Source organism: Juglans microcarpa x Juglans regia, chromosome 7S (assembly GCF_004785595.1).
Source record: "Juglans microcarpa x Juglans regia isolate MS1-56 chromosome 7S, Jm3101_v1.0, whole genome shotgun sequence".
Lineage (NCBI taxonomy): Eukaryota > Viridiplantae > Streptophyta > Magnoliopsida > Fagales > Juglandaceae > Juglans > Juglans microcarpa x Juglans regia.
In genome coordinates this window covers 6,257,961-6,399,900 of record NC_054607.1, presented here as the reverse complement: position 1 = coordinate 6,399,900, position 141,940 = coordinate 6,257,961, and the positions used below count along the sequence as shown (strand labels likewise).

The following is a 141,940-nucleotide window of genomic DNA, read 5'->3' as shown; positions in this document are numbered from 1 at the left end:
AATTCACCTCAATTCACATTAATTTATTATTATAATTTTTTTAAATTTTAATATAAAATATAATAAATAATTTAATTTTTTTAAATTTTAAAATAATAATAATATTAAAAAATAATATTCTAATAATATTTTATCATCACAACTCAATTCAACTCAACTCAACTCACTTTAATATCCACGCACACCTTCAATCTCATACACCTGAAAAATGTACTCATAATAAACAAGAATATAAAATAAAATGAATAATAGTCGAAAAATGTGTCCTATTTTTCTTTTAAAAAAAGGTTTACAAGAGTCTAATGACTTAATACCCAGGTGAAGAGTCAAGAGTCAAGAATCTAATATTCAGATGATATATGATTCGATTTTTCAATTAAAAAATATAATTCGAAACCCTCCATTCCCTTTGTATCCAAACATTATCAAGGTGAAGATAATTGGTAATTCTCGTCATCTTTAATTAAATCAAAATGAAAGAAAACCGAGATTTTTTTTTTTTTTTCAAATTAGGAGAATCATGATTTTCTATGACCATTATATTTGGAAACATTTGAAGTAGAATAATAAATACAAAATAAAAACAATGCCATTCTTCTTTCTCTTCCTTTTTTTAGTTTCTTTTATTTCATTATAAAAAATATTTTTGATGTTCTGGTAATTTTCATTTTATCCATATATACTCATATAATATAAAAAGTCTATAACTTATATGTATTATCTATATTTTAATCACATATATACATATAGAATGTCTAGAATTTATATAGTAAATTCAATACTATAATAGTATGTGTTAATTATTATAGAATAATATGTTTGTACTATAATATATATTGAACTAATAGGCTAATATCTATACACATCATAATATTACTATCATAGTCAAGTATAGAAATAATATACTTGACTAACTAATAATAAGTAATATATAATAGTCTAGCATTATAATATGTAATTAGAAAAATTAGATAATAGTCTAGTATAATAACATGTAATATTATAGTATAATAACATGTAATTAGACAGTAGTAAATCAGCAATTGTTAATAATCAATACTAACAATTAAGTTTAGCTTATAAACTTAAGCCCAAAAGATGGGCTTTATATAGAGCACATTGAACAAGCCTAAAGGTAGGAGCTTAAAAATTAAGTAGGCTTTAAATATTTAAAACATTTTTAATGGTTCAGCCCAAAATATGGACTTTGTATGGAGCTCATCTTATCAGCAAAAAACAATTGAGGTTAAGAAATTGGTTGGATCATAGTTTAAAACAAAGCCCACTTAAAAAAGCTCAAAACATGTCTGGCCCAAATTTGACATCTGATCTGACTCTATTCCATTTTAACGGAGTCTGATTAGATTTTGTACTTGTTGGAGATAAAATCGGAGGTTGGTATTAAACTCCAACTAAATCAGAGTTAGAGTCAGATCAGTGCTCTACCCTAATGATGGGCACCAAGATGGGTTCATATCACCTTATTAATTTTCCTAACATGGGTTTGTTGAAAGCCCATAAAGCAACAAGTATCCAAGATTAGTGTTCATTTATCCAATTTTGGGCCATCTGCCATACTATTTTACTCAAATTCCTTTCATGGTACTAGAGCCCCTAGCTCACGCTAATCCTTTTCCTATGGCTTTCACATCTTCCTCCAACTCCACTACATGTCCTACCTTTACAATACCCAACCTCAAAACCCATTTCCATGAAACTTGAAGGTCAAAATTATCTCATTCGGTTCTCTCAATTTCTGCCTGTATTGCAAGCTTTGATCTTATAGGCATTGTTGACGGTTCTAAGTCGTGCCTTCCAAAATTCTTACTTGGTTATCAGGAGAAGACCATCATTAATCCTGCTTACCTCATTTAGAACAAAAAGGATCAATGCATCCTTAGCTAGATTAATGTCACCTTGTCCGTGAGTGTGTTATCCATTATCTATGGACTCAACAACTCTAAGCAAGTGTGGACTATTTTGGCGAATCGTGTGTCACAGTTACAACATTTGAAAAGGCAACTTTAAAATCTTCACCAAGAGTTAAAGACATGTTCTTGTGAATTAAAGAGAATAGATGTGCACATATATTATTGTGTCTATATTAGTTGTTATCTATTGTAATACTTTTTAGTTGGTTCAGACTATAGATATATGGTGATACTATTTAAATGGATTGTTTGGACCCTAATTGTAATGCTATATTCTCTATGAAGTATATGGTAATGAATGTTAAATCTTCTAAGATGGTTAATAATGGTACTCGATGTGTTTGGTTTTATCTGGCACAAATCTATGTCATGTCGATAATGATTAGTAATATTTCATTTTAAGGTCTATCTTAATTAATTTGCACAGAAATAAGACATGTCACATTTCACTTTGCTTTGTGCAACATGAAGTGGGCATAAATATAATTATTAATTTGAGAAATATTGGAAAATCAAGACTTGATACCATAATCACTATACCGTGCATATAATATTTTACATAATCTTGAACAGGCTACACAATTTCATCCTCATACATCCACACCAAACATTCACAACAAGCTACACAATAACATCTCCACAATTTATTTCCTATACATGGCCTCAAAACCAAATTGTCACAACAATCAGTACAAGCTAAAACAGTCTTTACAACCACAACATCCCCATAGATGGCCTCAAAACCCACAATCACAACAATGGTACAAACTAAGTGCTTCGTCAGGCTATAAAGTTGTCCATAACCAGAGCCTCCCACCCTCCAATGAATGACACACAACAAGCCTACATACACGTTTTTAGTTGTACAGGATCATTACCAACACATCCCTGAAAACAACATGAGCAGATCAATAGTTAGTAATTCATTAAAAATTGACCAATAGCAATTAAATAAAGAAAATCTTCCTTGAAAAATAACATGCTAACACCTCATCCTCCAATGGTTTTGGTTGTGTGACAGAACTACACTGGATTCCAACAATAAAATTGTCAACACTAGCACCAAGTAGTGAATCTGGGCCCTCCCCTAATTGTGATTCCTCATCAAATATTTTTCTGAAAGTCTAAATATCAAAATACAAAAAACACATCTATTAGAAAGGAATATGCATGTATTCCAATATATATACAATTAATAGAAAAAAAAAAACTTACTACCTATTTCTTCTTTTGTCTTGGTTGAAGCCCTCTCCACTATTGAAATCTTTATTTTCATTGGAGGTCTTCATTTCTCTCAGATAACATGAAAGCTTAATATTTTCTTACCCTCGTCCGCGACCATTCTCTTTGAGCTTGGTTGAATCAGACTCAAATATCCTTCAAATTTGTGCTCAAACTCATCCGAAATGTGCACGAAGGCATTGGCATGGTCATCACTTGGGGATATATATGTGTCACTAATTTCAGAGATCCTTTCACCACATCCCAGTACATTTGTGTGCTCGCATTGTCCCGCAAGTCATCATAGCTACTTTTGACCAGTGTGTATCTCCTTTTTAAGTCCATTATCCATAGATTCAAGACATATTTCTCTAGCAGCACATGAATGTTCATAATCTGACAGACTTTAAATGCATGTTTACAGAGAATCCCCTTCATCTCAAATAATGCATATGTGCATTTAACTTTGCATTCCTCCTTGTTATAGTAAATTGAGTATTAGACGGTTTTGACATGGTTATCAATGAAAAATTCATCCAAAACATCGAAGGTGAAAATGCAACCATTCGTGCTTACAAGTGTGCAATTATATAAAATCATCCCCCACACCTCTCTTTGGACTTGTTTAAACTTCGCATTTGTATGCAACATTTGAAATTATTTCTCAATGCAGAATAGAGATACGCATGTGATGGTTTGGCTTCAAGAATTGAAATCAAATGTGGTCTAGATCTCGATCTTCTTCCTTAGAGTATTGTCAAATTGATCAACAAATTCATTTAATATCATACCTGAATGCACAAACCAGTTGAAGAAAGCATTCGTTCTTTCAGACTACTGTGTAGTGCTCATACCAGCCCAAAATATACTCTTCAAGTAAACTGATATCTAAAAAGACCTCTCGTTGTACAACCCTTGCATCCATGCATTATCACCAAGGTTATACATTTGAAGTAGTTATCCTCAAATTTCATGCAAGTCTATGAATCATAAAAAGCATTATGAATGAAAGTCTTCAACCCTTCATTAAATTGGAAATGTGATCCCAATTTCTTTGGCAATTTTCACATGATATGCTAAAGACAATTTCTATGGTGACCATCAAGGAATATAAGGACAATAACACTCTTCATTGCTCGATCTTGTTCTATTATGATTGTTTTGGGATCTCGACCATTCATGCACTTCAACAATGCTTGAAACAACTGGATAAAATTACTTGTGTCCTTATTTAAAATCAAGCCAGCCTCTAATGGTATGGACTGCCCATGATGGTTTTCACCAATAAAAGAGAGCAAAAGGTATATCGTACCTATTTGTTAGGCACGTCATATAAAATGTGATAACATCTACGAAGTACTCATATGCCGCTTGACTTCATGTGTCAGCCCAGACCACAATTCTGACTCGAACTCGTCATCCACATCCATGATAGAAACAAAGTCATCATTCATCTTCTTCATTCTCTCAAAGTATTCATTAGTGTTTTGCCACCTCCTTTACCCAACCTTAAGCGTCTTACTTTGTCAATAAATTTCAAGCATATTTCTCTTGAAATTCAAGATTCTCAAACCCCCTGTGTCAACAACTAGTGCGTTGAAATTCTTGTTCATTCGAATACCTGCTTTGTCATTCAAATTGAGCATCATTTGACTGTATTAATCTAAACACTTGTGAGATCTAAAAAATCTGGACTTCTGTAGGCTGACAGTACTATAATTGTGAGCAACTTCAATAGTCGTCAAAACACATACCCCATTCATCAAGTGAGCATTTATATTCACCTTACAATGTATTATGATTGTCGGTTGTGGCCTCGAGACATTACTATGGCTAGGATGGTCCTTGTCACCACGCGCACACTCGATTGTCACATATTTAGCACTGTCATCTACCTCTCTCTTTGTCCTAAATGTTTTCACACCAAAACCTTATTGTTTAGCATATCATTTGTAATAGGCTGGAAGCTCTTTTTCTATGGCAAACTCCATACCAGATTTTGGCTTTTCGACTTGTTCATGATCATCCAATACTTCATTTGTCCCCTTTGCCTTCGAAGCTTTTGAAAATGCAAATATATGGTTAGGATTAGCATTTATATTATATACCCTAGATGTTAACTCATTGGATTAAAAGTCTAATACCGTTAGTAATATGATAACTTTAAATTTTAATCAGTCGTGTGGGATGTATCTCTAGTTGATGAATTAATTACGCATTGGGGGTCTCTTGAAATTATCTCAACTCCTTTGGATTACTGACCAGAGGGTAAGGCATAGTTGGTGGATGTTGTAATTAGGTATGGTATTAGAAAACTCAACTGCACGTACGAAATTTATTTAAAAAAAATAAAAGGCATCTACATAGATAGTCTCTTGAAATCATCTCAACTCCTCCAAATTACTGACTGGAGAGTAGGGCATAGTTGGTGGATGCTTTAGTTAGAAGCGGTGTTAAAAAGACTCAACTGCACGTATAAAAAAACTTTTTTAAAAAATAAAAGTCATCTACCTGGATAGTCTCTTAAAATTGTCCCAATTCCATTATTGACCGGAGGGTAGGACATAGTTGGCTAATGCTGCAATTAGGCAGGATGTTAGAAAGACAAAATTGCACGTACGAAAAAATATTTTAAAAAAATAAAAGGCATCTACCTAGATAGTCTCTCAAAATCGTCTCGACTCCTCCGGATTACTGACTAGAAAGTAGGGCATAGTTGGTGGATGCTGCACTAGGCACAGTGTTAAAAAGACTCAAATGCATGTATGAAAGAACTTTTTAAAAAAATGCAAGATATCTACCTGGCTACTCCAATGGTATATATATGGACCCGGATATGTATTTTGAGGCATCATATGTGGTGGGTAGTATGAGTTTCTGAGACCATAATATCTATATAATACACAAATAAGCAATACATTAAATAAATAGAAATATCGGACACTATGACATATTCCAAAGACCAATGTGTATCATACCAGGTTGGTGAAATCAATGTAGATCGTCTGGGTGGCTTCATCTTTGCCTTCCATCCAATAGCTTCTTGTCTAATCTTACAAAATAATCTTATCATAAGGTCAAAATTTTCAGATGATATACTGTAACATCCCGCTTCCCAAAAAGACATTTTAAAATTTTCAGGGAGACAATGTGCTACGGCTAGACCTAAACTTAAAAGGTTTTCTTTTTAAAAAAAGCCAGATGTGAAAGATTTCCATAAATAACAAACTTCAATAAATCCTGAAAATCTAAAATAAAATCTGTGAAAACACTTATTTAAAAAAAATACGGAAGACTCATGTGCTTAACAAAATAATTTATTTAGACTATAAACTATAGAAATAATCATAGCATAATCTGTCTAGGCCTCTGCCTCGCCTCCCGGGGTCAAGTCCTGTTCTGCAGTCTCATCCTCATAAATGCCTTCACCTGGGGTAGTTTAAAAACATAAAAATAAACTAAAATGAGTCGAATATTCAATAAGCAACACATTATACAGTAAACATAATAAACATAAGGTTTCTTGAAAAACGTGCATACTCACAAATACATATGTAATTAACATGAACATGAACATGGATTTATCTTTTCATTTATCATAGGCCATTACCTACTGTTGACCTCCATGAGTTAGGGTTAGCGAATCTAAGTAGATTCTGATTCAGCCTGTGGCTGCGGGTTATGGAATCCATATATAAGGAAGACATACTGGGTGCACTACCAACATGCACGATCTGGCAATGCAATATGCTCATAACATAGGTATCGTCTTCATATCATAACATAGGTCTTTACATATTTCATCAAAAACATACTTGCATACTTGTCATTTCATAGATTTCAAAAGAAATCACATACATACTTGTCATATCGTATAATAGATTTCAAATAAAATCGCATTCTTTCATAAATATCGTGATACATATTCCTCACATAAATTCATGACTTTTTATAGAAAATTTTATGAAATAACTCTCACATAAAATCATGCATTTCATAAATAATTTTATGAAATAACTCTTACATAAAATCATGCATTTAATAAATAATTTTATGAATAATCTCTCACATAAAATCATGTATGACTTTCCATAATTATTTTAATACAAAAATTACCACATAAGATCATCAATATTCATAAACTTTCACATAAAAATTATGAATTTTCATAAATATATCATGATTGGGTATGTAAAGAGGAGCTTCCAAAGAAGGGCATACATGCAAAATATTTTTATAAAAGACATGCCGTTTATCGTACATACGTGTAAGGGTACAATCATGCTACTTACCTTGCAGTGCTAATGCACTATTTTCAGCACGTAATCGGTCAACTATAAAATAAACACGTAATTTACATAAATTTCTAATTAAACATGTGATTTTATTTAAAACCTAAAATACTAAAATAGTCTAGATTTCCTAAACCTAGATTCTTTCTAGCACTGAAATATACTCGTCTTTTAATCCTAAATAGGCATGGGTATTTTTGGAAAATCAACACAAAGGGCATTTTTGTAATTGTCTCAATAACCTACGGAACCTAAACTACGACTTATACTTGTAGAGAAACAGAAGATACGAGAGAAAGAGTGACGTGCGATACTTCACCGAGAGGAAGCGGCACGGTACGGCGGTTCGTGGCTGAGCACGGTGGCACTCTGGTGAGTGGGCAATTATGCAACTGAGAGAGAGAGAGGGATAAATAGAGAGACAGAGAGTGAGAGAGTTTACGGGAGAGCTACAGGTCGTGAGTAACTATGCATGGAGAGGGTGGGCATGAACTTACCGAGCAAGGGTGGCGGCTTGTTGTGGCTTGCAGTGACGACAAGGAGGGGGTTGGTGCCGTGGGGTGGCTGGGTTGTGGCTCACGGTGGGGAGAAAAATCTCCTATTTCGGTGCCGTAAAACAGAGCACTCTCTCTACGCCTTTCGGTGGTTGCCGTCGTTTACGTGGGCTACGGAAAAGCTCTATTTGCCGTGTGATGGTTGCTGCGTATGAGAAAACTGGTGGTTCTTGGTGCTGTGGCTGAGGGAGGAGACGTGAGCTAGGGGTGTTGGAGGGTGAACGTTAGTGCAGACAGATGCTGACTTGGGGTAGCAGCGCTGCGGGACTGAGCATGGGGCTGTGGTCGTGGCTTACGATGGGCGTCACGAAGGAGGTCTTGGGTGGTCTGCTGGACGAACTGAGGGGAGGTGGTGGAGGTTGTGTGTTCGTGACTTACGGGGTGTGGGCTGGCAGCGGCGTTGAGGAGATTAAAAGTATATACATATATATATATATAGGTGATAGAGAATAGTAATAGAGAACATTCAATATTAAAACCTAGGGAAAGAGGAAACAAATGCAATGAAGCCGTGCATGCATAGGCTTGAAACGTGAGAGGAAGATTCACGATGAAGGATTTGCGGCTTGTAATTTTTTGGTGAGTGAAACGTGTGTGTATATATATATATATATATATATATATATATATATAATTGAAAACCTAAAAGAAAACCCTAGATAAAAAGAGTCGTGAATGTGCATGAGTGAATTGTTTGAAATTTATAGAAGAAAAATATGATAGGGAGGAGTTTTATTATGAAGAGGAAATAAGAATAGTAATAGTGTTTGAACTCTAACACACACGTGCTTGGAGTAAGAAATAAAAAAATAAAAACTAAAAAATAAAATAATAATAATAATAGTAATGGAGCCTTTAACTCTAGGTTTAAAAAAATTATTGATAATTCTCATATGGGTTTTAACTCATTTTTTTGAGCTTTAAAAAAATTTTTCTGTAATTTATCCCTAAAAGTATAGGATTGGGTCATTACATATACCAAAACTCAAAACTATCAATATAAGGTAAATCAAGCTTCGCCCAAGGAAAAAGGAAAAAAAAAAAAAAAAATCAATTTGAGTTGAGACCCAAAAACATCTACCAAAAGATGAATTTCCATCAATTTTGGAAAACAAATCCAATTTCTCATGAACTTGGAATCGAGATCAGGTGTTACAAACGACTAAACAATGTGATTTATAAAATACTTTCAGAAGTCATCCCAGCAAAGTTGATTTAGATTTTGCATATTTACTACTGCAGGTTAGTTAGAAGGTCGACTGAAAGACGGAGCCCACGTATCTTTTAATATCATTTCATTACTAAAAAACAGCTTTGGTACCATACAACAAATACGTATAAGAAATTGAAAAAGAAAACACCTACCTCTGACCAAAAATTTCAGCTTTAATATTAGCATCTGGAACTGTAGGTATACTCATGAACTTGGAAAACTATTAAACATGACGCCATGATTGTTCATAATTAATTTTAAAAAAGTTATGGAGAAAAAAGTCTTTGAAAATTGGGGTTGTTGGGATCTTTGACTAGAAGTGTTTTCGAGATAAAAAATTTCCCATAAAAAATATACTATTTATACATAAATCAGATCACATCCAACATTTTGGTACTAGTTGAAAAGGATTGATGGTGTTTTGTATAATTTGGAAAGTGATTTTGTTGCTCCTTATACTTCTAAAGATACTGAAGAAAGTTGGGGAGTTTTTTAGATCACATCATTGACCCTGGTGGGGAGGTTTTGCTTGTCATGAATGATAAACAATGAGCTTTGTTTGCTCATAATCAAGTTCTTTGATAGAACTTCGAATTTGTGAGGACAATATGTTGCACCAAACAAAACTTAGGTAGGGTTTGGATAGTGAGATGAGATGGTTTTAGATGAAAGTTGAATAAATATTGTTAGAATATTTTTTTTAATATTATTATTGTTTTGAAATTTGAAAAAGTTGAATTGTTTATTGTATTTTATGTGGAAATTTGTAAAAAATTGTAATAATGAGATGAGATGAGATGAGATGGGTTAAAATGATTCTTGTGAGTTTCAATTTTTGCATCGTTGTCAATACTGCTCAAGAGAACTAGGACATATTGGGCAAGACTTCGTAATCTAAAATTGTTATATTATTCTCGATTAAAATAATCTTGACTCTACACTCAATTCTATGTAATTAAATATTTTACTTATTAAAACAACTTCTTGAGCAAGAGTCTGGCCTACACGTGAGGGAGAGTGTAAAGATAAAATATAAATAATTAATTTACATTTTCCCATCAGTTTAACCTTTTAGGACAAGTGGTGATTTTACATGACATCAAAGCCAGAGGTCCTGAGTTCAAATCCTAACTTTACACTCTATAATGAGAGGCCGGCCTAAGTGAGGAGTGTTAAGAATATAATACAAATAATTAAATCTACCTCTTCGCATTAGTTTAAGCTTTTGGGATAAGTAAATTTCACAAAATCCAAACCATGCTAAACATGCATGAAAAGAGAAAAAAATGTGGGCAGTAGGTGAACATATAGACTGATTTCCATATGTCAATCTGATCTGATAACATATACGAGGGTGTTGGGTTCTATATACAGTGCTGACCATGAATGAATATACATCTGAAAGCTGTAGAGAAATTCATTTGCACATCAAACTTCCAATGTTGCAAAAGTAATTCATTTTCATTTATTTAGCTTAATAGATAATATACAGAGAACGATGTATTTGTGATCTTTTTCGCAGGTCTTTTGCTTTACAAGCTTCTTTCTGCTATGATGGAAGAATTATGTATTCAATGTAATGATCTTAGCTAAATTTTTCCATAATTTAAGTGCAGAGTTGATTTTAGATTCCCTAAAGGCTTTCTTTCAATAACCTTGAAGTGGAGTTGGCTACTGATGTTGTCTTATGGCATGGAAAGTGGCATGATTTACAACAAGGAGCAGTTGATGTAAGACTTTGGCTTTATTTACAACATATTGGTCTTTCTTTGTGGTCAAGTAAATATTATGCATGACCCCTTTTCCAGAAGAAGAGCAACATCTTGGTGGAGCATCTAAACCCACTCATGTTTTTCTTAATTCCAAGTAATCCTTATTTTATTTCGAAACTTTTAACCTACTACTTACTGATAAAAGTTGCACCTAACTCAGAATCAAGATGTGATCAATACACTGAGGCCATATAATCATATTGAATTTTACCAACAAAGTAATCTGTCTGTCTCATGTAACAACTACATCATGTACGTCTTTCTTTGGTTGGGTGCATAAGATCTGTCATCATATTGATCATTTTTCTGTATCTTGTCCGATAATTCTTTCATATCTTCTTTGTATACAAAAAGGAAGAAAAAATGTTCATAATGGTTTGGAATTAATGTTCAGGCTCATAATATCAATGACTTGACTTAGTTTTGTAGTTAATGGTTAACACTTGTATAAATTCCCTTCTTGTGGTACGTATTTTTAGTTAGATACTGATGCATTCCTCACTAAAGATCTTCTGTGTTCATTTGGAAAATCTGTAAAGTCTTGGTATGGATGTTTTATATTATCACCAACAGATTACCGAAAGTTTGATTAATGATTGAAATTTAATAAAGTAAATGCACAGTCGTCCCTAATAACCCCACTTCCCTGTCCACTTTTCTCTCCCCTTGTATCTCCTAGTATTTCTAAAAGAGAATCAAAATCACTTTGGAAAGCAAGAAGCATGATTGAATTCTGGTTGGTTTATCTTCTTTTCTGTAAAAGTGATCCTCTGCACCTCTTTATCTGTTTCTGGAGTCAACTTTTACCCCTCTTTTTATTGTTCTCTCTGTCTCTCTGCTCAGCACATTCACTTTCTCTTAATTTAGTCAAAAACCGTGGATAAGCCAACTCCTTCGACTTGTCCACTCTAGGACCAGGACCAGTTTTGGGATTTCATTTCCCCATAATAATAAAGTACGAGTATTCCTTAATTTGATAGATACATCTTCAATACAATCTCTACAGATAATGAACTATAGTAAGTTCTTATAGTGCTGGTGATGGTGGTGATGATGGATGAAGATGAAATTGAAGTCGTGGACAAAAAGGGGCACCATGCTTGTTTAACTTCAGAGTGAGGACTAAACATGGATGATTACAACCCGTTTGGATAATGAGTTGAGATGAGATGATTTGTGAATAGTAATGAGATTATTAGTTAAAATTAAATGAGATGAGATAAGATGAGGTGAGATAGTTTTGTCTCACCTCTGTATCCAAACGGGCAGGCTTGGTGATGGTTACTTTCCTTACTGCATGTTGTTTTCTGTTGTTTTAGTTTAGAATGATTATAGATGGTGATAGTGATTAGTAGTACCTAATCGACCAGAATCTATCCTTTCTTATTTTTATTTGTTTGGTTGTACCCACTTTTCTACGCTTGCACTACATGCAAGAAAAGAAAAGAAAAGAAAAGAAAAGAAAGAAAAGAAAACTGCAGTCAAGGTTGTAGCCGGGAGCGCATCAGAAAGTAGAGAAAGCAAGCAGTATTTATTTTTACTGTTTATGCCCTCTTTTCTAACCGCCCTGATCGACCTTTTTGGCATATTCTTTAGGCACTTTTCTTAGTTTTCTATATATTTATTCCACACTCTTTCATCTACTACACCCACAGCTTGATACCACCTCTCTCCTGCAGCTCTCAACATTTTTCACAATACCGCTTGCAAATCTCTCTCTCTCTCTCTCTCATGGATAACACATACCCTTACTCTTATTACAAGCAAAATTACAGCAAAAGAGTTTCAGGAAACAGTGGGTTCACTAGACGTTACAGATTCAAACTGCCTAAGGGGTCTGAATTACCTATCAGATTTCTCAAGGATCTTGCTGATAAGGTAGTAAGAGCTCTACGTTCAGTGTCTATGAGGAAGAGGCACTCACCTAAAGATTATTCATCAGTAAGATCAAAGCAATACGTAGCTCCGGTTGATTCTCACAGAACAGAAGCCATTGAGGATTGCATCGAGTTTATCAACTCTTCTTCTTTGTCAAGATCAAATTCTGTAACTACAAACTCTTGATATTGCAAAATTTTAGCATTCTGTTCAAGAATTTAATGTTATGGGCCTCTTAGTTTATCTGAGTTCTGTTTCTTTCTAATAGCGTGCTCCTTTTATGTTCCAAATAGCATTTTCATTGGGTTCTCCAAGGCGTAGAACTTTCTCCTGAAGAGTACTGATCAAACTATTGAAAGCATTTAGCCAGCCCTTTATTCTTCGTGGCAAAAAGAAGAGACAAGGCAGCCATCTCGTCTAGTTTTTATGTAAGGTGTTACGGTCTTACTGTAAGGTGATACTTCCTCAGGTTGAAAACTCCTGTTACTCGAACGTGTGTGTGTGTATATATATATATATATAGTAAAAGAAAATTATGGTTGCTCGTATAGTTCATCAATGTGAACATGAAAACAGTAAATATGTAGTCTAATATCCTAATTAAATGGTACTATGGCTTAATATGTTGATTATATGGTGCTGATAGGCCATGTTTTTTATCCATTTCCTTCCATTCACCAATGATATAATCTGAATCTAGGCAGTAGATATACCCTCCAGAATATAAGTGCGGAGAAGTGATACAGGTGCAAAGAGATCCTACGAAAATAAACTCACAATCTAGCATGGCTTCGTATGATAGGTTAGATTTACTTTACAATAAAAACTTTATAATCTAACATATCCCGTCAAGCTTTGTAAATTTATTATATATATATATACACACGATCTTATTGGTGAGATATACTGGGTACAGTAGTGCTCTGGGGACCTTATCACTCTTAATTCCCATTTCATGCATTCTCATAATCAGTGAAAAGCACCATATTCAAGATCAGGGATTGATTAATTAATTATAAAAAAACAGATTAATTAGCAGCTGGTAGCTGACCCAAAATGAATTAATAATTAATATTAATGATCCTTAGATACAGAATACCAAGAAGTAAACACAACTTAAGCATTCCATAATCACCAGAGATTTGAAAGAAAAAAGGAGAGACATGAACATGCATGGATGGCATTGAACAAATGCATGCCAGAAAGATTCTTATTCGTTCTTAGCAAAGAGCCCTCCAAAGCCACCCTTCTTCTTCTGCGGGACTGCCACAGAGTTCTTGCCCCCAGCGGCAGCGCCGCCACCATTCTTCTCCTCCGCCTTCTTAAGTATTGGGTCGGTCTCAAGCAGCTGATCCTCCTTCTGTAAACCTCCCAGAATCCAGTCCAGAATCCCTTTCTCCTCCTTGCTTCCGCCGGCACCCTTTGCCGCCGTTGCCGCAAACACTCTTCCTGCTGCTGCCGCCGGAGCAAATGCCATCGTTATAGAAGCCATAGTAGTCCCTCCTCTTAATTTGCTCAGCTTGTCAGAGATATGGAGCAGATCAGGAAGGGAGACAAAGTGTGTTGGGTATATCCCTTTGATGGGACTGAATGTGAGGCGTTGGATGTGAATGAGAAAATGGGAAGTGCTTCTTGCACGAGCTCTCCACAAGTGGCTTATCCCGATTGTCTTCTATTTGATTTTTCATGGTACTAATTTTACGAGGAAAATTGTTTGTAAAGATGAGAGGCTCACCCTCGGCAGACATGTCTGGCTGCGAATTTCACACTTGGCATCACTTTAACCGCATGATCCCAATAAAACATAATTAAAAATAATTAATGGTTTTCTTCTTTCAAAAAAAAAAAAGAAGTCTAGGAGTGGCAGCTCTCGTAATATGTTTCTTCTTTCAAAAAACAATTTTGCAGCAGGACTCAGATAATATGTTTATCTAAGTTTTTTTTTTTTTTTTTTTTTTTTTTTTTTTTTTTTTTTTTATAGTGAGATAAAATGAAATGAGATGAGATGATTTTAAATGAGTTGAATAAAATATTATTTTTTAATATTATTATTTTTTTGAGATTTGAGCAAATTAAATTGTTTATTATATATTTTGTATAAAAATTTAAGAAAATTGTAATGATGAGATGAGATGAGATAAAATTGTTTCTGTATCCAAAGGAGCCTAACTCTGTTGTGGAACTTGGAGAGAGAATTTCATGAGGAAATATGACTTGGATAAACAATTATGTTAGCTTCTCTTGAACCCAATTGATTCTGAATTTGTCTCTTACAGTGTTGTAATGATGTACAAAAATAACACTAGTGGAAGAACATTTATATTGGAAAGAAACAAAGTGTAATGATTGAAATTATCCAAGTATCTCTGTAACGCACGTTAATGCTAAACAAAAGCTATTAGCACAGACTAGTAACCAATGTAAAGTATTAAGAACATTAACACAATAATTTGATTACGAAGGGAAACCCTTTGAAGAATTCCTCAAAGGTAAAATTCTATGGGGCAACCAAACTCAGGAAAACCAATTTTATCGATTGAGAGTGTTACAAGTAAAACGTTTACAAAATTTTTGTAACTAAACACGTTTACCCAAGACACGTGACCCACTTGTCTTCTACCGCAGTAGGTAGTCAGAACCTCTGACACTCCCAATCTGTCTTTCCTACTATAACCTCCAGTGGTTGAACTCGAACACAGCAACTCCCCCTTGAAATATGCTCTCACTCAATCTCACGGACTGAGCTTTTTAGAAAATCTCTCTCAAGAATTTTCTCTTTTACGATCTCTTGAAATTCTACCCAGATTTTCAAGCTCTCAATACTTGTGAATATGTTTGTCCAAGTCACCTTAAAACCCTCAGCCGACTTCTCTACAAATAGGTAATCCTGTAATTGATTTGGAGAAGGACTCTACTGACAGGTTTATTCAGAATCTCAATCAAATACGTTGTTCACTATCTACGAATATCTCAGACTGGATTACTTCTTCTGAATTGTCTCGAGTTCAAATAAAGCTTGCATCTTTATCTTTTCAACTAACTCTAAAACTCGAAACATGCATATGACTCTTGTAAACTCTTATCTTATAATATTAACAAAATTTGATAAGAGTTACAATTCAAACACTCATCCTTATCGAATAAATGCTTATCTTTATTGGATGCACTCCTAGAGTCCTATCAAAATTAAATTCATCCACAATTCAAATTGAGTACAGATTCATCATATTCTAGCCAAATATAAATTACATTTACAATGATGAAAGCATTAGAGCTATAAGGATCCAAAAAAACAATTGTTGAACAGTTTTTTGTACAATATAATCTCTTCATTGATATGTTAGTCTAAATACAGCATTTACAATTATGTATGTATCCTTTCTCTACTGAGATGGACTCGAAGTGTGCCCAGTTATCTTAATTCCAAGAGATGGGAGGCAATAGTTCTACTAAATTCAAGCTTCATGCTCCATATGGGAAAAAAATATGGGCAAAATCTCCAAGTCCCAAGAATATCAGTAAAAATGATCTTGCATTCATCAAATTGATTTATCTATCTCTTGCTTTTTCATCTTTCCACTATTCCCTATAGTTGAACTCTTCTATATAATCTCAGGATTGAACTGCCGCATGTGAAGGATCTCATATCTGAGTTTAATCCAAGATCTTCTCCCCAGTTGAAAAAAGGTTCCAAACTACAGTGCCAACCAAGTATAGCCCAACAGAAACCTTGAATACATCGTCCCATGAACCTGAGAATTGTCAATATTGAAAAGCGCATGGAGACGCATAAGAATAAATTCACTGTCTTAAATAAAAACACAAGGCCAGTGAGAGTAGACCAGGCCACAGAAATAGAAGAAAGTGATGTATTAGGCTAATTAATAGGTAGAATCGGAGTACGGATGAAGTAATACTTCCACCCTATCACATGTTGATATATCATTAAAATTGTTTATAGAACCAACAATTTCTAGTTATATGCATAATGTGATATTGCGAGATAATCATGTGCTCGTACTCCCAGAATACTTAACAGTTACTTGACAAGTTAAGAGTAGGAATTTGGTTACCGTCTAAAGAACACCACTATCCAGCTGTCCTCATTGGGGAATTGAATAAGTGACATGTTTGGGAAAGTATCATTCTTCAGTCTTCAGGTGTTGCGTCTTCAAGTGACTTGATTGCTTTTAATGATATCAGACATTCATTGGTATTTTCTATGATGATTAACTCATACTTACACCATCCACTATGTGAAGATGACAATTCATAAATAAAAAGAGCAATCCTATTTACTTGAGGGAAGCCAGAATATTTTGAGTAAATGAAAGTATAAATAAGCCCAAGATCCTTTTTTTTTTCACTCTTAGCTAATCTTAAGAAACTCAATCTTCACCATGCTAAAACACCTCAAGTTTGTCTCTCAAAAAAAAAAAAAAAAAAAGTTTGGGAGATAGGACCAGCTCACCCAGCTTTGAGTTATTAATAGATTTGTAGAATCACAATCAGATAAGCAGGTTTCATACCTGATTCAACAAGTTCTTTTTTTTTCGATAGGTAGACCTGATTCAACAAATTTTTGGCCATGGTGTGTCCATAGATACAGCTTGTTTGGGAGCACAAATCATCTCACTCATCTCAAAATTTCTCATAATTTCCTTCCCAAACATCACTCAAAACACAAACACTTTTCAATTTCAAATTTTCAATTTTTTCATCTAATCGGTACCTAATCATTATAACTTTCCCAAACTTCCAAACAAAACACAAAAAACTATACAACTTTCTCAAATTTCAAAACAAAAGTAATATTAAAAAATTATATTCTAATAATATTTTAACTTTATAATATTTTTATTAAACTTTTTTTCTCTCATTTCCCAAAATCTAATAAAACATCTTAACTCAAACCATTTCACTACTATTTACAGATTTCTCATCTCATCTCATTTCCCAAACATCCCACTGCAAGTTAACCCCAAATTAGAAATCAACATGGTCTGAAAGTTTTAAACAAGGTCTACATCTTTTATTTATTTATTTATTTTGGTACCAAGAACCAAAATCAATATGTTTTACTTCTGATTTTTTTACCATATTCTCCAAAATTTGCTTGACAGTTACTAAAAGAGTGCAAGAGAGAAGTTCTAACCATGTTGCAAGATGTAGCCCGTTGCTGCAGTTCCAAACACACCTGCCAGTACTCCGGCAGTATTGGATAGACCAAGCAATATTCCCTAAAGATATCAAGGAAAATAAAAAGTTATACTCACTTCATTTTTTCATCGTATTTACACCATCATATAACACCATTCAAATTCCAAAAATGAAAGCACATACAAACAAAATCTGAGACTAAAGAATTAATACTCACGGAATATCGAGGGGCAATATCTTGATGATTTGAATATAAACCAGACTGTGAGAATGCATCAGTACCCTATTGATGAAAGAAACTGATCTTTGTCAGGATTATTACAGCTAGTAGCTGTGAACTAGTGCTCCATTGCAATTCAAATAATTTGGAAACAAAAATAGAGGAAATATAGAATTAAAATTTCTGAAGAGAAAAATAGAACATAACTATGCTTAGTAGTCATGTTGCTCTATCAATTATCAAACAAACTAAAGAGAACATAAAGTACAAGCAAGCAAGCCATATAAATTAGTGGAAACAATAGTGTTGTGAAGTTGAAAATTGGAATTTGAAAAGGAACAATGCGTGGACCAAATGGAATTCAGAATTCTGCAGCCTTCTGAAATAGCAAGTGGAAATAATATTTATTTGCCATTTGAAAATATAATGAGAAGCAAACCTGGCTGCATGCCATACACAAAACAGCCATTGCAGGAGAATTAACATGGCTCAACTGAGTTAGGAAGAAAGCAGGACCAAGAAATCCAATTGTTTGCATGATCTGCAGAGAAGAACACAAAAAGCATTTTATTATCAGTACAGAAAAGAGAATCTAAACTATGTTTATAAATGCTACACCAAAGCAGATAACTCAGAGGAAAGAGAAGGGGAACAGGGAAGATGACTCAAACAGGAAAATTGTTCGAAATCTCTAATTGGGGAAGCAGTTCCTTTTTTTCTGTTTTAATCTCAATAAAATGTGATTCCCGTAGAAACATCATGGTAAATATTGATGTAATATTTGACATAATGATACTTATCAAAAAAAAATATATATTTGACATAATAATCCATTGCATTTAACTGTAGGGAAAAAAGATTCGTACTTTGCGAACCCTTGTCACAGATAAACCTTTGCTAACTAGCGTGTCTGCAATCCAGCCTCCAAGATTTGCAGAAAATGCCATTGTAAGCCAAGGCAAAACACAAATAAGGCCTGATTCTGTAAGATTGAACTTCAGGACCTAGACAAACAAGAAACGGAATATATTCTTTGTCACTACAAGGAATTCAAACGGCAAATACCTTCTCCAGGATACCCACAAGATTATTCAATTTTGCAAAATTTGAATACTATCTGTTGTTCCAGGTCTCAACAATTTACTACCAAAAAAATAATAATAAGCAGTCGCCCATAGATCCAAGCATTCAAGTTGGTGAAGCTGAAGACTACCACAGTCCATAACAACCAAGCATTGTTTTACAAGTGTATAGCAAGAAAACCAGCATCCAGAAAATAAAAGGCAAGATTAAGGCTATCAATGGTGCATTAAGGAAGTCCCATGTAAGCATCTTCACTGTATCTTGCCCAATTCGGGACTGACCCTTAACTGATATAAGCAATATTTCAAGTTAACAAGGTTTTCATTTCTGCAACTCTTGCCCAGTTTTTCTTACAACATTCACAACAGTACCAGTGCACATGACTTGGACAATATCAAAAGATACGCATTATCCGCCAATGGACAAGTCCACATGACACAAACCAACAAGACCCCCCCCCCCCCCCCTTCTTTTCCCTCTCTCATTAATGTCAAATGTGTTGGCCTATGAGTCCTCACCTCGTTCCTATCTACAAGGACCCTGAAGCCACAATATTTATAATTTGCCCACATCCGGCAATGATTATTGATTGCCCACATTTGCATTAAAAATTTTAAATGCAATAAATATTGGATATGATGCACTAAAGTGAAGTCGTGGTGTTCCAGAAGCCCCCGATTGTAGGGGTCTAGAGATAAGTAGAGACTTACTTGGTTATAGTAGGTTGGCATCCATGTCAGAAGAATAAATGTTCCCCAATTGTGACAGAAGTGAGACACTATTAGGGCCCATACAGGTGGTTTTGACAAAATTAGTCCCCAAGGTATTGTTTTAACAGGTTCCTTGGAAACGCTGTTGGAAAGGATCAGCTTCTTCTCTTCAGGCAACAGCTCAGGATCCTCAAGAGGAGAACTATATGCCTGGAGCAACAATCCCAGAGGAAGAGAAGTGGTGACATATGAGCATATATAGCTATATTAAGAGCAAGCAAATGAATCCAAAACTTCACTGTTCATAGACATATTTCCATAAATGCAGCAAACATTACCTTACTTAACCACACAGAAACCCAAACTGTTCCTAGAGAACCAAAGGAGTAGAAGACTGATGGCCAACCAAACTGGTGGATTAAAAACGGTGAAAAGGCCAGGCCAGTGACTGATCCAAGGTACATCCCACTGTACACCAATGCTAATGATCTACTTCTCTCTGCTACTGGAACCCATTTTGACAGAATGTTATTCATGGCAGGCATAGCAACACCCTGAAACAGAACCAAATTAACAAAGCCATAACATGGGAACCTTAAATTACTCATGGGCATATTCAAGACAGGGAAAGTGTCATGATATATACACTATGGATCGCTTCATGGGAAACACATTTTTAAGACATTTCTTTCCACAAAATAATAATGATAATAATAGTAATTAGAGAAGCACAAACCTCACCGATACCCATGAAAGCACGAACAACAAGAAGGAAAGGCAATCCAAGTTTAGCAGCAATGGGAGTGAGAGCTGTAGCAATCGACCACCAAACTACACCAAATCCCAGGACCAGCTTGCCACCTACTGTATCTGCCCAAATGCCACCAGCAACCTGCCACACAAAATTACAAGTTAGAAGGAGCTCTAGAGCAATCTTGATCAATGTATTAAGTATCAAAGGTCTTCCATCCCTATTCACGATAGGAAATTTTTTTTTCCTTCCATGAACAAAGAAAGTATAAATGGAATGAAGCATAGTCCAGATACTAATTCAGCTTCACATTCTCTGTTGCCAGGATAAATAACTCCTTGTCTGGAAAGCTTAAATTGCAGTGAATCTAATCATTAAGCCTTATTCTAATACGGATTGGCCTCAAATTCTGACCACAAGTATAGGTGGTTGTTTCTGCAAGTTCTAGATGACGGGCTTCAACGTCGCAGTTACATATACAGTAGACTCAGAGATGCGAGTTAAAAGATAATGCAATTAAGAGAAGGCTGTGTTACCATACCTGAGTAAGAAGGTAGCCCCAGAAAAAAGAAGACTGTATCAGGCCAACTGTCGCTGGGTTCCAATTGAACTCTGCTGACATCGGAAGTATGGCAATGCTCATATTTACCTGCCAAACATAGTCTGTTCAAAGTTGCTCACTGAAAATCAATTTGTATATCACAAATAAGCTCTTATAAATATTACTATGGTACTTCATTCATGATCCAACAAAGGGACACAAAACAAAAAATCAAAACAAAGAGAATAGACATTCCTTAGTAAAAGAACTTACTCTATCCATATTACAGAGCAGGAATGCCGAGAAACATAAAACGACAATAACCCATCGTTTCGGAAACCGATCCAACCAGGCAACTGAACTGTCCAACTCTTCCTCCTCCAACACGACACTGTCAAGAGTCTCCTCCAACTTCACCGAATCCGGACCGGAGCTTGGTATATCGTAAGGCTTGGGTTTAACATCAGCCCAGACTTTCCCGCCTCCCCTCTCACCGGAACTTGGCAGCGCCGAGACCCGAAATACAGAACAACATTCTCGGGAGGATATGCGGACCCGAATTTTGAAATGAAATGGGCACCTGTGTTTGGAACCGAAACCGGGAAATTTCTTTTGCGACAACACATCGGGAGGGGCTTTGGGCGTGAGAGATGAAGAGTAGAGAAGAGCTCCGGCTATCATGGCGTTGGAGAATGAACAGTTCATGGCGCACACAGTGGGGAGAGGAGATTTTTTCCCAAACAGATATTTGGGACAGAAACTATTAATGGGCATTGGTTCTGGTTTTAACACGTGTCGGTTGCACGGAGGGGATTGGACTGGGACGGGTAAGGGAATCTGTTAGTTAAGGCGATTAACGGAAAACAGAATTTAGTTAGTTAATAAACTTCTTTTCAAGTGCCTCCCTCTTCTGGGCTAGCGAGGAAAGAGTTGGGCTTATCTAGGTTGGACTTGGATCGGCAACCCACAAAATATATACTTGGGCTGGCTGCGAATCTCTGTATCCACAACTTAGGGGTGCTTTGGCGTGTTTAGATTTTTCGTTCTGCTTTTTAAATAAATTTTGATGAGAAATGATATTTATAATTTTAAATTATAAAAGTTTTATTTATTTTTAAAAAATAATAATAATAAATCTGAGACCACAGGAAAAAAATATTTTTTTACTGATAGACTCAATTTTTTTTTAAAGAAAAAAAATGAATTTACAGGATTTGCATACTCTATAATTATATCTAGCATTACTTAATTTTTTTTTCTTTTCGTTTTTGTTATGTGATGACATAAATTCTTTATAGTTATAAGATTTTTTTGTGATTGTAGCACTTCTTATATATATATATATATGTATATGTAAAAGACATGAACCCTAAATTGCTTTGTTATTTGCTTGGTAATTATATATTAGCCGTATTATCTATATTTAGTTAAAACGTCACTGCCCAAATTAAAACTGCATTCTTCTAAAAGCAGGCACTAACGGCCACCTAGCTACTTAAGAACAAGATGAATATATTAATGAAGGTCCATGCAGGAAGGTGGATGGCAATTATAAATTGGAGGCTATGTCTCGGATTAATTTATATTATATGCTACTTTTAATGAATTTCGTCCCCACCTATATTAATGAGACAATTAAGTACTACTTTAGGTCCAAAATACGTAACATATAGTAGTTGCGACAGTGTAAACTTTTAAGAGAAATGCTTTAATAACAAAAGAATTACATAAAAATAAACTTACAAATTAACGTGATTTGATGTGTTAGGTCAGATTATAAAATTATTTTTATAGTAAAGTAGATATAATATACTACAAGAAAAATAAGTATTTATCATGGATTATTTACGATAAGAATGACTATTTACAACGAAAACAGACTTATTTTAACAGGAAATAGTCATTTTTTAAGGAAATAACTAGCCATAAATAAATAATTTTCTTGTAGTGACGTATCATATAAAATTATACATGTCAGCTTGTAAGTTTATTTTTATAAACTTTTTTTTATAACTTTAGCACTTCTTTAATTGTGGATAAGTGACAGATGAAAGCCATCCAACTATTAATGAGCAATTAGCAACATCATATGACAATTTAACACCCATTCATATATATCAACGAACAAAACAAGTGGACTCAAAAATAATAGACGTACAGAAGAGAAGACTTTGGATTCTGCATGAAATACGGGGAGAAATGGCACTACGTACGTACATGTTTTGAGAGAAAGAGTATCCAATCACCCGTTTTAAAATGGATCGTCCGCTCGACGTGGAACCCGCACATGCATGCAGAATTGCAGACCCACGTCTCTGTCGTACCCTAGACAGTTGAATTACATATATTATTATTCTTTCCAAAAGGAAACCCCGTGATAATGAATTTACAGCTCAGAAAATACTCAACATGCCAATGTTTGTCTGTCGTTGTCATCGGGAATATTTCTTTTTCTTCTTCTTCTTCTTCTTCTTTTTTTTTTTTTTTCATTGTTTTATGTACCACTGATGAGTCGATATCACAAATTGAACCTTTGTCCATATGGCATTGAAAAATGTTGAATGCAACCGGTTGGTGTAACCGTCGTGTAACCGTGTCTTACATGGCTTAGTGAAAGAGTTCGTTTCATTTGGGATATGCATCCCATGAAGACACTTCGCTTTCGTCTCCATCTATCATTCTTCTTCTGATCTTCTTCATCTCCATCTTCGCAAGATCCTCTGAGTTTCGTCTCCATATTCCTCTCAAAGCGCAAACCCGATCTTAGCTCCGAAGACAACTCACAAAAAACTCTGAAGCTTCAACCACCTCTCGATAACAACACTATCGTTTTTCAAGAGAAAAACCCAATCCTAGAAGCTCCTGAACGCGATTCTTCAACACCCAACGACAAAGACATCAAATTTGAGGCCGATTCACTCGTCGAAGCCGAAGATGACGACGAAAATGATTATGAAGATGACGAGGAAGATGTCAAGAATGATCATCGGGAAGCTGAGGTGGACAGAAAAGGGAAGGGAACAACAATGCGTGAGTTTAAGGAATGAAATGTATTATTGCAAAAACAGAGAATATGAGGCCACTTTTGGAATATATGTGCTTACTGGCTAGAAGAAATGAATTATATATGCTTGGCAGAGCTCAACCGACATCAAAGCTGGCAGGTTGCGGTAGATATGAATCGCATGGATGCCTATGTCTGAATTATCAGTAACAAGATTTGTATGGCGACTTCGTCAAGAAATAGAAATACTTAGGCTATGTGGGCTCTTTGCTCTAAAGGTGACTCTACTTCAATATTTGCACAATCTGACCATTGATTTTCAACCTTTTCAAAGTTAAAACTCCCGTTTATGCCAAAATAAAAAAACATCCACGGAGACACCCAAACGAAGACGACGATGCAGAGCATTTCTAGACCCGAAGACGACGAAGACACAGATCTTGAGTCCAGAGCCAGACGAATGTGATCTCTTCTAAAATCTGAAATCTCAACTTTCCCTCCTTCCCGTTTCACCTATTCAGTTTTTTTTTTCTTTAATATATTGGCCACGTCAGCCACGGTTCCCCCACAGTTTCGTGGCTCGATTGCCTATAGCACTGATGTATCGCATTATGTGTAACACTAGGCACATTTACTATATTAGGCCTAGTTTGTTTCATAATTTCTCTCAATTCATCTCATCATATCTCATATAATCATTACACTTTTATCAAATTTTCACACAAAATAAAATAAACAATTCAACTTTTTCAAATCATAAAACAAAAATAATATTAAAAAAATATATTATAATAATATTTTATTAAACTTTTAACTTAGTCTCGTTTATTTTCAAAAAACTTCTCAACTTATTTTATCTAATCATTACAATTTTTCCAAATTTTCATACAAATTAAAATAAATAATTCAACTTTTTCAAATCTCAAAACAAAAATTATATTAAAAAAATTATATTCTAATAATATTTTATTCAACTTTCAATTTTTATCTCAATTCATCTCATCTCATCTGTAAAAACAAACAATCGAGACTTAAAATTCACCTCGAATGAAGTTAAAAGCTGCCCCCTAGTTACTCAGACAAAGACAAGAAAACATATGATAATTATGTTTTAAAAATAAAACGCATTAGAAGATATATCTATATAAGAGCATGATGAAGATCGAGAAATATAAGTTAAACCGATACAAACCCGATTGACTCGACATGAATCAAACTAGATGACACGTATTCGAATGATTCATTTTATTATTCAAATCGGTTTAGAATTGACTCTATCATCACATGACAACCCAAATAATCCAATACACTCCGCAAGACAGCACACAAATTTTCACCCCCTTATAATTTTTCTCCATTACCCAAACTTAGAGGGCATTATATATATATATATATATATATATATATATATATATATTCAACTTGGCAAAACACGCCATTGCTTTAGTAAAAAAAAAAATGATAAATACACGTAACTTTTCACAATATATTATACAATCATATTTTAAAATGAATGATAGTTTAATAAAATATTTTATAAAACTAACATCACTTCGTAAAAATATCTTTACTTTAAAATATATACTGTCAAATATATTACGTGGGTATCATTACTAATAATTCAGTAAAATATGATGTCAAGGACTATCAGTAAAATATGATGTTAAGGACTAACAGATCAACCCTCCGAAATACAGGCAATAAAACGTCAAACTCAGATTACTATGATCATCTCTCTCAGGCACGAGAAATTATAAAAGCTAGCACACAGAAACAGAGAAGAGATCTATGCCATGGACTTGCGTTCTGATTCATCTACTCTTACCTTTATTCTTCCTTCCTTCCTTACGCTTTCTTCCGTCTTTTCCTTCCTCCTCCCATCACTCGCACCACCCTCTCTGATCTCTCTCTCTCTCTCTCTCTCTCTCTTCTCCTATACCAATGGCAGCCATTGTGACATGCTTCAGCAAGTTCCTTTCTATCTTCCTCCTCCTCCTCCACCTTGGTTGCTTCATTTTCAGCACCACCACCGACCGCCGTCATTCGAGGAGATGTAAATCGTCTCACCTGATCTCTCTCCCCTCCCATTCAAAACCCAACAGAGCCTACTCCTCTCGGTCCTTCTTCAAACGCATCTTCTCCTCCATATACTGCAAAACCAGCGGCTCCCCTCAAACCCACCCAACAACTCTTACCACCCTATCATCCGGTCGATCATCCCAGCATTCCGTACTCCCCATCATCCCACCAGAATCCCCCTTATCGCATTACTCTTTCCAAGAATCGGACATATCATTCGATAACCCATTCTTTCCCCTCCGTAACGATATCTTCCCATGCACAGCCTGCGGCGAAATCTTCCCAAAACCTCATCTTCTTGAGCAACACCAGGCGATCAAACACGCTGTTTCGGAGCTCGTAGATGGTGATTCGGGAAAGAACATCGTCCGTATCATATTTCAGACTGGTTGGACCGACGACGTGAAGAGCATAAAAATCAATCGGATTTTGAAGATCCAAAACAGTCCGATGATACTTTCGAAGTTCGAAGAGTACAGAGAGTCTGTGAAAGCTAAAGCCGCGCGAATCGACGGCGTTCGGAGAAGAGACGAAAGGTGCATAGCCGACGGTAACGAGCTGTTGAGGTTCCACTGCTCGACGTTTATCTGTGACTTGGGACTCAATGGGAATTCCGGCGTTTGTGACCGTCAGTACTGTAGCGTATGCGAGATTATTAAGTCCGGGTTCTCACCCAAGTTGGACGGAATTTCCACGCTATCAACGAGCTGGAGTGCACACGTGGCAATTCCGGAGGAGATCGAGGAGTTCAGGTTATTGAACGTGAAGCGGGCAATGCTGGTTTGCAGGGTCGTGGCGGGTCGGATCGGGTGTGAGCCGGACGATGAGGTTGACAAGGAGGACGGCGGGTTTGACTCGGTGATCGGGAGAGGGGCCCACTCGAGAATGGACGACGAGGAGCTGCTAGTGTTTAATCCAGGGGCCGTGCTTCCTTGCTTTCTGATTGTTTATACTGCGTGAGTATGAAGATCGTGCGGTCAATTTTAGTTAATCACGTGTGTTCTTTATTATGCGCGGTGGTGATTTAAGTATTACCGCTCATCTCTCTGGTTTTAATTGCTCTGAGCCTGTGACCTGGAAAAGGAAGGAGTTATTGCAACGGGACCAAAGGTACTTAGGCGTTCGAGTTTTAGTATGCACCTTAACATAAGATTCGTACCTACTATCTTTATTTGTGAATTTAGTAACATTTTGAAGAGTTTTTTTTTTTTTTTTTTATCCTAAGCAAGCAAGTTAACTTCATTAATATTAGAAAAGATGATACATGATAAGGGGTAGGGATCCCCAACAAACCTCATTACAATAACCATACTGCAAAGATGGTGAAAAAAATGAAAAAAAAAAAAAAAAAAAAGTTTTGATACTAATTTTTTGGTCTCTACCCTTACTCTATAAAAGGGTTTTGTCTAAAAAGACAGTCTGTTGGTAAGCCACCTCGAGAGGCAGTGTAAGCGGGTGCACTACAATCAATTGTCTTAAGATATTTTTTGGAGAGACTCATAGTATCTTTTTCAAGATCATCGGTTAGAGAAATCGATAACATAATAGGAAAATTGATATTGGAATGACAGATCTGTGACCAAACAAAAGTCTTCCCCTGCCTCTGTATTGGCACGTGTGAACCATGCGCCGATGGTTTGGAGGTGAGGTGGGTCCGATTTGAAAGATCGGGAGGTGGAGGATCCACTGGTACAACACGTGTCGTCGACGAAGGTGTCGGGATGAGGCAGTGCATGAAGCCCACGCACGGAAACAAGCAGCGTGTGTGGGCCATGCACCAACCTTTTTGGCACGATTTCATGTTGTCCTGATAGATCGATGGCTTAGGAGTATCGTGGTGGAGCGCATGATAACTGATGGTGACCAGAGTGTGATAGATCTGAGAAAAAAAGAACAATAAAAGGAAATGGAGAGCTCTAGTGAAGGCTATCACGAGGATAAGGTTGAGTTTTTTTTTAGAGAAAAGTCAAACCTTCTCTTTCTAAAAAGCCATCGTCGTAATTTTAACATTTTAAATAGTTAAAAGACTATAATTCATATCCATAATGAGGGAATACTTATTTAGACACCTTTTAAAGAATTCCTTAACAGATATAATATTTTGATAATGTCCAAATTGAAGACTTTCCATCCTTTTGTTTAGAACAAGAGAAAAAATAAATAAAAGATAATTTGATTACATCATCGAAAAACAAACCATCCATAATACCATCTTGGCAAAAGTTGATGAGAAATGCTAATTGTACTAGTGAAAAATTTTAAAAAAACCTACTTCTTCACGCGTAAGTTATTAATATGCTAAAAATTATGAAATTTAAAATTTAAAATTTGAATTTTAAAATAAAACTACTTATGTGTTTTTTATAAGTAAAATTAGTAAGTGCATGCATATAGCACTACTCAAGTTGATTTGCAATAGAAGTTTAAATTTTACAATTTTTTAATATGATATGATTTCCAAATTTTTATGGTCCATTTTAGTTTATGGGTGACAATTCGTATTTGCAGGTCATGTTTGCGTCGTGTCAAATTATAGACATTTGATTTTATGGGTTAATTTGAACCCGACCTGTTAAGGTTAATGAATCAAACATTTAAACCCTAACTCGTCTTTAGGCACCATTTGGATACAGAAACGGTTTCATATTATTTCCTCATTACAACTTTTTTAAATTTTAACACAAAATATAATAAACAATTCAACATTTTCAAATCTCAAAACAATAATATATTAAAAAATAATATTTTAATAATATTTTATTAAACTTTCAACTTTCATATAAAATTATATCGTCTCATCTCACAATACATTCTATTCATGCTGAAGTCTTCGATATTTATTATATCTTTCTATGAAGCTTTTGATAGGTAAGTTGAAAAGCTGTGTTACATGAATTATGTTTTGTAGTTTCCATGAATGTTAAAATGTACAAGCTGCATTTTCTGTGTGCTGGACGATCTTTGGTTCTAGAATGATGTTTACCCTTATTTGTTTTTGCATATGAGATAAGATGGAAGTTAAATAAAATATTATTAAAATATATTTTTTTAATATTATTTTTGTTTAAGAATTTTAAAAAATTAAATTATTTATTTTATTTTGTGTGAGAATTTTAAAAAATTGTAATGATTAGACGATATGAATTGAGTTGAAAAGAGTTATAAAAACAAATGAGACGTACTAGTCATGTTCTCGGTCCCTTTCATGAGTGTAGTCGAGTTGGAGCAAGCAGTGCAATCAAGTTTTATTTGTTTGATTTTTATTTAAAGTTGTGTTAGCACAGTAAGGAAGTCACCAAGCAGTTCAATAACTTGGTGAATTACTGTTGAGTGAGGCTAGAGCACTAGTAATGGTGTAGGTAAAGATATATGTAAAATTTGGCTAAAATCACATATTTTGTCTTTTGCTTTTATCATTCAAAAGAGATTCTCACATTAGATTATTCATCTATTAGTCATAATAATATTATTATTTTTATAATAATAATACTTTTTTCAAATTTTTTTTTAAGAATTTTACAATTATACTAGCTATATATTAATTAGTAATTTAATTAATGAGAGAAAGAGAGAGAACGTGAGAGAAAGTGAGAGAAATGGTCTAGAAATGAATTACGCAGGGCAACACAAAGAAGCAGTACTTATGATTTTAATTGAATAAAATATACATTTGGCTTCCAAACAGTAGGACGCCAAATATGACGTTTGCCTTCCATTTATTGTAGCTCAAAGTCTTACTTTTGATCTTTTAGCTATCTCAATGTAGGATTTTTAATGTAAAACTGGGCATATTTTGCAACTCACATGCACTCTTAGAAGTTTTGCCTAAGATGCAGTCGGTGGTTTGGGTGTTGGGTGTTGTTCTTTTAGCTCTTCTTGTCAAGCTTGGAGTGTGTGCCCAAATGGTGATTTTTTCCCCTATCCCTTAGTGAAGTTTGGGAGTATGCTCTGCAATGTTACACACAAATAGATTTTTAAGAGAGGTTTTCTCTAATGGAATCTGGTTTGGTTTCTGTTAATTAAACTCTGTTTTCATTTGAAGTGAGTTGAGTTGAGATGATAAAATATTATTAGAATATTATTTTTTAATATTATTATTATTTTAGAATTTGAAAAAGTTAAATTGTTTATTATATTTTGTGTTGAAATTTAAAAAAATTATAATAATAAGTTGAGATAAATTGAGATGAGCTGATAATCCAAACGAAACCTTAGTTTTACTTAGTAGAACTATTTCTCATTTTTTTTCTCGGTGCATGCAGAAATCTCATTTCGTTCTAGGAAAACAGACTTTTAGCCTCTTATTCAAAACTCAAATCTTTTTGGGGTTTTGCATCATAGATCATTCTCTAATTAATTCCCTAGCTGATGGATTCCATCGACATTTATCAATGCTTACACACTCGTGATTCTTTTACAGCTAAAAGATCAATAGGTCTACATATATAACTATTCCAACTGTTTGTGTATTAAGATAAACTATTCTCCAGATCTAATTACAGGGAGAATATAGAACAAATATTACAGTGTAATAGGCTTTTTTATAAGAGTAATACTACATACAGTCATAGAATGTACAAACGTGGTGCAGTCGTTTTGAAAAAGAGTAGAGTTTACTATTAAAAAATTAATTTTTTTATGTGGGTACCATATTATTCATTTTTTTCAAAATAATTGTGTGACGCTTGCGTACTCACGACTACAACTATCATTTCTCTTTTGACAAACATCAATACATGAAGGCCTAAAAGATATAGAAGTATATGCCATCCCAAAAAATTCTTATAAAATCCGAATAGAGTGGCTTTCATATTCACATTTATTGATTTCTGCTTAGCATTTAAAGGAATTAATTGAAGATGAAATTTTCCTTGCTAATACTGTTGGTTGCTCAAGTATTGAATGGAAATCAATACAACTCTAATATTTTATTTTAGAAAAATTCTTCTCATCAGTTACGATTCACTACCTCAAACTCTACACTCTATGAAAAATACTCTCACATCTTATGAAAAACTTATAGGTATGGAGTGTGAGAGTTAATAGTGACTGATGCATAATATTTCTCTTTATTTTAACCTAAAGTTACGCAAGTGAGTTATATAGGTGTAAGTTTCCGGCCGATTGAACTCTACACTAGAAATTCATTGATCTTTAGAATGAATGCATCGCCAAAGCTTTAATTGATCTTTTTCTCCTATCAATCTTTGGCAAGAATGAACATGATGCAGGAATGATAAAGTAATGCTGTAAAGCAGGATTTGGTAGTGATTAAAGTGGATTTTAAACGATTAAATCTTCTACGAAATATGGGCATTGGATCCTAACAGAAAAGATTTATTTATTTTGGGTAAGTAAATGGATTAGGTTTGTGAGATAATGAGTGTAATCATTAGTAATAAAGAGTTGATATTAGCATCCATTTCAGCAAATTGCCCCACCCACCCCCAAAAAAAGTCTGACCCAACCTGTATTTTTCGGGTCGGGTTGGTGCGCTCAAATCATTTGGTTGGGCTGGGTCGGGCCAATAACGTCCTCTGTGGCGAGTCGGGTTGCAGGCCTAACTTAGGTAGGAATTAATTCGAAAGTTAAAAGGATTATTTATTGATAGGTGTTATTTTATAAAAGTAAAATGATAAATTGATGTGGTTTCGTATGATACATTTGATTTACTTTATAATAAAAATAATTTTATAATCTAATATATTATATCAAATTACGTCAATTTATAAATTTATTTTTATAAAATACTTTACGTCTAAAATATTTCTCTTATATTTTAGTCGAGTTGGTAGTCTACCAACAAATAATGGTTTTCTTGTTAATTCTTTTTAGGAAAAGGGCATTTAGTCGAGTCTATTTATTTTTCGAGCATCGTTATTGTTTATTTAAAGAAGACATATTTATTTTTACCGACATTTGATAAGCTATTTCTTAGCTAAAATCACTTTGAACGTCATTTTATCAACAAAATCGGCAAAATAATCTTTGGTTCGACAAAATAATCATGAAAAAAGTTTTGGTGGCTTTTTGTTAGATTATTACATCTTATATATATAGGGATGAGTTGAACAACAACACCACCACGTACGTGAGGGCGATCCTCTTTCATTATTTTATTATTTCTTGCAGAGAAATGCAAGATTATTTATAATTTATCATCAAATAAGAATTCATATAAAAAGTTAGAATAAAAAATATAAACATTAGATAAATAAATATCGTTGATAAATTTTGAAAATAAAATTATTAATAACATAAAATGCTAATAATTTAGAAAAAAAAAAAAAAAAAGACTAATACAATGGAGGATACATTTCAAATAGATTAGGCAAAATGGAGGATAAAATTTAGCTAAACCCTTGCTATGTGTGGACAATAGTATTGTGTCGAGTTCCAATGATTTCATTGCCCGATTTGGGTTTTTTCAGCCAAGAATAATTAATTAATTTAATAAAAGCGACCGAATATATATGTTCAATCCAAGTAATCAATTTGGACCGTTGAACATAATAGAGTATTAATTAATTAATGTTAAGATCTAAGATATTTAATCGGACTCATGAATGCAAGCAGCAATATATATATATATATAGTTACTTTATCATCCAAATCGAGACAGCGGTTTTTGGGGTTAGCTCATTCATGTTCTTAATGGAGCTCATGAAGGTTTTTTTCATTTAGCAGAGGCTAGGGTTTAGGCAAGGAGATCTGCTTTTACCTCTATTTTTTATTTGAAGTGAAGAATCTTTTAAGTAGAGGATTGTCATAATTGCTTCAGGAATCTTATGTTATTCCTTACAAGGTGCCAAGGGGTTGTTCTGCCATATCTCTTATTCTATTTACTTATGATTTGTTGGGTTTTTTTCTAATTGATCCAAAAGGAGTTTAGGTTCATTAATGGAGTTTATTTCCAAGTATGAACAAGCATCTGGACAAAAAAAAAAAAAATTGTATTCCTTGTTCATTATTCTGCATCTCGGGCCAGGAAGTAGATTGTGGCTAGAGGTATTTGTTTCAAGGAATGTAATTTTCTTGTTACTTACTTGGGAGCCCCCATTTTTTGTGGTGGATTAACTATAGATTTGTTTGAGCCCATTCTTGCTAATATCGTAAGGAAAATGGCTGGTTGGAAAAGTTGATTATTGTCTACCGGAGGGAAATTAACTTTGATTAAGGTTGTATTATCTTCTATTCCAATGCATACCATTTCTATAATTTGCCCTCTTAAAATGGTGCTAGATTTAATTCAGTAAGTTTTTGCATCTTTCTTTTGGAGGGGAGTGTGAAGCAGTGTTTTAAATTTCATGCTGTACCAATTGGTATGGCCGAAATATTTCGTTTCAGTGGTGTAGTCGGTACAGAGAAGGCTATAGTTTCATACCGGTCAGAATGAAACGGCCCGTACTGGACGTACCGGCTGTTATTTCAGCTCGTACCGGCTGTTATTTCGGTTTTTAATTTTTCATCTTTTTTTTTTCATTTCTTCAAACTACAAGATTATTTTTTTACCTCCTAATTCAGATCAGACTATTTATAATTTATATATTTATATTTATATTTATATTTATATATATTTATATTTATATATATAATTTATTCATATATAGACTATTTCGAAACAATATTTGAAACGGTACCTGTACCAAAATATCTTGTTTCAATGGTTCGACCAAAACGGTCACCGATAGGTTATTCAAAACATTGGTGCGAAGGACATTAAAAAAATAGGTATGCTCAGCTATTGAAGAGGGTGGCATGAGCATAAGGAATTTGTATGATGTTGTAAAAGTTTTGCAATACAAACTTGCTTGGAATATAGTAAATTCGACCTCTCTTTGGATTGTCTATATGAGGCAAACGTATATCTCTAATGTTGTGGTTTTAGATTTAATTGGCTACTCAAACATCATTCAAACGTAAAATATTTTTTAATTTCAAATTTTAACTGTTTCATCTATTTATTATAATTTTTTTAAATTTCTAAACAAAACACAAAGAATAATACAATTTTTTTTAAATTTCAAAATAAAAATTATATTAAAAAATTATATTCAAACAATATTTTAATTTTATAATATTTATATTCAAAATTTTCTCTCTCATTTTCTACAATCCAATAAAATATCTTAACTTAAATTATTTTACAATTATTTATAAATCATTTCACTATTATTAATAGAATTCTCATCCTATATCATTAACCAAACATGACCTTAGTCTTAACTTCGTCCATGAGAGGATTTGAAAGTATCATATTATTTCTTGTTTATTAATCCAAATCCAAACTAGCTGTATGAATTTTTAATGCGTAAAATTACTGTATAAACCTTTTATAAATTAATGTGTTATGAATTGAAGTTAATATATAGAATATAACTTAATTTAATTTTTTGTATAGGGGTGTGAATAACATGATTTGTCAACTTATTTTATAATAAAAATTGTAATTTATTAAAAAAGGGAAAAAAAAACTTGCAAAGTCAGAGAGTATTTAATATTTATAAGTGTGGAATTTATAAAAAATAAAATAAATACAGAATCTATATAAATAAAAAATTAATTTTTTAATAATATACTTCTATTTTTCAAAAAAATTATACAATATTTATGCAGTTCACGACTTAAGTATCGTTCTCTTCCCGCGGGATTTGCTTATTACAGTGTTATCTCTCTCCATTCCCTTGTCTTGATCTCGAACCGACAGCTGCACGATGGCTCACTTGAAGAGAGTTTTTGACTTACGAAGCCTTGGAAACCGTTCCTTCCTGGACGGTCCTGCTCCTTCGCCAGGAATCTCGCCCTCAGATCCTTTTCTTTTTCCATGTACACGCCTTTTCCTCTCTTTTCCCTTCACTTTGCGTGATCTTCCAAAAGGATTCCGCATTTACGTTTTCGTCATGGTTTGCTGCTTCCTATGCCTTACTTCCATGCCGTGGCTCATTCGCTCCGTACCCAGGTTATTTTTTCTGGGCCATGCCAGATTAACAGTACTTATAATGCAAGTGTTCGTGGTTGTGAGTGCTTCGTGATTTTCAAGACTGCAAGGATATTGGAAGGTACTAATCTCAAGGTGGTTTTTCCTCCTTTTTTTTTTTTTTTTTAGTTTTTATGAGCTAGCTCGAGTTTATCACTCAATATGGGTATGTGGTTTTATATGTTTCTGATTTGCTGTTATGATTTTTCAGTTTGTTCTGGAATTTCTTCTCTTAGAAGTAGAGTTGAAATCTTTAGGGATGAGGAAGTTGTTGAAAGACTTTTGCTTTCTTTGACGTGCTTATTAGGAAAGTCCGAAAAATCACAACTTGGGGATATGTTGGAATTTTCTGCCTTGTTTATAACCGAGTTTGTTTAATAGTGTCAACTTTGAATCTCGGGGTATTATGTAGTTGCAGGGAGTGTGCTTTAATTCTCTACAGCTTGTACTGTTCCTAATTGCCACAAATTGCATATATATCACTTATTAGAGGAGAATCAGAGATTTTTCCTAACAAATTTCAAATTTTTAACTTTGTAGTCCACGACTTATATAGTTTGATTGAGAAAGGAAGGAAAGGTTGATTGGATAAAGATGGTTTGCTGCAATTTATTAGGCTTTAGGAACCAATAATAGATCCTTGCAAACTCGTAATTTCCTGATATCTTTTATTTCTGCGTTTAGTTACTATTAAAATGGTAACAAGTAACAACAGTTTAAAATTCAAAGGATTCTCCCTGATTTAATACCATTTCCTTTTTATTTCCATTTCAGGTTTGTGACATGACATCTGAATCCAAGTTAGATGTGGTCAATGGCCATGGGCGTGAGGAATCTGAGTTAAGCTATTTAAATGGTGAGGCGGCATCGGGTGAAAGCGTTAATGCTGCATATACAGTTCTTAATGATACCCATAAACAAGGAAATGGATCAATTAGCAATACAGTGCCAAATGCAGAACGTAGAACTTTCACTGACAGGTAGGATGAGGCGATGAGCTAATTCTTTTGCTTGTGTTGGGTTTTTCATTCATTCTGACTTCTGTATGTAGCACAAAAAAAATCTTCTCTGTACAGATTCTACTTTCATTTTCACTCTGTTACTTGGTATTGGACTTTTTTTTTTCTAATACATTGGAGGAGGGGGGTCGAACCCATGATCTCCATTTTGGAGATGTGAGTCTTGTGCCTTGTGCCATCGGACCACATACCGTTGGCTGGTATTGGACTTAAACCTTACAATTTATCATATATTATTCAATAAAGATGCTTCATTTCTTTTACATTATGGGGCTTTAAGCCTTAATTAAAATTTCTGGGACGTAAAAATGATGCATGGGATTGGAAACTTGTTTTGTATAAATTCTTTCCTATTGATTTGATTTCAGCATGCACAGATTCAATTTAAGGTATATTATACATATTTATTCTAATTTAACATCTTCTAAGAGTTTTTGCGTCATCCACTCTTCAAATGACATTTACTAGTCAAAACCTGATTCTTGTGTAGAACTAGCTAATCTTTTTGCTCTGAATTGCTATGCATATTGTTATGAAAGTACATGAATGGAGTTATATGAGGAAATTATATTTAGAAAATTTAAAATGCATGTCCAGACTCCAGTCTGGGACATTTTCGTTATGATAGTAGATTGTAGATTGATGGTCAAACCTGTTTACTTTCTTACATTACACAGGTTTTCTAGATGGAAACAAAGTCCGGATCATGATATCTTCAGTCTTCTGGTCGATGGTAATGAAAAGCGCCTACATGGATCGGGAAGACAATCTGGACCTCTTTTGTCTGGGACAGCTTACTGCATTTCCTCTTGCAGCATGATATTGCTGAATAAGATTGTTCTATCAAGCTATAATTTCAATGCTGGAATATCGCTAATGTTTTATCAAGTATGTGACTTAGTTTTTTATCCATTTGCTTTATAATGAATCTTACAACCAACATTTTCTATACACCACATGCTTTCTGCAATCAATCCATAACTGAAACACGTGGCATGATGAGATCTAATTTTTCCATGTACTTTTTTTTTTTTTTTTTGCAGAACTTAATCAGTACTGTTGTTGTTGTGGCATTGGTACTCTGCCGAGCAGTTTCAGTGGAAAAGTTGAACTGGAAGCTGATTAGGGTCTGGCTTCCTGTCAATGTAATATTCACTGGAATGCTTGTATCTGGCATGTATAGGTACGCTATGAACCATAGTTTGCAAGTACTCTTATCAGAGAAGCTGCTAGCTAAGGAGAAAATATACTTGAAAAGAAGTTGATTTCTCTTCATACGATCCTCTGTTTAGCATATTACCAAAATATTCTGTCTAACATTCACGTTTGTTCGATGTTTGGGGTGCACTTTTTTCATTTCAGTTTGAAGTACATAAATATTGCAATGGTGACAATTCTGAAGAACATGACAAATATTTTAACAGCAATTGGAGAATTATATATATTTCGGAAACATCAGAATCAAAAAGTGTGGACTGCAATGTTCTTAATGGTAAATGACATTCCTCTTCCGACCTGTCAAGCACGTTCTTCAATCTCTTTGCTGATGATGGCAACTGTTTGCAGTAAAGGATATACCTAATTGATCTTTTAACCTCATAGATGGCCAGACAGCCTACTTAAATTTAATGCTGGATTTCTTTCTTTTTATTACTATGCCTAGGATTATTTTCAAAGCAGAAAAGCAATTTATTTCAAATCTCTTTGATTGGAATATAAATTCCGGAGTGGAAAAGCAATTTAGTTCGAATCTCTTTGATTGGATTGTAGTTTCCTTGAAGAGGAATGGTGGGATGTACTATCTCTCTCTTCTTTTTTTCCCCTTTCTAATCATATTTTTCTATATATTTGTGCACTGCAGATTATCTCTGCTGTCAGTGGTGGTATCACAGATCTCTCCTTTGATGCAGTGGGTTATGCATGGCAGTTTATGAATTGTGTTCTAACAGCAAGCTACTCGGTATGTAGTTTTCGATGCCATAAATTGTTCATCCTTGCCTTCTTATTCATCGAGTTTATGTGTTAGCTTATGGGATCTGGCAATTTGAGTTCTACAAGGACCATGATTCTTGGTGGAGGTGATTCTCAAAGTTCTGAATTAACTCACTAAATTTTCCCGTTGTGACAGCTCACCCTGAGGCGAGTCATGGATGAAGCAAAAAAATCAACAAAATCTGGATCGCTTAATGAAGTTTCAATGGTGTTGCTGAATAATTTACTATCTCTACCTTTTGCTATCTTCTTGATCATACTACTTGGTGAATGGGAATATGTAATAAATGTGTAAGTGTCTTGACCTACTAAATTGGTCACAACCTTTAAGCTTTACCTTCATGCAACCATCAATTTAACCTTGTCACATTTCTTTTGGTCTTGATTTCCAGGGAGGTGACTAAATTGCCAATGTTTTGGGTTGTTGCCACGGCCAGTGGATTGCTTGGACTTGCCATTAGCTTCGCCTCAATGTGGTTCTTAAATCAAACTAGCCCGACCACTTACAGGTAACATTCTGTGGTGTACTTCCAAACTTACCTTCTACAATAAGTAGACATTTAAGCTTTTCCCCCAAAGCTCTCTAGCTTTCAGATAAGCTTATTTACTCATATTGACTGATAATTTTAGATTCTTGTATCAGTCCTTTGCTCATGGGTTGATTTGACTTCCACTCCATATTAAACAAAGTAAATGTAAAACAATTATGTCATTAACTTCTTCATGAATAATACTTGGAGATGATAAAAGTCTATAAGCTTTATAGCTCCATCTTACATGATAATAATAATAAAGCTAGTTATGGAATATTGCATGTGCATTGAAGGAATCTTTTTTTTATAAGTATTACAGCCACAAAGAAATTCTACAAAAGTAGATCTATAAACTGACATGATTTCATATGATGCATTAGATTTACTTAACAATAAAAGTAACTTTGCAATCTAACGTACCAGTACATCAAACCACGTCAGTGTGTGGATTTACTTTTACGGAATCTCTTTGTGAATAAAGCATTTCTCATCTTTTAACGTATGCACGCGATCACTCACACCTTCTTTTTGACACTAATATATCATTGATGTTGTGCTTCTGTTTCTACAGTCTAGTAGGTTCCCTAAACAAGATTCCCATCTCTGTTGCTGGTTTGGTGTTGTTCAAGGCTCCGCTTAGTCTACCAAATTGCTTCAGTATACTGTTTGGTAAGAACACATGAATCAAAGTGTATATACATTTAGCATCACTCTAGTGTATTACTTAGTTTTGGCCAATGCCAATGCCAATGACAAACATCTTTTGCAGGTCTATTTGCTGGAGTATTCTTTGCCAGGGCCAAATTGTCCCGATCATGATATAAAGATACTATACCCCCCCCCCCCCCCCCCCCCCCCCCCCCCCCCCCCCCCCCCCCCCCCCCCCCCCCCCCCCGGCCAAAAAAAAAGAGAAATTGATGCGATTTGACATGCGCAGCTAGCTGCTCTTACACTCGATTTCAAGTATTTGAATGACGAAGAGATCATTTATATCTTATGAATATTTGTATCTATTTTGAAAGATTGTGTCTGTTGTAATTTATTTATCACACATATTTATGTGTCTTATGGAACATCACTTTCGAGTTGATTTGGCATGTATTAATTTCGGGAAAGAACTTTGTCTCAAATTTATATATTTATTGTTTAATGAGATAAGTAGTGATACATCGTGTACTTATAATTTTACTTATAATTTTACGCACAAGATTTATTTTATCAGTTTTTTTTTTTTAAATTCAAATTTTAAATTTTAAGTTTTATAATTGCCAGTATATCATTAATAGTTGATACATCAGCACGAATTGCTATGTGAATAAAAAATACAAGTACAAATAGCATTTTCCTAATGTGGTTATTGGATTCTGAAAAGAAAAATACTCCATACATATATGGTACAATTGACTCATGGGTATTGTGATATTATAGAATCTTTGCATATTTATATTTATTATTTTTTCTAGGCAATTTTTAGGAACAACTGCCCTAATATTTAAGCCATTGGCATTTGGCATTTTTTTTTATCTCAACAAATCTAATCATTACAATTTTTTTACACAAAATAAAATAAACAATTCAATTTTTTCAAATTCTAAAACAATAATAATATTAAAAAAATATATTCTAATAATATTTTATTCATTTTTTAACTTTTATCTCAACTCATCTAATCTCATATGCGTAAAACAAACGAGGTTGAGTAACTTTGAAAACTTATCTCATCTCATCTCATCTGAAAATAAAAAAAGATACACATCTAAAGTGGATCTTAATGTATATATTGAGCATTTAACTCTGCTTGAAAACTCACATAGACAACACTAAATATTTTATGATTAATCTCATGTATTTATCTTTCTTCTATTCGAGACTCTCAAGCTCGACAAGAAGTACTCAAATGAATTCTTTTTCCACAAAATAAATAAAATGACACAAATATCTTAGCACAAAAGAAATTATAATTTTGATAGTTTGGACTTAAGTTCAATTTTTCCTTTGATCAATTTTAATTTTTGAGCATATTATTATTATATACGTGGATCATTGATTATCCAATTAAACACTTAATTTCCTAATTATAATGGTCCATAATTGTCAACCGGCCTACTAAATTCTCAGTAGTAACTGACGATATATATATATATATATATATATATATATATATATATATATAGCACCATAACATTAATATATATATTAAAAATTCCATTTATAACTATTAATTTATACGGTCATATTGAAACCGCTAGTTTTTAGAAAAGTAATTAATACATGTCTTGCTAGCTGTTACGTGGTGATCATGCAGTCAACAAGTCATGTACTACTCTCACATATTAATGCATTGGATGAATTATAAACTATATAATATATATGCCTCAAAAGTCACAAAAAAAAAAAAATCGACAAATTTGTCTCTGAATTTAAACATAATAAAGATAAATATATAAAGTGAATTTTATAATTGAATATTTAATGCTATTTAAAAATTACTCAGACAACAATAATTATTATAAGCTGGTTACCTTAATTCATATGTCAATCTCTATTAAGGTCCTCAACTTTGAATAAAAAGCTTGAGATTTTGATCCCAAAAATAGTAGTGCTTTTGCCAATGACGTCCTAATAATTATTATCTGATACATGCAATATTTTCTTGACATGTTCAAAGATCTTGCACACTAAATCTATTCTAATAAAATAGGTGTAGCTACCAAGAAAGTGCTAGATTTTTAATTTTAATTTAAATGCCTCCATATAATCCTTTTTTTTTCTTTCTAAAAAAGTTATTTGCTGAGCAAATAGCTTAGACTTTGCCGATGAGCTGGAAAAAATGCACTTGATCATACATGATTAATAGTGTAAATATACAGAGTGTATGATCGATGATTTTATTCTGAATCTTTAACTCCAATCACTAATGTCTTGTGGACCAGATAGCATAAAGTTTGGTCTTTAGATATTGAGAATTAGGTTCGAACCTCGTATAAAAATAAATAAATCATTAACTAAAAAAAACCGATCTAATATATTATTTTTCAAATAAAATAAGATTTGGTGCAAATCATGTTACTCATGTTATTCCGATGATCTTATTCAAGAGCAATGCTATTATTTATCTCATACATATTATTTTTAGTCGCATTAATTAACTAGTATGACGTATTTTAAGTGAGTGATTTTTATGTCAATTACTTAGATAAAAGATCGCTTAATTATCACTATATTATAAAAGTTTGTGTGACATGGTATAATCGAAATTGACAAAATAAAAATTAAGAATGATGTATATTTCCTTTTATATATATAATTCTATATATCGATGGTATTTGGCATAAATAATGGATTGATATATATATATATATATATATATATATCGATATTCCAATATTAATTCCTCATAGAATATAATTACGGGATAATGTCATGTTACTCGTGATCCTAAAATATGTACTTGATAAATGATATTAATTTGTAGTTTTAGAGTGTACAAGTCTCACTTAATTTTTTTTTTTTTTAAATGAACAAATATGACATACTCATAAAAAAAATTATTTTTTTAATGACAAACTCTATTTTTTTTCAAATGAAATGCATTAGATTTAAACATATATCCTACTACTAGTACTGTATCTAAGATTACTGATCATATATATTATAACCCCTGTATATATTCCATAAAATCTCTTTCGGGATCACAACATGAAGCAGCTACTAGCTAGCTAGGGAATAGAATGAGACAAATATATATATATATATATATATATATATATATATTATATGTTCGGAACATAATTTTGCATGAGCCATACATAAATTTAAGATCAGTACTGCGACAATTTTAGCGGCGACTTCGTGATCTTGAAACTCCGTCTTCTCTGATCTCTTTTAACCTTGAGATAAGGTAACATTTGAAAGTTTAATAAAATATTATTATAATATTATTTTTTTATAATTATTATAAAATTATATTTTAATTTATAAAAATTAAATTATTTATTATATTTTGTGTGAGAGTTTGAAAAGATTGTAATGACTAGAATGATTAGATGAGATGAATTGACATACTCTTTCAAATACAAAGTTAATAATTTGATTTCAATCCCTTATATATATATATATATATATATATATATATATATATGCAACATCATCATAATAATATCCTTCCACAAATCCAAAGCCTGGGCAAAATGTTCGGGTAGGATTTATTCGTGAGTAATGTTAGATGCATTTTTAAGGCCGGAGTGTGTAATTAAGTCTCACGTACTCTTTTTAAAAAAAATTGATAAATTTAGAATTCAAATAAAAAATTATTTCTTAACAGTATATTTTATTTTTTTTAAATAAATACTCGAGATTTGAATACTCTAATACCGTAAATATCATTTTTAGATCTCTCCTCAACATGAATATGTCAAGAACTAAAGTCCTTGAAAAAAAAGTATAAACATGCGCGCAGGACGTATATAGCAGATCAAACGAAAAAGGAAATTAAACAAGAACTTTCCTGGAATTAAAATGAGTTCTGCAGAACTCCGATCCAGCTAGAAAACTGAAAGGAAGCGCAATTTTTGCACAAACTACCATTAGAACTTAACCATATAATAAAGCCCAGAAAAGCTCAGCACACTACTAGAACATGCATGCTCCAATGGCTTCGCTTTTCCAGTATTACTCGTGTACGTTAGTCCTACCAGCTGCTCATATTTCTGAAATAAACCCCATTCATTCAATATTCCTGAATACCGATCAATAAATTGAGAACTAGGATACTTCTCCAAGGTCTTTAACCAAAAACATAATTTATTTAACCTACTAATTAAGCTAGAAAGAAGCTGCTGTTGCTGCCCTGAGAGGACTGGGAATTTGAAGACACAAACTCAAACAAGTCGATTTCTTTCCTTCCAGTCGAAAAGTCATCATGGGATTGGTCTGTCAGCAAATCAACGCTCATGATGTTGTCGTCGTAGCTGTAATCATTTGCCGACAACGAATTTGCAGCGCCATTCAGCAGGTAATTAGAGAGGTAGAGGTCAGAATGCAAGTAGGTGGTTGCAGTAGCACTGGTGGAAGTGAATGTCCCTTTTGCTTGGAGGACTTCGCTATTTATGCAGTACTGCAAGCTTGATTTTGAAGTAAAAGATGAAAACCCGCATTCAACAACATCAGTGAGCAGCTGATCACCTTTGTTTTGACGAAAGTCGTTAGAATTGATGGATGTTGAAGAATCCTTAAACTGATCATCAACAACATGAAATGTTTCGGCCAGTAGTACTGTCGGATCATCAGCAGTAGTCATGACTTTATTAATGTTGTCATGAACATAGGGCTGATCGAAATGGTTTGCAAAAAGGTTTTGCATGAAGAGAAGCTCATCATCATATGTCAGAGAAATATTCATGGTGGGAGAGTCAACTTCATCATGGGTTAATGGAGAAATCTCTGACAGTTCCGGGAGGAAATTGTTGAATTGGGTCGATGGATTTTCGATCATAGTTTTGCTGGAAGTAGTAGTACTAGTACTCTTACTGATCATCAGAGTACTTTTGCTTCTGATATAGTCTTGAAGAACAGATGAATGTGGCTTTCCGGCCTTTTGATTCTCTGTCTGTTTGTTCTTTCTTCTTGAATTCTGCCTTCTTCTGGTGGCATTCCAGTGGTTCTTTATAGCATTTTCGGTTCTTCCTGGAATGAACTTTGCGATCTCCGCCCACCTGTTCCCGACCTTTGCATGAGTTTCCACCAATATCCTCTCCTCTTCTTCACTCCAGCTATCCTTCTGCAACATAATTTAGACACCAAGACAGAAAAGAGCATTGTGTTATAGAACAGATCAAGCCAATGTCAATTCACATGCAGTACTCAAGGGATTAACTACTTTTATTTATAACGGCAACAATATTATTGCGTTCCTGCACAGATACATGAAAATCACATGAATTTGAACCCTAGACTAAAATGGAAGAAGAAACGTGAAAAATGCAAGCAGACGCCTGAGAGAGATAGGTTTTGCATGTGATGTACTGAAATTACTTGTGTGAAAACAAATGTATTAGCGTTACAAGAATAAAAAAAAAAAAAAAAAAAAAAAAAAGTTTCAAATGAACAATTTTCAGCACGCTGCAATTGACTTAAATATATTAATTAAGCTGTAATATAACATTTGAATTTCAAGGTAATCCTACTTAAATTTTTAAACCTAGGATTTTAGATTATTTTTTTTTAATGGAGTTTTGCTTGCCATGGATAAAGGGAAACCAAAGAAAAGTATATATAGAGCCAATCAAATATCTATATAGATCTCATATATATATATATATATATATAGTAGTAGTGTAGATTACAACACAAACCAGATAATGAAATCTATGGTTTTTCATGTCGATCGAAGTAATGGGTGATTGTATATCAAATCTGAGAGTAGTCAGCTTAGATCATCCTCAGACTGATCTAATCCCATAAAAAAAACCTGACAGAAGTTCCAAAACAATGATTGTGCATATATGAAAAAAATATGATCGTAAAAAGATCAAAGCGCAAAATCATGTGCAAAACCCTGATAAAACTCATGAATAAAGAGATCACAATTGAACCTTAATATCTGGGCGCAAATGATTATGCCATCTTTCGCGACACTGCTTGCCAGCTCTTCCAGCCAACTTTTCAGCTATCTGAGCCCATTTTCTCACTCCGTATTGCTTCACCAACCTAATTAGTTTCCTGTAAACCATGAAAAAAACCCTAAAATATTTCAGTGGACTAAAGTAAACATCAGAAGCAACATATACTCATGATTGTTAAAACAATTTAAGGGAAAAGGAAAACATATCAAAGTGTTTTCTGATTATCACCTGTCTTCTTCATCAGTCCATTGCCCCTTGATTAAAGCTTCAGAAGAGCCTTTTCTAGCTGCCTTTCCCACCCCTTTAGAACTACTCTTCCCTGAAACTTCCACTTTTTCTTTCAATCCCATGGTAGGGCTTCCCTCATGCATCCAATTCAGAGTCTCTCCGTCCACAAAAAACTCGTCAGAAACATTCACCTCTGGAATGTTCGGCCAGGAAAACCCACCACCAATTGCACCCCAAGACCGAGGAACACTGCACAAAACGGTATCCGAAACAACTACTTCCTTGTTCTTTGCATGGTTTTGGGTCTGTGTCTGAGAGAAATGAGTGTTGTGACCGTACAAAAACCTGTCTATAGCAGTGAATGGTGGACCGGACCGACATATGGGATAATTACTTGGGGAATTTCCATGCCCACAAGCATCTCCACCAGTAACAGTACCTTCTCCTCCACCTTCCATTAGAGAAGCTTGAAGGAGATTGAAACTAGAGGGAAAAAAGTGTATAAAGGCTTGATTTATGGGAAGGTTTTGTGGGTTTTTCGCTTATCTTGTTAGACAACCCCATAACAAGAGCTGGAGAAAAAGCTTAAACCAAGCCTTGTAATGAGCCACATGGCGTAATAGCCGTAGATCCTGGGACAAACCCAACGGCTGAGAATTGGTGTTGGGTGTAACTCCTCAGCTTCCTCCCTCGGACAAAAGTAGAAAAACGGGGGAGCGATTAGTGGGTTCGTTATAATTAAACCCATAATTATTATTATTATTATTATTTTAATTATTAAAAAAAACAAGCATTTGTGAATAATTGAAGGCCGGGATCGAGTTTACCACAATCATCTTACATATAGTAAGATGGGCATTCACCTGAAATATTATTGATCAAAAATTATATTAAAATTATATTAAAAATTATATTATAATAATATTTTATTTAATTATCAATAAAATATCTCATCTAAACTGTATAATCAAACAACCAAACAAAAGAGTGGGTAATGAATCGATGATTACTCTATAATCTTCAGACAGGTTTTTTTTCACCTTATTTTAAGAGTATTTGAGAAAACTAATAGTGATTTATTAGGGTACGGAAATTTAGGAGAATTCGAAGACCTAGTTGTTAATTGCTTGGATGACTCCTCATGCTAATTGCCTGCTCATTGGGGAGGGTAAATACTACCATGACCCAATAATGCCATTAATTTATTTGTCTTTAAATTAGCAATTTCTAGCTAGGCCTCCTTATCTTTTTTTTTTTCTTTTCTTTTGGGTTAAATCTCCCTATTAATTTCACACCGAGGAATTAAACAGCTTAATTAATTTGCATGTGGACTGGATTTTAGAATTGAAAGAGACGATTCAGCTCAAAACAATAACGGTTTATTTGTACTTTTTAAAGCCTGTTAATCAAGTGCGCCAAAATGCATGCAGCAATACTAGGCCGTCATGTTTGAACTAATTTTTCTTTTTCTTTTTTTTTTTTTTTTTTTTTTTGGGAGGAGGGATAACTATGTTTGAGAAATGCTTTGGGATTTTTTTTTTTACCGAATGATTAAAAAAATATTTTTTAATGATGTTGTGAATTTTTTATTTTTTAAAAAAATATTTATGATGATTAAAAAAATATATATAAAAAAAAAGAGAAAAAAAAATTATACTATTCAGAACACTTTTCGGATACCAAATTCGGACCCATTGCAGTACTCAACTATGTTTTGGGTGACAAGGGATGAACAAGGAGTGGTCCACAACTGCAAATCACCTAAAAACCTAAGCTCTTTCAAGAAACATCTCATTTCATCTCATCTCATCTTACTTCATCATTACAACTTTTTCAAATCCCCACATAAAATAAAATAAACAATTCAACTTTTTCAAATCCCAAAACAAAAATAATATTAAAAAATATATTCTAACAATATTTTATTCAACTTTTTAACTTTAATCTCATCTCATCCCATCTCATCTCTGAAAACAAACGAGCCTAATATTGTTTGTAATTACTTATCATTCTTAATTGTTTGTCTTTTGAGTAGGGGAATGACACGTTCCGTGAACCTGACACGAAATAAACAGATCATTTAGATTTCATATAGATGCATGGGTTTTGATTATCAAAAAAATAGATTGACCTAATAAGACACAATTAATAAACATGTCAATTATGAGTCAACCCGCAAAACATGCAAGCAACCTATATAAAACGAATAAATTCTATAAATATTTAGCTTTCATACTTTTATTTTTGTTGAAAATTAATATTAAACTTAGTATTTGGCTACTTAATATCTCAAAACATTAAACATTTTTTGTTAATGCATTATTTTATTTTATGAAAATATTAGTTTTCTTATATATTGAATATAAAATATTTTTTCATATATCACCACAACAGAACAAGTTTTTTGGGATGAAATATTTCATATCAAAAAACTGGATTTTCGTCCCAAAATACAATTTGGGATGAAAAGAATTCATCCCGATATTACTGTCTCAAAAGGCTTTTTGGGGCAAGAAACTGAATTTTGTCCTAAAAAATATTTTTTAAAAAGGATGTTGACATACATCTTCCTTGTTCTCAAATTTATTATAATATTCATGACAAATTGCCTTATATTTGTGGTATACATTACACATAAGCTCATCGACAGTCTTACACTCCTCTTTGACCAAAATTTAGTTTGGAGTTATCATTGAAAAAATATATACACAAAGAAATTATCACTTGCATATTCTATATTTTGCATACATATTAAATAATATTATAAATCAATTATTTAAACATTACTAAACAACACTTCTTGATAAGCTCTTTTGCATCTTGAAAGACTTTATACTATGAACTTGTAGTCAAAGGTGCATAAGTTTATATAAGAGCACCCACATGCAATACAAGCCAAGTTGTTGGTTGTCCTTCACCTCCTGTATGTTCGTTCAGAATGTTAACCTTAATTTTATCCACTTTACGATATTTTTCCAATATCACGCTTCTAGTAGTGCCTCAACGTTTACGAGATTGTACAATTAACTCTAAAAAAATGTCATATTCCTTGTAGAAACGAAGTAAATAATGGTTAGTATATATTTAATATGTATGAAATACCTGAATTTAAACAAAATAATTATAACACTTTTACCTTGTTTTGGAGAGTTGAGCTCTAGTGGTGAGTCAGACGGAGAGCTAGGAATAAGTGAAAATGAGATGCGAACTTTCTTTCTCTTCGGTGACATGATTTCAAAGCACATATATATTCATTACAGAAAAGATATGTCATAAAATATCAGATTAACACAAAACAAGTCAATTATCCGTATCAGTTTTAGTAGACCATTCACCCTCATCATTTGTAGATACTACAAATGAGTCAACATTTTTCTCAACTATCGCATCAATAATTTTAGCCTCAATATATTTCTTATGTAATGGAATCATCACATATTGACTCAAATTCACAAATAAGTTAAAAACAGGTTGACTCTCTTTGTATTCTTCTTGAGTAGAGGGATCATCTTCTTTTTCAGATTATTCCTCCGCCTCGGGGATAACATCATATATGTTTCTTAGAGAAAAATTTTGTACCACTCGCCATTGATTTTCTAACTCAAGATCATCTAAGTAGAATACTTGAGATACTTAGGAAGCCAAAACAAAAAGATCATCTTCATACCATTTTCGCGATGTATTAATACTCAATAAATGTTCATCATCACATACTCTCTTTCGAAGATTGCTTAAATCCATCATCGCACACTCCCCTTCTTTATTTTATTTTTTAAATTTCAGGTTGACAATGTCTTATAGGAGATGAAAGCGTGGCAGACCAGGGCAACTCTCCATTGAAAAAATTCGAGAGATGACTATTTTATTCGAGCGTCAGGTGAAGATCTTTGACTTTCAGGATCTTATCTAGGAGGTTCGTTCCTTAACGGTAGTCTTTGTCGAGCGTGGTTGGACACCAATCCTCGACTAGAAGGACGGAGCATGGGACCTCATTTCCTATATCGACATTGTCTCAGAGTTTTATAGAGAGCTCAGTTGTGCTAGCCAAGATGATGGAGGGGCATATACGATCTCGGTTCGGGGAGCCCCAGTTACATTTTCAACGGATAGACTCGCCAATTTCATTGGTATCCCATGATACCGCACTGCATATCCGAACATGGTGCACAAGGAGTCTTTAGCTACAGGTAATGGGGAGACGGTTAAGGACGAGGGCTCTGATAAAGATGTACTTGACGGCCTTGGTGATCATGAGGTGAGGAGGTTCATTGTTGGTCCATATGCTCCTCCCTATGATGAGACGAAGAGCATCAAACATGCAGATTTATCTGGTTTCTTCAAGATCATGAACTTAATCATTTCCAACAAAATTGATCATCGGCAACACAAGACAGAGGTTGGCATGGATCGGGCAAAATTTATAATACGTGTCACTCTTGTGGTGCTTATTAACCTAATGAGTTATATATTCACTAGGATTCGATCAAAGGCCCAGTACATTACGACAAATATACTATCCTTTGGGATCATGATCACACGATTTCTGCTACATGCCTGGATCCTGCTAGATATTGCAAAGTGTGTTCGGGAGCCGATTGGACCGATCAACTCTTCCACCCTGTCATGAAGCACGAGACACTCGAGACTTCGTCTTCGTGCTCCTATTCCAAAGCGTGTCGATACTCAGAGAGATGCACACCCGAGAGATCATGGAGTATTGACCCGTGAGACATCCACACAGGACGCATCATGCACTACTATTCGTGAGGAGATTGCAGATATTGTGTGTGCAGAGATCTGTACATAGACAACAAAGGTGATTGATGTAGTGCATATAGAGATTCGAAGTGTCATATCTGACTTACGTATAGAGATTAATGCTAACATAATCTCTAACTTACGTACAGAGATTGATACCATCTCTGTGACTCTGGTCATGATCAGTACTCGGCTAACACAGCTAGAGATATGCCTAACTGGAGTCGAGAATGTGATTAGAGAGTTGGCTCAGTAGTAGTCTGTATTTTTTATTTTCATTTTTTGTTTGGACAATATTTTGTGTTTTGTAAAGTAAATTTAATTATGAATCGTCTTTTTCTTTTCTACATTAATTATTTATTTTTATTATATATATTCTTTAATTGCTAATTTTCTTTAGAAATTAAATATTTCTCCATAATTAAGTAACAAATTGTAAAAATTATGTCATCGTTCGAACGTAACATATAGCCATCCGAGCATTTCTCCATTCTCACTAGATATTTTTGCAAAGTTTCCATTTGAACACTTTATTTTATGTTTGAACATTGATTTACTTGGTCGTTCGAACGATATAATATATTATTCGAACAGTAAGTCAATGTCCCACTAAATTTAGTGACTTCACCCGCCAACTTTCCGTTCGATCATATATAAAATCCGTTCGAACATTTTGGCAATTAATATCCGTTCAAACATTGATTAACCTTGACGTTCGAACGATGTTGTATGTTGTTCATACAATAAGTCAATGTCCCACTAAATTTAGTAACTTAACGCGTCAAATTCTTGTTTGACCTTATATACTATCCATTCGATTGTTTATTTTAATATATTCGAACGTATTTGTAAATGTTCGAGCGGTTGTTTTATTAGGGACAAAATTTCTCATCCCTACATATACCGTTCGAACAAAATATTTGTTGTTCAAATGACAAACAACTGCCGTCATTTTTTAGAAATGAAATTTGAATTTCGTCCCTATAACTCATTTTTTGGGACAATTTTCATTTTGTCCCAAAATCTTAATTTTGTTGTAGTGTATGGAGTTGTAATTGTAAATAATTTATAAAGTTATTATTATATTATATATGAAATTATATTAATAGGATTAAAAAATAAATATACGACTATGCTCAACGTCCCACTTTATATGGAATGAGTTAAACAGATTGAAATAAGTTAAACGGGTCATGTCCAAGTTAACCCAATAAAATTTAATTATTAAACGGATTATGTAAGTCGTGTCGTATCGTGTCACTCATTATTTATACAGGCCATGTTAGAGTTTTAGGGTCTAACTTGTTTAATCAAACGGCGGGTTGTATACGGGCAGCGATCATGAATTGTCAACCCCTACTTTTGAGATCAAGATGTTCCAGAATTTTTGCTTGCACTTTTAAGACCTAGGAACGATTAGAGATAGAAACTCAATCATACAATATCTGTTGAACATTTCATTCTGCCCGAAAAATTTATAGGATATATATAACAATAAACATTGCATCACAAACTTCATCCGTCTCTTTCTCTCACTCCATACCGTAGAATTCGGAACAAAGACTAACAAATCTTATTTGGGAAAAACTCTGAAAAGTCTTAATCATGTCTAGGATGATAGATAAATGATCATGAAGTACTAGTATACGAAAGGCTTTTCTTCATTCTTTTTTTTTTTTTTTTTTTTTTTCTCCAGCTTCATGAAACACTTTTGTACGAACAAAAATTCATACCATATAAGTCCATATTAGCTCATGTGTGATACTTAAAAAATCTTAAAATGCATACCAAATGATTCTATTTGTACACAAAATGCTATGATCTGTTGATCACTAATTGTGTAATTATGTACACATGATTTATATTAACTAGATTCGCGATGAACAGGTCTGAATTAATTGGAGCATGAAGAACTACTAAATCTGTTCTTGAGGGGCCCAATTTTGGACTGACTACCAATTACGTACCCATCAAATTTGTAATCGACCTCGTACCATTGCATAATATTTTGGGCCCACTTCTTCTCCCTTGATCGAGAAAGTTAATGTAAAGAATTAATTAAGTGTTAAAAAAAGTTGGGCCCATTTAATTTTATTGGAGTCGTGGTGTTTGTATAGTAAAAATAAAAAAGTAATTTGTCTCTTGGATGGTTTGTTTGTGAGGTTGAGTTATTTATTTTTATAAAGGGTGAGGTTGAGTCTCTGTTTAGGTAGAGTGTTGTCTCTTGAACGACGTTTGTCTGTAGAAAATATTAACAGTAGTGAAGTTTAGATCAGTCCAGTAGTGTACTGGTAGAGCTTCAAACGATTGATATAGAGATAATATATCCGCATGTATCCAATTATGGATGTAATTTTCTTTTGATAAATGAATGAATGATGACATTTTCCTTAAAAAAAAAAAAAAATAGGGGTTGTTTGGTTGCTAAAACTTTTTTCAAAATTTTTTAATAAATTTAAATATCTCAAACTAATTAACATGTTCAAATATGAAAAGAATAGGCTATTTCAACTTTTAAATTTTTTATTTAATAATTATTAATTCAAACTCAAACATCCAAACAATTTTTACAAATTAATACTAAAACAGGCACCGCTCTTAAAAAATTATAATATTCAAACATATTTTCAATTTTACTTATTTATTTTTACAAGAGTAATGGTTCACTATTAAAAAATTATTTTTCATAGAGCTAGCAAATTTATTCTTTTTTACAAAATAAATATACGAGATTTATACATCTTAAAATTATAATATCATTTATCTTTTCACAAATCTCTAAACGAAACATCATTAGACTACTGCAACATCATTAACCTGTTATTATCTATCTGTGTCTCTGTAGAAAGAGATAGAGATCGATGATATGGAAGGCCATGAAGAGAGAGACATGGATTGGCAATGGGAGTAGTTAGCTCCATGAGACGGCCTCCTCCTTCGCTAGCTTCACGTGAAAACCTGTCATTTTCTGCTTGGCCAAACTACAACGACCATCCATGCATGCATGCATGGGATCCACGTGGGTCTACTTTGTCATTAATGCTCTCTTCGATCATATAATATATATATATATATATATATATATATATATATATATGTCTGCATCAATATTTATTTATTTAAAATTAATTAGCATGCTGATCATGAGCTCTACTATATATATATATATAATATATATCGTGCATGTGTTTGATTATTAAACAAGAATTAACCCCACCACGAAAAGAAAAAAAGAAGCAAAAACATGATAATCTGGTGAAGAAGACGAAAAGACCTAATTTTCCCCTGTTGTTATGTCATTAGTTCAAGCTACGTCGTTGCATGCATGCATGTGGCACTGTGATGCCCACAATAGAACTTGTAATTAATGAACGGATGTATCTTTTTATGCAAGTAAATCGTTGATTAGATCTGCTTATTTATTCATTTCAATCAATCTCATCTATTTATTTGTATATTCAATAAAATCTTATTGGATGTGTCCGATTATATATGCAATCAGAAGACGAGATAATCGTACATGATAACAATATCAACAACATGAACTGTTTTTTTGTAGTGTACGTGCTATACTTTGATTCTCAATTCTACTAGTTTTTCTTTTCACAATGTGTATATGTAAAATGAATAGTGACTGATACATAACAATCATCTTTTTCATTATAGGAATCGAGCATAAGTTCTTTTTTATCTTTTTGGGTCACAGGTGCGATTCTTCGGCTAATTGCTTGAAATTATACTTGAATTTCAACCAATTTTTACATGATTGTATGTGTATCATTTTCCATTTTCTATAATTGTATGGTGCATAGGAGATGGCTTCCCCATAATAAGATGTGGATTGAACCCGGTCGCTAGGGCAACACTCAAATGGAACGAGGAACTAAAATAAAAATAGAGATCTAATTAATCATATGGTTAAGAAAAAAATAGATACATAAAAAAAATATTTATTCCGATCAATAAAATTCACTTTATAATTTTTTTTTTAAACAAGTTACTACCAGTTATATTAAAACAAGAAACCAAAATACAATAGCTAGAGTTTAGGTCTCAGTTTCATAATTATACAGATAAAGGAAGAGGGTCTTTCCCGCTATGAAAAGACAATAAGGAGGGAGGAATTTGGATTAGAAGAATATTGTCATAGGCTTGTGTTGCTGCTGCCCATTGCGCCAAATCATGCGCGCATTGGTTTTCAGACCGATGAATTTTCCTGACTTTCCAAGCTTCGAAAGAGAGGAGATGGTGCTTTATATCCTTAATGATAGGACTTGTGATCCAATCATCTTCATTTGTAGAGTTAGTAATTGCTACTATTGTGGTGTTGGAGTCGCCTTCCAGAATAATTTTTCTCAACCCCAATCGTTTTGCTTCTGATACTGCCATCAAAGCTGCCATTGTTTCACCGAGATTTGGACTCACATTAGGAATGTGGTCTGTGAGTGCAAATATAGTTTCACCAGTATCATTCCAATACAAGGATGCAATATTATTTCCTTGGTCTCTAACTGCTACATCAAAATTAATGAAAAAAAAATAGATGGATGATTTTCAACCTTCATTGACTTTTGGTTATCAACTTTTGTCCAAGCTGCTAAATGATGATGAAGTGATTTTTTAACAAAGTCAGCAAATTCACCAGGGGAAGGTGGAGTAAAAATCAGATTGTGGACTTTTTTGTTTCTTAGGAACCATATATGATCCATTGCAATTATAGCAAAAATTTGAAATGAATGAGTATCTGCCTCTCGGATTTTTAGGAACTCTTAGGGTGTGTTTAGATGTTGAAGTTAGTTAAGTTGAGTTAATAAAATATTATTAAAATATTATTTTTTTAATATTATTATTATTTTAAGATTTGAAAAAGTTGAATTGTTTATTATATTTTATATTAAAATTTAAAAAAATTATAATTACGAGTTGAGATGAATTGAAGATCCAAACTAAACCTTAAGGATTGAGGATGGTTTTGATTTTCACTTTATAAATTTATTTATTCTTTATCCTTATATTACTATTTTTTCCCCAATAATTGGAAATAGTGAATATTTAACAATAAGCTAATTACATTTTCCATGTGATAGTGTCAGTGAAAAGTTATAAAAGTCAGTGCAAATGGAAAGGAAACCCGAAGAAAATTATAAAGCATTCATTCCAATATTGGTGCAAGTTCCACCCATAGTCGACATAGATCTCGAGAGCCGATCAAGACACTGCCATTGTTTCCAATTTGCCATGCATATATTTCCAAAGAGAAATCCGTCTGGTTTTCAAATAAAAATAGCCTGCCACTTATAAACTTACACGTAAACCTTTCATCGTATCTATCTTAAACCATCAAACATCATAAAACTAATTTATTTGCAAAAATCACTTGCACGGTCGCACCCCCTTTGAAGGAAATCCCTTGCACAGGCTTTCGTCCCTCGCACTCGCACCCGCACCCCCAATTCCTCTTTGCAACCCCAAATCGGCATCCCTGAATCACATCCTCTAGGTCGAAGCTCAACCCAAGCAGCCCCTCTGTCGAATTGCACCCGCACCCCTATTCGCAATCCCGAATCGCATTCCCTAGGTCGAAACTCAATCCGAGCACCCCTTTCGTCGATGCTCAACCCAAGTTGAAGCTCAAAGCGTCCGTCGTCCTCCACGCCTTCTGATGACTTCGACTATGATCGTCCCTTTCGTCTCACGTTTACACACACTCAGAGAAATCCTTACAGCCGGTCCGCCTGTCGAAGGATTTTGGTTTGATTGTTGGTTGATTTTGTTTTGATTGTGGGTTGATTTTGGTTTGATTGTGGATTTTGGTTTGATTTGATTTTGATGGAGAGAAGATGGAGATGATCGACGGAGATTGGGGGAGATTGGCGATAGAGATGCGTCGGACTGAGATGCTCGGTGTCGGTGTTAGCGTCGGACTGAGGGCAAAGAGACCAGCGAGGAAGAAAGGGCAGAGGACGGTGCTGAGGAAGAGAAGGCTAGCACGTGCGAGGTGATTGTATGTGATGGGGTGTATTTCTCTTAGAGTATTTTATCCTACGTGGTTTGAGATGAATGGAGGACTACTTTTGTGAAAAAACCAGCCCGACTGGTGCGAAACGGTTCTCATTCCCGAATCCCCTCCTCACTTGCCTGCTTACTCAAAGCCCAATAATGCTCCCATTCCGACCAACCCCGACAGGTATTCAGAATAACATCTATTTATTTGCTGAAAAATATGACATATTTTAACACAAATGAAATTATAAGAGAGAATTACTGCAGTCAATTATATAAAAATAAAAATTTCATGTAATTTATTAAATCTACTTTACAATAAAAATAATTCTACAACCTGATATTCAGTTTGTAAATTATTTTTGTGTAATCACTTTATTACTAATGTATTTTTCTAATCAAAATCTTCCGCACTGAAATTCTCTCTTACCAATCCCAGTACGTAGTATATCTAAAAAACACAAGGAATAATTTGGCATATTATTTAGCTAGATCTGGAGATTTTAGGCATCTTGGGTGGTGTCGGAAGGGGAAAGAGGGAAACAAGTGTCTTCTCCACCAGTGTTCCAGAGAAAATTAGCATAGTTAGCAGCATGGTAAGGGTTGCTGGGATCGGCCGAGATGGCCTCCAAGAATCTCTCCTCTGCAGCCCACAAGTCTTTCTTCACTTTCCACAAGAAGGTCGCGTATTTGCTGTATGCCTCTGCATCTGGTGGCTCAATCCCTACTGCCTTCCTGAAGTACTCCTCCGCTCTGTTTTGGGACGTGAACAATATAAAGATATATGGTCAAACGGCTGAAAATCTTTTCTGGGCTATTATATTTTATCATTTTCAACCACATTTGCTATATGGTACAATGAATATTATCATTTTTCTATCAAATGTCTTGATAAAAGACAATGACTTGTACCAAATTGAAGATATTTTTTTTATTGAAACACGTGGGAATCACAAACGCAGAGGAAAAAAAAGATAGGATTGAACAAGGAAATTTTGCCATGAAAGGGAAAACTCGACCACACATACTTCTGTCAAGATGACGCAAAGCGACAGAAGTGCTTTGAAAATGGAAGATTTTTCTAAGGCATTTATGGAGGAAGATAGGGAGAGGAAGAAACGAAAGACAGATATGAACAGATATGGAAGATTGATTGAAACATGTAGGAGAAGTAATTTTAGTTAAAAAAAATAACGAAAAATAATAGAGAGAGAGATTGTACCTGTCGTAGTCGTGGGCGACCAGGTAAAGAAACTGAGCAAAGTTGGCGAGGACAAGAGGGTTGCTGTGCTCTTGGGCCAAGTCCGTCAGGTACAGCAGCTCTGTTCTCAAGTACTCTCCGTATTCGTCGTCCGCTTCGATCTTCGCCGTCACCGGCGAGACGAACCGTTGCATGGTTTCTTGATCGAGAGCTTCATCTAGGATTGCGGACCGTATTTTCGAAGCTTCTTCGACTATGGCGTTCCATAGAGCCACCTCTTCTTCCTGTGTCTCCCCCTCTCTTGTAGCGTCGTAAGTGGAGGACAATTGGGAAGAAGCCCCGTCGTGAAGAATTTTCTGGTAGTGGTAATCCGGCCCATTAAACTTTCCTTCACCTTCGGTTCCACTACCCACTGGCCGGACCTTGCCGCCTCCGCCATTGTTTCCGTCGATCGATGTCGTCTCGCCCCACAAGGACGAAACCGAGAACTTCTTAATCGCCGAGGAATCAAACCTCTGGTGCTTCTGGTCCTGATCGATTTCAACCACTGAAGCCATATCCGTCGTAGCTGCGTAAGGTCCGAGCTGCAGTGAAGCTGCCATAGCAGCGTTGCTATGCCCCATGGAATAGACAGAGAAATTCGCGAGGAGAATCATCACGTACACCATCAGGGTTGGAGTGTGAGAAAAGACCTGCTGAAATAGCCACACGAACGAAGCGTACATCTCTCTCTGAACCCGCGCAAGAACCCCCTGCACATCTTCGTAAAACAGAAGCTCTCTCATCTGCAACGTGTAGCTTTGGAGTTCTCTGACTATGAACACCATCGACGAGAAGGCCTTCTTTACGGAGCAGTAAGCCGATTCTCCTACTTCTCTGAAGTACCCCTCCTGCCATTGCATCTTTCGCTTAATCATTCGAAGCGAAAGCGGAAGATCCACGCTGTTCGCCTTGCGCTCGATACTCGCGGGGATTATCTCGTCTCTTCTGGCCCAATCCGGTGGCCCTTGCCGCATTTCTGGCCACGGAGGCTCGAGCTCCGAAGATGGGTTTGGACCTTGTGGTATCTGGTGCTGAATCTCTACAAAGTTGACGCTACTGTCGAAACTGCTACAACTATCTGCGCTATTCACATCTCTGGAATCGGAAACCATCTGTGATTCCGAGTCATCCATGGCGATGATGGCAGTGTCGTCGTCATCATCGCCCGAAAGTTGGAACTGGAGTGCCAATTCCTGAATCTGCTTTGAGAATTCTTCGTCCGAAAATGCATCTGAGCTGGCACTGCAAGCACTTTTGAGAATTCGAATTCCCGGCTTCGGGTACTCGCAAGATCGGAACCGGAAAATCGCCGTCGATGAAGCTCCGAACAGAGCCGATCGGTACGGTCTCTGCAAGTAGCGGCAGACGAGAGTTCCGCCATCGCCACGGTGGCTTCTTCGTCCTGCCGGAAATGAGACCACCGAGGCTAGCGTTTGAGATGAGGACGGAGAATGGGGAACAATCGGCTGCGACCAATGCAAACAGGTCGTAGCTACCTTCGTTCCCATTTCTCCAAAGGAGAGCAAAAGGAAAAAAGAAAAAAGCAAAGTCGAAAAGGATTCAGAAATCTCAAAGGAGTCGAAGTCCCAGAAAAAAAGACCTCGTTTTGAGAAGAGAAATTTCTCTTCCTCCAACCATAAATTTCCAACTTTTTTTAATCAGATCCGAGAAATTCTTCGCCTTTTTTCCTTCAACCTCACTATTAACCTGAAAAATCAATGAAACGAACAGAATAAGTTTACAATTCAAACCCTTTAACCCAATTCCACGCCAAAAATCCCACTCTAAGATCAATTTCCGACAAGAACACCAGAATTTCCAGGAAAAACTCGAAGAAAACCGGAATTATGAATTGGAAAAACAATATTTTTTTGCCCTATAATAATAAACTAATAGAGAGTTCCTTTTCCGTGAGAAGTCACTAATTTCGCATGAAAATCATATCAGGTAATCTCCAACCAAGACGAACTCACACGTAAACGAAAACATATGACAAGGAGGTCCCCAAGAAGGAAACATTTTCCCAAACATTACTTACTAAGCTTTGAAAAGCTTGGATGGATTTTCCCGATAAAGCTCCGGCGAAGATTTCCGGCAAAACTCTCAAAGCAAAGTACTAACGCTTCCTCTCGACCAGAGAGAGGGGCACTCTTGGGTGCTTTTATATGCAAGGCAAAAATATCGCGGGGTACACGGCATACCGTATACACCAGATTATAAAGTATCGGACTTGGCCTTGTCCTCTTAAAATTTAGGAAAAATCATAAATTTTCGTATTTGACAATTTTGTGAAATTTATTTAAGAAGATTCATAAACATTTTTTTAAAAAATAGAAAAATAATCTTATTAACGATTGTCAAATGTATTATGATTGGATTCAGAAAATATTTTATCTTATCTCATCATTATAATTTTTTTAAATTTCTATACAAAATATAATAAATAATTCAATTTTTTTAAATTTTAATTTAATTTTTTTAAATCTTAAAATAATAATAATATTAAAAAAATATTTTATTTAACTTTTATCTTTCATATAAAATTACCTCATCTCATCAATCCAAACCGAACCTTAAGAAAGTAACAAGTATTATTATTTGATTGAGAAGTAGTACCATGCGTAGAGATTTGATGAATAAGTTATTTTATTATTAAGTAGGTATAGAACACACCATCTACATAATTTTAATAATAAGATTTTATTTATAATATTTAAAATTTATTTTTTAAATTAAAATATATCGTAAATATTGTTTTAAGTGTACTCTATATACCTATTTAATAATAGAGTTTTTTTTATAAAAATAAACTGATTTTATGTCATATATTAAATTTATTTTATAATAAAAATAAATTAAAGTATTTTTTATTATTTTATTAAAAAAATATTGTGTGGTTATTCTGTTTCAATTTTGAACGAAAAATGTCAGGCGATGGATGAATCACTAGGGATGTCGTGGAGGATGGTGGGTGAGTAGCTAACCGAGTCCGCAGTGTAAGGAGTAGGGGAGGTAATTTGGGCGTGGTTCAAGGAGGGGAAAAGAACTCGACTAGTTTTCAGTCCAACGCGGCCATTTTCACGGACTCCTATAATCCATCTGGCTGCCTTCTATGTACCACGTGTTTACACAGACAGCTAACCACCTTGGTTAAAATTCGTGAACGTCACCGACCTCTACCGTTGCTTTAGCGACACGTGTCTGTTTAATTACTGTCGAGGTGTCTTGTTTTCTTTTTGTGGTTGTTTACATGTTTTTTTGAGCTTGTCTTTATTTGTTTAATAATCTTACGGAAGCAACCTCGGGTTTTTCGTGATGAATTATCATCTGACGAGTGATTGGTAATCCGATTGAAACCACTTGTACGAGGAAAAATATAAATTTCTTGTAAATTTTTTTTTTTTATAAAATAGATAATTTTAAAAAAAAAAAAGTTTCTTTTATTTTTTTTATAAATTTTAAAAATAAAATCTTACAATTTAATTTTTTTTTAATATGTGAATTTTATCATTTAATGGATACGTACGATGTGTTCTACATATCAATTTGACTCATTTGAGAACATCATAATTCTAATAAAATAATAGTATAATATAAGTGTATAAATAATTACATATAGTATATTTGGTGCATTTATAAAAACTTATAAATACAACCTTTTTTTAAATAAAAAAAATATGAGCTTTTTGGTGGGTGAGGAACGGCGGGTCCAAAATGATATTGCACCGCTATCACCATCACCACTGCCCGTCTTTCTCCCCGATGGGGCAAGTTTCATGCAGTTTTCATAAATATATACATATACATATTTATTATATATATATATATATGTATGTATATATGTACATGGGTTTCGTTGATGCATTTTTTTGGTATAATCCGGCCTAACAATCCGGTTAAACGGCTCATCAAATGATGTTTTGTAAGTCGATACAATACTCGAAGAAAATAAACAATATATAAAGCATATAAAATGTAAATAAAGATATACAGATATTTATGTGATTCGATATAATTCTATATTCACGGATCATTTAAAGATAAAATTTACTATATTTGATGATTTGTACAATCTTTTATTATCTCACATATCTCTCAATAAAATAAAAGAGATTAAAATTTTCTGGAGGTTGAAGAAGACTCATTCATTGGACAAAGAAAATCTTAGGGATCCATATGCCTATAGAAGCTTGACCTTCAAAAATCTATAGAGATTTCCTGCCTTTATAGAGGTCTCTTCTATTCTTTGTAGTAGTTGAGTCAACTTGCCTTATATTGCTTTCACATTTTACGTGTCTGAGTTAATTTACATTATCTCTTTATAATGATAGATATTATACTTCCAATGGACTGCCCCAATTCGTTTTATATCCAACATGTTATAAATGAGAAAATGCCTTACTTTATTCATTTAAGAGAACCACAAAGAGATACAATAAACAGTAAGCTCATGAATTGACATGACTTAATGTAAGACGTTAGATTATAAAATTACTTTCATTATAAAATAGATTTAATGTATTATATAAAGTTACATCAATTTATAGATTTACTAGACTAGCACTCCATTTTGCATGGATCGATGCTGTGAGAACGGTCTATTAACCGAAGAAAAAAATAAGCATAATTTGCTACATCATATATAATGCATGCATTATGTAGGAAGAGATCGAGCATCAAACAAACAAACTGCGAAAAAAGAAAACGCCAATTTAGGCACTATATATATTTGGAAACATGATGAAAAAGAACCAATTATGAATGAAATTAACATGATGCATGTAAGCACAAAAGAAAAAAGCCAATAGACATGTCACATGAAGGGGTGTCTCTCCATCGTTAGCTCAAAAGAAAAATCGATGGTCTTGACTCTCTCTCTCTCTCTCTCTACTTTGCGTATAAAACTTTCCACAAAAACGGGGCATTTGATGTGGGTGAGGGTATATATTGATGAAGCTGGGCCAGAGCAACCACAAATATCTTTGTGGTCCAGATATTTCAAAACTTATTTTCGGTATTGCAGGTAAGAGTACTCGCGGTGTGACCACCAAGGTGCATGGTAGCCCAGTTAGTAAAGAATACGGGATCGTTCTCCTCTCCTTTGTCCGAGGTCACAGATTTGAAACAGCTTATCCTAGTAAAATTTATGAACCAAAGTCTTTGGTCCTTCTCATGCTACCACCTTAGTGGATTCACGGCGACGGGCTGCTCCACCCGGAATCAATAGCTATAGCTCAAACAAAATATGCCGTTACGAGTGGGAGTCTTTATGGTCACATGCCAAGAGGGAGAAGCTACACTAGTTGCCCCTCCCCATTGTTTTGTGGGAAAAAAAAAGTAATAGTATTGTGATTAAATATTTTTTAACTGTCATTTTTTAACAACGTAACATTGATATTACGTGAAAATCACCACTTATCCCATAATATTATTGTGTAAAGTATTGTGAAAAGTGGCTTGATTATCACTTTTCTAACATTAATAAACCCATTGCCCATCATTTTTACCAGCTTGTGGAGGCTGATATGGTCCATTTTCATAAAATTGCATTTTTGGCGAAATTGGCTCATAAATATATACATACAATATTGGGGTAGAAACTAATTAAGCTTTAAGATAATGATCAGGTGCAAGAGGAAGAATCTTTAAATACGTTTGCGTGGCCTTCTTCTAAGTGATCGAAAGGAAAAAGAGAGATATATAAGAAGGCTAGACGTGATTGTAAGTTGGCATTAAGGGAATAGCCAACAAAGGGAAAACGTCGAGAGAGTCACATGGGATAATATTCAAACAGAGACATGCAGACGCCAATGCCACGCCAATCACCTTATCTTCTCATGATCTACTTTTCTCTCGATCTACTCCTCTCCCACCCTTTAAAAAAAAAAAAAGGCTTTGACACTACTTCTATCTCTCACTCTCATAATTCTTGGTTCCATTATCATTCAAATGGATTAAATACCTTATCCTATAGATCAGTTAATTATAAGAACGACAAACGTCGTTAGTACTCTTCATTTAGATCAGTTTTAATTTTAATCCTCGATCAGTCACATTGATTGGTATGACATATCGTAAATACAGTAATATTTTTATATCCAAATTATTAATTTAAAGAGTCCTCCTTTAGCTAGCTTTTATATAATGACTATTTTCTTTTTCTTTTTTCCTCAATTTATTTATACATTTTTATTTTGTCACACTGTATAATAACTTTTCTCATCTTAGATTTCTTCACTTTAGTAAAGCTTGTGAAATTTCTCATGATCAATCATGGACATAGAAACATATGAGAGTAATGGGTAGAAGCTGAAGATGATCAACCAAATTTTGAAGATTTGTTTTAAAAAAAAAAGAGTGATGCTACGTACAGTCCCCAAATAGGGACTGCATTGAAAGTAAATTTTATTTTTAAATTTTTTCAAAATTACAATAATATTCTTATCAAAATAGTACTTTTTTTCAATTTAATGAAAAGTTTGCACATACAGTCTCTAAATGAGAACTGCAAATAAAATTTCTCTTAAAAAAATGGATCTGGTCAAAATGCTATTAATATATAAGGCCTTAATTAAGGTATGCTATAAAAGTACTTTCCACAATAATGGGTCATTTGATGTGTGTGAGCTGGGTAAATAATATAGAGCCCTTCTACTCATCATGATCTTTAAGCTACACATCACATAGCTTGATTTTTTGTTTTATTCTTGTTAAACTAAAAGAATTTTTCTAGTCATCATCCATATATCAAATATTTAATAAGAAAAAAATCATGTATAGTATGCAATGTAAGAATGATGAATAAAATTTTCCTATAATATATTTTGATGAAATTTGGCAAGCATGATATAGATTGGCCACACGACCCGGTAAACATTTCCTAATGTCAATATAAAGAAAATTGATAAAGATAAACTCATTTTTTTGCCTTTTTTTTTTTTATTGGATTTGGGAGAGGATAGTTTCGAATTTCAGATCTCTATTTTGACGGTTAGAGGTTATACCAATCAGGTCACAGGTCTTTAGCTACTATTTTTTATGTGTTAACTCAATTATATAAATATTTTTAATTTAATTTACCTCTTCCGGCTATGTATCGTACTGTTTTCGGCTAGATGGTATGTATAAGGATGATGATCACACGTACGCAAGGGTATATTTTGGTAACATGGAGATTGGAGAGAACAAATATCTAAGAGCAAGAGGCAAGTTAATGTTCTTGTCAACATGCAAAATGGTCACCAATCGCTGACTGTGACCTAATAATTAATGGATCGGGGCCACCATTGTTGGAATTTAAAGCTTTGAAGTTATATCCATAGCACCTCTTCCGAGCACCTCGACCATTCAAAGTCCAAGAAAATATATCGCAATATATATATGTATGTATGTATTTGTATCGTACGTACCGTTTCGATTGACGAAGCTGTCCGAGCACCTACGCCATTCGAAGTAGTCTCTACAAATTAAATCTATATTTCACGTCGTCGTCGATCGCAAAGCTTGGCAAGTTGCTAGCTACCTTGGAAAGTTTGGAAGCGATGCTTTTGCTTGAGGTAGGTTATACGTATGATTTTCTTTTTAACATGTATATGTAAATAAATATATACATATATATACAAAATTAATATAAGAACAATGATATATATATATATATATATACAAATCTCAAATCATGCGCAAGTCTCACATAGACATCTTATAAAAAAGTTGACTACAACAGAAATAAAAAATAAAAAAGTTCACTTTTTCTCAATGGAGTTCACTTTTTACAAAAGATTTGGGCGAAACATTTGAGACTTGTCTTTACCAATACTCTTAATATGATACCACGATTGGAGGAGTACCGTGGTGTTATATTTCTGTGTGTTTGGAAGACAAACATATTCAAATTAAATGAGATATTGATATTATTTCATCATTATGTTAAGATACATGTAAGGGGTTTAATTTTCCCCTATCGGCCTTTAAAACAAACTCATGAGGGACTGTTGGGAAAGTAAGTCAGAGAGTCCGGCCAAGTCCAAAGACCTCCCTCTTAAAAAGAGTCAATTAGTCTTTGCAGAGTACTTTGTCCACGAGCAAAATCCACCCATGAAGCAACTCTGCATGATAGGGAAAGTAAACGTTAGAGGAGGATGAGACTGACCGCCCTTACACCACCCTGTTGACAGACTACCCTCGGAAACCTACCCAGATAGGTGGGCTGGAAATATGGAGAACCCTCCTGACAGCAGGCATGAAGAAGCTTAACATTGAATGTTTCTGGGTAAAGTGAATCAGGAAACCAGGCCGCATTAATGGCACCACTGCCTGTATTTCGCGCCGTATTAATGACGCCACCCCAGAAGCCACGCCACATTAAAGGATTCTGACAAATGAACAGTGAAAATGACATAAGTCCTTCAAAGTCAAGATTGAGTTGTCTCCACCAGAAACCTAGTATTAGAGTCAATCTTCATGTATGAGAAACTCTATTTGATTCCTCTAAACTTACACAAAAATTATTAACGAGATATATTGACTTTAGCATTAGAGACTTCTTGACTACCACCAAGGACCTATTTCTCTGTATTTGCTTAAAGTTTGCAGGTGACAGTCCGAAAACTCGAGTTTTTAGAACTCGGCTAAAGGCACACGAAACACGACGTTAACAATTCGAATTCTACTTTTAATCCAAGAATTTAAGCCTCTAAATATTGACTCTTTTTATCTGTTTATTTTCGTACTATTACATAATGTGAGACTGTATTAAATTCTCTTCAGAGTTTTCTACCTAATCTTTTACTTATTTTAGGGTGTGAGAAAGATTAGACACAAAACTTGAGTTTCCGAAATCATATTGAGGTGTTTGGATGAGTGGAATTTTCATGAATGGTGTATATATGATTATAATTAACTATTAGTACAAATTAATTTTAAGAGGGTCAAAGTGGGGAGACTTATTGAGAATACATTAATTTGGCTGTAAAATTTTTTAAGAGTTGTTTTCATAAATAATTTTGAAGTATTTTTTTTATGCATGCACCACGGTGGCTATTCCTGCTTTTCTTTTCCTTTTAAAAAAAAATTATTTAGAGATGTATTTTTAAGTTTTTGGGTGTTTTTAAAAATCTTGAAGTTTTTTTACATTGTACATAAAAACTCTCTAAGAAATTTAGTGGAGTTCATGGTTGCCAAGGCACCAAGATTGACTAGGCAAGAGATAATTGGAAAAAAAAAAAGATGTTTGAATATTACTATTATAAATATTTTATACAAAACAAAATTATAAAAAAAAAAAAATTATATTTATATAGTTTGATGTGACATGTTTATAAATTGTAAAACTGGTTATGATTTGTTATGTCAAACTAAATCAGCTTATAAGATATTTTTTAATTATTTTTTATAGACTTGGCCCTTCTTATAACTATTTCATACTTATTTAGCAACACAGAATGTTATGTTTCAGATCAATATCTAGGATTGTTATAAATAAAAGAAAAAGAAAAAAAAAAAGAAAAAAAAGATCAATATTTGTTGGATACTGAATTTCGATTATTATACCATTTGAGTAAAGAGTAATGCAAGAGGTACTACAACTTTTACTACATAAGTTTTACAAACTGGCCCATGGCCAATCAAAAGTCAACATAAAGAAGTAAATCAATCCCTATTTATTAGACATATGTATAAAGTTTATAAGATCTTTATTGTAAAAAGTAACAAAATGTATCATTTTCTTCAAAGAAAACAGTGGTAGAATGGAAAAACAATAATGAGTTTTTTTAAGAGCAAAAATAATAGAGAAAGAGGTTAGAGATGGATAGGGTTGTAAATGAACCAATATATTCGATAGCATGCTCGGTACTCGGTTAAATTTGAATCGAATTCAACTCGTGAAAAAAAAAACTCGCCCGTGAAAGTAAATACTCGCTCGATTAGTAAATGACATATGTCCGACAAAACTCGACTCGACTCGACTTGTTAAGGCTCGCTCATTTATGCCCCAGTCGATTTGATTAAAGTTTATTCATATATTAATAAATATATACATATATATTTGTATTAGTTAATAATATAAGCATAATACTGTTATAATTAAATATATAATATCTAATCTAATTATTTATGTCTATATATTGAATATACTTCATAGTTATATTTTATAATTTGTACAATAGTTAATCGATAAGATTTAATAATTTTATATAATAGTATGTTGAAACCATATATGACATAGATAAATGCTATCATATTATATGTATGTATTAATAATTTATGTAGACATATAATATATTGTTATTATGGATAAATATCAATTAGTTAGATATTAATTATTTATAAATTTCTCAAATCTTATAATTCAATAGAGTTTCTACTTATTAGTTGTACAAATTTAATATTAAATTATTTATTTATTTATTAAATCTTTTCCAAAAAATAAAAAAAATAAATAATTTGAGCCGAGCTCGGCTTCGTTTTTTAGATGAGTTCGAATTAAGAATTTAACTTATCGAATCAAGCTCGAATAAAGAATAAATAAAAATCTCAAACTTAGATTTGAGCTCAAACTCGAATATTTTAAGTTGAGATGAGCTCGATAAATTAAATACCGGCTCAATTTAGCTCAATTACAGCCTAGATGGAATGGTTTACAAGAGTACGAGTAATAAATAAATAAATAAATAAATAAAACAGGTTTTATAATATTTATTGTTATTTATGGAAATCTTTTGACAACATTAAATACAAAATAAATAAAATATAATTAATTTAATATATTTATCTCTTTTTTTTTAATTAAGATTCTATCTAATTTTAAATTGTATAATATATCTCGATATTGAAAAAAAAAAAAAAACTATAAAATATCCCAATGTTAATCCGAGTCGTCGTCCTTAGGATTTTTAAAAGCCTTGGCGGGAAATGAGTTTCCTACGTCTACATTTTCCCGCTAAACGCAGCCGCTATATTTATTTATTCCCCACGTTTTTTTTCCTCCTTATACCACCGATCCACGACCCGAAATCCAAAACCAGTTAATCCTAACCATGCCTGCCATCGTCCGATCTAACGCCGACTCCACTCCTCAGAAACGAAGACTCAGATCCGATGCTGCAGCTGCGCAGGATAGCCAGCCTTCCATACCGGTCAAGTGGAAATCGCCTCGCAGATGCACATCTGCGAGCCCAAACTGTCCCTCCAATGTGATTTCTACGATGCTCTGATTATATACGAACTGTTGATGTTTTTCATTTCAATTTTATCGTTCTTCTAACAAACAGCGCGTTTGCTTAAACTTGATGGGTTTATGTATACGCAATTCGAAGCAAACTAAATTAGAGTAAAATTATTTGCAGAGAGCTGCCATAGATTCAAGTGAAAATCCTGGAAAATCACCACTGAAGAAATCGCCTGATAGATTTATCCCAAATTCGAAATGGAGTCCCGTAGGTAATTGTGAACTTTGAAATTGATCTCAATGTATTTATTCTCCGGTTCGTTTTAGTTTTGGTAGAACCTGCTTATTTATATTCTCGGCGTGTCGTTTATTTTGATCAATGTAGATACGGAGCAGATGAGGGCGGTGAAGGAGGCCTTGCACGTTTCGACGGCACCATCTACCATCGTGTGCCGTGAGGATGAGCAGAGGAGGGTTTTGGAGTTCTGCAAGGTATGCATGGAGCAAGAGAAGGCTGGGAGTTTATATATTTGCGGGTGTCCAGGGACCGGGAAATCATTGTCAATGGAAAAAGTGAAACAGCTTCTGGTTGATTGGGCTAAAGAGGTAAAGCTCTTACTTCCCCTCTATTTGATTGTTATGGCACTCTATTGAATCAATTGCTCTAACAAACAGGTAGGTCATCAGCAGCCGGATGTGTTGAGCATTAATTGTACTTCTCTAGCAAAAACATCGGATATTTTCAGCAAGGTACCGATATCAACAACATATTTGATTGCCATTAAAACATCAACCATGCTTAGCAGCTGTTTGTATTGGCAGATACTCGGCGATGCCCAACGGCGAAAGAAAGCCAACGGCTCTACTACCTCTGCTTTGCAACAGCTCCAGAACGTGTATTCTCAAAACCCGCTGTCTTCCGCCAAGAAGATGATGTGAGATAACAAGAGTACATTTCTGAGTCATTTCCGTGCTTGTTTCTCGATTGGACGACGCCAAATAGATGATTTTACTCATGTGGGTGTTCGTTTTATAAAACAGGCTGATAATTGCTGATGAATTGGACTATTTAATTACTAAAGACCGGGCTGTGCTTCACGATCTTTTCTTGCTTACAACTTTACCTTTCTCCAGATGTATTTTGATAGGTACCATTCCTAGTAAAATTATTTTGAAGTTCCTGAATTCATTGGATTCTCAATTTGTGTGCCTCACATGCATTCATGAACTTCTCATTTCATCTTTGCTTTTGCAGGAATAGCTAATGCAATAGACCTAGCAGATCGTTTTCTCCCGAGACTCCAATCATTAAACTGTTAGTTCGATACTTGCTTTCGTTTAGTTTATTTAAGACGGCAAAAGTTTTCCCTTTTAATGGTGGTCTTTTATCCAAGACTCAATGAACTCCCTTTATTCTACTTGGGAATATTGAATATTGGGACATTCTACTTGGGAAGGACATAGATAAATAGCTTGATTACCTCCTTCAACTAAAGTTTTCTGAATTGTCCCCTGAATATATCCTTTAAATGCCACATTTAAACCTGCCCTTCATTCTCCACCAAAATATTGACTACAAATGTGAAATGACATTTCAGCTGACCTGTATTTCTGTTAGTACTCATCGGTAGCTCTGCCGTTATTTTTTTTGGTGCTAGGCAAGCCTATGGTAGTAACTTTTCGGGCCTACGATAAAGATCAGATCCTCACGATACTGCAGGAGAGGCTGTTGGTAAGTTCTGCCCTCTCGTTTTACTTTCAAGCAAACAAGTAGTTTTGCTTATAGCATTGATTCTGGTGGAAAAAATAGATTTGTCTGGAGAATTGATGAGTAATTATGGTCACTCTGCTCCACCAGGCACTTCCTTACCTTGTCTTTCAACCGCAAGCATTGGAACTCTGTGCCAGAGTGAGTTCTCCGTCACTTATTTTCTATGTTCTGATGAATAATTTTTATTTCTCTTAGTTTCCTCTCTCTCTCTCTCTCTCTCTCTCTCGCCCAACGTTAAGGATGATGCATAACTTTCTCATAAAGCTAAGGCATCTGATTCTAACCTCGTGGTTAGCGTAGAAAATCATTTTATACTGACTATATAAAATTTGCAGAAAGTGGCTGCTGCCTCTGGTGATATGCGAAAAGCACTTTGTGTTTGCAGGTCAGTGCTCTATGATATATGAATTGTTGGTTCGGCCTATGATGAATTGGTAGATGCAAGTGTCAGAACTTGACTGCATTCCTGCGTTCAAGAAGTAGTAGGGAAAAAAATAACACACTAAATTCAGCAGTGTTGCTTGGTATGAGTTGCAAATCCATTAGCAAACTGCTCAACCCAAGTAGCTCTAAGACATTTAGGATATTTATTCAAGTTTATACATATTTCAATACTTTGTGGTAAAGCTTGACTAGTTAAAAGTTGTACCGTAAGTATGTGAAAGTTGATTTTGGAGATTACACTCCAAGATGTGGCAACATCCTTTGCAACATTGGCTCTGCTGGGTAAATTTAAAACTTAAAACTATCCCGTTTTCTTTTCAATCTATTATCCATTAAGTTTCATGGGGCTTGACATGGATAGAGGATTCATTCTTAGTGGTATTGTGTAGTTGAATGATGCCAGCAAGAAGTTAGCTTCTTCTTTTTTCCGACTGTTGGGAATCAGTCTTTTGTGTGTCTGCGTTATAGCATGTTGAACAGTTTCACCACAGGAATTGGTACCGAGCACTACAATGGATATTGGCGTTCTAACTCCATCAAAGCAACTAGAAAAATGATGTCATACAAATAAAAACACCTATAAGCTTTCATTGTCTCCAATAAGAACTTCAAAATTTAGGCTATAACAGTTAAGACTGTATGCAGGAGTGCAATTGAGGTACTAGAAGCAGAGCTGAGAAAATCTAGCAGCAACTTCAATTTGTCGACAGTAGAGAAAGCATTATTTGAACAGCAAACAACAGCTGCTGATATTTTAAGAAAACAGGAAATAGATGTTGTAAGTTCTGAACTATTGACATCTTAGATAGTTAGATATCCTTTCTGAAATATCGAATTTGTGTCTGTTTTCTCTGCCAGTTTCTATTTGTTTTATACTTTTTTTCCTTATTGCCTCTCTGAGGTTTCGAAACTGGTTGCAGGTGAGGCTTGATCATATGGTTGTTGCTTTGTCAAAGACGTATAGAACACCAATAGTGGATACTATACAATCTCTCCCACAACATCAGCAGGTAACCTTGCGTACCAGATGCTGAAAACATGGTGTATCATATATAACAGTTCCATAGTTGTTTTTATCCAATTTTGATGAATGATGTAGAATCTTTCCAACATAGGCATCCTTTTGCTGCAAGGTTAAAAAGCTAAATGATGAGTAGCACCGAGATCGAAAAAGTTTTTGTAATTGATTATAAGGATGTCGATACGTAACCCACTGGTCCATTTGGGCTAGTTAAAAGAGTATCCCAGCACAGAGCTTCAAATTTGGGTTCCTTTTCCGAAAATTATAAAAGCTGCTCACTTTTTCTTATCAATGATGAAGAGAAGAAAATGATCTCTTCTGTGCTTATGAATTACAATTGTGGAATGTTTTAGCTACAAAAAGATTTTACAAAAATAAATTTATAAATTGACGTGATTTGATGCGATATGTTAGATTGTAATTATTGAGAAAACCTTGTGGACGGTGTATGGAAATTATTGAATTTCTTTTGATGAATGTCAAACCCTTCCTTAAAAACCCCTCCAAACTCCTAATGGTGCATTTGGTTGGATGGACTTGGTGTGTTAAAATCCAAATTTCTTGTTTGGATATGTATCAAAATTTGGATTTGCATTTCCAAACAAGCTTTCAAAACTTTTCAAAACTCTGGATTTGGAATTTTGTTTGATTTGGTCCAAACGCAACCTAACCATTAAAGGATTTGAAATTATGATTGATTTGTCCAAACGCAACCCAACCATTAAAGGATATGTTTATTACCCAAAAAAATGAATTCAATCACTAGATTATCATGTGCCCTGCACCAAATATACCGCGCGCAAAAGTTTTCAGCCCCACTTAAATTTACTTCCCTTGCTCCATACATTATTTTGAGATGCACAAGTTATTGACTGCAGATTGTACTTTGCTCTGCGGTCAAACTTTTCCATGGAGGAAAGAAGGATACAACTGTAGGGGAGGTGTGCTTCTTTGCCACTACCTAACCTATACTTGGCTTGATTTCTATCTAGAAACTGCAGAACTGTTTTCTGAAATTCGCTTCCTGAATGCAGCTGAATAAGTCTTACATGGACTTCTGCAAATCAACCCTAATCCCACCTGTTGGGAGTATGGAACTTTCAACCATATGCAGAGTTCTAAATGACCAGGTAACACAGTGCTGTAGGGCTGTACACTAGAGTTCTAATACCCTATTTTACTTGGAAAATGAAGAGATATGAATAAAGTTCTAAGGCAAAATATTCAAAGTGCAGGGGCTTCTCAAAGTAGGTCAATCTCGAGATGATAAATCGAAAAGAGTGACATTAAGGGTAGATGAAGCAGACATCACGTTTGCATTGCAGGTTTGGGCCCGAGTTTTGTTGATCCGCTCGTATCTTGCTTTCTTTACACGTAGAATCTGTTTCTCACTGATCTTTCTTTCTTTCTTTCTCTTGTTATTTACATCTTCCTATATTTGAATCAGGGGATCCGTTTCTTTCGCAACTGTTTTCAGCAATTTTGCTCAAAGCACATAGACTAGTGATTCTTCCGAAGCTTGTTAACGGGGGGGACTTCATTTTTTCAGTTCACACAGTCCAAATGAACAGGTTGGTAGCACTTGCTTTTACAATTTTCATTAATCTTACGACTGTCTCTGAGTCTTTCATGCATGGGTATTTTTCAGTAGTTGTTTGACCAAAAGAACCAGCATTTTTTTTTTTGTGAATAAGCACATCAGTTCTTGTTTTTGAATATTGGAGGTAGAGATGAGACAAGATAAATTGAAATCATTACTTAATCATTATATTTTTTTCTAAATTTTTAAATAAAATATAAAATATAATTTAACATTTTCAAATCTAGAATAAAAAGAAATTATGTTTTAACAATATTTTAATTATATAATATTTTTATTCAATCTTTTTCTCATTTTTTAAGATCTCATAAAACATCTCAACTCAAATTATTTTATTATTATTTACGAATTATTTTATTAGTATTTATAAATTTTTCATCTCATCTCAAATCATCTTATTTGAATAATCAAGCGAGGCGTTAATCATTTTGAAATGAGGAGTGGTCCGGGACCAATTTCCTTCACACTGATGATATGGTAAATTTCAAATTTTAAGAAATATTTAAAATTATATTCTTACAAATTAAATCATAGAATATCATTATTGCGAAAGATGCATTTTTCGTTATAATTTGTAAATATAATTTTCATTCATAGATTATCATTCATTGCTCTTTAAGATTCTTCTGCCATAGCACATGAGAATCAGATCAATATATTGATAAGGGACTTATAAAAAAAAGGTACATACAAGTTTCAATTTGGAAAAAAAAAAAAAAAAGGTAAATTTATAAGACCGAATATTTAATTATTTTGTCGTCCATGTTGTATAACAGATTAACATTTGGTTGCATTGATGCAGTTATCGGGGCAATGCATAGCAAGCACGACTCGTGAAGATCAAAATAGAGGAACTTTGAATTCGAAAGCACAATTAATTTGTAGCCAAAAGTTGAAATGCTGCCAGAAAAAACATCATAACAGGATATGAGAAAAGAGAAATTCAAGATATGATTTAGATGCGGTTTAGATAGTAAGATAAGATGAGATAGTTTTAGAAAAAGTTAAAATTTGAATAACATATTATTATAATATTATTTTTATATTTTATATTAAAATTTTGAATTGTTTATTATATTTTATATGATAATTTAAAAAAATTATAATAATGAGATAGATGAAAAGAAGTTACAGAGCAGACTGGCTCGATTTATAAAAATTCTTTTGTATTTTTGGGAGGTGGACTTCCTTTGCTTGCATACTTTAGATGCCCATAACAGTGCAACGTCGAAAATACTTAAAGGTGCACCGAATAAAAAAGGGATAGCATAATTTTGCACTAATCATGCATTATGCATTGTTAAAACAATGCATGAACAATATAAAATTATGCCATTCATTCTTTTTTTTTTTTTTTTTTTTTTTTTTTTTTTTGTTTGTAGGCAAATTATGCCATTCATTCTGATTTCGTATACTTCTTCTCCATGAATAGTTGTTTTTTTTAAAATGAATTTCGCTTCTACCTTCTTTATGCTTTCATTTGAAAATAGCAAAAACATAGTGGAAAGGGAATTCTCCTCCCAGCCCATGCAAGATATTGAGTCTCGTCCTCAATCATATCTCATCCTCCTGCGGCCCTAGGTTCACTAAAGGAGCTCGGCCCGCAAATTGTGCCAGTTAGAAGAGGGTGCATCGTGCAGAAAATCAGACTAAAAGAGACAGATAGGACATACCGACTCTGACATCTCCATGTGATACATAGCATTAGGGGTGTAAATTTAAATCGAGAAATCGGTCCGAAACTGGTTCTTATATTATGAAAACCGGTCAGATTCGATCCAATTTCGATTCTATAATTTCTGAGACCGGACCGAACTGGACCCATTGAAAAAAATATATATAAATTAATTTTATATATTATATAAATTATTTATATATATAAGTTTTATATATAATATATAATTATAGATTAAATTTTTATATATAATATATATAATTATATATCATATATGAAATAATTTCATATTATAATTTATAAATTATAACATAAAATGTTAATCTTAAATATAAACATTTGTAATTTGTTTGATCATATGTTATTAATATAATTATATATAAGATAATGTTATTATAATTTATAAAATAAAAGTTTAATCTTAAAGATAAAAATTTAATTGATCATATACTTTAAACATAATATATATATTAAATTATTACTAACATTTTATCATAAGAAGTAACATTTTATTATATGTTTTTTACATTTTAACAAAATTGAAAAATCAGACCGGACCGGACTAGAAATCAGTAAAATAGGAGGTATCGGTTTAGGTGGATAACCGGAGCGTAATCGGTTTTAAAAAATGTAAAACCGGTACATACCGGTTCGGTCCTAGATTTTGTCCAAAACCGGACCAGTTACACCCTTACATAGCATTAAAGGATCTACGCCGGCAAGAGAACAGGAAGCATAGACAGCCTTCCATTCTTTGACGATGGGCAAGAAACGTGGCTGTATCGATCATCCACCATTAAGGTGCCACCTAGGGAGCACCGCTGCATGAATGACGTCATTCCAGACTCTACGCTGCATTAAAGGTTCTGACTGGGGCTACTGTGTGGGCGACGTGAACCCCTTAACACAGGGTATGAAATGTCCCCTCAGAAACCTCATATAAAAACCTCGCACTAGGTACGAATAACACTCTCTGAACTTGATTATTCTCTCACAATTCCCTAAGAGGATATATTGGCTTTGGCATCAAAGGTTCTCCGGATTACTACAGAGCCATCCTTTTTCTGTACTTCCAGGGAGAAACACCTTGACCCAAATTGCTAAGACCTTGTACGAAACACCACGTTAACAGTGGCGTTGTCTGTGAGATTCTTATAGATGCAACGTGTCTTTCGTATACCAGTGAAAACTCGTTCTTAGACAACTCGGTGACAAGAAGTGAGATCGACAGATATAGCAGCAAGATTTGCAGCTCCCTGAGAAGAAAAAGAGGGGGTGACAAGACAACAGAGGGGAGGAAACACCCCCTCAAGGGGCCTAGGACCCCGATTCAACAGAGTCACGCTCTCTATATAGGAGGAGGACCGACCCGCTGACCAGGAGGAAGACTGTCGGGGCAGCAACTGCTGCTATTACACTTACCATTGGTCCACAACTCACAACACGCTAGACTGCATTTCACTCAGGGAAGAAAGAAATGAGCTGGAGCACCTAGTTTCTTGGCACCATACCGATCGGAGAGAAGAACGGGAGAGGAGCCAAGGAAGGTTCAATAGACCAAAAAGGGGCAAGAGCCCAAAAAGGAGACCAGTGGAGCGGTGACCTACGTATAATCTCCCTCTGACGCCACCCCGAGAGGGGGTTTGCCCGTGGTGGCCTGACCTCCTCTAGTTGGAAGGCACATGCTAGGAGGGCGTAATACTAGGAGGTATATTCAGCAAATCACCACCCAACCAAAAAGAGAAGGGGTGGGCCCACACCGATCATCTCTTTCAAGGAAGCTGACGAGGAAGGAGTCATTTATCCCACGATGATGCACTGGTAGTGACCATGCTGGTCACCAACTTCACCACCAGGAGAATCCTCATCGACAATGACAACTCTGTGGACATTCTCTTTTGGTGTGCCTTCACCCAAATGGGGATTGATCCCTCCCGCTTGCGGCCTGCGCCCATGCCGTTGAAAAGGTTTTTTGGGGATATGGTTCAGCCGGTGGGAATCATCACCCTTTCAGTCTTAGTTGGCAAAGGCCCTTACACAACCTCCACCATGGCCGACTTCATAGTAGTGAGGGCTCCCTCATCGTATAACACCATACTGGGGCGACCCACCCTCAATAGCCTGAAGGCAATGATGTCAACCTACCACTTGAAGATGAAATTCCCAAACACCATGGGAGTAGGTCTGGGGCGAGCAAGTGTTAGCACAAGAGTGCTACGTGCAAGAGTTGAAGCGGCAGGGGGCGGGATCCATGTAGACTTGTAGTAGAAGTCTTGAATATTGACCATATTTTGCCACTCCATCCCGAGTATGCCACATCAGAAGAAGAGGTCAAGGATTAGCAAGCCCTCAGATAAGTGGAGCCAAATGAACCACTCGAGTTGGCTCTCCTGGACCCGAGTCACCCCGAGGCCACGACCAGAATTGACAGCAGAATGGCACCTGACATGCATCAAGCTATGAAGCAACTCCTCACAAAACACAGGGATGTGTTTGCCTGGGGGCATGAGGACATGCCCGGGATCAATCTTAATATAATTCAGCACCACCTAAGCGTGGACCCGAAAGCCACTAAAATCAAGCAGAAGCGTTGAAGCTTCAGTGCTGAGAAATGTGACGCCATCACTGAAGAAGTCTATTGCCTTTTAGCAGCGAGATTCATAAGAGAAGCGCACTACCCGGACTGGAGGTCCAATATTGTACTGGTGAAAAAGGTCAATAGCAAATGGAGAACGTGTGTCAACTTTACAAATTTGAACAAGGCCCAAAAGACAGCTTCCCCATTCTCCTGATTGACCTGATAGTGGACTTCACTGTGGGCCATTGTATGTTGAGCTTCATAGACCCTTTCTCAGGGAACAACCAAATTTTATGAACCCCGACAACAAGGAAAAGACATCTTTCATCACATACAGTGGATTATATTGCTACACAACCATGCATTTCGACCTGAAAAATGCAGGGGCCACCTACTAGCGGTTAGTCAACTGCATGTTCAAGGAGCAGATAGGGAGGAATATGGAAGATCTACTCATTAAGAGTAGAGCCCTTGAATAGCACTTAGTCGACCTACGTGAAGCCTTCGCAGTGTTACAACGTTACCAGAAGAAGCTCAACCTAGCAAAATGTGCTTTTAGCATCAAGCTTGGGAAATTCCTGAGCTTCATGGTCTCGGAGCGAGAAATAGAGGCCAACTTGGAGAAAGTGGAAGCCATACTCAACATGGCCCCACCTTGGAACTTTAACAATGTATAAAGACTCGCTAGCCGAGTGGCGGTTCTCAACCGGTTCGTGTCAAGGTCAACTGACAAGTGTCTATCATTCTTCAAAGTGCTACAGAAGGGGCAGGCTTGGGACGACAAGTACGATTAAGCATTCGGTACTCTCAAGCGTACCTCACCAACCTACCACTCCTCAGCCAGTTTGAACCCGAAGAAGCCATAAACATGTACCTGTTGATATGAAGAACCCTTGACCTGAGTTGCCAAAACTTTGTCTAGCGTATAAAGAGCATTGCTATTCATAAGCCCATACACCACACACCATAATTTTTTTTATTTTTTTAAAATTTTTTTAAAGTTTTTTTTGGTTTTATTATTCTTAAAATAATTGAATTATTTTACTTATAATCTATATACCACATATTTGATAAGAGAATAAAATTAAAAAAAATTATAAAATAGATGGTGTGTAGTGTATGAAGCTTAGGAATATAATTTTTCGAGTATAAAACATGAGGTTAACACAATTTTAAATAATGGAGTTGGAAATTACGATTGCAGGCACCAAATACACACCAACTATTGTATCGGTACATGGGACTTATGCAGTAGGATCGACCAATTTTTAAGATATGAGACAAAGGATCCATCGGTACTGCGCCTGTGATTGATGGAGGCGCGAATTCTCAACAACACGTGAGGTTTACGGGCAGCTTGGGCAAACATGTGAACCACAGAAATTGGTCTGATGACAATAGTTCTTGATCCATATCGTATATCTGATCTAATTTCGTAGCCTCGTAAAAAGGAAAAAAGAAAAAAAGAAAAGTGATAAAAACAATGAAAGAATTTTAAGTACAGAAAAGAGAAAAGTGAGAAGGAAAGCAGTAGGAGAGTTCCTCCCTAGAATACCGAAACAACCTTAAAATTAATGCATATCAAAAGAAGAAGACAGTCGTGTAAGATCAATCAATCAATGGTGGCAACTGATGTAATAAGATGCTGCAAATCTAAGAAAATAGGAGCATTAGACGTGGAACATCAATATTCATGTGTTACTGAAAATGACCATTTAAATTCTTTTTAAATTATTTTCTTAGATATTCAAAGAAATAAATATGTTTTTTTTTTGAATATTTTTTTATCATTTATCATTTAGTGACTGATTTTATAATTCTGTAAGAGCCGATAATTCTGTGTACTTAATATCCTTACTAATACATCCACAGCCACTGGATTTTAATTTCCTATTGAAAAAAACCAAGACAAAAGACAGGATAAACTTACTATACCCAATTAAAATAATTAAAAACAAAGACATATGATTGAAGAAAGTTCAAAATTGGCTACTTATTTTCTTAGCCACTAATACATTTTATTATTATTATTATAAAGAGTGTGATGACTAATTTAATATAAATTTTAAATTTTGAGTGATTGGTTAAAAAAAAATTTTTATATTAATCAAATTTTAAATATTGAAACAATTAATCCAATACCAATACTCTGATACATTTACAAGAATAATGTTCTATATATTGGAAGAAATAATAAAGATAGAAGAGAGGACAAACTTACAAAAATATTTATAATATTAAGAAAAAAAATTTTAAGAAAATTAAAAAAAAATATGATTGTTGTCTTCTAATTCCTTATTCGCAAAGCATATACCATAGCGTTCAAAAAAAAGTCACAAAATCATAAATCTCCTGCTGTACAATTGCAAAGCAACAACCTTTGATAGATACTTGTTGTCTTTCAGAGGAGACCTCATCCCTCCCTGACCCTTTCTGACCATCGGAAATGGCGTCCCGGCGATTACCCATCTTATTATTTTTCTTCCTCTACCTTATAGTCTCTTCTCAGTCCCTAGAATTTGGGCCACACAAGAAGAAGCTCAAAATCGACGGACCCATTAAAACCATAGTCGTCGTGGTCATGGAGAACCGTTCCTTTGACCACGTTCTCGGCTGGCTCAAATCTACCCGGCCCGAAATCGACGGCTTGACTGGCAATGAATCGAACCGGATTCTAGTCTCTGACCCGGAGTCGCCGGAAGTATTCGTCTCCAGCGACGCACTGTTCGTCGATTCGGATCCTGGTCACTCGTTCCAGGCGATCCGGGAGCAGATATTCGGGTCGAACGACAGCTCGAGGTCGCCGTTGATGAATGGGTTCGTGCAGCAGGCGACGAACATGAGTGATAGCATGCCAAGAACCGTCATGAGCGGGTTCAAACCGGACCTGCTACCGATTTACACCGAGTTGGCGAACGAGTTCGCGGTGTTCGACCGGTGGTTCGCTTCGGTGCCCGCGTCGACTCAGCCGAACAGGTTCTACGTCCACTCGGCGACCTCACATGGGGCCATGAGTAACGTACGGAAGGACCTTATCCATGGGTTCCCTCAGCAGACGATCTTTGACTCTCTGGACGAAAACGGCCTCACCTTTGGTATTTATTACCAAAACATTCCCGCTACCCTCTTCTTCAAGAGCTTGAGGAAGCTGAAGCACACCTTGAACTTCCATAGCTATTCCTTGAAGTTTAAGCAACATGCGAAGCTGGGTAAGCTTCCCAACTATGTGGTGGTGGAGCAGAGGTACTTCGACGTGGACTTGTTCCCGGCCAACGACGATCACCCCTCGCACGACATGGCCATCGGGCAGAGGTTCGTGAAGGAGGTGTACGAGACTCTGAGGGACAGCCCGCAGTGGAACGAGATGGCTCTGTTGATTACTTACGACGAGCATGGTGGGTTCTATGACCACGTACCTACGCCTGTCTCCGGCGTGCCGAGCCCAGACGGGATAGTTGGGCCCGACCCCTTTTACTTCCGGTTCGATCGGTTAGGTGTTCGGGTCCCCACCTTCCTGATCTCGCCGTGGATAGAGAAGGGCACCGGTGAGTTTTTTCTTTTTCCTTTTAAAAATATGAAGCTCTGAACTAATTGCTTCTGGGTTTTGGTTTATTGAAGAGACTCAGAGTCCTTAGTTTTTCTATGTGCTTCTTTGCTGTAACATACTCTTTCCCATGGCTGATTTTAGTTACTTTGCATGCTTAGTTGATTTTGCGAACGATTCTTGTGTTGGCGTGGCATAATTGCATCCTATACTTAATTCTACTTCGATTGATTCAGATCTAAAGTTGTGATATACTAGGTCACTGTGGTTAAGCTTTGAACTTTTGTGACTGATTGCATAACTATTATGATATGAAAAACCTGTTTCCAGCAACTTATTGAAGGCAGTGGGTGTCAAGAATCTGTGCCTGCTGCATCTTACTGAATATTTGAGCTGTTTTAGAGAGGGGAATTATCTCTCTAGAATTATCTTTCATTTTGATGTGGCAATGTAACTATCTGTATAACCTTTGGGGTTGGGTATGATCCTTCTTCCGGCTAGCCCTGCCCTTTTACTTCCAGTTCCAGACTTCCCCATACTGCTTGATGTCCCGTTTAACTATGTGCATGACCTTTGGGGAAGGATACATAGACTCTTCCTGGCAATACTCCTTTTGATAAAGCCTAAGCCAGAGGACGAACTACTTCACTGTACCCAGGAATTTTGTGGGTCAAATTTAGGCAAAAGACAGATTACTTCACTTTCCCCATGCTTTTGTGCAATTCTGTACTATTTACATTGTATTGGAATTCTAGTTTTTAGGGATGCATTTTTTGTAATTTTACATAGTATTGTCATTTGCCATCCCCTCTTATTTGACCTCAGGCCTTTCCAACTGCAGTGATTCATGAGCCAGATGGACCAACACCAGATTCACAATACGAGCATTCTTCTATCCCTGCAACTGTAAAGAAGCTTTTCAATCTGGAATCAAACTTCCTGACCAAGAGGGATACATGGGCGGGTACTTTTGAGAACTACTTTTACCTTCGTGACACTCCACGTCATGATTGTCCAGGTTTGCACCGGAGTTCTTAACCATTACAGAGTACTTTTTCTTTGTAGATTTTTCTGATATCACATTCTCACTGCATTGTTAAAGTAGTTCACACTTCGTGATAGGAAAGATGTAAAATTTGGCCAGTCTGTGGCACAAATAGTGAAACTTGCCTCTCTTATATACTGATTGCTGGGTCACTAATTGATTTAGATCTTTAATTGTAGTACCACACCTAGATACTGATTATTGTGTTGTAGGGCTTGCTATGTTCTTCCTTTCTTTCTTTTCTTTTCTTTTCTTTTCTGTGGGTTGGGAGGGGAGTGTGATGTACCTATAGAGAAGAGTATGCAACTGCATCTTCCATTTTCTACCATGTGCTCCGACTGGACCCATCCAGTCTGAGAAGCTCAAGCCTCAATGGGCAATTTATGCCGTTTTGTAAATGTAGCTTTCACAGCAACGTTGGAGTACTGCCGAGTATAGAACTGCCCTCTTGAATGGTACCGTGAGTCTGGAGAAAGTTCTCCTCAGATATTCCACCATCATCTTGCTCGTAAGAACGGATTTGGAGATATATAATCTGTCATGTCTCTGCTTATTGTACTTGAATAACCTAACGATGACTTCTAAAGCTTATATGCAGTTTGCTTTCTTATTTTACCATTGTTTGGTTTTATCTACTTTCTTGCTTATTTGGGAAAATAATAATAAAAATCATGGAATATGGATGCAGTAACCCTTCCAGAAGTTAAGAGGTCATTGAGGCCATGGGGACCAAAAGAAGACGCAAGCCTGTCAGAATTCCAGGTTGAACTGATCCAGCTCGCATCCCAGCTCAATGGTGACTATATCCTGAATACTTACCCAGATATAGGCAAAAGCATGACAGTGGGTGAAGCCAACAGGTATGCAGAGGATGCAGTCAAGAGGTTCTTGGAAGCTGGAAAGGCTGCTCTCAGAGCTGGAGCTAATGAATCTGCAATTGTTACAATGAGACCTTCCTTGACTAGCCGAAATATGCTTAGAGATCATGGTCACTACGTAGAGAGCCAGTGATAGATTTGTCTTCACAGATCCAGTAGAATTTGCACTCATGTATGTATGTATTTTGTGTAGCTCTTAACGACAATGAGGCGAACCATTTCGCTCAAAGCTTTCCCAATTTGTTACTGTTGAACACCATTGTAGCGCATGGGAATCAGCTACTGTAATACGCAGCTTTGTGTATAGCATCTTATAGTACTGGCATGCAAATTAAAATTTGGCTCATTTCACACTAAAAGTCTTACATTGAACTAGCCGAAAGGAAAAAAAGTTGGGCTTTCAGCTATAGTAAATCGAAGGGACTGGCCATATTTGGCTAGATACTGTTTGGGAACCAAATTTTATTTTATTCAATTAAAATCCATCAATTGCTTGCTGCCCCCCTCCCGCGTATTTCACTTCCTTCATCTTTCTTACTTTTTGTCCATTTTCTCTCTCTTTCTCTCACTTTCTCTATTCCATAATTGCAATTATCGTTGTCCGTATTTTTGAGTATCTTCACCGACAAAATATTTCAGAACCAATTCTCTCTCTTTCTCTAGAAAGAGGCTAGGGTATGAAATAGTGAATCTTTTTCCATCGTTTTTCTGGTAAGAGAATCTTCACCATTCGCTCAAAACAATGTTCTGAAAAGTAGTTTAGCTAGGATTTCATAGTTGCAAGCTTTTGTTGTTGTCTGTTCTTCAACTATATCTTGAGGTTTTTTTTACATTGCTTGAGCATACGTGCGCTTGAATTTTAATGGGGTTTTCCCATGTTTCTATTTACTTGAATTGGTTTTGAAATTGTGTTGGCTGGAAATCTTCTATTGAGGAGGGTTTCTCTCGATGAATTTTTTGGTGTTTGACTGATTGTGTTTTTGGGTTTGATTTTAGTCTTTTGTCTTGCCCCTTTCTATGGGATTGAGTGTATGTTCTATTGGTCTATACCCCTTTTAGTATTTAAAAATGAACAATGTAGTTTGGGTAAAAAGTGTTGTCCAAGCTTGTGTGTGGAATATTTGTAAGAGAACGTGAAAAGAATATTTTCCCTTCGAGTCAATCAGAACACAAGCTGCCAAAAACTCAAGGTTGTGCATTGCTATTGGTTTCAACCCCTTCCATTTTTGTTAATTAATATTTAGCCAAATAGTTGGAGTGATCTTAGTTAATATTTAACTAAGTTCTTCACGTTCTGAGGTATAATTGCAACATATGATTTATGGGTGATACTCGCATGGTGCGAGGTGGGGTGGACCCTTCCCCACACCCCGCCCCCGAGAGGTAGGGTTGAAAATCTCATCCACCCAATACTTACCCATTTGGGTCTAAAACAATGTTTTGAATACCGTACCGAAAACCGTACCAATTAAGGCACTAAAACGAAATATTTCAGTACCGGTACCGTTTCGGAATAGTCGATATATGAATAAATTATATATATAAATATATATAACTTATATTCTAAAATAATAGTCTATATATGAATAAATTATATCTAAATACATATATATAAATTATAAATAACCTAGTCTGAATTGGAGGTCAAAAAATAAGCTTGTAGTTTGAAAAAATGAAAAAAAAAATCGAACGCCGAAATATCTGCTAGTACCTGCCGAAATATAGGCCGGTACAGGCCGAAATTGAGGCCGGTATGAAAATTTCGATCATACCGGCCAGTACGGTACGAAATTCAAAACAGTGGTCTAAAAACTATTTTTAGATCCAAAAATTACTTTTTGGACTCAAATTGTAATATAATTTAAATTATAAATTAAAATTTATAAAAATAAATAGAATTTAAACTCATTAGAGTTGTATTTTGGATTGTCGTGACCTCTTAGGCCAAGCTTTATATAGGAGACCAAAGCAATACAATAGTTATATTTAAGTAATGTAAGAGTTACTTAAACAATATATAACTATTATATTGTTTTAACCTCCTATATAAAGATAGTCTAGAAGGCTAAGACAATCCAGTAACTTGAATACAATTTCAAGTTTTCCACAAATTGTATATATCTATACACAATATTTTTTTATATATATAGCGGAGTGAAGCGGGGGGCAGGGGAGGGCCTTGCTGGGGCTAGCCCGCTCCCGCTGGGTATTCTCCTTGCAGGGCCGAGGCCTCACCCCCGCATGGGCGGTGCAGGGTAGCCCTCTTGCCCATGCAAGGGCAGGGTGCAGTCCCCCACTGCCCACCCCTAATATTGTTAATATTTATGGTATTTATGTTTTCTCAAACTCTTTGATTTACACTAATGGATCGATCAGTTTTGAAAAATGTATAGGTTTTATTGCTCATAAAGAAACTTGCTGGTTTGTAATGTTTTGTTTAAATTCTTGTACTCCCTTTATCTTGTAAGTTAAATTATTCTTAATTAACTTTCTTTGGTATATATGCTTACATGCATATATAAATGAGTTGCAATATCCAAAAGTCTCACAAACAAATTTTACTTGTAATATGCCTCTTATTTTTATCACTAAAATTTTCGGTTACCTAAACAAAACACTAGAATTAGAAAGACACCACTTATTTATGTCTATTAAAAACATAAAGGTTCATACATGTTATCAACTTCAAGCCAGCAAGTATTGAATATTCACACACAAAATAGGATGACAAACAACTCAAATCTTTTTATAGCTTGATGAATGTATCACCACTCTTAGATAAAATCCAATATAGGACTACTTATAGAAAAAGAAGTATTTAATGAAAACCAAATATATTTACATGTTCCTTTTGCAAACAAAATGTAATATCTCCTGAAAGCATTTGACACTCCCACTCCTTAATATATGATTTGATTCCACCATAACATTTGTACAATTTAAGGGTATACACTTGATAAAAGTGGACACTATAACTCTCAAAGGTCCAAAGCCAAACATCATATCTGTGTCTAAAGAAATTATTTGAGTACAGCTACATGTGAAGTTCCATAAGCAACATTAAGAGGCAAATGGAGCAAACATGAATATAAGACAGGTTCACAATGATGATAAGCCTATAGAGTATAACCAAGGTCAAGGGAATTTTTACAAAGCACATATTTTTGAAAATAAAAATATAAGACTTGTTCACAAAGATGGTAAGCCTATAGATTTGTGCAGTTTTTTGTTAGTGTTACTGATTTGTTTTTTCTTAAAGTGTTGTCTGACTCCTTGGGTCTAGTGATTGTGCCATACAATCTTGCTTTGGTTTTGTTGGTTTAGTGCTTTGGTATGGCAGTTGGTCTGTGTTGGGACAGTGTTACTGATTTTATTATATTTAATTTACTGTTTTTATTTACAAAACCATGAGAAAATTAATACAATATGGTCTGTCATTAAGCACCATTTTTTTTTCTTTGAGCATGATGGACACATCATTCATCGAAGATCCCTTTTTCACCACTCTCTTACAAAGTGGTGGATAAGGTTCTAATAGCACCCCAACGTTCGCGTAAAATTTTAATGTTGTGGTCTTAGCAACCCCCATGACTGTGAAAAGAGGCCACCCACTAAAAAAAGTTCAAAGAGGTGCATCTTTGACTGTAGATGAGGATAACCCCCTTGTCTTTGCTTGGCTCAACATTGGCATTGATGCCATACGGGGTACTGATAAAAATTCACTCAAATGTGGGAAAGAATTTCTGAATTTTATCATAAGTATAAAAAAACCAAACAATGTTGAACATTCTGTAGGGTCATTGATAAATCGTTGGTCATTGATTAAAAAATGCACAAATAAGTTTTGTGCATCTTTAGCACAAGTAGAATCGTTACACCCGAGTGGTGCTACAGAGCAAGATAAGGTATGTATTCTTTTCCTTAAATTATGCAATTCTATAGAACTGATTTATGAACTAACAATATTTCTATTGTTTTATAGATTGAGAAGGAAAAACTTATGTATAAAGAGATAGAGAATGTGAACTTCATAATGGAGCACTATTGGTGTCTTACGAGACACCAACAGAAATGACAGCAACACATGATGACAATGAATACCATGAGAAGGCTACAGTATAAACGTCCAACCATTGAGCAGTCAAGTCCAGTTGTTGACGACTCTGTGGAGGAGAACGTGGAGGTTTTGATTGAGAGATCTCCAGGCAAAAAAGTTGAGAAAAAAATAGGGTGGAAGTGGAAGTCCTAGGAATCTACTGATGCTAATATCAAAATGGCCTTAGATCGAATAAAAGAGGATAGATATCTGTGCATGGTAGAGAGAAGAGCAGTAGTGATGAAGGCATATGGCAATTTCACTAAACAACATGAACTTGAGAAGAAAAAGTTCGAAGCGAAAATTATGAGCTTGGGTCTTGCTAGTTGCTGGCATGAATGCCATGCAGCAAGACTATTTCCTTAATATTCATAGAGAAATTTATGAGGCATCGAAGAATAATTTTGGAGGTACATCTACATCTCCATCCACACCTCAAGGAGGTGTGTAATTGTTGGGCAAATTTGCAATATTAGTGATTTTAGTGATTGCCTAGCCACATGTTATGGAGACATATGGCTGGGCAACAACTATGAGATTTGATTTTTGGTTTAACATTGATTTTTGATAAATGTTTCAAATTTTGGCAGCTGAAAATAGATAATATACTAATATGGTTTGGATTTAATTTCAAACCTTCTTTTGTATTTGGCTTGTGGGGCTGTTAGTGTATGGTTTGGATTTAATTTCCAAACTTGTTTTGAATTTGGATTGTGGGAACATTGTTGGACAATTTGAATTTAATTTTAGATATTGTGTTGTATTTGGATTTAATTTCTAAACTTGTTTTGTATTTTGACTGTGGGTTTATGGCTGGACAATTTGGATTTAATATCAGATATTTTTTGTATTTGAATTGTGGGGTTGTTGGTGTATGATTTGGATTTAATTTCCAAACTTGTTTTGTATTTGGATTGTGGGCGATTGGCTGGACAGTTTAGATTTAATTTTAGATATTGTTTTGTATTTTGATTGTGGGTTCATGGCCGGATAGTTTAGATTTAATTTCATATATTGTTTTATATTTGAATTGTGAGCTTGTTGGTGTATGCATTGAATTTAATTTTCAAACTTGTTTTGTATTTGGATTGTGGGCTTTGGACAATTTAGATTTAAAAATGTGAAAAAAAAAATTAAAAAAAAATTATATCATTATTTTGACTTATAGAATCTTAGTCCAATGTGGAGTTTTACTAGAATGACTTTGACTTTTAGCCAAAACATCTAGCTTTAATCAAATTTTAACTTTGGCTTTGATAGCTGGGTTAAGCTCTCTCACCAACTTGTATTGCGAACATTCGTTATGTTAATTATTATTATTTTATCTTATTTGGATATAATATTAAGACCTGGTTTGTATTCGCAAGCCATCTCAATTAATTTCAATTCATTTCAACTTATCTCACTACTATTCATTATTATTCATCAACTTTAACTTACAAATCTTATTACTATTTACAACGCAACTCACTACTATTCACAACTTATCTTCAAATCCAAATGATACCTAAGTGATTGACAGATAATAAAAAATACAAAAGAGTATTTTGATGCATCCTTGTACATAAACTTTCAACCAATAATGGGTATTGAAAAAAGAGGTTCAGATCCATCAAATGAATAACATAATTCACAACGTTGACAAATGAAGTGCATACACACCTCACACTTGGAGTTAAATTAGGACTTAATTATATTTGTTTAAAATATTTAAAAGCTCTAAATATATTAGGACATTTTTTAGTCAATTAAAGGATCTTTTGTATTCCAAAAAGGCAGATTATTAAATGCATTGAAATATTAAAAAGTGTTTTAATTTCCCAATTACCTCTTTTCTCTTCTCCCTACATATTCTTCTTTCCTCTCTGTCTTTGAAACTTTCTCCTCTTCTAGCCTTTTCCATATTTCTTTATTCTTTTTTAGACACTGCATCAATATAACCATCAAAAGCTATATTTTTACCTCACCCTTAATTAGGCCTGCAACTCGGGCTGTGTCTGTGCTCGACTCGACTCAATCTGATCTGGCCCCCATCACAGCATAAACCAATCAGACCTGATTCAAGTCGGGTCAACCCGACCTTGTAAGAACACGTTGGAACCTTCAATGCTTCATGCCCAAAACCATCACTTAATGATCCAAACTCTGATTCATCATCATCATTATCGAGTCACATGATTCTGATCCAAACTCTGGACAAGAAATATATTGAAGTAATATGAAATCTAACACATTCAACAGAACTAGGGAGTCGACAGCCACACAAAGATACTCGGGTGGGCAAATGTCGGGAAATCAATCAGATAATCTTTATTGGCGAAATCGAAAAAAGAAACAAGAAACAAAAACAACCTTGAATGGGCGAGAGCTATATTTGAGGGCAAGAAGCTCGGGACTACAGACTAAGGCATTGATGGCATGAGCCATGGCCCTGCCTCAGCCTGCAGATCCTCTTCTTGGTTCCCTCGAAAGACTAGCCCGGAGGCGGCCCCAGCCGGCAGCCCCATCTCTAAATGCAGGCACAGTTCTCGGCGTCGCCTCCACCAAAGCTGCTCGAGTTGGTTCTTCTCGACAACCAAACAAAAACTGGCGAAAAGAAGTGGGGAGGGGAGAACGGTGGCGCACTGGCAATGAAAAGAGAAGGGGAGGTTAGCTGGCTGGCTAGGGTTTCATCTAAAAGCATATAAAATGTGGGTTGTTTTAAGAGGCGGGTTGTTAGCGGGTTGTACGTGTTGAACCCGATTATCAGTTCAAACTTCAAACTGGTTTTTCAGTGCAAGTCGGGTCGAATTTCACGTGCGGGTCGGGTCAAACAGATTTTTTGCACAAGCCTACCCTTAATCCACTTTGGCAATGGAGGTCTAATGGGACTCACATAGTGTCAAGGCCTCATCTATCAACATCATTTACAATCATATCTACAATTCTTGAAATCAACTATATCTTTTTGCTAATCATTTTATCCAACAATCATATCTACAATTCTTGAAACTTAAGATCTTCTTTTGCCAACCCTTCTTCTTCTTAACCTTTTTTGTTATAGCTATCAGTGTCGATGAAATCCTATAAATTGATCAACCTCTAACAATAAACCTATGGCACAAACACTGGGCAACCACTAGTCTATCAAAATCATCTCCAAAAACAAATAAAAACCAACACAGTGAGTATGAAAAACAAAGTCCTTGAACTTTACCATAGCCTTCGGGTTGAAATAGATATGCAACGGGGGCACTCTAGGGCAAAATTCAAAGATGAGTGGTGCTGTGACGAGGAGGCACTTTAGAGACATTGTTGATGTCGATTTTCACCCCCAAAAGATGAGTGACGGATGGTGTTCAACGGTACAAAGAAGTTGAAATCGAGAGAGATTGTTGTCGAATATTCTTGAGCCAAGCTGAAACAAAGAGGAAATCACACAAACCACAAACGATGGGGATCGAGAGACGAAATCAGAAAATCTCAGGATGAATGGAGAGAAGATTATTTGCCAAAAAGAGAAAACGAAGAGAAAATGCAAGTGAAAGCAAGGCTTGGGAGGGAAAGGAAGAGAAAATACAGAAATTCGAGGGAAGAAAGTGTGGTAAATAAAAGAAGGCTCAATCTATACAACCATGAAGTGCATAAACGTCATGTAATCGCTTTAAAAAATAGTAGAGTCTACTATTAAAAAATTAATTTTTTTCATGTGAGTCTCATGTTTATTCACTTTTTTTATAATGATTACTCGATGATTACACAATTCACAATTGCAAATATATTTTCTCATCTAGAAATGCCTAATCCAATGAGGATGCTCTTAGCCCTTCCTTTGTGGCTATTTCATGCTCCTGCAGAAAATAACTAACCCATAACCCAGGAGCAGAGATCTCTGTAACATGAAAATTCAATTACAAATGGTCCTATTGATCAGAGTTTAAGCCAGGAGAGTAAGGCATATTGTTTCCCTGTGAAATGAGCATGTGGACAACAATGCTTCTTAAGTGATATTGATTACTACCATGGTAAATTATCCCATGTTTCTAACCAATAAGAATCATCCCTTGTTTAGGCATAAGAGATATATCATTCCAAGCAATAGAGTGATATATGTTTGTTTATTATATGTACATCCAGCACTTGATTTGGTTTAGGTACCTGTTGAACTAGCTAGTATATTGATTCATAGAATTAATGCCCGGCCATGGAATAATCTGAACAGAAGTTTATCTCTTGGTACGAGCTTTCTGGATTGGATGCAATGCATTTGGAATTGGCAACTGCCTACTAATGGCGCGAACCATAGCGTCTCTGTCTTTGCTGAAATGATTTTAGGGCCTCTACAAACTCAGCTTTCCCAAAATCAGGCCAGAGTGCTTGCACAAAGAAAAATTCGGTGTAGGCCAGCTGCCACAACAAGAAGTTGCTGACTCTTTGTTCGCCACTGGTTCGTATTAGCAGATCAGGGTAGGGAAATTCAGTACAGTTTGTTTCTAATTCCTGTTCAATTAGACCTTCGCCGACGTCTTCCAGTTGAATAACACCATCTTTAACTTTGCTAGCAATACTTTTGCATGCTTGCACGATGTCATATTTCCCACTGTAGCTAACTGCCACAATGAGTTGGAGTCTAGAGTTGTTTTTTGTGGTCTCCTCTGCATCACTTATCAATTTCTGTAGAGACTCTGGAAGCTTGGATGAATCACCAATCACACTTATTTTAATGCCTTCCCTGTAAAAGCAAAAGTAGATAAACCAATCCATCTCAATATTGAATCCAAAAGGACCAACACCAACAATCCCATATAACTGAAGCAATGGTCTGCCTCCTAGGATGTGATTGCTTTACTTGCTAATATGGAATATGCGAAGTTTCATGCTTCTAAAGGAGATTACCTAGAACCTTTTTCCCATGATAAATCTATAAGGAACTTACAAAGATAGATTAATGAGGAACATATAATCGTAGCTCATCACTAATAATGTCACACGATAAGCTGACAATTACAAACTACTTGCTGAAGGAGAATTGATGAATCAAGTGGCATTCATCCTATTTATAAGATATCAGAATTGATTGAGGAATGAAACTCGAAGAACTACAGATGTAAATCAGGAAGTCTTGCACTCAAATGGGTACAATTTTTTTCCCACTTTTACCATAGTTCTTTTCTATAAGATAATTTGCTAATTAACCCAAATCAGATCCATTGCTTCATTTTCTCAGAAAAATAAGTTAAAAAACGTAGGTGATTTTCTTATTTTATGCATGTAACTCAGAAGAGTTACATAAATTGTTTTCCTTGTTTGACAATGCTAGAGAACTCTATGAATGGGGAGAAATAATAACAAATTGGAAAGTGGGGCCATCCCATCTCTATTTGAACAGAAAAAAGGAACCACCGTGCAACCAAGTTACCTGCTGGGGGCAAGGTAATTCTTCCAGAGAAGTAAAAACTGATGGGCTATGATGGAAAAGGCACCACTATACAAGCATTGTGAGTACGAGGTCTTTCAAGAATAACTTAAAAACATCACAGCCAGAAAGCAAAAAGGGTAGTGCATCCATAAGTAACTAGCTTTGATTAAATCAACTTCATCAACGCCTCTCTCTTACATAATTAAGTAAAAGTAGCATATCTTTTGTACCCCATATAATCATGCACATAAGCTCTAACATAACACATAAGATATCAATTAAAAATATCGTGTTTTATATGATATAAGCTATAAGCGTAACATCTACAACCTCTCTGTTGGCTAATTCCATATCGGTCATGATTCTAACATCTTATAGAAGCACTTACCTTAACACAAGGATACCCTTGTCTCTGCAGTTGCTCCAAACCCTAATCACATCCTTGATGTTTATTGAATTCGAATAAACATCAAGTGGCCAAATAGTGGCCAACAAACTGGGATATGATAATCTCTGATTAAGTTGTTAGATTGAAAAGACTCATCATAACACGAACTTGTTAATGAATACAGAAATTAATACATATTACCCCCATCACAGCTCTCCGGTGATGAGTCGACGACAGAAGAATAACTCAACACCGAAAATCTATTCCTTTTTCGTTACTCATGCTCCACATGGATCACTTAACCTATACCTACCACTTGGAAATCACCCCTAAACTTCGCAAAGAAAATATATACAATATGCAACACAAAATTAATGAGCGAGAAAATGATAAAATGGAAAAAGAAGCCAAAGAGATTCTACAAAAGTAAATCGACATGACTTTATATGAGAGGGAGAGAGAGTTGGTAACAATTACCTCATAAAATTTTGAAGTTGTGACTTGATCTCTCTTTCGAACAACGTCATCAAGAAATCAACCTCCACCTGCACAATAAGCAAACCAGCCATTAATAAAAGTTCCACGTGCACATTCTTACCAAAATGAAAAAGCATAAAAACGCTGCTAAAACCTGTACTCTAGCAAAAATCACTACCATTCATTCATACGTTCAAAGGCAACAAAAGCACGTTCGTAATAGTATTCCTATGCTTATTGAGAGCTAAATCAACGCTCTATCCACGTTCGTAATCAAGATAATTGCTCATAACATCGCCAAGAAAACACAGGCAAACGGACCTTGGGCCGAATCCAATTGTCGTAAGAAAAGGCGAAAACGGTGAGAACCCGGATCCCCCAGTGGGAACAGAGCTCAACGAGCTCCCGCAGGGACCGTGAACCGGCCTCGTGTCCCGCCGAGGTCGGTAACCTCCTCAGCTTGGCCCACCTCGCATTTCCGTCCATGATAACCGCCACATGCTTCGGCATCATGTCTTCCCGGACATCCTCCGGCAAAGGCTCTCCCTCCGGTGCCTCACCGGCGATGGAGTTTCCGCCTCTTCCCTCCTCTCTGACATTTTCTCGGAGGGCTACTTTGACCAAGGTAGTTGTTTCGACCTGCCCTTGAAGTTTACGAGAAGGAAGCGGAGAGAAGGGGTGAGATTCGGCTCCGGTCCGGCGAGAGCGGGAGGAATTGGGTCTAAGGGGAATAAGAGTGTTATTGGCTGGAATTGGAAGCAACAAGGATAGCATTATCCTGGTCTAGGCTAGGGTTAAGGCTCCACCGGAACTCTGCTTCACCTTTTGCCGCTTCTTGGTTCTTGTTCTGCTAACTGCTGCTGCTTCTCTTGACCGTTGGAGGCTTTATAGATCGCCCTTTTTATAGCAAATCTGGTTAGGCCAAATGGAGCAACGACGAGATTTTTCAAAAAAAGAAAAAAAAATGCAGCAATGACGAGGAAGGATGTCGTTTGAAGGATACGACGACGGTTCACCTTTCATGTTAGCATCGTTACATTTGGTTCACATATAGTTGACTGGCTATTAGAATGTGCGTGAATGATTCGAACTGTTATATTTCTTTTGGTTTTTTTCCCCTAAGAAAATTATATTTTCATACATAAATATTTATATATATATATATAACAATAAATCTTACATTTTTTTTTTTTATATCATGATCATTTTTATAGGCAAAAAAAATTATTTAAAATATATAAAAATGCATAGTCCGAATACACAAAAAAATATATAAACATGAAAATTAACCGAATTACAAGTTAGAAAATAGAAAAAGAAACGAAAAAATCATGATCATGAGTTGCTAACTTAATAATAATTGCCTTATTTTCACAAGGTTTGATGGATTAAAACGGATTTTCTAAGATGCTATTATTATGAAAAATAATATTTACAGTTTAAAAATATATAATTTTTGCATACTCTTTTAAAAAAAAATAGATAAATCTAAAAATTATATTAAAAATTTATTTTTTTAATAATGAATTTTCATTTTTTTTCAGAAAAAAATGCCGTACACACCTTATAATTATAATTAAAATTATTTTATTATTATTATTATTATTGTTATTGACAGATAAAATGATATGAGCCTCAAATCTTTTCCACTTTTGTCTTTTATTGTCTAGAAAAAAAAAAAAAAAACATAATAAGATCCAATCGAGAGTTTGCATAAAACAAGAGGATCGTAGACACAATAATAATAATAATAATAATAATAATAACGAAATCCCATCTACAAAAACTCCATAACCATACAAAAACATACGGACGTGAATTAATAATATATATACATGATAAATGTCTTCTATTATCAAATCAATAGCCATTAGCCACGTGTGAATGATAAAAGCCACGTTAACTATTTAATTAAATAGGAAACGAGCAAAGCAAAAAATAAAAAATAAAAAAATTAGCATAAAGAGAGTAAAATAATATTACGTACAGTCGTAAAGTGTATAAATATTATATAATTTTTTTTAAAAAAAATTTGAATCTACTAATAAAAAATTAATTGTTTTATATAAATTCTATATTTATTTATTTTTTTAAAAAAAATTATGCTATACTACAAATATGATTTCTAGAAGAAAGTATGCTTAGTGAAGAGCATCGATTCATCTGGTTGAAGATGATTGTGATTTTTATTAAAACAGTTGGTCCACCCACCTTCACACATGTGCTGTTCAATTGGCCCACCCATCCTCTCCCTCCTTCACAAATGTGGCATTCAATTTGAGTACATACTCTGCACATATTTTGAGGTATTGCATTTTTTAAAAATATTTGTAAAATTATTTGTCACATCTAAAAGAGTTATGTTATTTATACAAGTCTGGCGTATAACACGCTACTTAAAACACGATTATTAAAAACTTTCAACTGAGGAAACTGTGAAACTCATTATACATTAAATATATAAAAAAAGTCAAATTACTCGTACCTTTTTAGGTAAGTTAAGGTTGTATGATTAACCCGTGTAGCCGATCCGACCGAAATCTCTAACTTGACCCAAGTTAAAAGGATTGATCCGAAGCAAAATGGGTTCGAAAATGGACATTTTTGTTTGTTTTCTACTTGTGATCGGTTCAATTCGGTTCGGTTTGATTTGGATAATTACCCAATTCCAAATGTGGTTGTTGTCTTATATTCTTCCATCATTGTGACTCTTCTCACCACATACTAATTTATCTGATCAAGGTTGTGACATGCTCTAACTAGTCAATATATGTCTCCGCTCTTTTTTACTTTTTTTTTTTTATTGTAAAAGACTCTGTTTCCATTCATAAATATGTTTCAAGTTGTACAAGTTTATTGTATTGAATCTCTCTACATACTTCTTTTGGACTCTAGTTTATCAACACTATTTCCTCCTTACAAGCTAGAGCTACTTTTGCTAGTTTATGTGCAACCCTATTACATTTACAAAATACATGTTGAATTATCTAATCTACTCTATTTTGGAAGACACTTCTTATATCTTCTAGCAGACTTCCATACCAAGACCACTCCTCCTTTGAACTACTCACTACTTTTGCCACAATCTGTGAATCCCCTTTAAGCATGACATTTTTGAGATTCAATTTAGTGCATAGCTCTACTATTTTTTTCAATTCAAATGTGAAGGAACCAAATAAAAAGCTTATTTTAAGAGGGGTGGGTGCAACAAGCAAAAATAGTTATGAAAGATACCTGGGACTGCCTCCATGGTGGGGAGATTGAAGTGTATTTTTGAGGCATTAAAAATAGGGTGTGGCGGAAGATTAGTTGCTGGAAGAATCAATTATTGTCTCCCCCAGGGAAGAAAGTACTGATAAAGGCCGTGATACAAGCAATCCCAACCTATCCTGTGTAAAGAATTATCCAGTATGATGGCAAAATTCTAGTGGGGATATAAACAGAATGATAGGAAAATTCACTAGATGAGATGAGAAGTAATGGGTATGGCGAAAAATAATGGGGGTCTCAAGTTCATAAATTTAGAAAGCTTTAATCAAGCCATGTTGGCAAAGCAGGGGTGGAGGATTCTCACAAATCCTAGCTTCTTAATAGCAAGGATTTTTTAGGAGAAGTACTATAAGAACTCAAATTTCCTTTAATGCAAAGCTGGGATCAAGACCTTCCCTTATGGAGGCAAGGGATTTGCTGAATGAAGGTATAATATGGAAGGTGGGTAATAGTCACAGTATCAATATTTGGGAGGGAAAAATGGATTCCAAGGCTATCATCTTATTGTATACAATCACTAGTGAGGGTGCTTAATGAAAACTCAAAAGTGAGGGAATTGATAGATGAAGAGAGAAAGTGTTTGAAGGAAAACGTGGTTAGGGAGATCAAGGCAGGTTTAAGGAGTGAGATGAGAATTTTTTATTTTGTTTGAAAGTTTAAAATATTTTGTTTTAATATTATTATTGGTTTGGAATTTGAAAAAGTTGAATTGTTTATTATATTTTGTATAGAGCTTTGAAAATGTGTAATGATGAGATGAGAATTTTGTGTTTTATCTTGTGCCCCAAACCAGCCTTAGTGAAGATGAGGCAGAGTTAATTTACAACATTCTCTTGAGTTTGATTGGTATGCAAGATAAAAGAATTTGGGGGCATTCCAAGAATGGAGTTTTCACAGTAAGAAGTGCCTATCACTTGGATATAGGAAGAAAGAAGCAGACCAAAAAGGAGTCCTTAAGAAATAAAGAAAATGAGGAGAGGTGGAAGAGCCTATCTTAATATACCTGGAGTGGTGAAATCCTTTATGTGGAAGGCATTAAACGATTGTCTCCCCACGAGGAAAAATTTAATTGCAAGGAAGATATGTGAGAACCCTCTACGCCCAATTTGTGAGCAAGAAGTGGAATCTGCCTGCCATACTTTATGGAGCTGCAAAGCTTTGTTTGATGTCTGTATTGAATTTGGAGGTCACATTAAAAAATGGTCTAATTCAGAAGAGGAGATGGTGTATTTGTGGTAGAATCTAAGTAAAAGTTTATCAGAGGAGGACCTGACAAGTGTAGCTGTGACTATGAGAAGGATTTGGTTGAAATGAATGAATTCCTTCTTCAGCAATCTTTTATAGGCCCGAAGGAGTTGGTGCTATCTGTTAAGGTAAGTCTGATGGAATTCCAACAAGCACAACATACTACGAAGGGTGAAAGAGAATCTCGAATAATAAGGAGAAACCAAGCAAGATGGAAGGCACCTAAAGGTGGATGGATTAAACTAAATTGGGATGCTGACCTAAACTCGAAGGAGAAAATGATGGGTGCTAGGATCAATGTAAGGGATTCAAAGGGAGAAGTACTGATGTCAGTGTCTACAAGAAGGGGTGGTGTGTCCCACCCTCTGGTGGTCGAGAGTAAGGCATTGTGGAGAGCAATAGAGATATTTCTCTACTCTTGATTGGATGGTACAAGTACAACTTCATTTTATTCTTACTTTACTTATGAGAATAGCGAGGCATGCATGTAGGCTGAACATGCTTTCAGGTACAAGTAAAACTTTTTTTAGGTCAGTTTTGGTTTCACAAATTTTTCAACATATCTCATTTTATTTCATCTCATCTCAACATTCAAACACTATTTGATATAAAAGAAAAAATCCAAACACCATTCAATCATAAACATTTTTCAATTTCAGATTTTCAACTTTTTTATCTAATTACTACCTAATCATTACAACTTTTTCAAATTTCTAACAAAACACAAAAAACAATTCAATTTGTTTAAATTCTAAAATAAAAATTATATTATAATATTTTTTTAACTTCATAATTTTTTAATTTAACTTTTTCACTCCTTTTCTAAAACTTCATAAAGCATTTTAACTCAAACTATTTTACTACTATTCACAAATTATCTCACTATTATTCACTAATTTCTCATATCATCTCATTTTATCTATATAACTAAACAAATCCTTATTCTTTTATTGGTTGTCAAAATCAATACAAAAGTAGGTTACAAGCAAAAAATCTGGCAATTGCATATGTTACAAATGAAAGCAGAGTCAAAATCGGAAATTCCACTAAACCACTGGTGTCAATTAGCATGGAAAATGGGAATTGCGTAAAAATCCGATTTTTGAAAATTATATTCGGGTTCAGACATTCGGTTAATAGGTTCGGTCGGGAGTTATTTACTCGAAAGTTTCTTTTCGGGTCAGAATAGTAACTTTTCGAACTGAGCCAAGTCGGGTGAACAGTCTCAATTGTAAGTTATAATGTGGCAAGCTAAGCCTGTAAATAGATTTATTCCATCTAAAAATATATATATTTATTATGAAGTTCTCTTCAATTCTTTTTTAATTTCTATTTTCCTGTTAATGATCAAAATACAATATCTATGTTGGGTCATGAAATTTGAGGTACTTTTTGCATTTTTCTTTTTTGAATTATGAAGTTCTCTTCTATTTTTTCTCCTTTTCTGTTGATGATCAGAATACAATATTCGTTTGTCTGAAATTTAAGGTACTAATTGCATTTTTTTAAATTATGAAGTTCTCCAATTTTTTCTCTTTCCCTGTTGATGATCGGAAAACAAGATTAGTGTTGGGTTCTTTAAATATTTAGCTCGAGATTATACTCTGTGTTGGGATTACAGTATCTATTCCATCTAGAGCCACATTTGTTTATTGACTCAGACAATAAACTTGTCAGCTCTTTCTTTTAGCTCCTTCGCATGACAATCTCATCTAGAGTCATATGGTCTCCATTGTAGTATCAGAGCATGCTGTAGACTTATTTGATCCCTAGTTCGTGGAAGTTGAAGATGATTCCAACGAGCATCCATCAATGGAGCTAACCGGTGATGTACAGAAGGTGGAAACCAAATTGGCACACTCAGTACCAGTTCCTCTCAGATAGCTTAAAGGAGATTTGATATCAGTTGAGTTCTCCCACTTCTGCAACTGAATCCGCAGTTTCTAGTTCCCCACAGAGCAAGTTCTATCACTCTTTTGTGACAGATTCTTTAGAGTTTTTAGGCCTGTGAATCTTAAATGAACTGACTCATTTTCTACCCAAGTAAATGATGATGAGAGAGAGAGAATAAGATAAATCTTAAAAAAAACTTCATTGATTGTATTGAAATATAAAATTGAAATAAAAAGAAACCTCGGAATTTTCTTATTACATCAAAGATTGACGTGATGCCATCTCTTCCTCTAGAGCAACATGGATGATCAGCTTAAATTAAACATGCAACTTAATGATAGAAACTTAAAATTTCACAAGCAAAAAGAAAGAGATCAGGTGGGTGCATGGGTGGTAAAAGAGAAGGCAGTACTGCTGCTTGGCATTTGCCACCACCATTTATGAACTAGAATTTAGAAATAAAGCCTTATTGCAGAGACATCGCAGATAGATAGAAGTACTATATATACAAAAAACATCTTGATCAGCTTGAAAATCCATGCATGCATTCTTGATCTCTGAGTAACTTTTAAGAAGTATTCTCCTCTTTTCTTGGACTTGCGCCTGTAGCTTTTGCAAACCTCTAGCATGCTGTATTTGATGGAGCTCTCAATTGGCCCACATTAACTACTCATGATCTCTCTAAATTTGAAATGGGAATTATAACCAAAGTTTAATTTTCCGGTGCTTCACAAAATGGATGATGATCATATATAATAATATTGTAAGAACTACGTACGTACTACACTTATGGATATTGCATGCACCATCCTTTTTAGTTTGGGATCCATGTAAATCCCAAACCACGTAGCCAGCTCAAGCATTCAGGCTCCTGAGGATAGTTTAACACCCAAGTTGCTGGTTGTTTCATCTGTCATCAAAATTTCAGGAATAATTAATTTCTTTTCTTAACCGCAAGCATATATATATGCTGTATTTCTAAGAATCTGACAGAAATTGGATAGTCCAATTCTAGAAAGAGATAGACATATCAGGTGAGTCGTCATACAACTTTTGATACTGTCTAAATAGGATCTCCAGATAAACTAAATAGGTCCCACAAAAACAATTGATCATTCCGTCATTACAAGAAAATTATTTATTTATAACCAGTTATTTCATACAAAAATTATTATTTTATGTTACAATGAGTCTGTTTTGTCACAAATAATCCATCATATATGCTCATTTTTCTTCTTGTAGTGCGTATCTCTCACTACTACATATTAGAATATCTAATTTGATTAGGTAATGAGAGTAAAAGTGATAAGTGTTAATCATGTTATAATTATTGCTAACTTAAGAACTAACGAATCTAGACGAACTTAATCCGAAAGATGACAAGAAATTAGAAAGTTGCATTCTGCATCATATGGGTACATAGGCACTTACTCATGGGGATGTTATCGACAAAAAAGCAAGCACCAATGACAAGGTAGCATAGGAAAAGTACGACTCCTTTCATGTAATGCGAAGTTCCATCCTGAAAAGTACAACAAATATTGGCATATATAGGAATCGTCATGTGTTGGTACTGTTATATATTAACGTTAAAAACTTGTCCACAATGCTTAACAGGAGATCAAAGCTGACATCTATATAGAGAATTGATAAATAAATAAAAAGAAGTCGTACCTGTAAAGTGAAGGCTGTGATAATGATCGTAAAAGCAAGAGAACCAGTTTCAAGAAGACTGAAATCAAGATCCATGCGGATTCCCATTATCCAAGCAACAATTACGCTTAGAGGAACCTTAAAAATTGGATAGATAATTGGATTTGTTAGATTAATATTATATGCAGTCATAGAATATATAAGCGCCGTGCAGTCTCTTTAAAAAAAAGTGAGATCCGTTATTAAAAAATTAATTTTTTTCATGTGATTCTGCATATATTCATTTTTTTCAAAATAATTGCGCAGCGCTTGTGCACTCACGACTGTAACTATAATTTCTCTAGCTCATTGGTATATATGTTAAAGGCAATCTTACCACAAACATGGAAATTTGAGTTGCAGATCCCAGAGCCACACCAAGAGATATGTCCTGCACGATATCCAGAATTCTCAATACTTAAAAAATCAAATTAGCATAGATTCAATAAAGGCAATATAGGTAGAAAAAAATCTTGTATATTTCATACCAACTTGTTCTTGAATGCAAAGATGATCGATCCAGCATGTTCTGCTGCATTTCCAACGATTGGTAGCAAAATTATGCTGATGAAGCTAACAGAAATTCCCCAAGAGTCCGATGCGGCCTAATTAATTGGTTTTATATTAAAAATTAAATTATTTTACAAATCAAATCTTATCATATCATATCATATCAATGACTTGTAAATATATATAATTTCTATTTATATTGCGGAGAAGGCAGCTTGCATGTATACCTCGATGGTTCCCACGACATACTCCGATAGCACAGCTATGATGATCGTCATGCCAACCAGCCAAGCGAAGGCACTCCAAAATCCTATCACTGCCTTCTCTTCCTCCTCGTCATCCTGTCCATTTGCACTGAAATTAAAGCACATACATTCCTAAACATTTTGGTATTTTTGTCCAGTTGTTTAATATAGATTGTATGTGTAAAAGGATTGTAGGAGATGGGTGAAAGACTTGACATGAAGAAAATATTAGTAATTTATCATATAAAACAATTGAATAATTAATTTTTATAATTAAGGTCGATATTAGACAAAAATGGAAAAGCAAATAATTTTCGTATGGAAAATTGTTATTCTTCATCATTTTAATTATCACGATCATTTTTCGTGATGTAATATGTTCGAATAGTTGGAAGGATATTAAATAGAGTTTGTATATAGAACTTTTTTTTTTTTTTTTTTTCATTTCATATACATATGGTTGGATTGGCTATATAATTGACCACAATGAATTTTACTGTTAATTAAGATATACATTAATCATGTTTTCATCTTGGCTTTGTGGTATGTATATATAGGATTATTAATCACCTCTTGTGATTCAAAAATTTCCCTGTGGGTTTTTAATTGGAAGAAGATGTATGCAATGTATGCTATAAGCATGACAATGCTGCTTGCTCTTGACAACTGAAGGGTATAGCGATCTGTGAAATTGTCAACCCCGGAGGCCGCATATTTGAACATCAAGGGCAATAGGTGGCATAGCAATCCAAGCAACAAGAGGAGCGAGTTCACATCTGCTTGTTTCTGTTATACCAAAAAAAATATAAATGAATTCGTATCAAAACGATCATAACAAAACTCAAAATTCCAATAATTTTCCTGTGCTAGATTTGTAAATCATTACAAGAAAAACGACATTTGTCATTAATTATTTGCGACGAGGATGACTATTTGCAATAAAAATAAACTCATTTTAACATGAAATAACTTATCATAAATAAACAGTTTTTTTACGGTGAATAAAATTTTTCTTTATAAAATAATTGATTAATATCGATCTTACTCTGTCGTATCTTTGTTCCTTTTTAATGTTGGCCAAGCCTCCGCAGAGAAGGGAGGTGCCAAGAACAAGAAGAAGGTTGGAAAGGATGGAACCCAAGAGGGAGTACTTGACAACATGTATTTTGTTTTCGTGAAGAGCAAATAGTGCAATTATTAGCTCCGTTGCATTCCCACACGTTGCATTCAGAAGCCCTCCAACTGCATATATATATAAAATCCAACAGTACTTCATGTTATTTTAGTTCATTTCAATGAATATATATGGATTCGATTACGAATCATGAGTTATGAATGGTACTATTCAAAACAATACCTGTGGGACCAGTGTAGTATGCGATTTGCCTACAGTTTTGTTATGGGAAAAACATGTTAGAAATTTCCTTTTGTTGTTATAAACGTCGGAAAAAATGACACATATCGATTAAACTGCGAACTCACTCGGTCAGAAAGCTGACACGTTCAGCAAGCGGGGCGAGTCCAAGTAAGCTCAAGGCAAATATCCAAGGCTAAAAATAAATATAGGTCAATAATATCAAGATTAAGATCGAGTCGAGTCGAGTTTATTACACTATCTGAACTAAAAAGAACATGCAGTACTACTTACTCTTCCGAAATTATGGAAGTCTGCAACAACAGCTAGAGGAATGGCGGGGAAGAGTATGGCAAGCTTGGTGCCAAGGACCACCTCTTGCAAATTAGCCAACAATTGTCTAAGCATTTTGAACCTAATTTTCGAAACAAGTGCTGGATCCGACTTCTTCCGCAAAATGGAAGACGAAACGTTTTGTGCTGATCTTCCATTCCAGAGCTCCTTGTTCACCAATCCCTTAGGCTGATCTCCTCCTCCTCCTCCTCCATTCTCCATGTTGTTCATCAATGCCGCCTCTGCTGCTGATGCTGGTTGTGAATCCATGGCGGATAATCTATATAAATATGGAGATCAATCGAACGAAACCCAGAAAGAAAGAAAGTAGTTCGATCTGATCTCGGACTAGATCTCTTTGTGATATTATTTATGGGGATCTTATATAGGGGAATGAGATTGATTGGAAAACGTAGAGGGCAGCACTGTTCATCATGTATTTGTTTGGTGTAGCTAGTAGCTTCCGGGAATTTTCGCAGCCCTTGTTTCCATTCTTGCATGAACCTCAATGTACGTACTTGACATGTAGCCTCCCTCGATCTACATGCAGGTGTTTGCTTTGCTTTGCTAGCAACATGTACGTTAATCGAAAGACGTTGGAAATTAAGAAATAGTACTGTAGTTCTACGTAGTACTTTTTATGTATCATATGATCATAAGAAACTAGCGTACGTACTAGATTGGACAATATATATCTACGCGGGGAGACTGACAAATAGAAGCCGGCGCCGTTCTGTATAACGTACGTACAGTAAACTTAATTGGATGATCATGAATATCATCTGATCTCAGGAAATTTCTATTCCTGTACGTTTTGGGTAGATTTTGGAAAAGTACCGGCATTGCTCGTCGGTGGTATATATATATATATATATATATATATATAATATTTATTGAGTATTTAATTTTTTAAAAAATTTACGTGAATAATAATACTATTTCTCTCTGAAATCGGATCCAAGAAATTGGACAAAGATTTTGGAGGATATTAGCCCGTATATATAATTTGTAAAGATTTTATGAAGAATGCTATATATTGGATTACCAGATTCTTCGTATTGTTCTCAAATATTACTATTAATTACCCTTTCATTTACAGCTGCCACTTGCCTTTCATTCAATGGTATTTAGTGCATTGATTGGATGATGATATTGCTGTAATTAATTTAATGGTATTTGTACGATTGATATTGCTGGCATCTTGACCAATAAATTTTATTGATATGCAATAAGGATTTGTATCTAAAATAGAGTGATGCTAAGTATAGTTACGGGGTGTATTAAGTATCGTGCAATCGGTTTGAAAAAGAATAGATCTATTATTAAAAATTAATTAATTTTTCATATGGATCGACTTATATTTATTTATTTTTTTTAAAGTGATTGCATGATGCTTGTACACTCACGACTGTAACTATCATAAAAAAATATATTTGCAACCATGAATTATGTAACCTCCGCGTAATTATTTTAAAAAAAGTGAATAAAATATAGAATTTATATAAAAAAAATTAATTTTTTAATAGTAGACGTTACTCTTTTTCAGAACGATTATACGTCATTTACGTATTTCACGATTGTATGTAAAATTATTCATAAAAAAAATGGGGTTTTAAAGGCAATCCAGACTCTCCCCAAAATCAAGCCACCCGAACCGCTGGTTCATCGAGAAATTACTTGTGAAAAGTTATGTCTGTCTATGGAAAGAACATATAGATATATACAAATTGTTTTATACTCACGTATAATATTATATGATATTCAAATTCGTACCCACTTATAACCAACATACGAAGAAATAGGATTATGATGACGTTACTTCATGCCACAAAGTAATTATTAAGAAAATTATGGTAGAAAAAAAAAATTGAATTATGGAATTGTACAAAAGCTAATTTGGGATACTTTGAATACAAAGACAATGACTATGCCTCGTTGATTACAAGATAAGATAAAATATGATGAGATAAAAATTGAAAACTAATTAAAATATTATTTTTTAATATAGCATGCACGAGCAATTTGCATGTGCTTCCCATAAATTTGTAAAGCATTGCTAGCTAGCTTGACTGGAGAAATTAATAATTTGCTAGCTAAATATATTCTGGCTAATTTATTTTATTGCTCGATACTTCAAAAAGTACATGGGATTATATAAATATATATATCTTCATATATATAAAATGACTATCTAACCGAGATTCATGTTTTAACAGATTTTATTATTTTCCATTAAAGTTAACGCCTTTTTGAGATGATGACGGTTGGTATTAGTTGCTCCCAGTTTTGCAAGGTTGGGCTGTTTGATATGTGTAGCTTAAGAGCACTAGCATTACGCCCCTACGGGGCGGGAACATCCATTTCTCGCACCCTGCCTCGCATAGAGTGGGGGACGGAGTTTTCACCCCTATTTCCGGGACGGGGTGCGAATCCACCCTGCCTCTTTTCACTTAAAAAAATACTACATTTATTTGATTTAAAAATTATTTATAAGTTTAAAAGTAATTAAAAATATATTTTTAAATCCAAATTATAAATTTAAATTTTGTAAATATGACTATAATTTAAAAACTATATAATTTTTAAATTTGCTAATGCATATTTTGTGTAAATTATAGTGTATTAGTTTTTAAACTATGTTTATATATTTATACACACAAATTGTAATATATATTTATATATACACAATTTGTAAAATATAAATATATATTTATGTTTATATATGTATATAATATATATATAAATGGGGCCGGGGGAAATGCGAGGCGGGGTTTGGCCCTCCCCGCCACCCGCCCCAACTAGAGGCCCTAGATGCGAGGCTGGGGCCCCGCCCCCACATGGGCAGAGCGGGGTTGCCCACCTCGCCATACGAGGGCAGAGCGAAAGCGGGGTAGAGCAGCTGCTGCCCACCCCTAACTAGCATTGGTTTGGGCAAAGTTGAAGGTTGGCCAAAATTTAGATAAGTTGTACTAAAAAGACCCCACATTGAATTGTGCATCTCTAAAATAATTTGAATTTCTGCTACAGTGATCGGCCAAATTTGAAGAACCAAATTGATTCACCAAAAGTTAAAATAATAATTTCTCACTCCATTGAAAATATGGTTAGTGAATATTTAGATAGAATATTAGATATTTGGTTAGTGAATAAGAAATTTAGATAGAAATTTAGATAAATTTAATCTTAATTTTTTGTTGTTAGTATTAAATAACCATTGAAAATATGATTTTTTAATATTAATTTAATTAGAATATAATTATTATTAATATTAAATTGGTAGAATTATAAAATGTGATACAAATAAATTAAATAAATAAATTATTATTTTAATAATATTTTATTATTTTATAGAGAGTAAATGGCTAATCCAATATGGAAATTAAATTTAAATGAAATAGATAAATATAAAAAAATGTGATATTGGTTAAATTTTAAAAATACATTTAACCAAGCCAATACTAGTGCTATAAGGTGACTCTTGGCTTTGGTGGTGCAAGGATGGCATCCACACAGTGCTAGCTAGGGATTAATATATTCATTTATAGACCCCATTAATGCAAATTAATTTTTGTGCTGATTATTAAATTGCTCGCTAATGGGCCGGTTTCAATTATATTTTTTTTTTCTATTGATTTTGAAAACCGACTGAAACAAATCACATACATTGATCGATCTCTTTGTGAGGATGGAAAATCGAAATAGGGTTTAATAGAGTGAAATAATATATAGAAAAATAAAATTAAGTTCCATAATTCAGAAACAAAAAATAAATAAAAATTAAACAACAAAAATATGGTTCACACAAGTCATATTATTAAATCAGGAATTTTGTGGAGCTATGTATTGATCAATTAAAAAACAAATTTACTACAAGAAATCTGTTTATTTATTGTCAGTTATTTTCTATAAAAATGAATCTATTCTCTATGTTATAAATAATTATTTTCTTTGTAAATAATTTATCATAAATTTTAATTTAATTAAGAGAAAGATCGGTAAACATGTAATCAATAATTTTAATATTCAAACACATTGAATGAATAAATCTAATCATATATTTAAAGTGAGCATGTAGACAGGCAGGCAAGTTGCTTATTCCTTTTGAGGTGATCTGGGTCCACTCGCAAACCATCATCTTTTCCCCAAAAATTAACAATTAAAAAAGAACTAAAAAATCATAACATCCAAATAAAAAATAAGTAGAGGAATTTTTTAAAATAATTAGTAGGAAAATAGTTAGTAGTTGCTTGGAATTGGGAATTAAGTTTGACAAATAGTTTCTAAAATATTTTTTGTAAAAATAATCTTGAGAGAAGCCACTGTTTGGGAGCAGCCACTTTGCACACCCTATGTGGCATCATCCCAGCCATCTATCTGGGGAGAAGAAGTTAGTAGATTGTAGTGTGTGCATTGTGTGCACCACTACGGTGGATGCTATATAGCACTACTCTTTTTTGTATGTGATATTGAAATATGCTTTTGTTAGATTTCAGTTTTATAGTATTTTATCATTTGATTATTTATTTAATTAAGCGTAGGAAATAATTGTTATTTCTTTATTTCATCTTGCTTGTGTAGAACAATATCCAACAGTTGAAACAATTATTTCCTTCATTAATATAATGAGAAGTGGTAAGATTCTGTAAATAATTTTCTGTAAATAATACTGGAAAGCTAGCTGCTACTATGTTTGGTGAAGTAGCAGAAGAGGCATTTAATTGTTCAGCAGTTGAGTTGATGGAACATGCAGGAGATGTATCTTTTAAAATTTTTATTCAAAAATTGAGTTTGATTATAATGAGTTAATTAAAAAAGAAATTAGGTTTTTATTAATTATGTAAAGCTATTCAAATTTTATTTTGTAGGAACATCGAATATACATTAAAAGCGTTGTGGAGAAATTATCAAGAAAAACTTGGAAGAATCAAGTTTATACAAATCTAGAGAAATTGAAGGAGAAAAAACATATGCATTTTAATGTCCTCTCTATTGAGGTAATGCAAGATGAAGAAAATTCTGGATTATCATCTTAGAATCAAAATTATCTCAAACAACTTTCATAAAACTATGGACGATATTTATTTATAAGATCATATTATTTATAGTTTCTATTAATGCTCTTCTTTTATAATATATCACAACGTATAATTATTTATAAATTACATAAATATTACATCGTTATTTAATTAATCAAAAATATTATGTCTTTATTAATAAAAAATTAATTCTTAACAATAAAAAAAATTAAATATAAACTAAGCAAACGTACATTACACATTACTTTCACCGAGTATAAAGAAGCTTCTGCAGGTAAGGAATAACTCTGCTGGTAAGGAATAACTACTGCACGTGCAGCTAGGGACGATATTGTAATTAACCAGGGGATCAGAGAGGGCTTTTGATTATCTTAACATAAATTTCGGAAAATTAGAGAATTTTCAGATCACTTTTAATAATTTGTTAACAATGGCCATGCAAAGAAATCCTCACTCTAATAATTTGTTAGCTTCTTACGTCCCGATTCACATGAGTAAATTCTTCCCATTTTTGTCCTAAAAGCGATTGTATAAAAATAAATTTATAAATTAATATAATTTGATGAAATACTACGTCAGATTATATAGTTATTTTTATTATAAAATAAATATTATCACATTCTATTCTACGATATTTGGAAATCACTATCAAATTCTTTTATGGATTATATAAAATTATATAGATTATAAATTTATTGTAACAATTTTCTAAAAATGCTTTTTGTTAAATTATTCTGTTAAAAAAAATAAAAAATTCTATTCCAGACTCAAATCCACACCCCAAGTGTATCGCTAACCTCAAAATTGTTGCACCAGCCACCCCCAACAAAAACAATACTAGTCTTCCTGTTGAGGGCACTTGCTTTTTTTTTTTCTTTTTTTTTTTTTTAATAATATTGTGAATTTTTTTATTTTTTAAAAATATTTAAAATTTTTAAAAATAATATATAAAAAAAAGAGTAAAATATATATATTTATTTATTTATATATATATATATATATATAGAATTAGGCTACTTGTTGTCCAGAGTAGCCTGCTCATTTTGACCGTTAGTTGTTTTTGTAACTTTTTATTTTTTATTTTTCTAGTCATATTTTTTTAATATATTTAATATTTTTAAAAAAATAAAAATAAAAAATATACCAATACACTTAAAATTACTTCCTTAATTATTAAATAAAAATAAATAAATTTTATTTTCCTAGGCAGTCAAGTGGAACAGTAAGAATAGGTGTATAGAATTTTCCAAATAAAATAACATTAGGAAGAACTCCCAAAGCGGCTGGGGCTCTAGTGTTACTCCCCCAACAAACCCAAAAAATGAAGACATCGTAATAATAATAATATATATATATATATATAAATATAATTAGGACAAGGAGGGAATGTTATAAAGGGAGCAGCAATTTTGGTACCTAAAGGCTAAAACCGTACCCCCGAGTTAGAAATTTCGAGGAATTTTCAGGGCATCCTCGAAGAGAATCAAATGGCAATCGTATTAATTTCAGATTAATAATCAAAAAATGGACAACTCAAAAAAAAAAGGTGCATGAACTGTCATTTGTATGTGACTGGTTTTGGTACAAAAAATAAAAAAATAAAATATTAAAGACGCATTGGAGGAAGTTTCCTAGCATGCACTGGTCTGCCGTCCAAACTGGGTGACCCCTTAATTCCAATACTGCCATTTTTACAACACTTGCTACGAAACAGAAGCTTTTTGACTCAATATGTTCGATAAATGATGCACATTATAAAGGATAACAACTTACCCATTTTGGTTCATTTTAATCGGTCGTGTAGTTGAGCCATATTAATGTTTTGTATTCCAAAATTGGAAGAATTCTCTTTTCCAGCACGCATTTTCCCTCTCTTTTTCATTGTCTTGTTTCACAGTACTAGGGAATGGTATACCCATGAAAATCAGTATCCACGACCTCTCTCATGAGAATTTTGTCATACATACATAATACCACCCAATTGTGTGGATTAGAACACGTGACTTCTCCTTCTATTTTGTGTATAACATTCCATCACACTTCCAAATTCGATGTCCACGGTAGCTGACGCCAGATAATAAGAATTATTCCAACGACTAGTTAATTAATATAAATTAGAGATTAAGGCTGAGAAAAAATGTAATACATAGAGCAAACTCTAAAAATAAACTGGTTTATTCATAAAAATCGAAAACTAGATCTCAAGCCCACAAGCTGGGATTATATAGCTAATAAAATACGAGGAGTGGGGCTACTATGCCGCCCCACTCTTACCGTTGGGCAGTTATTTTTTTTTTATATTTTTTTAATACATTTAAATGTTTTTAAAAAATAAAAAATACACCAATACACTTAAAATCACTTCTTTAATCACTAAGTAAAAAAAAAAATTGCCAAGAGGTCAAATGGAGCGATACAAATGGAAGGGTAAAGTAGTGTTTTCCAAATACGAGATCTTGAAGTTTTTACTCGAAAATGCAAAATCTCAATTATTAAATAAAAATAAAATAAATATTTCGTAAAAAACTTGGCTTAAATTGGAATAAGAATCATCTCTAAAAATAACAGTAAAATATTACATAAAAGGAAAAAATAACAGCAAAATATTGCATAAAAGAAAAAAATAACTTAAAATGATGATTCGAATGGGAAAACAGTTGATTTAAGGACCGAAAGGGGACCACCTAACGGTAGTGCGTGCCCAAAAGGGCATTTCAAATTGGAATAATGCACGATTCTGATATCCATAACTAAATTTATGGCCAAAATACTGATATGTGTACAATATTGTTCAAATTAGCCCAATTTTCACCTTTTTCTGCCAAATTTAATAATATGGAAAAATCTTGTTTTCGATTTCCTCTTGTGGGAGAAATGCAAGCTTAAAGTCTATAATACAGCAAAATTCAACCACGTATTCCTAAGTCTCTAGAGCCAAACCATCACAAATTAATCAGAAATTAGTCAATATATATATATATATAATCAAACGAGAGAGAGATGGTTACAACAGAAAAATTTTGGAATAAACAATTCTTTTTGGTTATGAACAGTAACTCACAAAATTTAAAGAAGAGTTTAGAAATATTGTAGCTCAAAAGTAGAGTTGTGGAATTTTGACTACTTCAATACAGACTATTTCAGTCATAGCTAGATAAAATTTAGAGATGTATTAGCATTTGACTAAGCCAATGTCAATACTCTTAATTAGTCATCTGGCTTCTTTATGCATGCGATGTTATAAAAACCGTATATGGATTTTCTCTAATTTTGTTCTCTAAATAATAGTCATAAAAAGGGTAGAGCCTGTAAATATAATATCGACATTTTGTCGATGTTATAAGTTTTGTTTCAGACCTCCTTGTAGTCATTACACTCGAGGCCCTGGAGGATAGAAGCACACATGCTTTTAAGCAAATCTGGATTAAAATGAGTAATGCTAGAGAGAAGCCATTGTAGCAGTGTACATTTTGCACTCACTGCATGACTGCTTCTAGTTGATTGTTCCCAACACTCACTTGGGGAGATGTGTGGTCTAGATGATGCCACATCATATGTGCAAAATGGATACTTCTAATAGTAACTTCTATCTATATTTATTCTATAAAGAATAGTGCTGTTGTGCGTTCCATTGATATAAATTTCACATTTTCATTTTTAGAAATATTTTAAAAAAATAAAAAAAATATACCAATATACTAAAAATTATTTTTTTAATCATTAAGCCAAAATATATATATATATATATATATATCAATGGTCAAAATGAGGAAGCAAACTCATGGAACATACTACCATTTTTTTATATATAAATATGATTTAGATTGAGTGTGAAAATCTGTATATTCTATTAAGAAAAAAAAAGTTGAAATTAATATAAAAAAATAACTTTTTTATGATAGATAATACTTATTGAAAGAGAGACATGTTACTTACATATAAGGGTGTAACGGGTCCGGTCCGATTCGGTTTTTGACAAAATTTAGGACTGAACTGGTATGTATCGGTTTTACATTTTTCAAAACCGATTACGCCCTGGTTACCCTCCTAAACCGGTATCTTCGGTTTTACCGGTTTCCGGTCCGGTCCAGTTTTTCGGTTTTTTTAAGATGTAAAAATATATAATAAAGTATTACCTCTTATGATAAAATGTTATTAATAATTTAATATATATTTTTTATGTTTAAAGCAAATGATCAATTAAATTTTCATCTTTAAGATTAAACTTTTATTTTATAAATTATAATAACATTATCGTATATATAATTATATTAATAACATATAATCAAACAAATTACAAATGTTCATATTTAAGATTAACATTTCATATTATAATTATATCATATATAAAACTTATATATATATATAATATTGTATATAATATATAAAATTAATTTATATGTATTTTTTTCAACCGATCCGGTCCCGAAAACTACGGAACCGAAACCGGACCGATTCCGGCCGGTTTTTAAAATATAGGAACCGGTTCTAGACTGGACCAGTTCAAAAACTGGACCAACCGATCCGGTTCGGTCTGATTCGATTTTTCGGTTTACCGATTTAAATTTACACCTCTACTTACACATTATTTACTTCCTTGTATCTATCCATGCATATTTTTTATTTGTTAATGCATTGAAAATATTCATCATGCAGAAACTTGATCTAGAAATTAGAATAAAAAAATTATTTTGTATTTTCAGCTAAGATAGCCTGCCATAACATGCATAATTACTAATAAATAACGCAACTGATAGCTAAATCTTTTTATAGACGTTCTCAAGAGTAGGGGCGCTATCTGCCCTCTACGGGGCGGGGCCACCCCTTCCTGGCACCTTGTCCTGCATGAGGCGAAAGGGGAGGTTTTCACCATCGTCCTCCGCCCCTAGAATGCAGGGGCGGGGTGTGGGGCGCCCCAGCTCTGTCTACTTTAAAAAAATATTACATTTTATTTTATTTAAAAATTATTTTTAAATCTAAAAGTAATTAAAAATATATTTTTAGATCCAAATTATAAATTTAAATTTTGTAAATATGATTATAATTTAAAAACTACGTAATTTTTAAATTTGCTAGTGTATATTTTGTGTAAATTATAGTGTATTAATTTTTAAATTATATAATTTTTAAATTTGTCAGTGCATATTTTGTGAACAAGTTTAACAAATTGTAATATATATTTATATATATACAATTTGTAAAATATAAATATATATTTATGTTTATATATATAATATTATATATATATAAATGGAAGCAGGAGCGGGATGAGGTTGGGCCCTCCCCACCACCTGCCCCCACTAGGAACCCTAGAAGTGGGGCCGGGGGGCCAGCCCTCGCATGCGCGAACTGGGTTGCAGCAGGGATAGGGTGGATGGGGGAGGGGTAGCGGAGTGCGGGGCCCCGCTGCCCACCCCTACTCAAGAGGACCGTGTACTTCTATAAAAGAATTTAAATATATATATATATATATATATATATATATATATACAATGAGTTTTATTTTTTATTTTTAGTAATAATATGTTTTAGTGTGAAGTTTCACGTATTACTTTTAAAAAAATTGTAAAGTTTGTCATTAAAATATAATTTTTTATGTGGATATTAGATTTATCTATTTCTTTCAAAAGTAGTGCATTGTGCTTGCATACCAAGCTATATTTGGATGTTGAGATGATCTTGGATCACCTAAGTTAATTTGCAAATGGTAGTATTTTGTGGGTCTTATTGAGATTTATTTAAATATAAATAGGTTGAGATATGTGTTTGAATATATGAAATATGTTGGGATGAATTTAAATTTTTTGTAAAATGTTAAAAAAATAATAAGTCCTATTAATGATTGGTTTGAGATTGATTGAGATAATCTTGATATTCAAACGTAGAATTATCAATGAATTTTTAAATAATATCATTTCTTTATTTTTTTTTATCATTGAATTTTTATATAATATTAAATATTTAATAAATTAAAATTTTGTTTTAATTGTTAAATTTCAAATTCATCAAATTAGGGCTATATTGCTCGTTTTAGAAAAAAGGGGGAAGTGTAGTCATCGAAACCGCGCGGAGAGGGAACGGGGAAGAGAAGAGAAGAAGTCGAAGAAGCAAACCCTAGAAGAAATGGCGGAGAAATTGGCACCGGAGAAGCGCCACAGCTTCGTACACAACGGTCTCTCTCTCTCTCTCTCTCTCTGCTTCCTGAATCTTTTGGTTCTGTTTGATTTTGGTTTCGTCGATTGAAGCTGCGTTCGGATTTTCAGGTCAGAAGGTGTTCGAGTGGGACCAGACTCTGGACGAGGTAAATATGTACATAAGCCTTCCACCTAACGTTCTTTCGAAGCAATTCTACTGCAAGATTCAGTCGAAACAGGTCGAAGTCGGCATCAAGGGCAACCCTCCGTACCTTAATGTCCGTTTCCGTTTCCGTGAAACTGTTTGTTTCTTTTGATTGTGATTTTGCTTTTGATTAAATTGGCTTATATTGGTCGCTTATCTGTTTGAATTATTGGGTTTGGTGTCACAGCACGAGCTTACAAGTCCAGTGAAGACGGACTCTTCTTTCTGGACCATAGGTAATATTTTGTCTTCTTCAAATTATGCTTCTTTGTAGCATGTAAGGGACCGTTTGGTTCGCGAGAAGCTTTAGGTGAAGTAAATAAAGAATAAAGAATTTTAGAGACATATAGGATATCTTTTCTATATTAAAAAATACACGCAGTTTTTTATGGGCTTTTTTTTGCTATTCCTGAAATGAAAACTAAGAGCAGAATCAGGGAACAATGTTTTTAGAGCATGGGTTTTTTTTTTCCCTGCAAATCTCAGCAAGTACTTGGAAAGTTTTTGTATATTTAGTGTTTCTAACATATTCTGCGTTAATCTGGGTTTCGATTGGCAGAGGATGATATAATGCACCTAACACTGCAGAAGAGGGACAAAGGTCAGACCTGGTCTTCACCCATTGTGGGTCAGGGTCAGCTGGATCCTTACGCAACCGATCTTGAGCAAAAGCGTCTCATGCTTCAGAGATTTCAAGAAGAGGTGAAATGATACTTATCCACAATAGATAGTGCAACCTGGACTTATAATACTTGTCAAGTTCACTCTATCGCATGATGAATATGTTGTTCAGGCCACCTAACCAGCTCATTCATATCTGAACGTGAATTTTATCTCAAATCCTTTTTATAAGCAAAAATTTATTTATTTATGATAGTATAAGCAAAAATTTATTAATATCAATAGGCGTAACCAAGTACACTAGGTGTATACAAGAGATAACACCTAGCCCATAATAGAATATACCTAATGACCAATAAGTCCATCCAATATACACCAAGCCCGATTGGGAGAAAACGCTTCTCCCCGCAGCAAAGCAACTGTAACTACTCCAACCCCTTGTTTCCACAAAACTAAGACACCACTCAAAACTCCCTTAGAAGCTACATTCTACATACTACACCCGAAATTAATATTGCACCCCTTCCTACAAGGACGGAGGAAGGCTTGATGCCCTCCCTCTAGTCCTCCCTCGACTTGAACTACCTCCCTTAGTGTTGTAGTTGATTACCCAAGTAAGACGCTTTAACTCCTTGCTCTTCTTAAATCTTGATTTTGTTTCAAGTAGGTGGCCTGCCTCCATAGCAGTGAGTAGTGCTGTGAATTGGTCGCAAATCCTCCACATGTAATCCCCACACACTGCTGTATTTCGTTAACCTTTTGTAGAACCCAATCCGATGATGAACCAGCTAACGGAGGAAAAGATATCAAGGGGACAACATCTTCCCCAGACCCTACTCCCAACTGTGCACCAGGCCCTAAAATTCCTCCTCCCAAGGCACCAACGACAAGCCCAAAATTTCCTCCACAGCATCCCCTGCATTCAAATGCCATAGGTCCACAACAGCACCCTTGTTACTATCACAAGATGCTTGAAGAGATACCGACAAATTGGTTCTCTCTGTCATGAGTGGTGAGGCCATGGTCACCATTGTAGGTTTTGGGTTGACGGCAAATCCACAAATTTCCTTCTCCGATGTGGGTGTTGTCATTTCTTCGGCTAGAGCTAGAGATGCGTCACCCCCTAACGATCCATTCTATGCCACTTCGGCAGACCCTACATCTCCCTCAAGTCTCGGCGTTACACTTAGCTTTGGTGAGGTGCTATCGTTTCTTCAGGGAGAACGCTGACACGTGGCAAAGGACATTCTATTTCAGCTATCTCTACGCCGATACCCGACATAGAACCCACTTTGAATGACCCTGTTTTCCTTTTGATCCTCCACACTCTTTTAGATCTGGTTATAGGGACTGGGCCGAACCTGACTTTCTATTTTCTTTTATTTGATTTTAACGAATTTGAGCTTATCATGGATTCCCTCTTATTGGGCCTTACAACCTTGTTACTTCCAGCTGAAAGCAAGTCAATTTTCATAGATAAAAAAGCAACTGCTACCTCCAATTCGACAAGTTGGTTTTTCATCTCCTTTGTACTAAGCATCTCTCTTTCAGCCATATTGCCATAGTCAGACTCCTGCTAGTTCTGACCTTGCATGGTCTGCATAGTCTCCAAGCCACTTTCACAATTAGGACTGTTCATCTAGGTTCCAACCTGGGAACCCATGTATACTTGAGCCAGAACCCGGGTTTCAAACTCGGGCCGGGTTTTGGCCCGGGTTTCAAACTCGGGCCGGGTTTTGACCCGGGTTTGCCCAGGTCAGACCCGAGCCGAAAAAAAACCCGGATTCCAAACCTGGTTTTTATTTTTATTTTTTATTTACATATAAAAGCCTGCATCATTCAGATCTATACTTCGCACCAACAGAAGCAACCTGCCTATTCAAATCTTCACCTAATTTCTTCATATTAATAGTTTTATATTATATAAAAATCGAACGAGCAAAAGTAAAAGTCATTAGAAAAAACATACAGAGAGAGAGAGAGAGAGAGAGAGAGAGAGAGAGAGAGAGAGAGAGAGTCATGCTGGCTCGAAGAAAACGAAAAGAGCATGAATAAAGGTGTGGTGCTCTCTGCAGACGGACGATTAGTAATGGCAGCGAGCAGTGATGCCTTAGAGATGGTCTCAGAGGAGTCAGAGAAAAAGGAGGCAAACGATGAAAGGCTAAAGACATCGCTAGAAAAGTGGGTTCTTGAATCGAGGAAAGGATGTGGTTTCTCGGAGACTTCGATTGCTTAGAGAAAATCGCCTTCTTGTCCTTTGTATGCTTTGCTTGATGTGACTTGACAGCTTCAAAAGCTATAACAATTATTGGGAAGGCATTGGTTATCTCATAGACACGATCTGCTATCAAAGAAACCAAAAGCTGAATTCCAAGTCAAAAAGACCTGGGTACCCGGGTTTCAAACCCGTACGGTCCGGCTTTTGGCAACCCGGGTTCCTGACTGGGCCAGGATGAACAGTCTTATTCACAGTTTCCCTTCTTGCCCCTGGGATCAAATTGAGTAGCCAAAGCTTGTGTATTTATGCCTTACCCTGTGTCTTTGGCCAGTACTAGTTTCACCTGTCTTCCTGGGTCCAAACTATCTTTCGGTGGGCTGTTAGGGAGTGATTAACCCAATGAGGCAAGCTTCAGGGAAGGATGATTATCATTAATATAATTTGAATCAAACTACTCATAAGTTGACTGTAGCATCATAAGTAGGTTCAGGCTGCGTGTAATGTGTAAAATTTAAGGATGCTAGTCTTCACATAGAGCTGAAACATCGGTTCTGATCACAGGAGAGAGAAATGTTCTACCTTTTCAAATAAGTTGCTGACTTTTGCTCTAGCCATTTCCTCGTGTTAAAATATGAAGGGACATTAGAAACATCCATATGCAGTTGGGTGAACGGTTCTGTTTTTAATAAATATTGACTATTTCTTTCAATTCCACCTTAGATCTTTGATAATTATTCATTTGGTGGCTAATGCCTCCATGTGTGTCAACCGACTCCATTAAATTCTTGACATGGTTGGTAACATAGTACTCTTTTCCCGTTTCTTCAATTCTATTTCTCTCTGCAGAACCCAGGTTTCGACTTCTCGCAAGCACAATTTTCCGGGGCCTGTCCTGATCCAAGGACTTTTATGGGTGGGGTGCGGACTGGTTGACAATCTTGGTATGATGCATTGCTTCTTAAATTTGTATATGTAAGATATAGTAAATGAAATGATCTTTATCTTATTCCCAACTTAGGTTTAACTGTGATAATGTGATTAGTTTATCTCCAAAGTCCTCATGCAAAGCGCTGTAAGAACTTAATTAACATTAAATGGAATATGTTGTGGCTTATTTATTCTAATTGGCTGTTCCTCATTACAAATGTAACGTAAAGGATTCCCATGTTTCAACCCTGTGTTCCTGACAATACGAGTTAAAAGCTTGTGTATTAGAAGTTATAAACTGGATCCTGGGTCTAAGACTTCAGGTTAGGAAGCAGCAGTGTACTTGCGAGGGTGAGTTAATGCTCTTTGCCTGTGCCCTGAAACACAAGAAAATTAAGCAAATGCTTTTCAAAGTAATTATTTTCTATTATACCCATCTAATATAGCAAAACATCGTGAACCACAAATGTAGGTTAAAAAAAAAAAAACCAAAGGGAAGAATCATATTCCTTCGTGAAGCATCGGTAAACAAACTAGAATCGTGTTCCATGAGTATCGTGTTGTGTTCTGACAGCATATATTATCGTGTTGCGATAGAATATTATTTTTTAATAATCTTATTATTTTATAATTTGAAAAAGATGAATTGTTTGTTATATTTTATATAGAAATTTAAAAATTTTGTAATGATGAGATGAGATGAGATAGTTTTTGTATTTAAACGAGCTGTAAACATGAGTACTCATACATCCATAAATGAATTATATAAAATAATTTTACAAATTGACGTGATTTTATTTAATTTATTAGATCTATTTTATAATAAAAGTAATTTTACAATCGGGTAAATAATATTAAGTTACATTAGTTTATAAAATTATTTTTATATAATTCTTTTGTAACTAGAGTATTTTCCTTTAACGTTACTCCATGGTATTTTAAATGCCAACAATGGATTCTTTCATGTACGAACCGGGTTAGATGGAAGATTCAGCAGTGGATGCCGTATTCTCACTATCTATGCAGTTCTAATTTTTGATTAGTAGTGAAATTGTTTAAATTGAGATTTTTTTTTAGGTTTTAGAAAAGAAGAGAAAAACAAATTGAATAAAAGTAATATAAAGTTCAAAAATTGTTTGAATATAATTTTTTATTTGAGGTTTGGAAATATTGTATTGTTTGTTGTGTTTTTTTTTTTTTTAAGTTTGATAAAGTTGTAATGATTAAATAATGATTAGATAAAAGAATTGGAGATTTAAAATTGAAAAATATTTTATGATGGTGATGTTTAGGAACAAAATATAACAGATAAGAATACTTTTATGGATAATAATAGACTTACAATATTTTTACCACAACTTTACTATTCTTAGTATATTTGTTTTTTTTTTTTTCTTTGAAGTGTTTTTTTAATATCTTTAATTATTAAGAAGAAAATTAAAAAATATATAATTTTACTAAAAGTCACTTTTTTAATTATTAAGTAAAAGAAAAATTTTAAAAATATAAAAAAAAGTAATAGAATAATTTTATTTCCAAATAAGCCCGCTCAAACCAAGACGGTACCGATGTTTAACATCACTACAAATGGCACGGACTCTGGAAATGAGTAATGTTGTATGAAAAAAGAGAGAGAGAACTTATCGAGTGTGTCCGGCATTAGTCTAAAAGGATAGTGAAGTTGGTAAGATGAAAGAGGTGGATCCAAGCGTCTTTACCTTATCGTTTGGGCTATTTATAGACTTTATAGTTGGAGGGTTCCCTCTGCCTTTGTTATGGACCACTAAACTATAGTTCCTCACGAGTCAGAATCGCCAATCTCGCACGGTATTGTGTTTGGGTCATATTAAATGTGAGACACTTGGACTGATGCATTGAATGCTTCTCCTAATAGCTCTTCCAATAATTGATATGAATGCTTTGTTTCCTCCTCTGTTTGGATGATGTTATCTTCCCTCTTGCTGTCACCGTTTCTAGTCAAGACATGTTAGCTTCGATTAGTATCTTACCAACGTAAGGTCCGTTTGTTTTCAGAGATGAAATAAGATGAGATGAGATTAAAGTTAAAAAGTTAAATAAAATAATATTAGAATATATTTTTTAATATTATTTTTATTTTGGAATTTAAAAAAAATTGAATTTTTTATTTTATTTTTTGTGAAGATTTGAGAAAGTTGTAATGATGAGGTGAGATAAGATGTTTTTCGAAAACAAACAAGGCCGTGTGGGCGGGGAATAGCTGCTTGGTCATCCCTCCTTGTGATCTCTCTCTCTCTCTCTCTCAACTTCCAATCTTTCATTGAATCATCTTTCCAATTCTTGTTTTTCTTTTGCTTCGAATCTTTTGGCTTATGGTTGATCAAGTCCGACAGAAATGACAAATCTGATTAGAAGGAAATAAGAGTTTTATATAATATTTCTAATAAGTCGGTCTATATCTAATAAGGTGCTCGGTCATAGGTTGAAATTAGCATAGTTTCTTCGCATATAATTAGTCAAAAGATAAATTACATGAATTATTCTAATATTTTATTTGAATAATTTTTTTTTCCTCAACAAGATGGATTCATTCATTCATAATAAAAACTGTCCTTACGGTATTAAAGAAAGCTAAATTAAACTGTACATCATCAGCTAGTGCATAATAAAAGGAGGATCCTTTTCGTTGTGAAAGTCCAACATGCGGGGTGGAATAAAGGAAATAGGTATGCTTCCATACAAGTTCTTGAAAGCTACCCACTGCGCAATGGAAAGCGCGCATGAATTCTGATCTCGATATATCTTACTAGTGTGCCAGCTTTCTAATGAATTTAGTGAAAATTTAGTGTCGTTGACTGTAGGTTGAATGGTCCAATCTTCTACTTTCTCAAGATCATTTGCCCCTTGCAAAGCCACTAGTGAATCACCTGCAATAACTAATTTTTTTATATTGCTGTGTCTAGGTTCCTCTATTCCAATGTTCATCGCAGTGGCTTCTCCCAGATTTGGGTTATGACTGTCAATATGCTTTATAGTGACAAAAATTGGATAGCCATCTTCTGATCTGCATATTGCTGCTGATGTGCTACTTGTTTGTCTAACTGCTACATCAAATAATAGAGTGCAATGTCCATTTGGTGTAGCTCTCCAATCATGACTTTCATTCACCTTTTTTATGTCCCGTGCATTACAGTGTTCCTTATAAATTCTCAAGATGCTAGAAATAAAATTATCAATATTTGGAATTAATGACTCATGAACAATTTTATTTCTTAAAAACCAGATATTGTCCATAGCATTGATAGCAAAAATTTGAAAGTCTTGCTCCTCTCTTGCCAAAATATTCAACTTATTTGTGGGGGAAATGATGCATTCAATCCAATCACAAATTTCATAGTTAGCAAAATGTATTATACCCAAGAGCCAAGGTGACTGCCTCCAATGAATTCTATGAAAGGGCAAGTAAAGAACAAATGTGATTGAGTCACTTCCTCATTGTTGCATATAGGACACTGCGTTTCTTCTTCTGTTAGAGGTGTAAATCTTTTCACCAAGGATTTTGTTGGAATTATGTTATTTAGAATTTTCCAGCAAAGCAACTTTAATCTGCCTTGAATTTTAATTTTCCAAAGATTTTTCTAAATGTTTGATTGCACCTACAGTGGATTGGAATTCATGGTGATGGCAGCATAGGTAGATTTCACTAAGAAATTTCCAGAAGAATGGTGCATCCATCTGAGTTTATTCTCCTGTTTATGAAAATCAGTTTGAGCTAAAGGAATTTTTAGAATTTAAGTCACAATATCAAGGTGGAAAAGGGCTTGTAAATGGAGGATGTTCCATCTTCTAGATTCTTCCATTGTAAGCTTAGAGTCAACTAGTGTCCTATCCAAGATGATGGAGCTGTTCTTTGGAGTTGGCTTGAAATTCAAATGAGTTGGGATCCATGAATTAGACCACACCTTTGTGCTTCTGCCATTATTTATTTGATAGCACACACTCTGTTTCAAGAAATCTATTTGCTTTAAGATGCATTTCCAGATCCAAGAGTCTGAAGCTTTTGGAAGAATATCAAAAAAATTTGGAATTTTCTACATATTTTTCAGACAGAACAGTTTTCCAAGTGGCGTTGCTCTCATTAAACATGTTCCAACCTAATTTACACAGGAGGGCTTTATTGAAATCTGAGGTCAATCTAAGACCAAGACCTCTAATGGATTTGGGTTTGCATATTAATTTCCAAGATTTAGGTGTGAAGTTTTTTGATTTTTTAATTGTGAATTCCTACCAAAACTTTGAGAAGGCTTTGTGACTGTTTTTGGGATCAAGAGAGTGGACATAACATAAGATGAGATGAAATTAACAACAGAACAAATTAAAGTTGTTCTACTAGCTTGAGGGATAACATTTTGCTTCCAACTTGTCAATTTTTCAAAATTTCTTTCTCGAAGATCTTCAAAATGAATTTGAATGATACTCTCACATTCTATCATCTTTCAAAAGTTACTTCTCGACCGTCGATGTAATTTATTTTATTTAAAAAAATATATAATTAAATAATTATTTTAATAAATTCAAATCCATTAAAAAATAAATTCATCAATATAGACTCAAAATTGATTAACAATAGTAATAAAATAAAAAGTTATTTTTATTAAAAAAAAAAAAAAAATTCTGGTCTCTTCACTCTGCTCCGTTCACGAAAGCATCACATTCACGCGCTTACTTGTTCGTTCTTTTTAAAGGAATAGTAACAAAAAACAACACTCGCGTCGTACACTTTTGACTTTCCTAAGGTTCGCACACCAAAGCAAACAACAGAGATCGTCAGACTTCAGTCTGAGGCCTGATTCCTTCCCCATCTCCACACCCCCGTGGCTCTCCATATAAATGTCTCTCTCCGGCACTTCCCATTAGTCACTGCTCCATACAGACACGACCACCACCACACCGATTCCATTTTTGTCTCTCTCTGCTTCTATCTTTCCTGTTTTTTCTGTTGAGTTTTAATGGTTTCTCTCACCCATGACCCCTAACCTCTCCCTCAGATCTCACAATCGAATTACGATCCCAATCAGTCATGGGGAGAGACCAAAGAGGTCCAGAAATCACGCAACCAAGTGTTCTCTCTCTCCGTGGTCTGATTGCAGGCAACTACTGCCACGACGTTCTGATCAGGGACGGCGTCGTTGTGGGCGAGACGTTAGGTGGGGCCTCCTCTTTCATCTCCGCCGTGCTCGGCGGCCTTTCGGTTCCGTACAATCTGGTCTCCAAGGTTGGGCCGGACTTTGCCTATGTGACCGATCGTAGCCCGATTGTGATACCCACCTCGAGAACCACTCTCTTCCACGCGCATTTCGACTCGTGGGTCGGCGGGAACGGACACCAGGATCGGGTCCTGAAACGGGTCTCCGCATGTGACCCCATTTGGCCGTCGGATCTACCGCAAACGAGGTTCGATTTCGGTATGGCGGTCGGTGTCGGCGGCGAGATATCGCCCGAGACCCTGGAGAAGATGCTTGAGATTTGCAATGTGGTGTTCGTGGATATCCAGGCCCTGATTCGGGAATTTGACGACGTCGATGGGACCGTAAGGCTCGTGGGGCTGAAGGAAAGCGGGTTCTTTCGCCTGTTGCCACGTATTGCGTTCCTGAAGGCATCGGAGGAGGAGGCGGTGTTCCTGGACATGGAGGAGGCGAGGAAACGGTGCTGTGTGGTGGTAACGCATGGAAAGGAAGGGTGCACGGTGTATTGGAAGGACGGGCAATTGGAAATCTCCCCGTTTGCGGCGAACCAGGTCGACCCAACGGGTGCTGGGGATAGTTTTCTTGGAGGGTTTGTGGCGGGACTGGTTCATGGGTTGGCTGTGCCTGATGCTGCGTTGGTGGGGAATTTGTTTGGATCGCTCGCTGTTGGGCAAATTGGGTTGCCCACGTTTGATTCGAGGTTGTTGCAGGTTTGTTCATAAGAAACAGTTTCCTTGGATTCAACTTTAAAACAAAACTAATTGATTAGATACAATCTTTTGGAGCTCAGCTTTCTGAGTGTAGGTTGACATGGTGGTTTTGAGAGCTTTCATGTTCCTTATTGCTTAGATTCTAGTTGCATGCATATAAGTAACTTGTAGAGATATCGACCATCTCAAAAGAGTACAAATGAGAATTAGTTTCAGACGTTTGTGATGTGGCAACTAGTATTCTTTCTACGTGATAGAACATGGAATAAATGAACTCTTCTTCGTTTTCTCTTGTTTTTGGTTGGTGCTATTGAGACTGGGGCTTTGGTGTGGAAATCACTAACACTTGGATTAGGCTATTGGGATAATGTATCACCCGAATTTAATTACAAAATTCTTTGATTTAGTATGATTAACTTCATAGGTATGGTATAATACAACCATGGCTTTCCTTTCTCCATACAGAGAGTGAAGGATGAGGTGCAGAGGAGGAAGATGCAGTGCATCAGCCGGGATGCCGAGACGAGGTTCTGGAAGCCAGCAGGCCATGAAGAGTTTCATGCATCACTAGGTGCAGCCAAGCTAATACCCTCGTCATGTGTGGTTCAGGAATGTCAATGGGATCTTCCAAGCTCTCCTCCCAGAGCAGTGGAACAGGCTATCCTCCCGCGGTATGTTGAGGATAAAAACCATGACATGGAGATTTGAGAGCCAAAGGGCACATTCCTGTATCAGATACTTGAGAGCAAGCATAAGCTCTGTTTGCACCGAGTATTTTTTAGTTTCTTAGAAGATGGGGAAATCAATCCATGACAAATTAAGCGAGTAATTATTAATAAAAAATTCTATTTATCATTCTTACACTATATATTATATTTTATTTTTTTCTCTTATTAAATGTGTGGTATGTAGATGATAATGAGAATAACTCAATTAGTTTAAGAAAACTGAAAAACAAAATGAAAAAAAAGAAAAGGTATTTTGTATGGTATATGAGAATTATGAGTAGCCTCATTATTAATTGGCTAGCTGCTTAGTTTTGTGCCTGTCAGTGGGATGGGATCCAACATGTCGTCCTCAGTTTCCCTCAAAATTCAATGGTCTTTATTCTGGTCTAAATAATAATAGAAAAGAGAAGATACAACTACGATGGTATTCCACAAAATAAATTAAAAATTGATATAATTTTATATGATATATTTTTATAATTTAACATCTTACATTAAATCACGTCAATTTATAGATTTATATTTGTTGAGTTTTTTTTTTTTTTGTAGCTAAAGCAATTCTTGATAGAAAATTGTTGTTTTACCAGACATCTTTCATGGTATCAAATAATTAGTAGATAGATAAAAATAAAAATAAATAATTTTAGAGAATCTCTTTTAAACCATATTTGCAACAAATCCAAAAAGATGTTTTCCAAAATTGAAAATACACCTCCAATTTTGAGCTCTCTCTACGATTTTTAAAATGTTTGGCTCTCTCTTCATTTGTTCCGAAGGGATGGGAGAAGGAAAAATTGCTATTTGAACTTCATCCTATTCATTTAAGAGAGATAGATGGAAACATGCTCAGTATCATTTGATTAAATAGTTGACCCATCTACTTGCTGTTTGAAGAAACCCTCCATTTCAATTGGTATTTTTTCATAAAAAATAAACATGAGATAACAAGTATTGTTAGAATATATATTTATACATTTCTCTCCCTCCCCCTCTCTTTTTTTATTATATATTTTTCTCCCTACTTTCATCTCTCTTTTTCTCTCTGTTTTTTATTTATTTAATTTCTATGTAAATAAATAAGAAATCTGGATAAGTTGTTGGATGTACTCTTAAAAAATGGTTAAGAAAAAATAAAATTTGATTAATTATTTTAGATAAAAACATAGACAAATCATTGGAAATGCTTTATATTTTTAATGGTAATACTACTTATCATCCTTTTTGTTATTATCTTCTCACCATCTCATAATATGATATTTAATTATTGATAATTATTTTGAATAATTTTTTTCATCAGCCACTATTCACTACCTCACACTCTATGAAAAATACCCAAATTTTTATGAAAAAAAAAAAAAAGAAAAAGCTGTCAGATATGAGATGTATGGGTGAATAATAGCTAATTTATAGCAAAGCACAATTATTTTTTATGTTCTATTGAGAAATATTTAAATGATAAAAAATACAAAAAATATAATTTTTTTTCTCTTTAAGGATGAAATCATGAACATTGCCTTTTTATCCGGAGTCATGCTAAAAGGTGAATAATTTAAAGTTAAAAAAAAAAAAAAAATGGAAATGAGACGTGTGGCTGCTGAGTCCACTCTCCAATCAAACTCACCTTTTACTTGTCAAACAAAAAAGAAAAAGACATTTTCCAAATATGTCGAAACAGAGTTTTCACAGTGGTTGTTGCTACGTCCACAGAGGATTCCTACATCCTCTACCGATCAGTTAAAACCTTTTTATTTTTTATTTTTTTTACTTTTACTTTCAGCATTTTTTAAAACTATTTAGATATTTTTTAAAATAAAAAATAAATCACATATTCATTTAAAAATACTTATTTAAAAAAAAATTTATTTCCCTATCACAATAGAATAATAGACCCCCCCTTCCCGGGAACTTCACCCCCAAAGCATTTTCATACACTTTTTTATTTTTTATTTTTTATATCACCCCATCTAATTAAATGTTCAAATATTTGTTTTTGATTCCCTTATCATTGTCATTGTACCATTTTGAGGTATTTTTCTTTTTTATTTTTTCCTTAAAAAACAAAATTGAGTGATATAATGTGTGATATTAAATTTATAGAGCACGGTAATTCTAAGAGCTTTACATCACATACTGTTTACATGATATATTTTAATTTAATAGATAAATTTTGAATTTTGAATCTTATAAATTAATATTACCATTTAAATGATATAGATAATGTATTTTACACACTGATTAGAAAATATAATAATTCTAAATTTATATTCCTATATAAAGTAGTACTAAAACTATATATTTATTTTAAGAAAAGATCTTACAAAATGATATGATAAATTCTCACTTTAAATATTTAAAATTGTGCATGCATGGTTTGCATGTAATTCAATGAAAAGGAAAAAAAAAACCCATAAAAATCTTCATATCCTTAAATGATAAAAATATAATTCATCTTCATACGTAACTCAACTTTTATTTTATTATTGTAATATTCTTGTTTTCATTTTTATTTTCTTAAAGATTTTGATTCCCAAATTCTACATTTCCTTAATTTTTCTAAATCTTATGGACCTGTGGCCTAATACTGCTGACTGCATGCAAGTTTTATATATACAAATATATGTAAAAAAAAAAAAGTAAATTTTATTAAAAAAATTAAAATTTTAAGTTTTTTTTAATAATAAATTTTCATTTTTATAAAAAAATCTGCCTTGAGACTTATATATCTAATTTATACCAAGTATTACTCAATATTAAAATGGCCGAAATTAACATTGATCAGCAATCAATTTCAATCGAATTGTTTAGGAAAAAAAATAAAAGAATTAAAAAAAATAATGTTATATGCAGTTATGAAGTGTATAAATATCGTATAGTCATTTTAAAAAAGAATGAATTTTACTGTTAAAAATTAATTTTCTTTTTATATAAATTGTTTTTAAATGATTTACAGAGCTTCATTTCTCGTAAAAAAAAAAATTAATAATTGGATCTGAGAATGAATTGAGCAGTGGCCTACGGCCCTACAGATTCCTTGAAAGCGCGTGGATAAAAACACTTTTGGTCAATATAAAGACGCGAAGGTGAGAGAAACGGTCCTGCATTCTGTCGAACAATGAATCTATCTCTCTCTCTCTCAAGTTTCAACCTCCGCAATCCCTCCACAACCATCCACCCGTTATTTTCTGGAATCATAAAATTCCCCCTTACTACTCAATTTCTCTTTCCGTTTCACCCTCCTCGGCTCTCTGATCTGTGGTTTCTGGCCACTCCGATCTCCGACAATCCCTAAAACAAAGGAGATAGAAAGAAAATCGTCTGTTCTCATCCTCACCTTGGTGTTTCGGGAAGCTCTGATCATTGAATCTCCGCCGCTTTTCTTACATTGGGTTCGAATATGAAGAACACCAAGCAGAAGAAGCGGAGAAGGAGGCCCCGAGCATCCAATCCGGCCGAGAAAGGCGTTGTGGTGAACGAAGAAGTGGGGGGGAAAGTACCGGAGGCGTTAGTGGAGGCATTTTCTTTGGCTTCTGTAGACGACGCCGTTTCGGCGTTCCGTGAAGCGATTGGCGATCGGGACAAAGCCGCGGAGATATTAGGCGCGATCTCAGCGGGCAGCGCCGAAGACCCCTCGACGTGTTCGACTTCGGGTGCGAGCTCGTCGGGTTCGTCCGTGGGTTTTGTCGAGACTGGCTGTGTTCAGAACGTGGTGAAAGGAAAGGATTTCAGAGGGACTAAGCAGAAGAGAGTGGTTGCGGCGACTGGGACTGTTTCGACGGTGTTGGGAAAAGAGTACGTGAATCCGAGGCCTCCAAGGAGGGACGTCTTGGATGCCTCGACCAGGTTCAAAGGGCTTAGCAATGCTTGCATTGGGATAGAAGAGGCTGAGCAATTTCTGCGTTCGATGCTGGGAGATGAGTGTGAGCTCAGCATGGATGTTGTTAGAGATGTTTTCTGTGAGTACCCGCTACGATTTTTTTGGATTATTTTTTTAGTGTTTTTTAAAGAAAACGTAGCCTTTTGTAGGGGTTGTTCCAAATAACTTGCGAGTTTTGGTGGCACTGAAATCCGTTGTGAATTTTCGATTACTTAGAGATTTAAGATGCAATGAAAGTTGGTAATTGATCACCAACTAATAAAGCCAACTTTGTTTGGATCAAGTTGGTGGTGGTGAAGTTCAAAATAGAATACGAATAATAGAGCTTGGAATGCTCTATGAAAGAGAACAAGGGGGCACTGATATATTGTAGAAAAGGGAACCAACGAGGGGAAAAAGGATGGTGGGATGATTTAGTCGGTAATAAATTGTGGACATAGCAATAAGATGATATAAAGGCGATGTCTTGAAGTTTTAACGGGGTTTCAGATGGCCAGAAAGACATGACATAAACTGGGATATGTTAATGAATTAGATTGCAAATACCGTCTTATGAAAATTGTTTTCTTTTTGTTGTTCTTTGACGAAATCGCATTTTGAGCCTTCGATGCTATCATAGAAAAGGAGTACTTTAGGTTTTATTATCTCAAATCTTTTCCGTTTCAACTTTTAACAGCAGTCATGCACGAACGCATGTCGCATATACTTATGTGCGTGTGCATCTATGCGTATTCAGTAACTATTTATTTATTTTTTGTATAATTTAGACCAATAGTTTTTTATAAGTAAAATAAAAATTTTGTAAAAAAAAAATAAGATAAAATAAAAACCGTACGTTGTGCTATGTGAGTGTTTTGTCAAGTCTTTCTAATTTTTTTTAACGCATTTATTTAATATTTGACATAATCGTTTGGATCATGCTTGTGCAAAAGAGGCATTCTAGTCAGTGATTGTATGGTGTAAATTGTAAGTGATTGGGTACTGTACTATGGAGCTTATTTTTAGTTGTTTATTGCATGATCAGGAATTATTCTTTTTTTTTTTCAGGTCAATGTGGATATGACGTAGAAAAGGTATTTTAAGTATTGTGACTTGGATTTCAATTAATTTTTTTTTTTTTTACATTGATGTTGGAACACTTCTCCTAATTTGATGATAAATAAAGTGAGTAATGGAAACGATTTTCTGTTTATTTGCTTCCTAGGCCTTTGACGCATTGCTCGAATTATCTGCTTCCACCTCTGAGCAGTCCTGGAATGGTAGATACCCTAATGATAGTGTTAACTATAAAGAAGATATAAGATTTCTAATTGAACGCAAAGATGGTGTAAGTAATATTTACCTTATTGCTCGATTTGTGTTGGAGTTCTTGCTTAAAGGCTCCTATTTCAATTTATTTACTATATCATTCAATGTATTTTGTTGGTCGCTTAAAAACAAATCATATGGTCCTTTTAGTTTGAATTTTGAAAGTGTTAAATTTATTGTTAAGTTATGGTTTGAGTTTGTGGGTTATGCCTTTTGGACTGTATTTTGACCATTACTCGTGTTTTCATTTTATCACTGTTATTCAGGATAGATTGAGTTAGGGGCTTGTATTTTTTACGCCGCAAGCAAATCCTCCAGTGTCCCACATGAGAGGCTGAGGATTCCTTTAGCTGTTTTGTTCTCTTGGTCTTCATTAGGATTGCTGGGTTTAATTTATGGAGGTTGGTGTGACATGAATGATTTTTAGTTTATACAACTATTAACAAGGTTATTAGACTTTTTTTCCACTAGGAGAGTTGCTGCTGCTTAAATATTTTTCTGTCATAAAATACCCACTCCCTCTCCCCTCCAAACACCACGCCTTCTTTTTTTTCCTCTCTTGTTCTACTAAAAGGAGATTACTTCCAGGGTTTTGATGGAGTGTGGTCGAATAATTGATTTCTTAAAGATGCTAGGGTCTAATGGGTTAGGTTTTTTATGCTTTCGCAATTGAATGCTGGCTCAGATTCTCTATCCAGTGCTGGGTCAATTTCCGGGGAGAATTTTTATCTGGTGATTTGTGTTTCTTTATTCCTGCAATTAAAGCCACATGATAACCTATCCTGGCATGTGACGGATTAATCACTGATGTTGTAGCATGTTTTATTCATGTTTTCCTTCATAATGTAATTTATTTAAACTTGGGCACCCAATGATGTTGGAAATATTTTGTTTTTGAATTTACCATTTGAATATGTGCTTTATGTTAGTGATCATGTAAATTTTCGTAACAGTTTACAGATAAGGCTTCTGATTGCACTTCCCATTCATCTGAAAGTGAATTCCAGGACAATATATGGTCTATGGGCTATGGTTGTAGGTAATTTATTCTGGTTTTTATTTTCATGGCTTTAGCATTATTGTGGATGTTGTTATTAAATTTCTATTTTTTTTTCCGAGAAGGTTGAAATACAAAAGAAATTTGAGGAGTGTATAACCACATGACATGGCTCGATCAAGTTTTTTCAACCAAAATTTAGTTTGTAAGAAAGCTATATATCATGCATGCACGTATAGGTTGAGAGGCAAGAAGCTGGAAGCTTCAATGCTAACCTTTTGAAACATTAAAAATACATGTTAATCGGGGAAATATGAGTGGTGATTGAATAGATTTCATTAATAGCCCCATGAAAATACTTGTGATGAAGTGTTGGTAAAAGCGCGCTTAAGGCAAAGTGCAAAGGCTGAATAGCTTCACATATCAAAAGTGAAGTGCATTTACAAAAGTGCACTTTAAGTGCCCTTTCGTAAAAATTTTAGGAAAAATTATAAAAATCAGTTCAAGACCAAGAGAATGATGTAATCAACTATATTCTAAAGTCAAGTATTTAGTTGGTATTGAATATCGTTTACGTGGAGTCACATGTTGTCATAAGTAATGTATATGCTTGTAGGGGTCCAAGTTGGCTTTCTAGATGTATTGATATTTGATTGCTTATGTTAGCATAGAAGTCAATACCTACACTGCTTGAACTCTTTTAGTCATGGCCTTTTTTATATATTTTGATGGAACCATGGATTTCGATTTGATCATGGCTATCAAATATCATAGATATGTATATTTAGTAAAGCACAAGAGAATTATATAAAATGTTATGTTTAAATGTTATTTAACTACTTTATTACTTTATTTTTATGGAAAACCTACTAGCTTAGGCTGCTGCTTGTGATATCAAATGCTTTATCTTTGTGAAATGATTACATCTCTGCAAGGCCCTGTCAAATGAAATTGTAACTAGATTTGTTAGTCCTCATGAGTATGGATCAAATTGCAATACCAATTTTCTCTGCATCAAGGATATTTTTATTTGTAACTGAATTCTAACCTTTGCTTGTTTTCTTCATTTTAGGAATTATTCTAAGGTTCTTACCAATCCTGAAGCTGATTCTCCTACTAGAGAAAGAACTACCGAGCCAGATCTTCCTCAAAAGGTGTTGGAATCTTTGTTTAACATCTCCAAGAGTCTTGAACATGAACCAAAGAAAATGAATTGGAGGAATTTGGTAAAGAAAATGCAGTCAGTGGGTCCTGGGTTTAATGTTTGTCCTTCTAGTGTTGCAGAACCTCAGCAATATACTGGAGGTATTAATTATTAGTCTCGTCATTCTTTGTTGCACTTGCTATCTCTGCCCATATTAGTTTTCAGAAATTTCCTACTCGTGTTTTTGTAGCCATCTCACTATTTAGCATCTTTTGCAGAGGTAATGTTGGGAGATATTTGAACATGATTTACTCCTCATCAATTGTACAGTTTTTTTTCTCTTCATTATTTTTAAAATATATATATATATATCTTGGCTAAGGTTTTTGGAATATTTTTTTCTTCTCATGTTATTATCCTTTGGGAACTGTCTGATATCCTGCTACTTTTCTGGAGGAACCCACCCCTCTTTTTAAAAATCAAAATTAAAAATTTACCACTGCAATTGACCCTCCAGAATCAGGAACTTGTAAGTTGTAAGTGGGGGCCCTTGTTTTCAGAAATTGGCCTAGAATCGGTTGCTTGTATAGGTTTTTTTGCTGTATATGTTGAATTATGATTGCAGCAGTAACTTGATCAATTTTCATTTACTAGGTCGTGTCTACATCTTATCTTACCAGCTGAAAGAAAGGTGGGGGGGGGGGGGGGGGGGGGGGGGGGGGGGGGGTGATAGAGCATGGGAGTGTGTTGATTATTGCGGCATAAATGCTTGTTGATGCAAGTGTGTGCTTGATTAATGAATCTTTCCTCTTTTTTTAGGGTGATCAGCTACTTTCTTTGTTCCACAGGGCATTCATGCACACAATGGATGCACAAAGTCACTCATATTCAAAAAGTGCTTCTTTTGTTTTCATATGAATGGAAATGCTTGATAGTTGTTTGGGAGGGTAACTCGCTTCTTTTTAGTCAAAACTTTTAACATCTAATCAGCGAGATGTTCAAAGTCTTTTTTCGAATATATCCGCCTTGTAATGCAAAATAAGGTCTTGCCAACCATGTCAATCTCTTTACTTTTGGGATTTTTCCTGGAATTGCAGCTAAAGGAGAGGAATATCATGTGTTCAGGCAGCCTTCGAAGCAACAATGGGATTCAATGAGATCTTGCTATCAGAAAGTAAGATGTTCTTTTTTACTTCTCTGTGCTTGAGAATACTTGATGACGCCGAATCTAGTTTATTATATACTCAAAATAATCTCATGACGACATTCTTCTGCAGGCTGCGGTGGCATTTTCCAAGGGAGAAAAACAGTATGCAGCTTGCCTTTCTGAGCAGGTTTGTTCTGCTTCAGCAAAGAACATTGTTAATTTTTTGTATCTAATATATCTATGTTGGTGTTTGCTGTTCTGTACCTGCTTATTTTTCTTTGATGTACTCCAAGCCTGCATATGAGTGCTCCTTGTTCCATTTTTTCAAGGCTTCTTTTGTATGAGAGATTATCTGGCACAATTTCAAAAGAGGGGGGAGCCTCTACAGGTTGTCTGCCATGCATAAGATGTGTCAGCCACCAGATGGAGCGGTTAACATTGTATTGTAGCTAGTTACCTGCAACAAAGCGTTGCAAAAAATTTTGGCAAGAATTCAGAGCTCTTTCCTTTTGGCTTTCCTTCTATGATTTATGGTCTCACAGGTTGCTGGGATGTATGTAGGATCCCATTGAAATTAATGGAGGATACTGGAATCAATTATTCTTATTGTTAATAACATTTAGCACCTAACCTATGCCAATCTATCCAAACTGCATTGATTTCTTAACTTTTTAGATTTGGGTCTTCTTAATACTCTCTTGATGCCAATTGATCTAAAGTCTTGATTCTCATATGCTTCTGTAATTTTACTTGTTGGGCGATTCACAAGTCAACTGCTCTTGACCTGACCTGTCCAACAGTTGCTTATCACATTTTTGGTTTGTCACGGGCATAATTTTATATTGTGTTTGGTTGACGAGTTTCCAGAATGAAATATTAACCAGATGTGTTCCATTTGCCTAGGGTAAGGCACATACAAAATTGGCACGGGAGGCAGATGGAAAGGCAAGCCGTGATATATTTAAGGCTAGGTTGGTGAATTGCTTATTGCTCAAAATATCTACATAAAATATTTCTGTCCATATACCTCTACCTTTAGTCTTCTTTATTTAATTAAGCCATTGCTTCTAATCTGCAGAAACAAGGGCATAGAAAATGTGGTAACAATTGATTTACATGGGCAACATGTCAAACAAGCAATGCAGTATGTAAAAGCCCACCTCCTTTTTGGAACATATGTGCCCTGTAAGTGTCTGCTGGTCTTCCAATATTCATTGTTCTATTCTATATTTCACACTAAAAATGCTTAAGACTTTCTTATTTATTTGATCATGTTTGTTGGTCTGCTCCAGCTTTTCAAACCCTCAGGGTTATCACAGGATGTGGGTCACATGGTGTAGGGAAGTCAAAAGTGAAACAATCGGTATGGGTTTCCAAATAGTCCAGCTTCCATGTATTTTCTTCTGTTCCATTCTAGAAACTAGTGGCAACAATGGTTCAAGGGTTTAGATCTTTTGTATGGTTATTGCATACTGGTCTTGTATTAAACTTGAGTTGTAGCAAAACCACTGAATTGGAGAATCGTATGGTTTGAAAATGTATAGTAGACAGCAGCATTGTTCTATTATCAGCGTAACTTTTGGTGTTAATTTTTTATTTTCTTTTATAGGAACTTTTGGTGTTATTGCTAACATGATGTGACCTACTATTTGAATACGATTATACTGCCAAACCCAGAGAGTATAAGCACTCATGCAATCTGGGTTATACATATACACATTGAGAGCTTAAAATAACGACATCTGGCAATGTATAAGTGATCGAAATTTCTTTTTTCATTATTCAGATTAGATTGACTTAAGAATTTATCTTATTTTATCCCCATTGATATTTGGATGAATTAAGCATTCATTGCATTACCCTTGCCATCTTTGTCTTGATGTTTAGTAAAAAATAAATCAATCAATCAATCAATCAATCAAAAATTTTCTTGATGCCTCCCATTTTCCCTATATTATATTTTTGAACGTTTGTTTGCTTGCTTTTTTATTTTTTAATTATACCGGATATGAGGCCAAAGCCCTAAGGTTACCATGTTGGCCTTCTGAGGTGACTGAATGGTCAACTCCTTTGTTAAATCTTTTCCACAACTAGCCCCTTGGACCTTTGCTTCATCTATTGAAAAAGACGAACTTGTTGCATTTGTATTATACTCTCCATGACTATCTAATCGCTGGCTGCATGCAGGTTATCAAACTTATGCAAAAGGAAGGTATAGAATGGAGGGAGGAAAACCAGGGAACGTTGCTAATCAAGCTCGGTGGATCCAGAGAGTTCAGCTTTATGGATTCTGAAAGCGACACCGAGTAAATTTACCCAACTTAGTTCAGAAATATTCACCGCTAGTTTTTACTTTTTCTTGTCTGAGTTGTTGTATAACAATAGAGTCATGCCATGCAGTGTTCTTGTTTAGGCCCCCAGTTATGATATTAATGTGGAAGCCTTTTCATTCTGTAGGTAGCTGAAAGATTAAAGTTAGATAAGTTAATTGATAAAGTGTGGTGCTGTTGCTATCTGTTGTACAAGTAGCATTGACCTAGAAAGTTAATAATGACATGATACATGAGTCTGTTCGCAGTAAGTCTTACATGCTTGCTATTTAATGTCAGTTTCTTCTGGGACTTCCAGCTTCTGTATTATTTCCCTTTTGCAACAATATACTATCTTAAATTCCACATGTTGGGATTTTACCTCTTCTTGTGGTTTAGTTCTCCTCTGTTGATTTTTTGTACTCGTTGAAGTTGGCTCAGTTGCGATGGTAAAAAGCTTTTGGAATTTATACTAATCTTTAGAATATTAATCGACCAATGGAATAAAAATTGAAAGTTGAATAAATATTATTTTTATTTTGTGATTTAAAAAAATTAAATCGTTTAGTATAATTTTTATAGTAGTTTAGTAAAGTTGTAATGATTATATGAAATAATCTCATCTTATCTATCAAACCAAATCAGGCCTAAAAGGATTTGCAGGTAACTCCAAGTCGCTATTTATTTCTGTTCCTTAAATCCCACAACATTACTGGATGCATAAAAACATATATCGACATAAATTTCTTCGGGGGTTGAACTAGGATACCACTTCCTAGGAACAAGAAACAAAAAGCCATCCAACCAGGTCACTCATGTTGAGTTGCACCTTTGTTTAAAAGAGCTTTCAACACCCCCAAATGAAAGAAAAACAAAAGAGGAAATTATTTGGGAAAAGGAAAAGAAAGGTAACATCAAAATTAATATCCATAAACACACAGAACAACTTTATATTTTGTTAAACCGTCTCATACAGGGAACTGAAAGGGTCGAGGTAATTAACTATGAAGTTGCTAGACTTGTAGGTTGGAAATTGAAGAGGATAATCATAGAGGAAGTTCGCCGCTGTCCGCAATAACGACTTTGCTCTTGGGCGTCCCATTCTGCCTTCCTTCGGCTTCAACCTTGTAAACTACGTCCATTCCAGATAGCACTTTCCCAAATACAACATGCCTACCATCCAACCTGCAAATTGATCTGAAAATTAATACAAAATAGACAATATCGATTCGATTGATAATTCCATACATACACACAGTTCGGTCGAGTCCCGGTTACTCTCTCTATAAGAAGAGGGGCGGAGTTGTGCGGATCAAATAGAAGGTTTATCTAGGGTGCTGTATGTGTAAATTGGTAATGCTACTTATCTCATTCATGTCCAACATACTACTATGAACCCGAAACAGCTTTTACCCAAAATACATGGTAAAAAACAAAAAAAGGAGAATTTTGTCAACACTGTCAGTATAAACAACAGAAGACACATGTGAAGAACTTTTTTTTTTATAAGTAACAAGACATGTGAAGAACATGTGAGGATTATTTGTTTTCTTTCTCCTTTAAATTCTCAGTGTAAAACAATTACCAGCTAGTTGTCACAGTTGTTATGAAGAATTGTGAACCGTTTGTGTCAGGACCAGCATTTGCCATTGACAGAAGCCCTGTTAGGAAAAAAAAAATCCAGACCATAAATTACTACCATGATTACTTCAATCAAGGGGGAGGTGGGGACAAGGGGGAGGAAGAAGGATGCTAGTCCTACCTGGTCCAGTATGCTTCAGCTTGAAGTTCTCATCATTAAACTTCTCTCCATAGATTGATTCTCCACCCCTTCCATCGCCAAGTGTAAAATCACCTCCCTGGAGCATGAAGCTTGGAATAATCCGGTGGAATGTGCTACCCTTGTAATGGAGAGGTTTTCCACTCCTCCCAGTGCCTTTCTCACCTGAAATGATTTTTTTTTTTTTTTTTTTATCGGTAATCAAGAAATTTTATTCATAAGAATAGGCAAAGTCCAAGTACACTGGGAGTATATATGAGAAGTACCTAACTAGAGTTCTCCCCCGAAATGATTGAAAGAAGTGGTACGAATAAAACTGACTTCTAAGAACATTTCCTGAACCCTAACTACTTCCCTCATAAATCCTCGTTTCCTTTTCCATTTAGGGGAGGCAATGGGGAGTTAATATTTTTATATGGAAATGTCCCAAATAGTTTACTGTTTTCTCATTGGCTTACAGATCTTTTGACAAAATGAGCCTGATTTCTAATTGGCTTCCTGTTACTATTCCCTATTTACATTTTTACTTTGATATTACTATACTTTTACCGATTAAAAAAATAGTTTACATTCTTCAACCGCACACACTCAGTTGAAAATGAACTTGAAGATAGTGTTCTACCTAGTTTAAATATACAGGCGATGATGAACCCAAAAAAAAAAATACCAAATAATATATTCAAGTAGATGCAGAATGTGCAAGAGTTAGTAATTTGATCTGCACATGCTCCATTAAAAATAACAAACAAACAAACAGGGAAAGAGCTGATGTCACTGGTTCACCTGTGCACAACGCTCGAAAGTTTTCTGCAAATAAAAGCAAAAGTTGTAAGTGAATAATCTTTAGCATGATCTAATTCTGAAAAGAATGTACTACACCCACTCCATTGGTTTTCAAACATATATAGAAAATCATACCTACGGTTTTAGGAACCGTCTTTCCATATAGACCCATCACAATTCGACCTGAAATATTGCAGATCACAAATAAAAGGGTATCAATACCATGACCAATGTGATTTGTTGACTGCGAATTTTTATTATCATGGTGAAGGGTAAAAGCCCTTGACACTCATGGCTCTGTAGCGTAATTAAGTAAAAACAGTGACGTGGCCTCAGCAAAATAACAGATTATCAAAGTAATGATGTAAGATTTCCCATATTTAGTTCAACCACAAATCAATCTAAAAACAATACCACATTTAAAATTCCAACATACACGAATCCATCTGATAAAATCCTAGAGGATTAGATCCTTTTTCAATTTATGATTAGGTGTTTCTCTCAAATTCGTAGTGTATGATTGGCTATGTGCCTATGCCTTTTGTTTTATCAATAAATTTTTCGATTATCAAAAAAATCCTAGGAGAATTTAAATCATCACGGACACGCAGTTATACAATGCATCTCGCCCTACTCATTCTACATAAAAAGCATTGATGGTTTTTATTTTAATTTCATAAAAAAAAAAAAAAAAAAAAAAAAAAGCATTGATGAAATTCTTTGAGAAAGTATCTTATTTGGTACAAAGAGCATACCGGCTGGCTTTCCATCAATCTCAACATCAAAGAAAACTTTGTGAGTCACTTCCTTCAATTCTTCCTTCGACTTCTTTGCCTGAAACATTAATCATTAATGAAATTCATAAAACAATACGCGTACATTCATATTATTAGATCGATATCGATCGTAAATGTCAACAAGAATAGGTTCGTTTCATAGATCGAGGCTTTATAATGAAGAGCACAGAGAAAAAGATGGTGGAGAATTCTCCTCGCGTTGTAAGAGAAACCCTAAATCTTATCAGATCAGAAGGGAAACTTAGAGAAGTGAGGAACAATGGGTACTTTTCTTCGGTTTGATTTAACTTACCTGGATGAGAGCTAGGGTTCCGAAGAAGACGAAAGTCCAGAGGAGAAACGACGTCGTCCTTGCCATCTCTTAGCTTCCACTGCAAAACTTCACTCCCAGTTTCGCCGGCTAAATGGAGAAATCAATAAAGCATCGTTGGAGTGGAATTGGTGTGTAGAAGTTATTTATATAGAATGTGACTACCCAATCCCTGTTTTACACGTAAACCTTTTTGTATTTTGGCTTGACGCCATTGGCTGGAGGACAATTCACCCAAGACTCGTGAGTCAACTACGAAAAATGAAAGTGCCACGTAAGCAGATGGATAAAACTTAAGTATTATTTTACTCGGTTTCCGTCAGTCTACATACATCCTATGCTCATAGGATTTTTTATGTAAATTCATATAATTATATTTTAAAATAATTTAAAATTATAATAATATTATTTTTAAAATAATAATTTTTTTCTTTTATCTTCATTCATCAATGAGACTGTACATATAGTCTTTCACTCACGACTGTAAATAGAATTTTTCATTTCTAAATTGATGGTTAAATTATAAAACTATTTCTATTATAAAATAAATTATGTAAATACTATTTTCTTTTGTACTTTTTTAAATTGTAAAATTATTTACAAATTATTTTATTCTTTACATAATTCTCATCTTATCTTACTTTTCAAATGAATGGAAAGAAAATGGAAACAAAAATGAAAGTAAGCATATTAATAAAACTTTAAAAGTTCTATCCCTATCATTTTTCTTGATTTGTTCATGGGCTTCTTCTATCTAAATTATCAAATTATAATCTATCAATTTGGATAAATATCCTTAATAAAGGGTAATGCTATAAATAAATAAATATATATATATATATATATATATATATATATTGGAATTGCACACTCCATTTTTTTTAAAAAAGGTAAGGGTCATTTTTAAAAAAATAATTTGTTCATGTGGATTCCAGATTTATCTATTTTTTTAAAAAAAGAGTATGCGAGAACTGTATATTGTAGGATTGCAAATATCATTTATCTTCTATGAATAATAATAAAATGATTTGTAAATAGTAACGAAATAGTTTGAATTAAGATATCATGTTTGATTTTGGAAAAGAAGAAAGAAAAATGATAGAGATGGAAATTTTTAGAAAATGCTTGGGTCCTCCAAAAGTGCTCCTAGTGTATTTTTTTTTTTAATTTTTTAAAAAGTTATCATTAGGGAATTTATGTGTGTTTTTTATTAAAAAAAATAAAATATACTATCTCCTTTGTTTTCACAAATTCTCTCAACTCATTTCATCTAATCAT

General features: G+C 34.5%; 14 protein-coding genes across 18 annotated transcripts; 7 read left to right on the top strand and 7 right to left on the bottom strand.

The window, feature by feature from the left end:
• Window positions 1–13,908: 13,908 nt before the first annotated feature.
• Window positions 13,909–14,548, bottom strand: LOC121240542. Its single transcript, XM_041137997.1, has one exon. The coding sequence runs from the start codon at window positions 14,351–14,353 to the stop codon at window positions 14,072–14,074; it is 282 nt and encodes a 93-aa protein (XP_040993931.1). The 5' UTR covers window positions 14,354–14,548; the 3' UTR covers window positions 13,909–14,071.
• Window positions 14,549–16,122: 1,574 nt separating this feature from the next.
• On the bottom strand, window positions 16,123–21,434 carry LOC121240541 (probable anion transporter 1, chloroplastic). The gene is made up of 9 exons (XM_041137996.1): window positions 21,327–21,434; window positions 20,771–20,926; window positions 20,373–20,588; window positions 20,035–20,244; window positions 19,108–19,245; window positions 18,681–18,782; window positions 18,239–18,304; window positions 18,017–18,101; window positions 16,123–16,613 (listed from the first exon to the last, which is right to left on the bottom strand). Exons 1-9 carry the CDS (start codon window positions 21,426–21,428, stop codon window positions 16,516–16,518), a joined length of 1,173 nt encoding a protein of 390 aa, XP_040993930.1. The 5' UTR covers window positions 21,429–21,434; the 3' UTR covers window positions 16,123–16,515.
• Window positions 21,435–26,059: 4,625 nt separating this feature from the next.
• Window positions 26,060–27,580, top strand: LOC121240540. The gene has a single exon (XM_041137995.1). The coding sequence runs from the start codon at window positions 26,272–26,274 to the stop codon at window positions 27,367–27,369; it is 1,098 nt and encodes a 365-aa protein (XP_040993929.1). The 5' UTR covers window positions 26,060–26,271; the 3' UTR covers window positions 27,370–27,580.
• A 7,506-nt stretch (window positions 27,581–35,086) lies between these two features.
• LOC121240539 (GDP-mannose transporter GONST2-like) lies at window positions 35,087–39,758 on the top strand. Its single transcript, XM_041137994.1, has 10 exons — window positions 35,087–35,468; window positions 36,161–36,366; window positions 37,083–37,293; window positions 37,449–37,588; window positions 37,768–37,897; window positions 38,267–38,365; window positions 38,534–38,688; window positions 38,790–38,906; window positions 39,502–39,599; window positions 39,700–39,758. The coding sequence occupies exons 2-10, from the start codon at window positions 36,170–36,172 to the stop codon at window positions 39,747–39,749; spliced, it is 1,197 nt and encodes a 398-aa protein (XP_040993928.1). The 5' UTR covers window positions 35,087–35,468; window positions 36,161–36,169; the 3' UTR covers window positions 39,750–39,758.
• Window positions 39,759–43,749: 3,991 nt separating this feature from the next.
• LOC121240761 (transcription factor MYB119-like) lies at window positions 43,750–46,239 on the bottom strand. Its single transcript, XM_041138299.1, has 3 exons — window positions 45,782–46,239; window positions 45,524–45,650; window positions 43,750–44,709 (listed from the first exon to the last, which is right to left on the bottom strand). The coding sequence occupies exons 1-3, from the start codon at window positions 46,237–46,239 to the stop codon at window positions 43,750–43,752; spliced, it is 1,545 nt and encodes a 514-aa protein (XP_040994233.1).
• A 10,605-nt stretch (window positions 46,240–56,844) lies between these two features.
• On the bottom strand, window positions 56,845–59,986 carry LOC121240537. Its single transcript, XM_041137990.1, has 3 exons — window positions 59,824–59,986; window positions 57,765–59,492; window positions 56,845–57,295 (listed from the first exon to the last, which is right to left on the bottom strand). The coding sequence occupies exons 2-3, from the start codon at window positions 59,291–59,293 to the stop codon at window positions 57,046–57,048; spliced, it is 1,779 nt and encodes a 592-aa protein (XP_040993924.1). The 5' UTR covers window positions 59,294–59,492; window positions 59,824–59,986; the 3' UTR covers window positions 56,845–57,045.
• An 8,771-nt stretch (window positions 59,987–68,757) lies between these two features.
• Window positions 68,758–74,830, top strand: LOC121240538 (cell division control protein 6 homolog B-like). Of its 2 annotated transcripts, none has more exons than XM_041137992.1 (17): window positions 68,758–68,977; window positions 69,131–69,224; window positions 69,338–69,558; window positions 69,640–69,702; window positions 69,775–69,887; window positions 69,994–70,100; window positions 70,208–70,267; window positions 70,611–70,684; window positions 70,811–70,861; window positions 71,059–71,108; window positions 71,813–71,945; window positions 72,088–72,177; window positions 73,067–73,129; window positions 73,223–73,318; window positions 73,424–73,513; window positions 73,636–73,759; window positions 74,591–74,788. In XM_041137992.1, the coding sequence occupies exons 1-16, from the start codon at window positions 68,822–68,824 to the stop codon at window positions 73,690–73,692; spliced, it is 1,518 nt and encodes a 505-aa protein (XP_040993926.1). In that variant the 5' UTR covers window positions 68,758–68,821; the 3' UTR covers window positions 73,693–73,759; window positions 74,591–74,788. The 2 variants fall into 2 exon arrangements, with proteins under 2 accessions (XP_040993926.1, XP_040993925.1); XM_041137991.1 differs by having other exon boundaries at window positions 68,759–68,977; window positions 69,628–69,702; window positions 74,591–74,830.
• Window positions 74,831–80,326: 5,496 nt separating this feature from the next.
• On the top strand, window positions 80,327–83,845 carry LOC121240533 (non-specific phospholipase C1-like). Its single transcript, XM_041137987.1, has 3 exons — window positions 80,327–81,586; window positions 82,427–82,603; window positions 83,319–83,845. Exons 1-3 carry the CDS (start codon window positions 80,488–80,490, stop codon window positions 83,639–83,641), a joined length of 1,599 nt encoding a protein of 532 aa, XP_040993921.1. The 5' UTR covers window positions 80,327–80,487; the 3' UTR covers window positions 83,642–83,845.
• A 7,805-nt stretch (window positions 83,846–91,650) lies between these two features.
• On the bottom strand, window positions 91,651–94,758 carry LOC121240535 (dehydrodolichyl diphosphate synthase 2-like). The gene is made up of 3 exons (XM_041137989.1): window positions 94,189–94,758; window positions 93,868–93,935; window positions 91,651–92,315 (listed from the first exon to the last, which is right to left on the bottom strand). Exons 1-3 carry the CDS (start codon window positions 94,639–94,641, stop codon window positions 91,871–91,873), a joined length of 966 nt encoding a protein of 321 aa, XP_040993923.1. The 5' UTR covers window positions 94,642–94,758; the 3' UTR covers window positions 91,651–91,870.
• Window positions 94,759–100,464: 5,706 nt separating this feature from the next.
• LOC121240534 (vacuolar cation/proton exchanger 3-like) lies at window positions 100,465–104,779 on the bottom strand. Of its 3 annotated transcripts, none has more exons than XR_005935557.1 (12): window positions 104,371–104,779; window positions 104,205–104,272; window positions 104,080–104,108; window positions 103,768–103,964; window positions 103,293–103,508; window positions 102,705–102,818; window positions 102,456–102,572; window positions 102,305–102,358; window positions 101,950–102,066; window positions 101,707–101,797; window positions 101,054–101,185; window positions 100,465–100,956 (listed from the first exon to the last, which is right to left on the bottom strand). XR_005935557.1 is itself a non-coding variant. In XM_041137988.1 (11 exons), the coding sequence occupies exons 1-11, from the start codon at window positions 104,677–104,679 to the stop codon at window positions 101,139–101,141; spliced, it is 1,359 nt and encodes a 452-aa protein (XP_040993922.1). In that variant the 5' UTR covers window positions 104,680–104,779; the 3' UTR covers window positions 100,465–101,138. The 3 variants fall into 3 exon arrangements, 1 of the variants encoding a protein (XP_040993922.1); XR_005935558.1 differs by having other exon boundaries at window positions 100,465–100,598; XM_041137988.1 differs by having other exon boundaries at window positions 100,465–101,185.
• Window positions 104,780–115,464: 10,685 nt separating this feature from the next.
• On the top strand, window positions 115,465–119,747 carry LOC121240532 (nudC domain-containing protein 2-like). The gene is made up of 5 exons (XM_041137986.1): window positions 115,465–115,617; window positions 115,709–115,857; window positions 115,972–116,020; window positions 116,344–116,486; window positions 119,470–119,747. The coding sequence occupies exons 1-5, from the start codon at window positions 115,569–115,571 to the stop codon at window positions 119,554–119,556; spliced, it is 477 nt and encodes a 158-aa protein (XP_040993920.1). The 5' UTR covers window positions 115,465–115,568; the 3' UTR covers window positions 119,557–119,747.
• Window positions 119,748–124,301: 4,554 nt separating this feature from the next.
• On the top strand, window positions 124,302–126,335 carry LOC121240531 (inositol 3-kinase-like). The gene is made up of 2 exons (XM_041137985.1): window positions 124,302–125,485; window positions 125,951–126,335. Exons 1-2 carry the CDS (start codon window positions 124,610–124,612, stop codon window positions 126,191–126,193), a joined length of 1,119 nt encoding a protein of 372 aa, XP_040993919.1. The 5' UTR covers window positions 124,302–124,609; the 3' UTR covers window positions 126,194–126,335.
• A 2,955-nt stretch (window positions 126,336–129,290) lies between these two features.
• LOC121240530 (SMR domain-containing protein At5g58720-like) lies at window positions 129,291–137,257 on the top strand. Its single transcript, XM_041137984.1, has 11 exons — window positions 129,291–130,166; window positions 131,135–131,160; window positions 131,292–131,414; window positions 132,349–132,434; window positions 133,465–133,697; window positions 134,634–134,710; window positions 134,814–134,870; window positions 135,587–135,654; window positions 135,762–135,868; window positions 135,976–136,046; window positions 136,871–137,257. Exons 1-11 carry the CDS (start codon window positions 129,608–129,610, stop codon window positions 136,991–136,993), a joined length of 1,530 nt encoding a protein of 509 aa, XP_040993918.1. The 5' UTR covers window positions 129,291–129,607; the 3' UTR covers window positions 136,994–137,257.
• A 657-nt stretch (window positions 137,258–137,914) lies between these two features.
• On the bottom strand, window positions 137,915–140,820 carry LOC121240528 (peptidyl-prolyl cis-trans isomerase CYP20-1). Of its 2 annotated transcripts, none has more exons than XM_041137982.1 (7): window positions 140,645–140,820; window positions 140,311–140,389; window positions 139,691–139,738; window positions 139,556–139,579; window positions 138,755–138,937; window positions 138,578–138,653; window positions 137,915–138,177 (listed from the first exon to the last, which is right to left on the bottom strand). In XM_041137982.1, exons 1-7 carry the CDS (start codon window positions 140,708–140,710, stop codon window positions 138,039–138,041), a joined length of 615 nt encoding a protein of 204 aa, XP_040993916.1. In that variant the 5' UTR covers window positions 140,711–140,820; the 3' UTR covers window positions 137,915–138,038. The 2 variants fall into 2 exon arrangements, with proteins under 2 accessions (XP_040993916.1, XP_040993917.1); XM_041137983.1 differs by having other exon boundaries at window positions 137,915–138,165.
• Window positions 140,821–141,940: the final 1,120 nt, after the last annotated feature.

What these genes read in the sequence shown, in the direction of transcription:
- LOC121240542 (XM_041137997.1), bottom strand. Translation starts at nt 14,353, where the DNA reads ATGGCTTCTATAACGATGGCATTTGCTCCGGCGGCAGCAGCAGGAAGA.
- LOC121240541 (XM_041137996.1), bottom strand. Translation starts at nt 21,428, where the DNA reads ATGAGCATTGCCATACTTCCGATGTCAGCAGAGTTCAATTGGAACCCA. An exon ending in CTTTCATGGGTATCGGTGAG is followed by an intron (nt 20,589 to 20,770) that starts GTTTGTGCTTCT and finishes GTTCTGTTTCAG; the next exon opens with GGTGTTGCTATGCCTGCCAT. An exon ending in GGGCTACATCTTGCAACATG is followed by an intron (nt 16,614 to 18,016) that starts GTTAGAACTTCT and finishes GACAATTCTCAG; the next exon opens with GTTCATGGGACGATGTATTC.
- LOC121240540 (XM_041137995.1), top strand. Translation starts at nt 26,272, where the DNA reads ATGGCAGCCATTGTGACATGCTTCAGCAAGTTCCTTTCTATCTTCCTC.
- LOC121240539 (XM_041137994.1), top strand. Translation starts at nt 36,170, where the DNA reads ATGACATCTGAATCCAAGTTAGATGTGGTCAATGGCCATGGGCGTGAG. An exon ending in CGTAGAACTTTCACTGACAG is followed by an intron (nt 36,367 to 37,082) that starts GTAGGATGAGGC and finishes TACATTACACAG; the next exon opens with GTTTTCTAGATGGAAACAAA. An exon ending in TGGGAATATGTAATAAATGT is followed by an intron (nt 38,689 to 38,789) that starts GTAAGTGTCTTG and finishes CTTGATTTCCAG; the next exon opens with GGAGGTGACTAAATTGCCAA.
- LOC121240761 (XM_041138299.1), bottom strand. Translation starts at nt 46,239, where the DNA reads ATGGAAGGTGGAGGAGAAGGTACTGTTACTGGTGGAGATGCTTGTGGG. An exon ending in TGGACTGATGAAGAAGACAG is followed by an intron (nt 45,651 to 45,781) that starts GTGATAATCAGA and finishes CATGGTTTACAG; the next exon opens with GAAACTAATTAGGTTGGTGA. An exon ending in ATTTGCGCCCAGATATTAAG is followed by an intron (nt 44,710 to 45,523) that starts GTTCAATTGTGA and finishes ATTATGTTGCAG; the next exon opens with AAGGATAGCTGGAGTGAAGA.
- LOC121240537 (XM_041137990.1), bottom strand. Translation starts at nt 59,293, where the DNA reads ATGGGAACGAAGGTAGCTACGACCTGTTTGCATTGGTCGCAGCCGATT. An exon ending in GTCGCCCACGACTACGACAG is followed by an intron (nt 57,296 to 57,764) that starts GTACAATCTCTC and finishes GTCCCAAAACAG; the next exon opens with AGCGGAGGAGTACTTCAGGA.
- LOC121240538 (XM_041137991.1), top strand. Translation starts at nt 68,822, where the DNA reads ATGCCTGCCATCGTCCGATCTAACGCCGACTCCACTCCTCAGAAACGA. An exon ending in CATCGGATATTTTCAGCAAG is followed by an intron (nt 69,703 to 69,774) that starts GTACCGATATCA and finishes TTGTATTGGCAG; the next exon opens with ATACTCGGCGATGCCCAACG. An exon ending in ACATCACGTTTGCATTGCAG is followed by an intron (nt 73,514 to 73,635) that starts GTTTGGGCCCGA and finishes TATTTGAATCAG; the next exon opens with GGGATCCGTTTCTTTCGCAA.
- LOC121240533 (XM_041137987.1), top strand. Translation starts at nt 80,488, where the DNA reads ATGGCGTCCCGGCGATTACCCATCTTATTATTTTTCTTCCTCTACCTT. An exon ending in GTGGATAGAGAAGGGCACCG is followed by an intron (nt 81,587 to 82,426) that starts GTGAGTTTTTTC and finishes TTCCAACTGCAG; the next exon opens with TGATTCATGAGCCAGATGGA. An exon ending in TCCACGTCATGATTGTCCAG is followed by an intron (nt 82,604 to 83,318) that starts GTTTGCACCGGA and finishes ATATGGATGCAG; the next exon opens with TAACCCTTCCAGAAGTTAAG.
- LOC121240535 (XM_041137989.1), bottom strand. Translation starts at nt 94,641, where the DNA reads ATGCTATCCTTGTTGCTTCCAATTCCAGCCAATAACACTCTTATTCCC. An exon ending in ACAATTGGATTCGGCCCAAG is followed by an intron (nt 93,936 to 94,188) that starts GTCCGTTTGCCT and finishes CTTATTGTGCAG; the next exon opens with GTGGAGGTTGATTTCTTGAT. An exon ending in CAACTTCAAAATTTTATGAG is followed by an intron (nt 92,316 to 93,867) that starts GTAATTGTTACC and finishes TTGCTTTTACAG; the next exon opens with GGAAGGCATTAAAATAAGTG.
- LOC121240534 (XM_041137988.1), bottom strand. Translation starts at nt 104,679, where the DNA reads ATGGATTCACAACCAGCATCAGCAGCAGAGGCGGCATTGATGAACAAC. An exon ending in ATGTCGTGGGAACCATCGAG is followed by an intron (nt 102,573 to 102,704) that starts GTATACATGCAA and finishes CCAATTAATTAG; the next exon opens with GCCGCATCGGACTCTTGGGG. An exon ending in CTCAAATTTCCATGTTTGTG is followed by an intron (nt 102,067 to 102,304) that starts GTAAGATTGCCT and finishes CCAATTTTTAAG; the next exon opens with GTTCCTCTAAGCGTAATTGT.
- LOC121240532 (XM_041137986.1), top strand. Translation starts at nt 115,569, where the DNA reads ATGGCGGAGAAATTGGCACCGGAGAAGCGCCACAGCTTCGTACACAAC. An exon ending in CCACAGCTTCGTACACAACG is followed by an intron (nt 115,618 to 115,708) that starts GTCTCTCTCTCT and finishes TCGGATTTTCAG; the next exon opens with GTCAGAAGGTGTTCGAGTGG. An exon ending in CTCTTCTTTCTGGACCATAG is followed by an intron (nt 116,021 to 116,343) that starts GTAATATTTTGT and finishes TTCGATTGGCAG; the next exon opens with AGGATGATATAATGCACCTA.
- LOC121240531 (XM_041137985.1), top strand. Translation starts at nt 124,610, where the DNA reads ATGGGGAGAGACCAAAGAGGTCCAGAAATCACGCAACCAAGTGTTCTC. An exon ending in TTGATTCGAGGTTGTTGCAG is followed by an intron (nt 125,486 to 125,950) that starts GTTTGTTCATAA and finishes TTCTCCATACAG; the next exon opens with AGAGTGAAGGATGAGGTGCA.
- LOC121240530 (XM_041137984.1), top strand. Translation starts at nt 129,608, where the DNA reads ATGAAGAACACCAAGCAGAAGAAGCGGAGAAGGAGGCCCCGAGCATCC. An exon ending in TGAGATCTTGCTATCAGAAA is followed by an intron (nt 134,711 to 134,813) that starts GTAAGATGTTCT and finishes ATTCTTCTGCAG; the next exon opens with GCTGCGGTGGCATTTTCCAA. An exon ending in TTTTGGAACATATGTGCCCT is followed by an intron (nt 135,869 to 135,975) that starts GTAAGTGTCTGC and finishes GGTCTGCTCCAG; the next exon opens with CTTTTCAAACCCTCAGGGTT.
- LOC121240528 (XM_041137982.1), bottom strand. Translation starts at nt 140,710, where the DNA reads ATGGCAAGGACGACGTCGTTTCTCCTCTGGACTTTCGTCTTCTTCGGA. An exon ending in GAACCCTAGCTCTCATCCAG is followed by an intron (nt 140,390 to 140,644) that starts GTAAGTTAAATC and finishes TTAATGTTTCAG; the next exon opens with GCAAAGAAGTCGAAGGAAGA. An exon ending in GACGGTTCCTAAAACCGTAG is followed by an intron (nt 139,580 to 139,690) that starts GTATGATTTTCT and finishes TTTTATTTGCAG; the next exon opens with AAAACTTTCGAGCGTTGTGC.